Below are 144,179 nucleotides of genomic sequence, written 5' to 3'. Positions count from 1 at the left end.
AATAGACAGTGATTACAGCTCCCAGCAGATCTTTCTTACTTTTATATGTAAGGATTTGTTTTATCTGTATTAATTTTCTACTTATTTTTCTTAAATTCTCAGTTTTTCCCTATTTTTGGATGACATTTTTGGGCTTTAGAACGAATTACCAAGTTTCCATAGAGTTCTGGTCTCAACATAAAATGGTTTCAACATACAATGGTCGTCCCAGAACCAATTAATATTGTAACTTGAGGGACCACTGTATAGTGAAAAGTTCTGCAATTCATGACTCAATTGTTAACCACCTGGATGATCTTAGATTGTTGTCATGGAATAGGAGAACATTACATGTCGCCTTCATGTAATACAAATAAAATGTTCTGCTCACAACCCTTATGTCTTGTTACATTGGATCAACAAAGAAAATCCTGCTAGATAAACACAACAGCAACACAAATGTAAATACTTAATAATTAATGCTACGTGCAAATGAAATATGCGCTCAGAAAAATAAAACAGAGATGTTTAGTCGATCAGGTTTAACTCCAGCCCTATAACCTATGATGGCAACATAGGTTAAGGGGTTAATTCAGCAGAAGACCATTGCAACAGCTCACAACCCTCCACTGGGTAGGAGGCAAATTCTAAGCCTTACAGAACAGACAATGACATCAAAGGGGGTGACCTGACTTCAGACATTCTGAGGGGGTAACATGGGAGGAACTGTATGATTAGTAGTGGGAGGAGAAGGTTCTTCATAGACACAGGGGGGTCTCCGAAAACCTATCAAAGGCATTTTTGTATTTTTCTGTTTAAGAAAAGGTCGTGACGGTGGGGGGGGATTGGTGGTCGGGTGAAAAGAACAGGTTTGGTTTAGTCTCACATGCTTTTTAGTTATCTACATACTTTGATCTTACAACTACACAATAGAAAATTATATTTTGTCTAAATACAGGAATAGTGGTAAACACAAATAGCTAGCCCGGTCATGAAGAGGTCATACAGATGGCTCTCTTTATTAAAGTTGGCAAGTTGTACAGTTTTGCCAGCTTTGGCTGGCCTTTCACAGTAACTAGGCAAAATTTGTTTAAAAAAAAAAAAAACACATACCACGTAGGTGTACGTACTGTTTACACTTATGAGAGCTGGACAATACGCTCCGCTTAAAACTGTATAAGGCTACAGAAACAAGGGTGTAGCTTTGGCTGGCCTTTCTCAATAACTAGGCCAAAATTAGTTTTACAGTAAAAAAAAACTTACACCACGTAGGTGTACATACTGTTTGCACTTTTAACTAGGCCAAAATTAGTTTTTCGGGGAAAAAAACCTACACCACCTATGTACGCACAGATTACACTTATGAGAGGACAATAAGCTCCGCTACGCAACCTGTATTAGGCACTGTAATCAGGTGACTATGGCTTTTCTTGCTCACCCTAACTGGCGCCTGTTAGCTTTACAGTTGTTGTACAACTGTAACTGACAGGTAAGTTAAGGTCTTTGGGTTTGGAAATTTTAGTTTGTAACTGGATTGAACACTGGCTCATGGATCGTACCCAGAGAGTGGTGGTCAATGATTCGTACTCTGATTGGTCCCCGGTTATTAGTGGTGTACCCCAAGGTTCAGTACTGGGACCGCTGTTGTTTAATTTATTTATCAATGATATAGAGGATGGTATTAACAGCTCTGTTTCTATCTTTGCAGATGACACCAAGCTTTGTAGCACGGTACAGTCTATAGAGGATGTGCATAAGTTACAAGATGACTTGGATAGACTAAGTGTCTGGGCATCCACTTGGCAAATGAGGTTCAATGTGGATAAATGTAAAGTTATGCATCTGGGTACTAATAACCTGCATGCATCGTATGTCTTAGGGGGGATTAAACTGGCAGAGTCACTGGTAGAGAAGGATCTGGGTGTACTTGTAGATCAAAGACTACAGAATAGCATGCAATGTCAGGCTGCTGCTTCCAAAGCCGGCAGGATATTGTCATGTATCAAAAGAGGCATGGACTCAAGGGACAGGGACATAATACTCCCCCTTTATAAAGCATTGGTACGGCCTCACCTGGAATATGCTGTTCAGTTTTGGTCACCTGTCCATAAAAGGGACACTGCGGATGTCACGATGCCGGCTGGCAGGTAGTGGATCCTCTGTGCCAGAGAGGGATTGGCGTGGACCGTGCTAGTGGACCGGTTCTAAGCCACTACTGGTTTTCACCAGAGCCCGCCGCAAAGCGGGATGGTCTTGCTGCGGCGGTAGTGACCAGGTCGTATCCACTAGCAACGGCTCACCTCTCTGGCTGCTGAAGATAGGCGCGGTACAAGGGAGTAGGCAAAAGCAAGGTCGGACGTAGCAGAAGGTCGGGGCAGGCAGCAAGGATCGTAGTCAGGGGCAACGGCAGAAGGTCTGGAAACACAGGCAAGGAACACACAAGGAACGCTTTCACTGGCACTAAGGCAACAAGATCCGGCAAGGGAGTGCAGGGGAAGTGAGGTGATATAGGGAAGTGCACAGGTGAACACACTGATTGGAACCACTGCGCCAATCAGCGGCGCAGTGGCCCTTTAAATCGCAGAGACCCGGCGCGCGCGCGCCCTAGGGAGCGGGGCCGCGCGCGCCGGGACAGAACAGACGGAGAGCGAGTCAGGTAGGGGAGCCGGGGTGCGCATCGCGAGCGGGCGCTACCCGCATCGCGAATCGCATCCCGGCTGGCAGCGGAATCGCAGCGCCCCGGGTCAGAGGACGTGACCGGAGCGCTGCCGCGGGGAGAGTGAAGCGAGCGCTCCGGGGAGGAGCGGGGACCCGGAGCGCTCGGCGTAACAGTACCCCCCCCCTTGGGTCTCCCCCTCTTCTTAGAGCCTGAGAACCTGAGGAGCAGACTTTTGTCTAGGATGTTGTCCTCAGGTTCCCAGGATCTCTCTTCAGGACCACAACCCTCCCAGTCCACTAAAAAAAAATTTTTTCCTCTGACCTTTTTGGCAGCTAAAATTTCTTTGACCGAGAAGATGTCCGAGGAGCCGGAAACAGGAGTGGGAGGAACAGATTTGGGAGAAAAACGGTTGAGGATGAGTGGTTTGAGAAGAGAGACGTGAAAGGCATTAGGGATACGAAGAGAGGGAGGAAGAAGAAGTTTATAAGAGACAGGATTAATTTGACACAAAATTTTGAAAGGACCAAGATAGCGTGGTCCCAACTTGTAGCTAGGGACACGGAAGCGGACATATTTAGCGGAGAGCCATACCTTGTCTCCAGGGGAAAAAACGGGGGGAGCTCTTCTTTTCTTATCCGCGAACTTCTTCATGCGTGATGAAGCCTGTAAGAGAGAATTTTGGGTCTCTCTCCATATGATGGAAAGGTCACGAGAAATTTCATCCACAGCGGGCAGACCAGAGGGCAAGGGAGTAGGGAGGGGGGGAAGAGGGTGACGGCCGTACACCACGAAAAATGGGGATTTGGAGGAAGACTCAGAGACCCTGAAGTTATACGAGAATTCGGCCCATGGGAGGAGATCTGCCCAGTCATCCTGGCGGGAGGAAACAAAATGTCGCAAATAATCACCCAAGATCTGGTTAATCCTTTCTACTTGTCTATTGGACTGGGGATGATATGCAGAAGAAAAATTTAATTTAATCTTGAGTTGTTTACAGAGAGCCCTCCAGAATTTAGACACGAATTGGACGCCTCTATCCGAGACAATCTGCGTAGGTAACCCGTGAAGACGAAAAATGTGTACAAAAAATTGTTTAGCCAACTGAGGCGCAGAAGGAAGACCAGGAAGAGGGATGAAATGTGCCATTTTGGAGAATCGATCAACGACCACCCAAATAACAGTGTTGCCACGGGAAGGGGGTAAATCAGTAATAAAATCCATACCAATCAGAGACCAAGGCTGTTCGGGGACAGGCAGAGGATGAAGAAAACCAGCGGGCTTCTGGCGAGGAGTCTTATCCCGGGCACAGATAGTGCAGGCTCGCACAAAGTCCACAACATCCGTCTCCAGAGTCGGCCACCAATAGAAGCGGGAGATGAGTTGCACAGATTTCTTGATACCCGCATGACCTGCGAGATGGGAGGAGTGACCCCATTTGAGGATTCCGAGGCGTTGGCGAGGAGAAACAAAGGTCTTTCCTGGAGGAGTCTGCCTGATGGAGGCAGGAGAAGTGGAGATCAGGCAGTCAGGTGGAATGATGTGTTGCGGAGAGAGTTCAACTTCTGAGGCATCCGAGGAACGAGAGAGAGCATCGGCCCTAATGTTCTTATCGGCAGGACGAAAGTGAATCTCAAAATTAAATCGGGCAAAGAACAGAGACCACCGGGCCTGGCGAGGATTCAGCCGTTGGGCAGACTGGAGGTAGGAGAGGTTCTTGTGGTCGGTGTAGATAATAACAGGAGAACTTGATCCCTCCAGCAGATGCCTCCATTCCTCAAGTGCTAATTTAATGGCTAGAAGCTCTCGATCCCCGATGGAGTAGTTCCTCTCCGCTGGAGAGAAGGTCCTAGAGAAAAAACCACAAGTGACAGCATGCCCGGAAGAATTTTTTTGTAGAAGAACAGCTCCAGCTCCCACTGAGGAGGCATCAACCTCCAATAGGAAGGGTTTGGAAGGGTCAGGTCTGGAGAGGACGGGAGCCGAAGAAAAGGCAGACTTGAGTCGTTTAAAGGCGTCTTCTGCTTGAGGGGGCCAGGACTTGGGATCAGCATTTTTTTTGGTTAAAGCCACGATAGGAGCCACAATGGTAGAAAAATGTGGAATAAATTGCCTGTAATAATTGGCGAACCCCAAAAAGCGTTGGATAGCACGGAGTCCGGAGGGGCGTGGCCAATCTAAGACGGCAGAGAGTTTGTCTGGATCCATCTGTAGTCCCTGGCCAGAGACCAAATATCCTAGAAAAGGAAGAGATTGGCATTCAAACAGACATTTCTCAATTTTGGCATAGAGTTGGTTGTCACGAAGTCTCTGAAGAACCATACGGACATGCTGGCGGTGTTCTTCTAGATTGGCAGAAAAAATTAGGATATCGTCCAGATATACAACAACACAGGAGTATAACAGATCACGAAAAATTTCATTGACAAAGTCTTGGAAGACGGCAGGGGCGTTGCACAGTCCAAAGGGCATGACCAGATACTCAAAGTGTCCATCTCTGGTGTTAAATGCCGTTTTCCACTCGTCCCCCTCTCTGATGCGGATGAGGTTATAGGCGCCTCTTAAGTCCAATTTAGTGAAGATGTGGGCACCTTGGAGGCGATCAAAGAGTTCAGAGATGAGGGGTAAGGGGTAGCGGTTCTTAACCGTGATTTTATTAAGACCGCGGTAGTCAATGCATGGACGTAGGGAGCCATCTTTTTTGGACACAAAGAAAAATCCGGCTCCGGCAGGAGAGGAGGATTTACGGATAAAGCCCTTTTTTAGATTCTCCTGGACGTATTCGGACATGGCAAGAGTCTCTGGGGCAGAGAGAGGATAAATTCTGCCCCGGGGTGGAGTAGTGCCCGGGAGGAGGTCGATAGGGCAATCATAAGGCCTGTGAGGAGGTAGAGTCTCAGCTTGTTTTTTGCAGAAAACATCCGCGAAGTCCATATAGGCCTTAGGGAGACCGGTTACTGGAGGAACCACAGAGTTACGGCAAGGGTTACTGGGAACCGGTTTTAGACAGTTCTTGGAACAAGAGGACCCCCAACTCTTGATCTCCCCAGTGGACCAATCCAGGGTAGGGGAATGAAGTTGAAGCCAGGGAAGTCCAAGGAGAATTTCCGAGGTGCAATTGGGGAGGACCAAAAGTTCAATCCTCTCATGATGAGATCCGATGCTCATAAGAAGGGGCTCCGTGCGGAAACGTATGGTACAGTCCAATCTTTCATTATTTACACAATTGATGTAGAGGGGTCTGGCGAGACTGGTCACCGGGATGTTGAACCTGTTGACGAGAGAGGCCAAAATAAAATTTCCTGCAGATCCAGAGTCCAAGAAGGCCACTGTAGAGAAGGAGAAGGCAGAGGCAGACATCCGCACAGGCACAGTAAGACGTGGAGAAGCAGAGTAGACATCAAGGACTGTCTCATCTTTGTGCGGAGTCAGCGTACGTCTTTCCAGGCGGGGAGGACGGATAGGACAATCTCTCAGGAAGTGTTCGGTACTAGCACAGTACAGGCAGAGGTTCTCCATACGGCGTCGTGTCCTCTCTTGAGGTGTCAGGCGAGACCGGTCGACCTGCATAGCCTCCACGGCGGGAGGCACAGGAACAGATTGCAGGGGACCAGAGGAGAGAGGAGCCGAGGAGAAGAAACGCCTCGTGCGAACAGAGTCCATATCTTGGCGGAGTTCCTGACGCCTTTCGGAAAAACGCATGTCAATGCGAGTGGCTAGGTGAATAAGTTCATGTAGATTAGCAGGAATTTCTCGTGCGGCCAGAACATCTTTAATGTTGCTGGATAGGCCTTTTTTGAAGGTCGCGCAGAGGGCCTCATTATTCCAGGACAATTCTGAAGCAAGAGTACGGAATTGTACGGCATACTCGCCAACGGAAGAATTACCCTGGACCAGGTTCAACAGGGCAGTCTCAGCAGAAGAGGCTCGGGCAGGTTCCTCAAAGACACTTCGGATTTCCGAGAAGAAGGAGTGTACAGAGGCAGTGACGGGGTCATTGCGGTCCCAGAGCGGTGTGGCCCATGACAGGGCTTTTCCGGACAGAAGGCTGACTACGAAAGCCACCTTAGACCTTTCAGTGGGAAACAGGTCCGACATCATCTCCAGATGCAGGGAACATTGGGAAAGAAAGCCACGGCAAAACTTAGAGTCCCCATCAAATTTATCCGGCAAGGATAAGCGTATCCCAGGAGCGGCCACTCGCTGCGGAGGAGGTGCAGGAGCTGGCGGAGGAGATGACTGCTGAAGCTGTGGTAGTAACTGTTGTAGCATAACGGTCAGTTGAGACAGCTGTTGGCCTTGTTGCGCTATCTGTTGTGACTGCTGGGCGACCACCATGGTGAGGTCAGCGACAACTGGCAGAGGAACTTCAGCGGGATCCATGGCCGGATCTACTGTCACGATGCCGGCTGGCAGGTAGTGGATCCTCTGTGCCAGAGAGGGATTGGCGTGGACCGTGCTAGTGGACCGGTTCTAAGCCACTACTGGTTTTCACCAGAGCCCGCCGCAAAGCGGGATGGTCTTGCTGCGGCGGTAGTGACCAGGTCGTATCCACTAGCAACGGCTCACCTCTCTGGCTGCTGAAGATAGGCGCGGTACAAGGGAGTAGGCAAAAGCAAGGTCGGACGTAGCAGAAGGTCGGGGCAGGCAGCAAGGATCGTAGTCAGGGGCAACGGCAGAAGGTCTGGAAACACAGGCAAGGAACACACAAGGAACGCTTTCACTGGCACTAAGGCAACAAGATCCGGCAAGGGAGTGCAGGGGAAGTGAGGTGATATAGGGAAGTGCACAGGTGAACACACTGATTGGAACCACTGCGCCAATCAGTGGCGCAGTGGCCCTTTAAATCGCAGAGACCCGGCGCGCGCGCGCCCTAGGGAGCGGGGCCGCGCGCGCCGGGACAGAACAGACGGAGAGCGAGTCAGGTAGGGGAGCCGGGGTGCGCATCGCGAGCGGGCGCTACCCGCATCGCGAATCGCATCCCGGCTGGCAGCGGAATCGCAGCGCCCCGGGTCAGAGGACGTGACCGGAGCGCTGCCGCGGGGAGAGTGAAGCGAGCGCTCCGGGGAGGAGCGGGGACCCGGAGCGCTCGGCGTAACAGCGGAGTTGGAAAGGGTGCAGAGACGCGCGACTAAACTAATATGGGGCTTGGAACATCTTAGCTATGAGGAGCGATTAAAGGAGTTACAATTGTTTAGTCTTGAGAAGAGACGTTTAAGGGGGGATATGATAAACGTATATAAGTATATTAATGGCCCATACAAAAAATATGGAGAAAAACTGTTCCAGGTTAAACCCCCCCAAAGGACGAGGGGGCACTCCCTCCGTCTGGAGAAAAAAAAGTTTAGTCTCAAGGGGCGACACGCCTTCTTTACCGTGAGGACTGTGAATTTATGGAACGGTCTACCTCAGGAACTGGTCACAGCAGGAACAATTAACAGCTTTAAAACAGGATTAGATACATTCCTGGAACAAAATAAGATTAATGCTTATGAAGAAATATAAAATCTCATCCCTTCCCCAATATCGCGCCACACCCCTACCCCTTAATTCCCTGGTTGAACTTGATGGACATATGTCTTTTTTCGACCGTACTAACTATGTAACTATGTAACCAACTGCAGCAGTACAGAATCGCTGTGTAGTAAAGCCCAGTACAGTATTATTAGGCACTAGTAGTGGGTGACAATGGCTTTTACTGCTCTGCTTAACTTGCCACTTAACACTTTAAGCTTTAGAGTTGCTGTACACCACTGCAGCAGTGGAGTCGCTGTGTATTACAGCCAAAAGTGTACTTACTCTCTCACTCTCTCTCTCTCTCTCTCTCTCTCTCTCTCTCTCTCTCTCTCTCTCTCTCTCTCTCTCTCTCTCTCTCTCTCTCAGTGCTTTTATGTAGTGATTTGGGCTTGTGGTGAATCGATGCTGTGAAGCTGTTTTTCTGTGCAATGCACACAATGCTCTATCTCTCCCTGCAGTGAAACTCTCTCTCTGAAATAAAACGCTGAATTGACTGGCTGCAAGATGGCTGCCGATTATATAGGGCTGTGATAGGGGTGACTGGCTGCTGATAGGCTGCATGCTGCATGTGATTCAGGGTCATCCCGCCTTCCCAGAGTTCCTTGCCCCCTGTCCTCACATGTGGATGCGCCATTTTAGATGCCCTGGAGCCTGGACCGCACTAAATGGAGTTTTATGAAGCAATTTGTGTGATCGAATCGCGGCGATATTCAGAATAGTTGCAAATCAAATTTTTCCTGAAATTCGTAATGAATTCACATTTATCAGATTCGATTCGCTCATCCCTAGAAATAACTATTCTTTCCTTCTCTATCAACTCTCCATTATTTGTTTTCCCCCCTTTTTCCACATCTGAGTAGAAAGATTGCTCCATGTTTTGCTGCTACTGTTGTCCCTTATAAAGCAGACATCATCTTGAAGCTGTTTTCTGTAGAACAAGGAATGGCTCTCTTTATTAAAGTTGGCAAGATGTACAGTTCTTTAAAAATATATCATCTATGATGCTATACCGATATAGATATGTGAACCCTTTCCTCCCATTATATACAGAGAAATGTCAACATCCAACTGGTCTTGTAGCACACAGGCATTCTACATTCTATACATCTGCACATAAGTCCAGTTATGTGCAGATGTATAGATTGCAGAATGCGTGTGTGCTATAGTGATGAGCGGCATATGCCATATTCGAATTTGCGATATTTCGCGACTATGAGGACGAATATTCGTGAAATTCGAATATTCGTGATGGTTTTTTCTATTGCGAAATTTTGCTCGTCTGCGCATGCGCGCTATGACATCATACGAGAACGGAGATCATTTCCTGGTTCTTTACCAGTTGCTTTTCGCATCGCGATTTTCTGCTGCCCTGCGAAGCGAAGATGGTGGGGAGTAACTTTACATCAAGTGAGGAAAAACTGCTGATTTGTGTAAGTAATTTCACCACTGTTATTTCATTATATTTAACTGCATTTTAGACTAGTTTAAAAGTTATGATATAAGATCAGATAGCAGTGTTTCCAAAACAGTGTGTCTCCAGCTGTTGCAAAACTACAACTCCCAGCATGCCTGGACAGCTGGAGGCACCCTGGTTGGGAAACGTGTGTTTAGGTAGGGTCGCCCCTTTCCATGCTATTTAGCATAGTTAACATTGTACTCAGAGAGTTATCATGGTGTTATCTGTGGTGTTACATAGGACTGCAGTTCACATCAACTACAATATCTGTACTCAGAGAATTATCACTGTGTTATCTGTGGTGTTACATAGGACTGCAGTTTACATCAACTACAATATCTGTACTCATAGAATTATCACTGTGTTATCTGTGGTGTTACATAGGACTGCAGTTCACATCAACTACAATATCTGTACTCGGAGAATTATCACTGTGTTATCTGTGGTGTTACATAGGACTGCAGTTCACATAAACTACAATATCTGTACTCAGATCTTTGCTTTGAAAAAAGCAGTTGGGTCTAAGGTAGTACTATGAAGCACAAAGCTCAAAGCTCAAAGGACGCTGGAAAAATGACAGAAGCAGAGTCCACTCTCAAAACCACCATGTGAATCTGCAAGGAAATACTGCTGGGAGTGATCTTATATACTGGTCGTGCCAGCAAGTTTCTATTGGTTGCTAGGGAGGTAGCTAACCTCTGACAACTGTTGTTGCAGAACTCTCATTGGCTCAGAGGCATAAGAAGGGGCGTGGAAAATATTCGCGAATATTCACAATTCGAATAATCGCAATGCGAATATTCACATGCACAAACTAATCGCCTCAGATTCTCGCCCCAGGGTCTCTAATCATACCAGCAATGCATTTATCCGTTGAAGGAGATCACTATAATGTGATCTGTGTTTAAACAAGTTTGGGAAAAAAACGAATATTCGTAATCACGAATATTATTCGCAATATTCTAAATATTCGCGACGAATTTTCGCATTGCGAATATTCGTGAGCAACACTAATGTGCTACAAGACCAGTTGGATGTTGACATTTCTCTGTATATAATGGGAGGAAAGGGTTCACATATCTGTATCGGTATAGCATCATAGATTATATATTTTTAAAGAACTGTACAACTTGCCAACTTTAATAAAGAGAGCCATTCCTTGTTCTACAGAAAATAGCCTCAAGATGATGTCTGTTTTATAAGGGACAACAGTAGCAGCACAACATGAAGCAATCTTTCTACTCAGATGTGGAAAAAGGGGGAAAACAAATAATGGAGAGTTGATAGAGAAGGAAAGAATAGTTATTTCTTGGGATGAGCGAATCGAATCTGATAAATGTGAATTAATTACGAATTTCAGGAAAAATTCGATTTGCAACTATTCTGAATATCGCCGCGATTCGATCACACAAATTGCTTCATAAAACTCCATTTAGTGCGGTCCAGGCTCCAGGGCATCTAAAATGGCGCATCCACATGTGAGGACAGGGGGCAAGGAACTCTGGGAAGGCTGGATGACCCTGAATCACATGCAGCATGCAGTCTATCAGCAGCCAGTCACCCCTATCACAGCCCTATATAATTGGCAGCCATCTTGCAGCCAGTCACTTCAGCGTTTTATTTCAGAGAGAGAGTTTCACTGCAGGGAGAGATAGAGCATTGTGTGCATTGCACAGAAAAACAGCTCCACAGCAGTGATTCACCACAAGCCCAAATCACTGAATAAAAGCACTGAGAGAGAGAGAGAGAGTAAGTACACTTTTGGGTGTAATACACAGCGACTCCACTGCTGCAGTGGTGTACAGCAACTCTAAAGCTTAAAGTGTAAAGTGGCAAGTTAGTGGCAAGAGCAGTAAAAGCCATTGTCACCCACTACTAGTGCCTAATAATATTGTACTGGGCTTTACTACACAGCGATTCTGTACTGCTGCAGTTGGTTGTACAACAACTGTAAAGCTAACAGGCACCAGTTAGGGTGAGCAAGAAAAGCCATAGTCACCTGATTACAGTGCCTAATACAGGTTGCGTAGCAGAGCTTAACCTCTGCGTACGTAGGTGGTGTAGGTTTTTTCCCCGAAAAACTAATTTTGGCCTAGTTAAAAGTGTAAACAGTATGTACACCTACGTGGTGTAAGTTTTTTTTTTACTGTAAAACTAATTTTGGCCTGGTTATTGAGAAAGGCCAGCCAAAGCTACACCCTTGTTTCTGTAGCCTTATACAGTTTTAAGCGGAGCGTATTGTCCAGCTTTCATAAGTGTAAACAGTACGTACACCTATGTGGTATGTTTTTTTTTTTTTTTTTTAAACAAATTTTGCCTAGTTACTGTGAAAGTCCAGCCAAAGCTACACCCTTGTTTCTGTAGCCTTATACAGTTTGTAGTAGAGCACATAGTCCTCCTCTCATAAGTTTAAACTGTAGGTACACCTACGTGGTGAACGTTTTTTTTCCCTGAAAAACTAATTTGGGCCTAGTTACTGTGAAAGGCCAGCCAAAGCTACACCCTTGTTTCTGTATCCTTTATATAGTTTGTAGTGGAGAGCATAGTCCTCCTCTCATAAGTTTAAACTGTAGGTACACCTACATGGTGTACGTTTTTTTTCCTGAAAAACTAATTTGGGCCTAGATACTGTGAAAGGCCAGACAAAGCTACACACTTGTTTCTGTAGTGGAGCGCACTGTTCTCCTTTCATAAGTGTAACATACGCACTCAACTGGTGTATAAGTATGTCAGGCAGAGAAGTGCCAGGACGTACACAGAGGAGTGGCAGAGGCCTAAATTCATCAGGTGCAGGCAGAGGTCGCAGAGAAGTATGGGGCATGTGGCAGCAGGAGTCACGGCAAGAGGTCTGGCTCCTGGTGTCAGCTAGCAGCCGTGTCTCGACGAGAAACCCAGAAGCCATGATTGATTGGTTCACTCAGTCATCCACTTCATCCCAAGTGGCATCCAACACTCCCAGTCAACAGTCAGTGGGGGTTCCTCAGACTCAACCCTCAGTAGGAATGGCCCTCATGCTGCTGCTGCTGCTACATCCAGGCTGTCATTGTGCTGCCATATGGCCTCCTCATGCTGATGTTGCCACCTCCAGGCTCTCTTATTGTGATGCTATATGGTCTCCTCATGCTGATGCTGCCACCTCCAGGCTTTGTCATTGTGCTGCTATATAGTCTCCTCATGCCAATGCTGCCACCTCCAGGCTCTCTCATTGTGCCGCCATATGGTGTCCCCATACTGATGCTGCCACCTTCAGGCTCTGTCATTGTGCCGCATAGTGACTCCCCTAAATTGTCATACAGTATTAGTTTAAAGTAAATGCTTTGGGCACCCGCGACATTAAACTTGTGAATCTAATCAAAATCTTAAATTTAAAAAAATCTATGTAATCTTTTCGAGACTGAGGCTTTATGGTTGTCGACGTCATATATTACCTGTGGAATTACCATAAGCGATAACAATGAACCATAACCATAAATGAAACATTACCATAAGAATCCAATGAAACAGGTTGGAGCGATAACAATGAACCATAACCATAAATGAAACATTCGCACTTTCCCAGTCGGGGGGTCGCTGAGACGCAGGGGCTGGAACAGGAGGTAGCTCGCATCACGGAAGACCGCCAGCTCAATGTTCACCAGAATGGGTCCTCAAAAAAGGATTAAAAAAAATTCTAATAAATTCAAATTAAATTAAATAAAAAAAAATACATTAAAAAAATCTCTTTAATCTCTTCAATTGTGAAGCCATATGGTCTCCATGCTGCCACATCCAGATTCTAGTAGCGATGCCTGTAATCTGCATGTCATACTGAATAATAGTATTATTTCACTAACACAGCACACTCCCTTTGAGTGTTCCGACAAGGCAAAGTGTTCTACACCCCTATTGAGGCTCTCTGTAGCCCAGAAATAGCCGTTTTTAATAGAGATTCGCCGCAAATAAATTCGGACCGAACCAAATTTTGGGGGAAGATTTGGTGCAATGGCCAAATAGAATTTTTCAAAAATTCGCTCATCTCTAGTTGTTTCCCCAAAATACTAAAACTTCAATCAGCAGGATCAAACATAAAGGCCCCATGACATCTCAGCAGTAAACTTGAAGGAGTATATACACCACTGCACTGCTAATGCATTAAAGCCTATCATGTGTAGTACTGTCTGCTGTATCTCACCATCATGTGTAGTACTGTCCGCTGAGCCACTGTATCTTAGGCAATGTTGTGTGATAATTTCTGTTGATCTGCAGTATCTAATCCAATCATCAAGACACAAGAATATAGAAAACTCCTGCACTCAGCGCTCAGCTTACGACTCGAAGCTCCTCAATAACTGGGGACACTGGACTGCAAAAATGTGGGCGCTCAGAGGCATGATTATATACTGAGCCTGTCTCCTTACCATTTCCTAGCACCGCTGCAGACTCAATACTATTGAGTCTGATGACTGCTTAGCTGCTACCTGTTACTCCTCACCTGTGGTATTGGCCGTTAGATAAAGCGGTGCCGTCTCACTCTTGCTTGCAGACATCTAATCCAATCATGTTTGATACTTTCTGCTAAGTTCTGTATCTAAAAGATGGCCATACACCTTCAACAGCTGCCTGGAACAATCTCATTGGAGATCAGACTTTCCTGGCAGCAGCAAATCTTTATAGGAAAAAGGATCAGACAGTTGAAATTCAACATGCCTGACCTACCATCTTTCTGGGGAGAGCCAGTTGGCTGGTCCCACAGAAGGTAGGTTTAGGCGACTTTTGACTAATGTGTCATCGCAGCAGTGTGTCTGCTCGTAGCGGCGTAGTGCCGCTCCGAGCAGACACATCTAAAGTCACCCTGTAGCGTTCCTTCGGCGGTGGATCCCCAGCGTAAAGTATGCTGTGGATCCGCTCGTCTGAACGTACCCTAAATATGTGTTATACAGTTTGCTAAGCTAGTGACTACAGGGAGCAAAAGGCTTTTACAATATACAGGTAGGGAGTACAAATAAATATTATGGAGCAGGCCTTTCTCTTCTTACTAGTGCCTACAATATGTGAAGGCCAGCCCCTCATCATTCATCAGGACTGACACAGCTGTGCATTCAGACCAGGTGAGGTGTGAGGCACAGGCTGGTTACAGTGGGCAGGTGAGGCAGACTATCATATGGGTGTGGACCTTATTCTGTTGTACTGCTGAGCATGTTCCTGACCGGTCACATTCCTACATTCCAATCATCACACAAAATAAGAAGCAAGAAACAAGAGACCTAAAGACTCAGACTAGTAAAGTGGGACCAGCAGGCACCCATCACCTCTGCTGTAGAATGACAATAAACCAAGTCCCCGCAGTCAATCACAACATGCCACAATGATACATAATGAACACAAGCATTGGTTCACAGAGGATGTGTGAGCCCTACCTGCTGCTGCAGCTCACTGCGTCTAAAAAAAAACAAAAAAACGCACCTGTAGCTTTAAATCCTTGAGACGCCTCTACTGTCCAAACCCAATCAGCAGTTCCTTAGGGTGATATTGATTTCCGTGTAACTTGGATAATAACTGTTATGGACACCATTACATTTACAACAGGTGTAGTCACCCAGCTTTACTATGTCTGAACAGCAGGTGTGCCTAGTTATGCAGGAATATGAGAACTCACATTGTGTTATTGCACTATTTGCAGTCAGTTTTGGGTGGTCTGTAGAAGTGTACCAACTCCAACTCAAATATGAAAATACATTTAGATATTACTAATACAAAAGAACCTTTTGGCTACTGTTTCCCAGAATAAAATAGAACAAAATTCTCCAAAACAAACAGAAGACAACTCTTTCATTATCTACCGGGAATGACTTGATCTTAGTGGAAATAAGCAGAGATGTATGCAGAGTGACTACATCTCACACTCCCTCTGACAATCCTTTATCAAGTCTACACTAGAATATGGCAGCTGTATAGGTAGAAACAATAGAACAGATTTAACTTGTAGTCTTCACCAAAAGAAAAAAATATCCCTAGTACCCAATCAAGTAGCCGTAGTGGGCGCAGCCAGCAAATGGCATGCTCCTTGTCACCTGTGCAGCATGAATGGCAGGGCAGGGGTTAAGAGAGCAGCAGAGGCCAGTTTAAACATTGGCAGAGATGTAAATATTGACAGAATAATTGTCACTAATTGCATTCCTTACATGAGCCAGCAAGGGAGGGGGGGGGGGGGGCATTACCTTCTCACGTCTCAGCTCATTATAGAGGAAAGACAGCGTGAAATGTTCTGCTAGGGACAAGACGCCACCTAGAAGTTAGAGGAAACAGCAAGCAATGCTTTACATGGCTAGATGTCTAGTAAAGGTTCTCCAAGGAGTCCTCATACTCACTCTTCATTCACTGCATATCACTGTAATCTTCAAAACTAATATAATATCACACTCCAGACAAAAATAAATTTAGTTACCTTTGCCTAGGTCCACAATGTCAGATGTATTGCTTCCAATCAGATCATTTTCAATGAATACTATCTCTCTACAAGGTGTACACTGCTTTAACCAGAGTGAAATGGGAATCATACATTGCACATGGAGATATCCAATGAAAAAATAAAACAAAACAAAGGTCCAAAATTTTGGTCCAAAATGTCCAACATGGCAGTACTAACCAATATTACACCCCGGATGAAGTAAAGGATAATGTATATGTGTGTAATGTACAACAGTGTTCTACTTGCTACAGTGTATGTCACTACGAACGGGATTATAAGGGTTTACAGAGTTGCATACTTGCACGGGAACAGAGACCCCAAGAAGACCCTAAACATAAAACATACAGCAAAAAAGGAATCCGAGACAAGTGATTGGGTAAATTAGGCCACGGTTTTTATTACAGGCAAATGGGGATCGGTAAACAAAATTACACCACAAAATAAAATATCTTTATAATCAGTTAGTTTAAGCATCCGCTATGAACAAAGTTCCAACTTGTTAACCTTGCCCAAATTGTTCTCTCCCACATGGATAATTAAAATATCTGGCAAAGGAAAGGAACTGAGGCGAGATTGGTCTGACTGAAAAATGTAATGCCACCTAAGACCTTTGAACCCAAACCAAAAAACCAAGACAGACAAATTTAAAGAATAAGGATGAATAGAGGACCTCTTCTGAGTCCCAAAAATGAACAAGTGACCAAGAATCCAAACAGTCATGAAGGAATCTAGAAAATATTTTTTTTTTTAAATTAAGAAACTAACGATTTGGGGCGAATGTAAGATCTAAAGTGAGAAGAGCCCCATCTACCGACACGTTTCATGACATCATCACTCAAGCCCATTGCAGCCGCCTCTGTAGCAGCCCCAATACAAAACAAGTGAGAGAAAAAGGAAAAATGAGAAAGATTACACAACACCAAACATTTGAAAAACAGAAGAAAACTGAAAACATGACAAACAAAGGCCATCGAAAACAAGAAAAGCATGACCACCCTGAGGACGAATAGAAAGAAAGGAAGAAACAGCAGAAACAGAACACAAAGAAGAACCAAAGAGTGGATGAATAAAAACAGAATGGCCCCTAGCCAACTGATCATTCTTAGATCTCCTAATAAAGATATGCAAACCTCTCGGAGAAACAAACACATCATTCAGAAAAAAGACCAGAAGGAGACTGCCTATTAACCGAAACCAACTCGGACAACCTGAGAGAAGCAAAGAAGGCAAGAAGGAAAGCAACTTTAAAAAGAATAGTCTTATAAGGAGAAAAGCAAATAAGAGGAAGAGCATCAACTAAACCAGATAAGACATCTTCAGCAAGCAGACAGGTTCAGCTTGCAGGTACACGGCCTCCCTCTCTCCTGCACATAGCATATACTAATTCCTGCTTCCACTTCTTTTGTTTTGTCCTCATCTAGCTTTTACTAGAGACAGGAATCCACTCACAACAAGCAGTGGACAGCAGATTGCAGGGAAAAGAGACAACTAGTGGCCAAGATTTAAAGCTGTTTTTCTTGGGCAAGGAGTGGTCTCTGGAGAAAGAAGTGATTTACAAATGGGTAAAGAATCCACAAACTTAGACGTGACAGTGTATGTATGCACAAGTTTTTTTTTTATTCTAACAAATTTGAAGAAACCTAAGTTTGCAGTTAGAATTAGACAGTTGTAAGTAAATTCCTCCCATTGTTTCTCTTTCCATTATAGGTCTATGTGTGGCTTTTCCTGGTTACATAGTTTTACAATAAACTGTAGAGCAGGCCATACAAGGCTTGGCCCCTTAAGGACCCATCAATTGAAAATTTTTACTTTTTTTTTTACCTCCTTGCAGGGTGTACATGTATGCCCTACATCTGGTAGGAAACTTTGAAGCCAGCTCAAGGCGGTGAATAATGACTGCTATTATGTTGATGTCCAGCATAAACACTTTAGATGCTGCGATCAAAGCCGATCGCGCCATCGACAAGTGAAATGCAGTTGTGGTTAGTTCAGGGGGGCTAATAGGGACTTCCACATGGTGATCGCAGGGTCTTGATCAGCTGAGATGACAGCCGGATGTCCCTCACTTGCCTCTTGGTATTCAATTTTCATTCTGCTAATCCAGACTGCTTTGGCATGCAGAAGGAGCAGAGCGCCGATAACACTTATCTGTGCTATGCTATGGCATAGCACTGAACAGTGTTTGTAATCAAAAGACTGCATGTGGTAGTCTTCATATGAGAACTAAAAAATTGTGAATAAAATAAGTACATTTTGAAATAAAAGTGAATAAGCCAGTCCCCTAAGAAAAATTTTAATTACGTCCTTTTTCCCATTTTCAAATGAAATAAGGTAATCAAAAATAAACAAGCATATTTGGTATCTCAGTGTCCGGAAATGTCTGAACTATTAAAATATAGGGGGAGATTTATCAATGTGCCTAAGACCTTAATTGTCTGTTTTTTACCACAGTTCAGGTTTCTGCAGTAATATCAGGAAGTATTATTTTACTGAGAGAGTAGTGGATGCATGGAATTGCCTTCCTGCAGAAGTGGTAGCTGCAAATACAGTGAAGGAGTTTAAGCATGCATGGGATAAGCATAAGGCTATCCTTCATATAAGATAGGGCCAGGGACTATTGATAGGATTCAGATTATTGGGCAGACTAGATGGGCCATATGGTTCTGCCAACACATTCTATGTTTCTATGTTTCTAACTTTCAGATCTTAACGAGCTCTCGTACAGTGAAAGTTGAGCCGTGATTGGTTGCTATGGGAAAAACCAGACAAGTAGGGTTTCAGGCTGATTGATAAATATGGGCCATAATGTTAAAGGGGAACTCCACTGTAGAACATCTTATCCCCTATCCACAGGATAAGGAATAAGTGTCTGATCACAGGGGTATCACTGGCTGTCCCATAAAGTTAAATGGAGGGGCATGACAGCCACCTTCGTGCGGTGGTCGACAATAATCCGTGCATGGAGCAAAGATTGCACCGTGCATGCAGAGAAAGATGTGGTGCCGGGCAGGAGATCACAGGGGGTCTCAGCACCCATCCCCCACCTCGCGATCAGACACTTATCCCCTATCCTGTGGATAATGAATAAGATGTTCTGGAACGGAGTACCCCAATAATGAAATTGCACAGTAAACAGCTTAAACATTAAAAAAATTCCAAACTCCAGAATTGCTGATTTTTAGTCACTTCATGTATCATAAAAAGTAATCAAAAAAGAAAACCCAAAAAAAAGCAAAATGTATGCAAAAGTGCACAACACTCTTAGTAAATCAGGGCCATTATCTTTATTCTGTAGGTCCATACAATTAAAATGATACCCAATTCATAAAGGTTTTGTCTTATGTTACTACTTTGAAAAAAAGTATATAGCTTTTTGTACGAAAATAAGTATGCTAAAAATTGTCCTTTTTCATATACTGGGCTGTGTGAGGGCTAATTTTTACCTGTTAAGGACCCATGACGTAACGTTACGTCATGAGTCCGCTCCCGATCTATAACGCGGGGCCATGGCGTGGCCCCGCATCATAGCGGGTCGGGCCCGGCCTCTAACAATGGCCGGGACCCGTGGCTAATAGCGCGCGGCACTGATCACAGTGCGGCGCGCTATTAACCCTTTAGACGCGGCGTTCAAAGTTGAACGCCGCGTCTAAAGTGAAAGTAAAACCATATCGGTTAGCTCAGGGAGCTGTTCGGGATCGCCTCAGCGTAATCGCGGCATCCCGAACAGCTGCAGGACACGAGGAGGGTCTCCTACCTTGCCTCCTGGTGTCCGATCGCCGAATGACTGCTCAGTGCCTGAGATCCAGGCATGAGCAGTCAAGTGGCAGAATCATTGATCAATGCTTTCCTATGAGAAAGCATTGAACAATGTAAAAGATCAGCGTGTGCAGTGTTATAGCTCCCTATGGGAGCTATAACATTGCAAAAAAAAAGTGGAAAAAAAAGTGAATAAAGATCATTTAACCCCTTCCCTAAAAATTAGAATTTTTCCCGTTTCGCTGTGCTGTAGATTTTTGGGTAAAATGACTCATGTCATTACAAAATAGAATTGGTGGTGCAAAAAATAAGCCATCATATGGATTTTTAGGTGCAAAATTGAAAGAGTTATGATTTTTTAAAGGTAAGGAGCAAAAAACGAAACTGCAAAAATGGAAACCCCCCTGTTAAATATAAAATAAAAATTTAGCAAATTTTTATTTTTTGGGGGGGGGGGGGAGGGGGTTGTTTCTATGAATTGCACTTTATGGTAAAAAATGATATGCTATCTTTATTCTGTATGTCAACATGATTTAAATGATACACTGATGCGTTGTGGTCTGTAGTTTTCATTAATACCATTTTTATTTTGATGGGACTTTTTGATCGCATGTTATTACTATTTTTTTTATATAGGATGTGACTAAAAATCTGCATTTTTGGCGTTTGTTATTTTTTTACATTTCACTGTTCAACATGCAGAATCAAACATTATATTTTAATAGCTAAGACAATTCTGCACATGGCAGAACCAAATATGTTCATTATTTTTAGTAAAATGGTAAAAGATGGGTGATTTTTTATGTGGGGAGGGGCTATATTACACTTTTTAAGTCCCTTATAGGGGACTTTTATATGCAATCACTAGATTACATTCTCTATATAATGTTATGCCTTTTGCATGGCATTATACAGTGTGATTGGCACTCCAATGACACAGCCTGGCTAGGCTGCATCAATGAAAAGTCAATCTGACGCCAGAGGCAGGCAAGAGGAACATCGCCCCTTGAGCTAACCAGCACTAGTCATTTATGCTTTTAGATATTGTGATCAGCATTGATCATAGCGTCTAAAGGGTTAATGATGGGGAGCAGCGTGATTGCGGCTACTAGAGATGAGCGAACTTACAGTAAATTTGATTCGTCACAAACTTCTCGGCTCGGCAGTTGATGACTTATCCTGCATAAATTAGTTCAGCTTTTAGGTGCTCCGGTGGGCTGGAAAAGGTGGATACAGTCCTAGGAGACTGTATCCACCTTTTCCAGCCCACCGGAACTCCTGAAAGCTGAACTCATTTATGCAGGATAAGTCATCAATTGCCGAGCCGAGAAGCTCGTGACGAATCAAATTTACTGTAAGTTCGCTCATCTCTAGCGGCTACCTGTCATTAGTGGTGAGTGTCGGGTTAATGATAGTAGCCATCATTCACCGATTCATATTCATTTAATGCTTCGGGGTGTACATTTACATAATGTCAATTCAGCCTTGAATCTGCAAAGTGCCAGGTTGAGCGCCAGGCCAGAGAGTGAAGCGTGCTAACATGCACTATATATAGGGATCATTGTGGGTCTCAGTACCATAAAATAAAAACTTTTTACGTGTCTGCATGAAAGTTTTAATATTTCTCCCTGACCCAGTGATTCAGCAATGCAAGGGGGTTCACTGAGCATTTTGGATATCATCTTTTAAGTCTGTGTGTCCAGTAATCTCTTACATTGGATCTTAAAAACACAACATTCTACTAGTTTCTCCACACCATCCAATACAACAACCTCACGGACAGCTCCATCATTTCATGTCTCCCCCATTTTCTGCCTTTAGTCTGTTACTCTGTTCTACTTTTTAACAGCTCAGTTTTGCGGTTTATTCCCAGCAAAGCTCAATGACCAGGACAATACACCATGACAAACAAGACAAGTACATTAAAACTAAGGAGTTTGGGTTGAGAGCTTAAAGGTCTATTCACATGGCCAAATTTCCGCCAATACACTTCGATGGGATTTCGCACTCCCGTTGACACTTTGGAAGTTCTGCTTGCGGAATTCCGAAAGCGGAAATTCCAAAGTGTCAACGGGAGTGCGGAATCCAACAGAAGTGTATTGGGCTTTCATTTGAGGCGGAAATTCATCCGTGTGAATAGACCTTTAGACACAATCCCTCTATGTACACTGACCATACTGCTGTACCAATGTGACAGAGCATCCACAACAAACATGTTAGGCTGGAAAACCTGCATGTAACTACGGGAATTAGAGATACAGAGACATAAAATAGGTGATATCTAATGGGTTAATAAGAAAAGTATCTGGATAATGACCACGTCCTTAAATCCTATCTGCCAGGTAATGTGGTCCTCGTGTGAAAGATGTGGGCACTGACAGGTTCACGCCGTGATTGCCGGGGAACGTGTTACTTGTGTTCTCAGTCCTCTGCATCTTTTGGCCAGATAGTTATCTTATTGCCTGCAGGAAGGCCTTGGGTTTAGCCAACTAATGATTCCCTGCAGGGGCCTCAGCAGGAGCAGAACATAGCCTCTGGTGGAAGCCTTATTGCTCAATTCTCTACATGACCTCTGACCTCCAAATAAAATACTTAGTTGATAAGAAGTTCCATGCCGACTTGGGTAAAACTTCCTGATTGTTATAACAACTTCTTGCAAACTAAAATCTTGGCAAATGTCTTAATCTTGTTTTAATTTAGAATGGGACCATGCAGAGATCTGTACCGCACAAGGGACTTTGCTTGCAGCGTCCCACATTGAAGCTTTACTCTGAGATGCAAATAGGCTACAATTCAGAGATGTCAGTGACTGAAGTCATGTAAGATGTTGGTCACTTGCTCCTGTTTACACAGCCTATGGATGGACCAGATCATGTAAACAGGAGATAATATATTAAACCCTACAGCTAGTTGAGCCTTGAGGACACAGAAATTAATTCCCTCAAAAGATCATAAAAGGCCTTGTTTTTTGCAGGATGAGTTGTATTTTCTAATAGTACCCTTCTATAGTAGATATAGGGGTGAATTGTTCAATGCTTAACACCAAAAATTATTGTTAATTTTGGCACAATGTGCAGTTAACACTGAAAAGATGAAAAGATGCAAATGTTTCCACAATTTGTAACTTTATTACACTAGTTTGTTTTTGTCAAGTATTGATAAATACACCCCCCCCCCTCCCCCCAATTATGTGTTAAAAAATTTAACTCTGGGGTGAGAAATTATGATAAACATAAAAAAACAAAACCAAAAATGTTCAGTTTTTGAGGATTTCATTGTATTAAGTTTACTGTACAGTATAAATCACATGTTACAGGTAACTTTATCCAGTGGACCAGTACAAATGTATATAGGCCTGAAAATGTTGTTTTGTGTCACCACATTCTAAAAGCATCATTATTTCATTAATGGTAATTAAAGGGATGTGTTTAGTGGTACATTTTATGTCACGCATAACATTTTGGTCACTTTTTCACTCTTTGGAATGCTGAGTTTTATTTATTTTTAATGGCATATTAAATAATGGATAACATATTGGCACTGGTCATTACACACATGACAATACAACGTTTTGTATTCAAATATTTGTATTCAAATGTTTTCCCCACATAATTAAAGGGGTGGGAAAACAAATGTTTTCAAATCAACTGGTGCCAGAAAGTTATACAGAAGTAAATTACTTATTTTTAAAAATCTTAATCGTTCCAGTACTTATCAGCTGTTGTATGCTGCATAGGAAGTTGTCAAGTTCTTTCCAGCCTGACCAGAGTGCTCTCTGCTGACACCTCTGTTGGTGCCAGGAACTGTCCAGAGCAGGATAGGTTTTCTATGGGGATTTGCTCCTTCTCTGGACAGTTTCTGACATGGACAGAGGTGTCAGCTGAGAGCACTTCCTGTAGTCCAGAGAAGTTCAGTGTCTGCAGCGAGCGGGTGTGTCCCTTTCTGAGCTCCTCCAGACTTCCAGAGGCAAAGCAGCAGGTGTTACATCAGCCTTTCCCTGGAGCGTGGCAGGCTCCTCGGGAGAGCCTCCCTGCATGGAGTCTCGGGCTTCAACTCCTCGTTCTTTCAGGCTGGCGGGGAGTGGAGAGAAAACTGCAACAGCCAATGTTCCGGCCGGAGGAAGAAGATCTAGCAGAGTTTGCAGCAATGCAGGCTCTGCTCCTCCGGCAACGGGGAGTTGTGGGCTGAGAGAGGGCCCAAAGAGTCCAGCGCGACCTACTGCTCTCGAATGGCCGCAAGGTTTGCAGAGTATGACCAGTGCGGCAAGGAGCTGAGGATAGCCAGAGAGGATCTACGGGTGTCTCAGAATCTGGCAAATATGGGGTCCAAAAAGAACCGTCCAGAATTAAAGAAAAGGATCTCGGCGCTGAAAAGCGAAATTGTGAAGCTACAGGTCCGGAGGGCAGAAATAGTTGAAGGGAGCGGTCTTTTCCGGGAGAAGCTGATTAACGAGGATCGGTTTGCCGCCACGAAATCCCCAGGTAAGGTGGAGGTGGATGATGGGGAGAGTAGTGGCGGTGAAGAAAGTGAGGATGGTGGTGAGGAAGAGGAGAAGGTGGTGGAAAGTGCAGTTGTGCAGGAAGATGCTGTGCCTGTAGCCCATACCACCCAGGACAGCTACATTGAGCCGGCACAAGTGGCACTTCCACTGACTGATAGTGATGAGGATGATGCAGAGAGTGAGGCTGGGGGATTGCTGAGGGCTATAGTGTTACAGGAGTCCCCAGCTCACCTCCAGAATTTCACTTTTGGAGAAGACCCATGTGAGGATGTGGCAGTGAAGCATAAGGCTAAGAAACATAAGATCCAGGAAACTGTGCAGTATGTCTTTGTTCCTTTCCAGCAGTCTGGGCCAGCTGCAAAGCTGGTTCAGGCTGCTGGGCCCCCCAGACTGCCAGACCCCGTTTCTGTGGTGGAACGGAGCCAGCATGGGGGGTACAGCATGGAGTCAGTAAAGGCTGTGGACGCAATAGAAGTGAAGCCCACCCCTCCTGCCGGTAGGGAGGAGCAGGATGGGCTCATGGTGGGCAGCTCTGGCACTACAGGACCGCCCCAGGGTGGCGGGGGGCGTGTCCAAGTGCCAGAGGTGAGCTATGACGCCGTGTGCTCGGGGGTCAGTTCCCTGAGTGCTGTGGGCACTACCGACACTGCAGGGCACTCTCCTGTGAGGGGGGGAGTGTCCGAGTGCCAGATTCATACGCAGAGCCCGTGCGGTCAGGCAATACAGGTGCTGGCATTGTGGGAGGAGCTGGGGTGCGCCCGGTGGGGCAGCCTCAGACTCTGATAATAACATCAGCCATGGAGGAGGAGCCATCGGTGTCGACCGCAGCAGCAGCACCTAAGCCAGAGAAAAAGACTATTCTGAAGCCAGCAATACTACAAGTCCCAGCCAGCCCAGAATTAGTCAGGTCAAGAGTGCAGAGTGTGTGAATGCTGAGTGTAGTAGTGTTATGGATGAGAGGAGTGTATGTGGGAGTGTCAGTGGAGTGAATGTTGGTGGTATGAATGGGAAGTCTGGTATGGATGAGAGTAGTGGTGTGAATGGTGGTATAGGTGGATCTGAATCTGGTTCTGGTCTGGCGGCCCCTCCGGTAGTGACTGCTCCTAGGAGCTATGCCAATGTCACTGCCGGGGGTTCAGGGGGTCCCCCGTCTCCGTCCGGCCCTGGGGGCCATTTGCAACAGCGCCTCCTGGAGGCTTTACGCAGGGGTGACAGGTCAATCCAGGTAGAGGGAAGGGGTGAGGTCGACCTGTCTTTCTGGATATAGAGGCACGGTTTGGGGGCTTTCCGAGAGCGGAATGGGGAGGTGGTCTGGTCTCTCCCGACACCCGGGCAGGACAATAACCGTAGGAATGTGGTCCGTCTGATTTGGAGGGGCGAGGATGCATGTCCACCTCGCGCTAAAGTGGTTGAGCTCCTCCTTCAGATGGAATTCAGGGCGAGTGACATCTTTGCCCTGATTCACCCCTACGGTTCGTCTGAGTTTGACCTCAGTTTCGTTCGGCCAGAGGGTCTTGAACTCTTCTGGTCAAACTACGAAGTGGCGAAGAACGAGCCCGGCTGGCGGGATTTCGCCGTAAAGGCGAGTTCCCGTCAGAACTCTGTCAAGAAAGTGACCGTTTTGACCTGTAACGAGTCGCTTTCTTGTTATGACATCATGACCTGGCTCGGTCGGTATGGGGATGTGACAGACATGCCCAAGAAAAACTTTGATGAGCACGGGATCTAGTCTGGGGCCTGGGCGTTTTCCGTCAAACGTTCAGGCAGTACGGTTGCCCACATTCCGTCAGCCGCCTTCCTTGGACATGATAGGATTCAGGTCTTCTACCAGGGGCAGCCTAAGGTCTGTCACAGGTGTGGCAGCCCCACCCACTTTAGCGCAGCCTGTACTGTGCAGGTGTGCGCTTTGTGTGGTGGGGTGGGTCATCTGGCCGCATCCTGTCGGCAGATCCGGTGCCACCTGTGTGGTGTCCTCGGACACCCTTTTAGCCGTTGTCCTAGCGCCTTCGCCCATGCAGCGGCCGCTCCGGCTGAGGAGAGCTGTGAAGTTGCCTCGGCTGGGGAGGGTACGGGCAGGGATGGGGGCGCAACAGGGCTTGTGAGGAGGAAAAAGGGCCCCGCCAAACTAAGGCGGGAGTAAAATCGTAGAAGTAGTAGGGAGCTGGAGAGTGCCCAGGTGGTGGGGGTAGCTTCAGCCCCTGCTCCTGAAGCTGGCCCTGTAACTGCTGAAGCCCTGGAGGAGAACGTGCTAGATGAGGAGATCAGGAGGCTGCCTAAGAGGATGGCAATATGGCCGACCCTTCTGATTCCTCCCACTATGAAAGTGTGGATGAGGATAGTGGGGAGAGGCCTAAAAAGAAATATAAGGGCAAAAGGAAAGGGAGAAAGAAGAGGTCAGAGTCCTCTGTTCCTTGTACTACGGGCCAGGTCCAAAACGGAAGCCTGACTGCCCCCGCTCTGATTGACCTGTCAAACCGGTACCTCGTCCTCGATACCATCTCCTCCCCCTCCTTGGAGGGGGAAGGTGAGGGCGGGGTGCCTAGGAAGAAAGAGCCTCTGGGGGGAACTGGGCCCTGTCCTGTCGGGACACCTTTCTCGGAGGGCAGGGCTAGACCGGGGCCGGATGGAGATGGGGATCAAATGGATCAATCGGAATCCAAAAAAAGTTCTAAGTGTGGTCCAGCCCTCTCGTTTTCTTTGGGGGATGAGGGGGCGAAAAAGAAGGGGAAGAAATAAAGGGTGAGGCCATCTAATTCAATCACCCTGTATGGCGGCACTCACCCCTTTGACACTGGCATCTATTAATTGTGCCAGCATAAATTCTGATACGGCTAGATTCGCAGCCTTTGATTTTCTCGGCCGTGTTGAAGCTGACATTTTCTTTTTACAGGAGACCAGGTTGTCAGATCTAGCCTCTCTGGTAAAAGCCAGAAGAGAGTGGAGGCGCGATCCCTCCCACTGGTCTCTTGCGGCTGAGCCGTATAGTGGGGTGGCGGTCCTTTTTACCGCTCCTGTTGAATGCCGACAGGTTATTGAATTAGAAATGGGGAGGTGCCTGATCTTAGATGTCTTCATGAAGGGACAAGAGCTTCGGCTCATTAAAATCTACGCCCCGCAAACTAAGCGGGGCCTTAAAGATCTCTTCATGAGGATTAAGCCCTTTCTTTTTACAAGTCGGCAAGTGATCTTTGGAGGGGACTTAAATAATCAAAATGCAATGGTGTCCGCTCACCTCTGGAGGCAGATCCCCAACACACCTGTGCTGCCACGGACCCGCCGGTCCCGCCCCGGCTTCAACAGCGTATAAGAAGGAAGGATTGTCCGGCAACAGGTATGCTCTAAAAGATCACTTTTTATTCATGCCATAGCAAGGAAACAGACATCACAGGACTGTAGTAATCTGACGCGTTTCGCTCTCTCTTGAGCTTAAACGTAGACTAAATTTAACAGTCAAACATGCAATTAAAATAGAGACTCAATGGTCATATGATAAAATATCTGACATAGGTAGCAATTGTAAAAACCTGGCATGGATATCATCTGTTAGTATTACAAAATGGACTGGATCCCTCCACTATTGCGTTTTTTACTCGCTTGCTGTGTGATTATCCTACGAGTGTGAATGGACTCTAAACATTGTGTACAGGCAGGTATATACATGCACCTATATGTGCAAGCAAATAACTACATGCACATAATAGATTACGATGTACTGATATCGTACATGCACAGGTCAATAATAGAATAGAATAATCAACCTAATTATCTATACTTATAACTCTGAGAACTGCGTGCATGTGTCTACTAAAAGATGATATACATGCTATAAATTACCGTATTTATCGGGGTATACCACGCACCGGCCTATAACACGCACCCTCATTTTACCAAGGATATTTGGGTAAAAAAAGTTTTTTACCCAAATATCCATGGTAAAATGAGGGTGCGTGTGTGCGCGTGTATACCCCGATATACCCCCAGGAAAGGCAGGGGGAGAGAGGCCGTCGCTGCCCGCTTCTCTCCCCCTGCCTTTCCTGGGGTCTAGAGCGCTGCTGCCGGCCCTTCTCTCCCAATGGCTATCGGCGCCGTTGCCCGTTCTGTCCCCCTGACTATCGGTGCCGGCGCCCCATTGCCGGCGCCGATAGCTAGGGGGAGAGAAGCGGCGCCGACAGCCAGGGGGAGAGAAGGGGCAGCGGCACCCATTGCCGGCGCCGCTGCCCCGTTGCCTCCCCCCATCCCCGGTGGCATAATTACCTGGGTCCGCGCTGCTGCAGGCCTCCGGCGTGCGTCCCCTGCGTCGTTGCTATGCACGGCGCGGCGCACTGACGTCATGCGCCGCGCCGTGCAGCGCATAGCAACGATGCAGGGGACGCGCGCCGGAGGCCTGCAGCAGCGCGGACCCGACCCAGGTAATTATGCCACCGGGGATGGGGGGAGGCAACGGGGCAGCGGCGCCGGCAATGGGTGCCGCTGCCCCTTCTCTCCCCCTGGCTGTCGGCGCCGCTTCTCTCCCCCTGGCTATGGGCGCCGGCAGTGGGGCGCCGGCACCGATAGTCAGGGGAACAGAACGGGCGGCGGCGCCGATAGCCAGGGGGAGAGAAGGGCCGGCAGCAGGGCTCTAGACCCCAAGAAAGGCAGGGGGAGAGAAGCGGGCAGCGACGGCCTCTCTCCCCCTGCCTTTCCTGGGGGTGTATCGGCGTATAACACGCACATAGACTTTAGGCTAAAAATTTTAGCCTAAAAAGTGCGTGTTATACGCAGATAAATACGGTAATAGATATACATAACTTGAAAATAATTCAATGCGCAATTTACTCAGTTTTATCTTGCATTTATATCCATTGCATATTAATACCGTAACTATCAGTAACTGCACTCTAATAGGTATCTAAACACACTAGGCGGAATCACCCTCCTAACACTCGTACCAAAAAACTCATTAATCTACAAAAGTAAGGGGCTATAACGCTAGGGGCATCCGAGGAGGCATGGACTTAAATAATGTCACGAGGTCCCAAGATCGGAGAGGCTCCAATAGTCCGCTGACTTGCGACAGTGTGGCACTGATTATCATAGCTAGAGAAGCTCGCCTAGAGGACACCCACATACGGAGCCCCTCGGGCAACGCGGGTTTCACCTATCATCAAGGTAGTCGCAGGTCTAGGATAGATAGGTTTTATTTAAAGGAGGAAGCTGTCTCTTCTGCAGTGTCTGTGGTTGAGGTGGAGTTCTCTGATCACTGTATGATTTTGTTTTCCCTGAATGTTTCAGATACCCCCTGGATGGGAAAAGGTTATTGGAAGCTGAATTCGTCCCTCCTGGAGGAAGTGGAGATAAGACAGTCCTTTGAGGATTTTCTTCAGAGTCAGGTACCTTTACTGGACCTATGTAGTAGTAAGTCAGAGTGGTGGGAGATATTCAAGAAGCGGGTTGCGGGGTTCTTCCGCCAGCTCTCGAGCCTCAGGTCCCTGAACAGGTATCGCCTGTATCAGGGTCTGAGGAGGAAACTCGAACTTCTCATCTCGACTGGAGGTAGCCGATAGGATATCTCCAGAGTGAAGTCCTTGCTGATGAGGTGTCAGTACGATAGGCACGCATCTTTGGTTTTTGAGAGGGATTACGGGAGGTACCGCTCGCCCGACCCTTACAGAAACTGCAAGATGTCAGTGAGTAGTAAAGTCATTTCAGGACTGATTGATAGTACAGGATCTCTGAATCGGTCCAGATCAGGGATCTTGGAGGTCGTCAGATCCTTCTACTCGCACCTCTTGGGGAGGAAGGATCTAGATCGAGACAGGATGTCAGCTTTCCTGGCTAAAACCATTCCTGAGCCAGGGGTAGACCCCTCTCTTGGCGTTTTGGCAGAAGAGATCAGGGAAGAGGAAGTGAGACTGGCGATCGAGGGGCTTGCCCCTAAGAGTGGTACAGGACCTTTAAGGAGTCTTTAGCTCCCCTCTTGACTGAGGTATTCAATGAGTGTCTCTCCTCGGGCACTCTGCCGAAGTCAATGAGGAGGTCAGCTCTGATTCTTCTCTCAAAGGGTAAAGATTCTAGCCGGATTGAGAATTGGAGGCCCATAGCACTTCTCAATACGGACAGGAAGCTTCTGGCCAAGATACTTTTTAATCGGTTGGTGAAGTTTGCACCCCGGCTCCTTTCGGAGGCCCAGCACTGCACTGTTCCGGGCCGCAGCACCTTAAGTGCTGTCCTTAGTGTCAGGGAGGCAGTGGAGCGGAGTAGTGCAGGTCTCTGGAAGGGGTACTTGCTGTCTTTGGATCAGGCCAAAGTATTTGATCGGGTGAACCACGAGTACCTCTGGTCCGTCCTCCTGAGATATGGCTTACCGAGTACTTTTGTTAATTGGCTTAAGATCTTGTATGCAGGGGCAGAGTTTCCCACTGGTGAACGGGTGGTCTGGCCGCTCCTTTGGAGTGGGGTCCGGAGTTCGTCAGGGTTGTCCTTTGAGCCGGCTCTTATATGTGTTCACGATCGATCCCTTCCTTAGGAGGGTGAGTCGCGGACCATTGGCAGGAGTCAGGATGAGTCTGGTGGAGCTTGAGGCCATCCAGAGGGTGGTGGCGTACGCTGATGATGTCACCATTTTCACCTCCTCAAGAGAGGAGGTCGATGTGGTGATGTCGGAGGTGGACCGCTACTCGGAGGCATCCGGATCTAAGATCAACCGGAATAAGTGTGAGAGTCTCTGGCTGGGAGGGGGAGATCCCACATTTGATCTCCCGGACAACCCTTCCAGGGCCCCAAGAATCAGCAAAAGTCTTAGGCATCACATTCGGCCAGGATGATTATCCCACCAAAAACTGTGATGGTAAGCTCCAGGATGCCGCTCAGAAGGTGGACCAGTGGAAGGGTTGGTCTTTGACCCTCAGGGAAAGGGTACACCTGATCAAATCGTACCTGCTCCCCTTGTTTATCTATCTGGGCACTGTAAGTATATTGCCAGAGGCCTACTACACTAGGATCTACAGCCTGTTTTTCCAGTTGTTATGGGGGAACAGGATGAACCTAGTCAAGAGGGAGGTTACGTATCGCACAAGGAGACTAGGGGGTTTATCTATGGTAAACCCGGTGGTGTTCTTAACGGACACCTTCTTGAAAGCTAACATCGCAAACCTCTGGAAAGAGAGGGCTCCTCCGTGGGTAATCTCCTTCAGGGAATGGTTTCGGCCTTTCTTCCAGGAATGGGAGAGGGGAGGGCGAGTGAAGGACCTCCGTACGCCCCATGGATATCTTCCGGCTTACGCTACCCCGACTCTGAAGGCGATACGTCGGTGGGGTCTGGGAGTGTGGGAGATCAGGACCCAGTCAAGGCAGTTCCTTGACAAACGGGTTCTGCTGACCCACTTCCAGAAGCCTCTGGCGCTCAGGGACTGCCCAGGTCGGGATCTGAGGGTGGGGTTGTGTTACGCCGAGCGCTCCGGGTCCCCGCTCCTCCCCGGAGCGCTCGCTTCACTCTCCCCGCGGCAGCGCTCCGGTCACGTCCTCTGACCCGGGGCGCTGCGATTCCGCTGCCAGCCGGGATGCGATTCGCGATGCGGGTAGCGCCCGCTCGCGATGCGCACCCCGGCTCCCCTACCTGACTCGCTCTCCGTCTGTTCTGTCCCGGCGCGCGCGGCCCCGCTCCCTAGGGCGCGCGCGCGCCGGGTCTCTGCGATTTAAAGGGCCACTGCGCCGCTGATTGGCGCAGTGGTTCCAATTAGTGTGTTCACCTGTGCACTTCCCTATATCACCTCTCTTCCCCTGCACTCCCTTGCCGGATCTTGTTGCCTTAGTGCCAGTGAAAGCGTTCCTTGTGTGTTCCTTGCCTGTGTTTCCAGACCTTCTGCCGTTGCCCCTGACTACGATCCTTGCTGCCTGCCCCGACCTTCTGCTACGTCCGACCTTGCTTTTGCCTACTCCCTTGTACCGCGCCTATCTTCAGCAGCCAGAGAGGTGAGCCGTTGCTAGTGGATACGACCTGGTCACTACCGCCGCAGCAAGACCATCCCGCTTTGCGGCGGGCTCTGGTGAAAACCAGTAGTGGCTTAGAACCGGTCCACTAGCACGGTCCACGCCAATCCCTCTCTGGCACAGAGGATCCACTACCTGCCAGCCGGCATCGTGACAGTAGATCCGGCCATGGATCCCGCTGAAGTTCCTCTGCCAGTTGTCGCTGACCTCACCATGGTGGTCGCCCAGCAGTCACAACAGATAGCGCAACAAGGCCAACAGCTGTCTCAACTGACCGTTATGCTACAACAGTTACTACCACAGCTTCAGCAGTCATCTCCTCCGCCAGCTCCTGCACCTCCTCCGCAGCGAGTGGCCGCTCCTGGGATACGCTTATCCTTGCCGGATAAATTTGATGGGGACTCTAAGTTTTGCCGTGGCTTTCTTTCCCAATGTTCCCTGCATCTGGAGATGATGTCGGACCTGTTTCCCACTGAAAGGTCTAAGGTGGCTTTCGTAGTCAGCCTTCTGTCCGGAAAAGCCCTGTCATGGGCCACACCGCTCTGGGACCGCAATGACCCCGTCACTGCCTCTGTACACTCCTTCTTCTCGGAAATCCGAAGTGTCTTTGAGGAACCTGCCCGAGCCTCTTCTGCTGAGACTGCCCTGTTGAACCTGGTCCAGGGTAATTCTTCCGTTGGCGAGTATGCCGTACAATTCCGTACTCTTGCTTCAGAATTGTCCTGGAATAATGAGGCCCTCTGCGCGACCTTCAAAAAAGGCCTATCCAGCAACATTAAAGATGTTCTGGCCGCACAAGAAATTCCTGCTAATCTACATGAACTTATTCACCTAGCCACTCGCATTGACATGCGTTTTTCCGAAAGGCGTCAGGAACTCCGCCAAGATATGGACTCTGTTCGCACGAGGCGTTTCTTCTCCTCGGCTCCTCTCTCCTCTGGTCCCCTGCAATCTGTTCCTGTGCCTCCCGCCGTGGAGGCTATGCAGGTCGACCGGTCTCGCCTGACACCTCAAGAGAGGACACGACGCCGTATGGAGAACCTCTGCCTGTACTGTGCTAGTACCGAACACTTCCTGAGAGATTGTCCTATCCGTCCTCCCCGCCTGGAAAGACGTACGCTGACTCCGCACAAAGGTGAGACAGTCCTTGATGTCTACTCTGCTTCTCCACGTCTTACTGTGCCTGTGCGGATGTCTGCCTCTGCCTTCTCCTTCTCTACAGTGGCCTTCTTGGACTCTGGATCTGCAGGAAATTTTATTTTGGCCTCTCTCGTCAACAGGTTCAACATCCCGGTGACCAGTCTCGCCAGACCCCTCTACATCAATTGTGTAAATAATGAAAGATTGGACTGTACCATACGTTTCCGCACGGAGCCCCTTCTTATGAGCATCGGATCTCATCATGAGAGGATTGAACTTTTGGTCCTCCCCAATTGCACCTCGGAAATTCTCCTTGGACTTCCCTGGCTTCAACTTCATTCCCCTACCCTGGATTGGTCCACTGGGGAGATCAAGAGTTGGGGGTCCTCTTGTTCCAAGAACTGTCTAAAACCGGTTCCCAGTAACCCTTGCCGTAACTCTGTGGTTCCTCCAGTAACCGGTCTCCCTAAGGCCTATATGGACTTCGCGGATGTTTTCTGCAAAAAACAAGCTGAGACTCTACCTCCTCACAGGCCTTATGATTGCCCTATCGACCTCCTCCCGGGCACTACTCCACCCCGGGGCAGAATTTATCCTCTCTCTGCCCCAGAGACTCTTGCCATGTCCGAATACGTCCAGGAGAATCTAAAAAAGGGCTTTATCCGTAAATCCTCCTCTCCTGCCGGAGCCGGATTTTTCTTTGTGTCCAAAAAAGATGGCTCCCTACGTCCTTGCATTGACTACCGCGGTCTTAATAAAATCACGGTTAAGAACCGCTACCCCTTACCCCTCATCTCTGAACTCTTTGATCGCCTCCAAGGTGCCCACATCTTCACTAAATTGGACTTAAGAGGCGCCTATAACCTCATCCGCATCAGAGAGGGGGACGAGTGGAAAACGGCATTTAACACCAGAGATGGACACTTTGAGTATCTGGTCATGCCCTTTGGACTGTGCAACGCCCCTGCCGTCTTCCAAGACTTTGTCAATGAAATTTTTCGTGATCTGTTATACTCCTGTGTTGTTGTATATCTGGACGATATCCTAATTTTTTCTGCCAATCTAGAAGAACACCGCCAGCATGTCCGTATGGTTCTTCAGAGACTTCGTGACAACCAACTCTATGCCAAAATTGAGAAATGTCTGTTTGAATGCCAATCTCTTCCTTTTCTAGGATATTTGGTCTCTGGCCAGGGACTACAGATGGATCCAGACAAACTCTCTGCCGTCTTAGATTGGCCACGCCCCTCCGGACTCCGTGCTATCCAACGCTTTTTGGGGTTCGCCAATTATTACAGGCAATTTATTCCACATTTTTCTACCATTGTGGCTCCTATCGTGGCTTTAACCAAAAAAAATGCTGATCCCAAGTCCTGGCCTCCTCAAGCAGAAGACGCCTTTAAACGACTCAAGTCTGCCTTTTCTTCGGCTCCCGTCCTCTCCAGACCTGACCCTTCCAAACCCTTCCTATTGGAGGTTGATGCCTCCTCAGTGGGAGCTGGAGCTGTTCTTCTACAAAAAAATTCTTCCGGGCATGCTGTCACTTGTGGTTTTTTCTCTAGGACCTTCTCTCCAGCGGAGAGGAACTACTCCATCGGGGATCGAGAGCTTCTAGCCATTAAATTAGCACTTGAGGAATGGAGGCATCTGCTGGAGGGATCAAGTTCTCCTGTTATTATCTACACCGACCACAAGAACCTCTCCTACCTCCAGTCTGCCCAACGGCTGAATCCTCGCCAGGCCCGGTGGTCTCTGTTCTTTGCCCGATTTAATTTTGAGATTCACTTTCGTCCTGCCGATAAGAACATTAGGGCCGATGCTCTCTCTCGTTCCTCGGATGCCTCAGAAGTTGAACTCTCTCCGCAACACATCATTCCACCTGACTGCCTGATCTCCACTTCTCCTGCCTCCATCAGGCAGACTCCTCCAGGAAAGACCTTTGTTTCTCCTCGCCAACGCCTCGGAATCCTCAAATGGGGTCACTCCTCCCATCTCGCAGGTCATGCGGGTATCAAGAAATCTGTGCAACTCATCTCCCGCTTCTATTGGTGGCCGACTCTGGAGACGGATGTTGTGGACTTTGTGCGAGCCTGCACTATCTGTGCCCGGGATAAGACTCCTCGCCAGAAGCCCGCTGGTTTTCTTCATCCTCTGCCTGTCCCCGAACAGCCTTGGTCTCTGATTGGTATGGATTTTATTACTGATTTACCCCCTTCCCGTGGCAACACTGTTATTTGGGTGGTCGTTGATCGATTCTCCAAAATGGCACATTTCATCCCTCTTCCTGGTCTTCCTTCTGCGCCTCAGTTGGCTAAACAATTTTTTGTACACATTTTTCGTCTTCACGGGTTGCCTACGCAGATTGTCTCGGATAGAGGCGTCCAATTCGTGTCTAAATTCTGGAGGGCTCTCTGTAAACAACTCAAGATTAAATTAAATTTTTCTTCTGCATATCATCCCCAGTCCAATGGACAAGTAGAAAGGATTAACCAGATCTTGGGTGATTATTTGCGACATTTTGTTTCCTCCCGCCAGGATGACTGGGCAGATCTCCTCCCATGGGCCGAATTCTCGTATAACTTCAGGGTCTCTGAGTCTTCCTCCAAATCCCCATTTTTCGTGGTGTACGGCCGTCACCCTCTTCCCCCCCTCCCTACTCCCTTGCCCTCTGGTCTGCCCGCTGTGGATGAAATTTCTCGTGACCTTTCCATCATATGGAGAGAGACCCAAAAATCTCTCTTACAGGCTTCATCACGCATGAAGAAGTTCGCGGATAAGAAAAGAAGAGCCCCCCCCCGTTTTTTCCCCTGGAGACAAGGTATGGCTCTCCGCTAAATATGTCCGCTTCTGTGTCCCTAGCTACAAGTTGGGACCACGCTATCTTGGTCCTTTCAAAATTTTGTGTCAAATTAATCCTGTCTCTTATAAACTTCTTCTTCCTCCCTCTCTTCGTATCCCTAATGCCTTTCACGTCTCTCTTCTCAAACCACTCATCCTCAACCGTTTTTCTCCCAAATCTGTTCCTCCCACTCCTGTTTCCGGCTCCTCGGACATCTTCTCGGTCAAAGAAATTTTAGCTGCCAAAAAGGTCAGAGGGAAAAAATTTTTTTTAGTGGACTGGGAGGGTTGTGGTCCTGAAGAGAGATCCTGGGAACCTGAGGACAACATCCTAGACAAAAGTCTGCTCCTCAGGTTCTCAGGCTCTAAGAAGAGGGGGAGACCCAAGGGGGGGGGTACTGTTACGCCGAGCGCTCCGGGTCCCCGCTCCTCCCCGGAGCGCTCGCTTCACTCTCCCCGCGGCAGCGCTCCGGTCACGTCCTCTGACCCGGGGCGCTGCGATTCCGCTGCCAGCCGGGATGCGATTCGCGATGCGGGTAGCGCCCGCTCGCGATGCGCACCCCGGCTCCCCTACCTGACTCGCTCTCCGTCTGTTCTGTCCCGGCGCGCGCGGCCCCGCTCCCTAGGGCGCGCGCGCGCCGGGTCTCTGCGATTTAAAGGGCCACTGCGCCGCTGATTGGCGCAGTGGTTCCAATTAGTGTGTTCACCTGTGCACTTCCCTATATCACCTCTCTTCCCCTGCACTCCCTTGCCGGATCTTGTTGCCTTAGTGCCAGTGAAAGCGTTCCTTGTGTGTTCCTTGCCTGTGTTTCCAGACCTTCTGCCGTTGCCCCTGACTACGATCCTTGCTGCCTGCCCCGACCTTCTGCTACGTCCGACCTTGCTTTTGCCTACTCCCTTGTACCGCGCCTATCTTCAGCAGCCAGAGAGGTGAGCCGTTGCTAGTGGATACGACCTGGTCACTACCGCCGCAGCAAGACCATCCCGCTTTGCGGCGGGCTCTGGTGAAAACCAGTAGTGGCTTAGAACCGGTCCACTAGCACGGTCCACGCCAATCCCTCTCTGGCACAGAGGATCCACTACCTGCCAGCCGGCATCGTGACAGGTTGTATCTTTTAAACATGAAAAGGATCCCCCAGAAGTTTTGGGACTTGGCCTGGCGCTGCTTTCAGGGGAAGCTATATGTAAGGGACAATCTGAAGTACAGGATGTCCCCGAGAAGAGTGCGGGGACACGCTGGAAAGCATGAACCACTTCCTGCTTCATTGTCCCTTTAATGTAGGGGTCTACAACCGGGTGGGCGCTTCGAGTCAGCTTGCCGGCCTTACCTATGCGGAGTGGGCTTATGGGGCATTAAGGACCCTGGGTGGCCGAGATCAAGGCACTTTATTCTTAGTTAGCTTAGTGGTTAGGTACTACACATGGATTGCACAGTGTTTAGTATCGACCCAACAGAAAATCCTCTCCGAGGTGGAAGTCTGTAGGAATATCACCGGTGACCTTGGGAAGATCAGGTCTTTGGAGTATGGCAGTCTTGGTACCAGTAGGGCATCTCTCCTATGGAGAGGTTTCTCTTTTGATGTGCCCTAGGTACTAGACCTTTTGGGTAGCGTGCCTTTATTTTGGTTAGCGACAGTGTATGTATGTTACGGTGAGTTTAGGGTCAGTTTCATGAAGGGATAGCGATAGGGTTAGAGGTTGATAGGGAAAGGTATTTCAATTTAATTTTATCAGGATTGCCATCCTTCTTCCTGGTGGGGGGCTATGCATGCCACCTTAGCCTTTTATTTTGTTTTCTGTGGATAGATTGTAAAGGGCTTGCAGGCAACCAAACTTGGGCCGTGTGGGGGTTTTGGTGTATTGTTGATATTGTTTTTTTGTATATATTGTTCTGTATATATTGTTCTGTTTATAATTAGGTGGGTAGGGTGTATTTTAGGCTGGGTGGGGGTGTTGGGGGGGGTGGTCTGGAATGGGTCAGTTATGGACAAAATGTGGACAAACTGTGTTCTATGGACTTTGACCCATGTCCAGAGGGTGTGGTGGGTGATGGGATAGTTTAGTGTAGGTTGTTATTTTTGTTATATAGATATATTGTTATTTAGGTTGCTATTTTTGTTATATAGATATATTGTTATATAGGTTGCTATTTTAGTTATATTGTTATATATGTCGTTATGCATAATTATTTTATTATTTTTTATTTTTTCCTCCTAGGTGGATAATTCTTAGTTACGGCAGTTCGCCATATATATTTTTTTTTTTTGTATATTTTTTATTTATTAATTTATTTATTTATTTATAAATGTATTTATTTATTTTTATTTTTATTTTTCATTTTTTCATTTATTTTTTCATTTTTTCTCCAAGGTGGATAAGTTTTAGTTACAGCAGTTCGCTATATTTTTCTTTTGTTATTTATAAAAAAAAGAGAAAAAAAAGGGAAAAGGAGAGCAATGTATAAATGTGTGTATATATATATATATATATATATATATATATATATATATATATGTATATGTATGTGTGTGTGTGTTTTTTGTTTTGTTATGGCGAGGAAAGCTTTATTTATGTTTTATAAGGAATTTGTGTGTGTGTGTGTGTGTGTGTGTGTGTGTGGTTTTGGAAGTTATAGGTAGGTCAGTTTTTGTTAGATTACCTGGGCTGGCCTGTTAGAAAATAATTTGAGTTTTGAGACAGAAAGTCTGTATTTATGTTCAGTTTTGCAAATTTTTGTTACAGTCAATTGGACTTGTTTTTGTGTTTTGTTTTTTTAATTTTATAATAAAAGAGTGTCAGCAGAGAGCACTGTGGTCAAACTGAAAAGAACTTCACAACTTCCTCTGTAGTATACATACAGCATCTGTTACGTACTGAAAGGATAAAGATTTTTAATAGAAGTAATTTACAAATCTATTTAACTTTCTGGCACCAGTTAATTTGAAAACATGTGTTTTCCACTGGAGTACCCCTTTTAAGCACTGTTCAAAGTTTTTATTATTTTTTCAACAGTTTATGAGTTGTTCTGGCTGACTGTGACACCATGTGTTGAGCACGCTTTTGGAAAGGGGTTTGCCCCTAAATGAACACTTAGGTGAATAGGTTATACATGTCTGACCACTAGGGATTCTACTGCTGGAACCCCTATGAGTATGAAAATTAGCATGCACGTTCCTACTCCTTTTATTTCTTATGGGAATGACTGTAACGCTCAGCTATGTCAATCAGTTCTGAAGAGACTGAAAAGAGTAAAAAGTACCCACGCTTGGTTGCCCATCTGTAAGGGCTCACCTATTTCTGTCAGTCCTATTGAGATTGGATCAACATCACACATTTGACTGCCCCTCCATTCAAAGTGGGGACACAAGACACTGATCTGTGGGAGTCCTAACTGTGGAACCCCAAGCAATCACTTGGATAAGTAACTAGTGTCTACACTTTGCACAACCCTTTAAATGCTCTGCAGCTACTGTCATCTCTCCCATATAGTTTTCTCTGCAGATAATATGGATACAATTATCAAAAGGGCCATGGTAAAAATACTCTTATAAAGACTTCTAGAAATCCAATATGAAAAGCAATTTTGTTTCCTACCGTGACATTTTGCAGTGTACCAAGAAAGGGGCAGTGCTACTATAATCCCAACTAAGAGTAGTGGGAGCAACACTCTACAGATGCTTGGAAACTAAGGTGTTACCTGTTACTGAAATGTTTAGCTTGTTTAACCTCTTAATAGCTTTGGCTGAGAAAATGACGGGTCACTTAAAATATCTGTGTTACATACAGTTTTATGATCTGCCCTCCTGGAGGGCGTTGAGAGGGTTAACAAACGCTGATTTGCAGGCAGTAAATTCAGAAGCTGGAGTCAACTCTTAAGGAATGTAAAAAAAAAAAGACCATGCTGAGCATGAGAAAGTATGGAGGAAAACACAAGGAAGGGACGTGAGAATATAGACACTAGCCTTTTAACTTTGAATTTATCTTTATGAAATATGAATAAAATTTAACACTTACATTTTTAAGGGGAGTCTGGTTTTTAGGTTCTCACTTTTGTCAGCATTTTTTTAAGCTGGACAGTTGCGGACAGTGAGGGACAATTCCAGATTTGTGCACTCTTGTAAACATACACAGTTGAATAGTGTATACTGTATATTCAACACAACTAGTCCAGGGAGATCAAAATGGCATCCTGAATGCACTGCTAAATCATGACCTTCTGCCTTTTCTCTTAAAGGGGTTATCTAGCCAAAGAGCAGCACCCGTATTCTATGCAGGGCTGCGTCTTCAGTCTCGGAAAGCTCTTTATTTCCGGGACTGGAGACATGATGTAAGGCATCGCCCCTCGTGACGTCACAACATGCCCCCTCCTATAGATACGAATGGAGGGGGCTTGACGTCTTGAGGGGGCGTGGTGTTATGTCACGTCCCCAGTCCTGGAACCAAAGAGCATTCCGAGACTGGAGACGCAGCCCTGCATGGAATGCCGATGCTGCACGGAGAACGCGGGGGGTCCCAGTGGTGGGCCCCCCACGATCGGGGATAAGATGTCTTTGGCCGGATAAACCATTTAACCCCATTCTTCATAAGTCTGTAAGCTCTCACGAGCAGGGACCCCACTCCTCCAATTTGAATATTTAGTGTGTAATATTGTAATGTCTGATACTTGTCTTCATATGTATCCCCAAAATTGTAAAATGCTGCGGAATCTAATAAATAATTATTATTATGGGAAAGCATTTGTTTTTTCACTTCCGTTTGTCCAGTATCTCATCATTTAAAATTCCATTAATTCAGAACTATACAATAATCAAATAGGATAGAAGTGTTTAAAGCTAGTTTATTCCAAAAACAGAACCACACCTGTCCGCAGGTTGTGAGTGGGAATACAACTTGGCTCCATACAGTTTATTTATTTATTTTTAAAGCAGCTGTTTTTCTAATGCTGGATAACCCATTTAAAGGTAGGGTCACACGTAGAAAATCAGCAGTGAGTTTCCCAAAGCAGAAACACCAAGTGGATTATGTTGCTATCCATTGAAGTCAAGTGGGATTTTAACTGTGGCATACCTGCTGCGGATGCGCTACATGTGACCCTACCCTTAAGATCCTCTTCTGGTTTTGGTAGACTATACCTGCATTGAATAGCCCAGTAGGATTCCGGTACACACTACCATAATAAGGTCCAAATCAGTACATGTGAACAGAGAAAAAGGGTACAGTAAATCCAAAAGCTTTTCAGCATCATTCTAGAAAACAAAACTTGCTGGCTGCCTCAAACTAGAGATGATCTTAAGACCCTTTTTTCTAGGAATGCTTATTTGCCCTTAAATCAGTCTGTGTAAATAAAGCTTCAGCATATAAGGAAAGGTTCTGGGACCCTTGAATAGATGTTGGCACATGTTTACTAAGTTGGGAGTATCTTTTGCCTAAAAATGGGGATAGTTAAAGTGAGTTTCCTCCAAACACCTCCATACAGCCTAATATAAGCAGCTATATATCATCATATGCAATTTTGTTGGTACAGATTACTCCAAAAACTAGAATTAATGTTACTGGTAAACTTTTAGGGGGAGATTTATCAAAACCTGTCCAGAGGAAAAGTTGCCCAGTTGCCCATAGCAACCAATCAGATCGCTTCTTTCATTTTTCAGAGGCCTTTTAAAAAATGAAAGCAGCAATCTGATTTGTTGCTACGGGCAACTCAGCAACTTTTCCTCTGGTCAGGTTTTGATAAATCTCCTCCTTATTCTCTAAATCTTGCACAACAGCAACACAGGAGGTTGGACCCGTTGACCTAATAAGGACATGAGGCACAGCACGTGAGGTTAAAAGCCACCCCCTCTCTTCCCTCCACCACCAGTGACTTTCAACCAATACAAGTTAGCACACGTGAGAGTAATAAAATGTATATAAGGGAGGATACCTGGTGCTGTTGTGAAGGATTTGGAGAAACTGGCTTAGGGTACATTCACACCACATTTTAGGGATACATCACATTCATTTAAATGAGCCAATTGGAGTTAGATAGCGACTCTGGTCGGCTTATTTTTGAACCGTATCAGTTTTATTGCCGGACTAAAAACCTGTCATGCTTTTCAGTGCGGAAACAAAACCAGATATGGTCCAAAAATGAGCCAACCAGAGTCATTATATGACTCAGTCTGGCTCATTAATTTGAACGGTGTAAGGCGCGGGTTAAGAAGGACCACCCTCCTCTAAGAAGTGAAACTTTGTTTGTTCTATTTTTTGGATTATCACAAATGGAGGGTATAACCACATCCTGAGACCTATGAAAGTCTGAGACTACTTTAAGGACAAAAGTGTGGTCTGTTTTTAAAATAATACGATCATTTAATATGGTACAGAAAGGTTTTCTTATTGTAAGGGCCTGAAACTCATAGGGGGAGATTTATCAAAACCTTTGCAAAGGAAAAGTTGCCCAGTTACCCATAGCAACCAATCAGATCGCTTCTTTTAATTTGCAGAGGCCTTGTTAAAAATGAAAGAAGCGAGGTGATTGGTTGCTATGGGCAACTTTTTCTCTGGACAGGTTTTGATAAATCTCCCCCATTAACTCTCCTAGCTGTAGGGATTGTTTTTCTCTCACACATTTTGATACATCAGGGTCTCTGTGTTTTAAGCGGGAGACTGTTAACATGTGTTTTTTAACCTACCTATGTTAGGCAGGAAAAAAGTCATAGATAGCCAATAAAGCCAAGACCTGGACTGTCCGAGGTTGAGGTTTTGAAAATCCAGTTGGAGAATCGGACCCTGGTGAAAGAGATCTTAGCACAGAGGAAGGTAACATAGTAATATAGTAACATAGTTCATAAGGTTGAAAAAAGACCAAAGACCAGAGTCCATCAAGTTCAACCTATAACCCTAAGGAGTCCCTACTGAGTTGATCCAGAGGAAGGCAAAAAAAAAAACTCATACTAGAGGTACAAATTCCTTCCCGACTCCAAATATGGCAATCAGAATAGATCCCTGGATCAACCTTCTGTCTCTATAGATCTAGAATCCATAACCTGTAATGTTGTTATTCTCCAAAAAATGCATCCAGACCCCTTTTAAATTCTTTTACCGAGTTAACCATGACCACCTCCTCAGGCAGAGAATTCCACAGTCTCACTGCTCTTACAGTAAAGAACCCCTGTATGTGCTGGTGTAGAAACCTTCTTTCCTTTAAACGCAGAAAATGCCCCATTGTTATAGATACAGTCCTGGGTATAAATAGATCATGGGAGAGATCCCTGTAAGGTCCCCTGATATATTTATACCTAGTTATTAGGTCTCCACTAAGCCTTCTTTTTTGTAAACTAAATAACCCTAATTCTGATAATCTTTCTGGGTACTGTAGTCCTCCCATTCCCCGTATTACTCTGGTTGCCTGTCTTTGAACCCTCTCCAGCTCCACTATAACTTTCTTGTACACTGGTGCCCAGTACTGTACACAGTATTCTATGTGTGGTCTGACTAGTGATTTGTACAGCGGTAGAATTATTTCCTTGTCGTGGGCATCTATGCCCCTATTGATGCACCCCATGATTTTATTTGCCTTGGCAGCAGCTGCCATACACTGGTCACTGCAGCTAAATTTACTATTAACTAAGACTCCCAAGTCATTTTCCACATCAGTCTTCCCAAGTGTTCTCTCATTTAATACATAATCCCAGTCCGGATTTTTCCTCCCCATGTGGATAACCTTACATTTATCAGTGTTGAACCTCATCTGCCACTTCTCAGCCCAAACCTCCAATCTATCGGGATCCATTTGTAATAGTGCACTGTCCTTTATAGTGTTTACCGCTTTATAGATTTTAGTGTCATCTGCAAAGATTGCTACTTTATTAGTCAACCCCTCTACAAGGTCATTAATAAATATATTAAATAGAACAGGACCCAGGACTGACCCCTGTGGTACCCCACTAGTAACAGTCACCCAATCAGAATAAGTACCATTAATAACCACCCTCTGTTTCCTATCACTGAGCCTGTTACCTACCCACTTGCACACATTTTCCCTCAGCCCAAGCATTCTCTTTTTCCAAACTAAATATTTTATTAAAGATTTAAAACATGTTATACAAACACAACAGTAAGTATGCATTCGGTCACATCAACCAGAACAATTAACTATAGTCAAGAGGATGGTATGACAAGCAAGATGTGCTGGTATAAAATCACCCTGCATTGACGTATAATATATCAAGATCGGAGAGCAGCTACCGCTTTCAGTGAAGGGGGGATAAGTTGGACGACTGCGCACACTCTCAATGGCATAAACCAAGAAAGCAGTAGGAAGAGGGGAGTAGAGAAGAGAGGTAGAAGGATATAAAGAAGAGGAGGGGGAGTAGAGGATACAGACAGGCAGGTGGCGTACCTTCAGTGGTCACGGACACGGGCAAGAAGCCCAAGCATTCTCATTTTATGCACCAATCTTTTATGTGGCACCGTATCAAATACTTTGGAAAAATCCAGATATATGACATCCAGTGATTCCCCCTGGTCCAGTCTGGAGCTCACCTCCTCATAAAAGCTGATCAGGTTAGTTTGACATCCCATATAAAGCCATGCTGATAAGAAGTCATACATTTATTTTTATAAAGATACACCAAAATAGCATCCCTTGTCCCCTTTTTAAATATTGGCACCACATTTTGCCATGCGCCAGTCCTGGGGAACAGTCCCTGTTACTATAGAGTCCATGAATATTAAAAATAGGGGTCTGTCTATTATATTACCTAATTCCTTTAGAACACGGGAGTGAATGCCATCTGGACCTGGCAATTTGTCTATTTAGATTTTTTTGTACTTCTACCTGGGTTAGTCTTTCTGTCTCTATTTTAGCGGGTTTTATGTTTTTTTTTATACATATTTTACATTTTTCTCTATAGCTTTTTAATGCTTCTTCACTGCCATCCTGTTTTAGTAGTTTAAATGCTTTATTTTTGTCATTTATTGTCCCCTTAACATATTTATTCATCATATGGGTTTTCTTTTATTTCTGACCCTTTTATTCCCATAAGGTATATACATCTTACAGTGAGAATTTAAGATATTTTTAAAAAACTCAGATTTAGTGTCAGTATTCTTGTTTTTGAGGACATTATCCCATTTTATATTGTTAAGGGCTTCTCTGAGTTGATCAAACTTTGCCTTCCTAAAGTTCATTGTTTTTGTGGCCCCTCGAGAGATTCCCTTATTGAAGAACAAGTTATAATGTATTATGTTATAATCACTATTTCCCAGGTGTCCTTCTACTTGCACATTAGTTACCCTGTCAGATCTGTTGGTTAATATTAAGTCCAGTAGGGTGCCCGCTCTGGTCGGGCCCTGCACCATTTGGGACAGATAATTGCCTTTAGCTATAGTCAGAAACCTGTTTCCTTTATGAGATTCACAGGACTCAGTCTGCCAGTTTATATCAGGATAGTTAAAGTCCCCCAATATTATCACCTCATTCTGATTTGCAGCCTTGTTTATTTGCCTCAGTAATTGATCTTCTGGCTCTTCCATTATGTTTGGTGGCTTATAGCAAACCCCTATCAGAATTTTTTTTATCTCCATATATTTCTACCCATAATGACTCCACATTATCGTCCCCCTCCCATATATCCTCCCGCAGTGCAGCTCTCAGACTGGACTTTACATAAAGACAAATGCCTCCCCCTTTCTGTTTTATCCGATCCTTCCTGAATAGACTATATCTCTGTATGTTGACCGCCCAGTCACAGCTATCAGTAAATATTCTTGATATTGTAAATATTCTTGATGCTAAAAAGAAAAAAAAACTGAACACAGGAAAAGAGACCTGGTAGTGACATCTACTCGAAGGGAATGCCACAAACTTTGGCTTTTGAAATTATGTCAACTGACCACATGTTGAGCCAAAGGGCTCTTCTTGTCAGGTTTGTGAGAGCAGCCCCTTTAGCCACAATCCCTATTGATTCTGCAGAAGCATCCTTTAAGGAATACTGCGGCTTGTCTTTATAAAGGAATGGAAGCGATAACTACTCTCTTGTGCATCTTTAAGATGAAGTTCTAGGTGATTCATACAAACACACCTGGATCTACAATACTATTTTTTAAGAATGCATAAAATATCTCAAAAGCCTTACCACAAAGTATAAAGGGAGATTTATCAAGAGAGGCAGGGGAGTTATTTAGACAACACCACAATGAAAATGAAAAGACTACACAATTTCCTGTCCCGGGAGGGGGGGAGGGGGGGGGGGGGCTCTTCCATGATAACACTGTGTTGGGGTGATAGTTTAATATCAATGTAATTTTCTGATACCAGAATACCCCTTTCTGATGAGGCAACACAAGCAACCAAGCACATGAGAGGCACAGCTTGCATGGCTTCAGCCTTTAAGGATTACTTAAAGGGGTATTCCGGGAATTTTTTTTTATTTGACTATGCTACCGGGGCTGTACAGTTAGTGTAGTTCATAATATAGTGTCTGTACCTGTGTGTGACGGTTTTCTCACAATTCTTATGTGATTTCACTCCAATATTTAATTTTAACAGCATACAAAATGACTGCTGTCTCGGATTTTTCCCAGCTTGCAAGACCTGACTCACTAGTCAGCTGATGACAGGGATCCTGTCTGCTTCAATGGGTGGAGGGATCAGTCTGCAACTAATGCAACAGCTGTAGGCACCCTGATTGAAGACCACAGGTCTGCAGCTCATTTATGTTTCAATGGGTGGGGTAGCTGATGTGTGAGAAGGAGGAAAATGGTATCATGGGATTTGTAGGCAAACAAAAAAACTGAAAACACGAAATACAAGTTCACAGAAAGCTAGCCACAGTGTTATGATAATCTCACAGCATAGCCATTTAGCCCAAGACAAGCGCAGATCCTTCCTAAGCATGTCCATTACTGTCTGCCAGGTATGTACTAAAATCACCTTATGCTGGATAACCCCTTTAAGCAAAACCTATTTCAAAAATGATGCCCAGGCTGCCTGCTTAAATAAAAAAATAAAGACTGTATGAACCTCCTTCACCCCTATAGCCTCCATTATCTCTGCTCCTGATCACCGCCACTCTCCACTTTTGGGGTGCTGGGGTTCAATATGTCAGATTATGGCCACATCGGTGTCCCATCTCTGTTGGTGATGGGCTGATCAGCAATGCGATGTATTGACCCCCAGCACTAGGAAGTAGAATGCAGTGAAGACTGGGAGTAGTGATTTCTGCCCCCAGGGATGGTGAGGATGTAAGGTTAAAAAGTCTCCCTGCCATCCCCTTATGTAGTCACCTGGCCTGGGACTTATACTAACCCAGTCCCAGTCTTCTCGGCTGTAATTACACCCTTTTATTAGAATATTTTTTTTATATAAAGAATTTTATATATAACTTTTATTATTATAATTTTTAGCAAATTAAGGGAGGGGGTGAGGAACAGGAGCCAAGAGGGAGAAAAATGCAGGAAGGGGGAATTTATAGGGAGGAAGAAGGATCTCAGACCCCATGTGACCCCTATGGGACACATCACCTCTGCCGGATCATCGGATTAACACACAATCAGAGGGGGGGGGGGGCATGGAAGGAAGAAAGGAAAGGGGGGTAAAGTAAACAACAGAAGAAAAACTCCTGTACAGTCTGTGGGGATTCCCCTAATGGAGGATAATCCCCTTCAGTAAGCCCTGCTCTGTGCCGGAGCATCGTGTCAGGTGGCTGGCATTCTGGAAGGGACACTTGTTGGTACTTTGTATCTCTGCCTTTGTGTGACGAGGTGGCTCGGCTACCTGTGTACGGGGCTTGTAGTATGGGGGGCAAACACCTGGATATCGGCAGCAGCTCTATACCCTGTCTGAACCCCGATATGTCTGTGATGTAGAGGATCATTCCAGCTCCCAGCTGTGTACAATCCTCCAGTGTACACAAAGGGATCTGAGATGAGAGGCAGTTTGGGAGGAAGAGGAGACTTAAGAGACGGATGACAGCAAAGGGAATGGAAACGTCCAAGTTCATTGTGCTGTGTGTACTGTATGTGCCGATCTCAGTGTATTACATGTATGGAGAACCTCAGTGCATGCTATGTGCACTGTATGTGGAGACCTCAGTGTATTACATGTATGGAGAACCTCAGTGCATGCTATGTGCACTGTATGTGGAGACCTCAGTGTATTACATGTATGGAGAACCTCTGTGCATGCTATGTGCACTGTATGTGGAGACCTCAGTGTATTACATGTATGGAGAACCTCTGTGCATGCTATGTGCACTGTATGTGGAGACCTCAGTGCATGATGTGTGTATTGTATGTGGAGACCTCAGTGCATGATGTGTGTGCTGTATATGGAGACCTCAGTGTGTGCTGTGTTTCCTGTATGTGGAGACCTCAGTGTGTGCTGTGTGTACTGAATGTGGAGACCTCAGTGTTTGCTGTGTGTACTGTATGTGGAGACCTCGGTGTATTCCATGTGTGCAGTGTGTACTGTATGTGGAGACCTCAGTGTATTCCATGTGTGCAGTGTGTACTGTATGTGGAGACCTCAGTGCTTGCTGTGTTTCCTGTATGTGGAGACCTCAGTGTATTCCATGTGTGTACTGTATGTGGAGACCTCAGTGTTTGCTGTGTGTCCTGTATGTGGAGACCTCAGTCTATTCCATGTGTGCAGTGTGTACTATATGTTGAGGCCTTAGTGTGTGCTGTGTTTCCTGTATGTGGAGACCTTAGTGTGTGCTGTGTTTCCTGTATGTGGAGACCTCAGTGTATTCCATGTGTGCTGTGTTTCCTGTATGTGGAGACCTCAGTGTATTCCATGTGTCTGGTGTGTATTGTATGTGGAGACCTCAGTGTATTACATGTGTGCTGTGTGCACTGTATGTGGAGACCTCAGTGTATTACATGTGTGCTGTGTGCACTGTATTTGGAGACCTCAGTGTATTCCATGTGTGCTGTGTGTCCTGTATGTGGAGACCTCAGTGTATTCCATGTGTGCTGTGTGTCCTGTATGTGGAGACCTCAGTGTATTACATGTGTGATGTGTGTACTGTATGTGGAGACCTCAGTGTATTACATGTGTGATGTGTGCACTGTATGTGGAGACCTCAGTGTATTTCATGTGTGAAGTGTGTACTGTATGTGGAGACCTCAGTGTATTCCATGTGTGATGTGTGTACTGTATGTTGAGACCTCAGTGTATTCCATGTGTGATGTGTGCACTGTATGTGGAGACCTCAGTGTATTCCATGTGTGCTGTGTGTCCTGTATGTGGAGACCTCAGTGTATTCCATGGGTGCTGTGTGTACTGTATGTGGAGACATCAGTGTATTCCATGTGTGCTGTGTGCACTGTATGTGGAGACCTCAGTGTATTCCAAGTGTGATGTGTATCCTGTATGTGGAGACCTCTGTGTATTACATGTGTGCTGTGTGTACTATATGTGAAGACCTCAGTGTATTCCATGTGTGCTATGTGTCCTGTATGTGGAGACCTCAGTGTATTCCATGTGTGCTGTGTGTACTGTACATGGAGACCTCAGTGTATTCCATGTGTGCTGTGTGTACTGTATATGGAGACCTCAGTGTATTCCAAGTGTGATGTGTGTCCTGTATGTGGAGACCTCAGTGTATTCCATGTGTGCTGTGTGTACTGTATGTGGAGACCTCAGTGTATTCCATGTGTGATGTGTGTACTGTATGTGGAGACCTCAGTGTATTACATGTGTGCTGTGTGTACTGTATGTGGAGACCTCAGTGTATTACATGTGTGCTGTGTGTACTATATGTGGAGACCTCAGTGTATTCCATGTGTGCTATGTGTCCTGTATGTGGAGACCTCAGTGTATTCCATGTGTGCAGTGTATGGTGTGTATACTACATGTTGAGACCTCAGTGTATTCCATGTGTGATGTGTGCACTGTATGTGGAGACCTCAGTGTATTCCATGTGTGCTGTGTGTCCTGTATGTGGAGACCTCAGTGTATTCCATGGGTGCTGTGTGTACTGTATGTGGAGACATCAGTGTATTCCATGTGTGCTGTATGCACTGTATGTGGAGACCTCAGTGTATTCCAAGTGTGATGTGTATCCTGTATGTGGAGACCTCAGTGTATTACATGTGTGCTGTGTGTACTATATGTGGAGACCTCAGTGTATTCCATGTGTGCTATGTGTCCTGTATGTGGAGACCTCAGTGTATTCCATGTGTGCTGTGTGTACTGTACATGGAGACCTCAGTGTATTCCATGTGTGCTGTGTGTACTGTATATGGAGACCTCAGTGTATTCCAAGTGTGATGTGTGTCCTGTATGTGGAGACCTCAGTGTATTCCATGTGTGCTGTGTGTACTGTATGTGGAGACCTCAGTGTATTCCATGTGTGATGTGTGTACTGTATGTGGAGACCTCAGTGTATTACATGTGTGCTGTGTGTACTGTATGTGGAGACCTCAGTGTATTCCATGTGTGCAGTGTATGGTCTGTATACTACATGTGGAGACCTCAGTGTATTCCATGTGTGCAGTGTATGGTGTGTATACTACATGTGGAGCCCTCAGTGTATTCCATGTGTGCAGTGTATAGTGTGTATACTACATGTGGAGACCTCAGTGTATTCCATATGTGCAGTGTATGGTCTGTATACTACATGTGGAGACCTCAGTGTATTCCATGTGTGCAGTGTATGGTGTGTATACTACATGTGGAGACCTCAGTGTATTCCATGTGTGCAGTGTATGGTCTGTATACTACATGTGGAGACCTCAGTGTATTCCATGTGTGCAGTGTATAGTGTGTATACTACATGTGGAGACCTCAGTGTATTCCATATGTGCAGTGTATTGTCTGTATACTACATGTGGAGACCTCAGTGTATTCTATGTGTGCAGTGTATGGTGTGTATACTACATGTGGAGACCTCAGTGTATTCTATGTGTGCAGTGTACGGTGTGTATACTACATGTGGAGACCTCAGTGTATTCTATGTGTGCAGTGTACGGTGTGTATACTACATGTGGAGACCTCAGTGTATTCCATATGTGCAGTGTATGGTGTGTATACCACATGTGGAGACCTCAGTGTATTCCATGTGTGCAGTGTATGGTGTGTATACTACATGTGGAGACCTCAGTGTATTTCATATGTGCAGTGTATGGTCTGTATACTACATGTGGAGACCTCAGTGTATTCCATGTGTGCAGTGTACGGTGTGTATACTACATGTGGAGACCTCAGTGTATTCTATGTGTGCAGTGTACGGTGTGTATACTACATTTGGAGACCTCAGTGTATTCCATATGTGCAGTGTATGGTCTGTATACTACATGTGGAGACCTCAGTGTATTCCATGTGTGCAGTGTATGGTGTGTATACTACATGTGGAGACCTCAGTGTATTCCATATGTGCAGTGTATGGTGTGTATACTACATGTGGAGACCTCAGTGTATTCTATGTGTGCAGTGTATGGTGTGTATACTACATGTGGAGACCTCAGTGTATTCCATATGTGCAGTGTACGGTGTGTATACTACATGTGGAGACCTCAGTGTATTCTATGTGTGCAGTGTATGGTGTGTATACTACATGTGGAGACCTCAGTGTATTCCATGTGTGCATTGTATGGTCTGTATACTACATGTGGAGACCTCAGTGTATTCCATGTGTGCAGTGTATGGTCTGTATACTACATGTGGAGACCTCAGTGTATTCCATGTGTGCATTGTATGGTCTGTATACTACATGTGGAGACCTCAGTGTATTCCATGTGTGCAGTGTATGGTGTGTATACTACATGTGGAGACCTCAGTGTATTCCATGTGTGCAGTGTATGGTGTGTATACTACATGTGGAGACCTCAGTGTATTCCATATGTGCAGTGTATGGTGTGTATACTACATGTGGAGACCTCAGTGTATTCCATATGTGCAGTGTATGGTGTGTATACTACATGTGGAGACCTCAGTGTAATCCATGTGTGCAGTGTATGGTCTGTATACTACATGTGGAGACCTCAGTGTATTCCATGTGTGCAGTGTATAGTGTGTATACTACATGTGGAGCCCTCAGTGTATTCCATGTGTGCAGTGTATAGTGTGTATACTACATGTGGAGCCCTCAGTGTATTCCATGTGTGCAGTGTACGGTCTGTATACTACATGTGGAGACCTCAGTGTATTCCATGTGTGCAGTGTATAGTGTGTATACTACATGTGGAGCCCTCAGTGTATTCCATGTGTGCAGTGTATGGTCTGTATACTACATGTGGAGACCTCAGTGTATTTCATGTGTGCAGTGTATGGTCTGTATACTACATGTGGAGACCTCAGTGTATTCCATGTGTGCAGTGTATAGTGTGTATACTACATGTGGAGCCCTCAGTGTATTCCATGTGTGCAGTGTATAGTGTGTATACTACATGTGGAGACCTCAGTGTATTCCATGTGTGCAGTGTACGGTGTGTATACTACATGTGGAGACCTCAGTGTATTCCATGTGTGCAGTGTATGGTCTGTATACTACATGTGGAGACCTCAGTGTATTCCATGTGTGCAGTGTATGGTGTGTATACTACATGTGGAGCCCTCAGTGTATTCTATGTGTGCAGTGTATGGTGTGTATACTACATGTGGAGACCTCAGTGTATTCTATGTGTGCAGTGTATGGTGTGTATACTACATGTGGAGACCTCAGTGTATTCTATGTGTGCAGTGTATGGTGTGTATACTACATGTGGAGACCTCAGTGTATTCTATGTGTGCAGACAGTGTACGGTGTGTATACTACATGTGGAGACCTCAGTGTATTCCATGTGTGCAGTGTATGGTGTGTATACTACATGTGGAGACCTCAGTGTATTCCATGTGTGCAGTGTATGGTGTGTATACTACATGTGGAGACCTCAGTGTATTCCATGTGTGCAGTGTATGGTGTGTATACTACATGTGGAGACCTCAGTGTATTCCATGTGTGCAGTGTATGGTCTGTATACTACATGTGGAGACCTCAGTGTATTCCATGTGTGCAGTGTATAGTGTGTATACTACATGTGGAGACCTCAGTGTATTCCATATGTGCAGTGTATGGTCTGTATACTACATGTGGAGACCTCAGTGTATTTCATGTGTGCAGTGTATGGTGTGTATACTACATGTGGAGACCTCAGTGTATTCCATGTGTGCAGTGTATGGTGTGTATACTACATGTGGAGACCTCAGTGTATTCCATGTGTGCAGTGTATGGTCTGTATACTACATGTGGAGACCTCAGTGTATTCCATGTGTGCAGTGTATGGTCTGTATACTACATGTGGAGACCTCAGTGTATTCCATGTGTGCAGTGTATGGTGTGTATACTACATGTGGAGACCTCAGTGTATTCCATGTGTGCAGTGTATGGTGTGTATACTACATGTGGAGACCTCAGTGTATTCCATGTGTGCAGTGTATGGTGTGTATACTACATGTGGAGACCTCAGTGTATTCCATGTGTGCAGTGTATGGTCTGTATACTACATGTGGAGACCTCAGTGTATTCCATGTGTGCAGTGTATAGTGTGTATACTACATGTGGAGACCTCAGTGTATTCCATATGTGCAGTGTATGGTCTGTATACTACATGTGGAGACCTCAGTGTATTTCATGTGTGCAGTGTATGGTCTGTATACTACATGTGGAGACCTCAGTGTATTCCATGTGTGCAGTGTATGGTCTGTATACTACATGTGGAGACCTCAGTGTATTCCATGTGTGCAGTGTATAGTGTGTATACTACATGTGGAGACCTCAGTGTATTCCATATGTGCAGTGTATGGTCTGTATACTACATGTGGAGACCTCAGTGTATTTCATGTGTGCAGTGTATGGTGTGTATACTACATGTGGAGACCTCAGTGTATTCCATGTGTGCAGTGTATGGTGTGTATACTACATGTGGAGACCTCAGTGTATTCCATGTGTGCAGTGTATGGTCTGTATACTACATGTGGAGACCTCAGTGTATTCCATGTGTGCAGTGTATGGTCTGTATACTACATGTGGAGACCTCAGTGTATTCCAGTGTGCAGTGAATAGAGACCTCAGTGTATGATGTGTGTGAAGACTGTACCCATAATACACTGGTGTCTCCATATACAGCACACCTGTAATACACTGAGGTCTTCACACACTGCATATACTGGAGATCTTGTTGTATTCTGTGGGTACAGTATATGTAGACCCTTTACAGTTCTCACTGTGTTCCCTCATCTCCACTATTGTATATAGACACATATACACACCTAGCTCCATAAGGCTCACTACAGAATCATCCCTCATGCACACTCTGACACGCTGCCTTCCTCCAATAAGTCTGAGCAGATCAGCTTGGGGGAGGCTGAGGAGGTTGGTTTATGTAAATGGCTCAAGTTCTTGTGACTTTCTCAGCCTGAAGCTGCTCAGTTCCAGCGAGAACATTATAAGCAGCAGCTGCGGGATCTGCCTGTGCTGAGCTCTTAGCATTTCCTTGCACCCTCCTGTCCCCCGGGATCTGCTCGTACCCCTGGATTACTGTCACCCCCTGACGCGCTGATGTCCCCGGGGCTCTGTGCGCTCTGGACATTGTGGATAGCTGCGCCTGGGCTCCGCTCTCTGCAGGACACAGCCGGATTGCCGGGGTCGTGTTAGGTAAGTAAGCGCTGCCCTGTGCCGGAGCATCGTGTCAGGTGGCTGGCATTCTGGAAGGGACACTTGTTGGTACTTTGTATCTCTGCCTTTGTGTGACGAGGTGGCTCGGCTACCTGTGTACGGGGCTTGTAGTATGGGGGGCAAACACCTGGATATCGGCAGCAGCTCTATACCCTGTCTGAACCCCGATATGTCTGTGATATAGAGGATCATTCCAGCTCCCAGCTGTGTACAATCCTCCAGTGTACACAAAGGGATCTGAGATGAGAGGCAGTTTGGGAGGAAGAGGAGACTGTGGTGCCCTCCAAAGGGGACAGGTAAGGGACAGATGACAGCAAAGGGAATGGAAACGTCCAAGTTCATTGTGCTGTGTGTACTGTATGTGCGATCTCAGTGTATTACATGTATGGAGAACCTCAGTGCATGCTATGTGTACTGTATGTGGAGACCTCAGTGTATTCCTTGTGTGCTGTGTGCACTGTATGTGGAGACCTCAGTGTATTACATGTATGCTGTGTGCACTGTATGTGGAGACCTCAGTGTATTCCTTGTGTGCTGTGTGCACTGTATGTGGAGACCTCAGTGTATTCCATGTGTGCTGTGTGTACTGTATGTGGAGACCTCAGTGTATTCCATGTGTGCTGTGTGTACTGTATGTGGAGACCTCAGTGTATTACATGTGTGCTGTGTGTACTGTATGTGGAGACCTCAGTGTATTCCATGTGTGCTGTGTGCACTGTATGTGGAGACCTCAGTGTATTCCATGTGTGCTGTGTGCACTGTATGTGGAGACCTCAGTGTATTCCATGTGTGCTGTGTGCACTGTATGTGGAGACCTCAGTGTATTCCATGTGTGCTGTGTGCACTGTATGTGGAGACCTCAGTGTATTCCATGTGTGCTGTGTGCACTGTATGTGGAGACCTCAGTGTATTCCATGTGTGCTGTGTGTCCTGTATGTGGAGACCTCAGTGTATTCCATGTGTGCTGTGTGTCCTGTATGTGGAGACCTCAGTGTATTCCATGTGTGCTGTGTGTCCTGTATGTGGAGACCTCAGTGTATTCCATGTGTGCTGTGTGTACTGTATGTGGAGACCTCAGTGTATTCCATGTGTGCTGTGTGTCCTGTATGTGGAGACCTCAGTGTATTCCATGTGTGCTGTGTGCACTGTATGTGGAGACCTCAGTGTATTCCTAGTGTGCTGTGTGCACTGTATGTGGAGACCTCAGTGTATTCCATGTGTACTGTATGTGGAGACCTCAGTGTATTACATGTGTGCTGTGTGTACTGTATGTGGAGACCTCAGTGTATTACATGTGTGCTGTGTGCACTGTATGTGGAGACCTCAGTGTATTCCATGTGTGCTGTGTGCACTGTATGTGGAGACCTCAGTGTATTCCTTGTGTGCTGTGTGCACTGTATGTGGAGACCTCAGTGTATTCCATGTGTGCTGTGTGCACTGTATGTGGAGACCTCAGTGTATTCCATGTGTGCTGTGTGCACTGTATGTGGAGACCTCAGTGTATTCCATGTGTGCTGTGTGTACTGTATGTGGAGACCTCAGTGTATTCCATGTGTGCTGTGTGTACTGTATGTGGAGACCTCAGTGTATTCCATGTGTGCTGTGTGTCCTGTATGTGGAGACCTCAGTGTATTCCATGTGTGCTGTGTGTCCTGTATGTGGAGACCTCAGTGTATTCCATGTGTGCTGTGTGTCCTGTATGTGGAGACCTCCGTGTATTCCATGTGTGCTGTGTGTACTGTATGTGGAGACCTCAGTGTATTCCATGTGTGCTGTGTGTCCTGTATGTGGAGACCTCAGTGTATTCCATGTGTGCTGTGTGCACTGTATGTGGAGACCTCAGTGTATTCCTAGTGTGCTGTGTGCACTGTATGTGGAGACCTCAGTGTATTCCATGTGTGCTGTGTGTACTGTATGTGGAGACCTCAGTGTATTCCTTGTGTGATGTGTGCACTGTATGTGGAGACCTCAGTGTATTCCATGTGTGCTGCGTGTACTGTATGTGGAGACCTCAGTGTATTCCATGTGTGCTGTGTGTACTGTATATGGAGACCTCAGTGTATTCCATGTGTACTGTATGTGGAGACCTCAGTGTATTCCATGTGTACTGTATGTGGAGACCTCAGTGTATTCCATGTGTGCTGTGTGTACTGTATGTGGAGACCTCAGTGTATTCCATGTGTGTTCTGTATGTGGAGACCTCAGTGTATTCCATGTGTACTGTATGTGGAGACCTCAGTGTATTCCATGTGTACTGTATGTGGAGACCTCGGTGTATTCTATGTGTACTGTATGTGGAGACCTCAGTGTATTCCATGTGTGCTGTGTGTACTGTATGTGGAGACCTCAGTGTATTCCATGTGTGTACTGTATGTGGAGACCTCAGTGTATTTATTCCATGTGTGCTGTGTGCACTGTATGTGGAGACCTCAGTGTATTCTATGTGTACTGTATGTGGAGACCTCAGTGTATTCCATGTGTGCTGTGTGTACTGTATGTGGAGACCTCAGTGTATTCCATGTGTGTACTGTATGTGGAGACCTCAGTGTATTACATATAAAAAGACCCCAGTGTTTGCTGTGAGTGTATTGTATGTGGAGATCTAAGTGTATTACTTGTGTATGAGACCTCAGTGTATTCCATGTGTGCAGCGAATGGAGACCTCAGTGTATGATGTGTGTGAAGACTGTACCCATAATACACTGGTGTCTCCATATACAGCACACCTGTAATACACTGAGGTCTCTAAACAGTGTGTGCACATATTACACAGGTCTCCATGATGCATTGAGGTCTTCACGCACTGCATATACTGGAGATCTTGTTTTATTCTCTGGGTACAGTATATGTAGACCCTTTACAGTTCTCACTGTTTCCTCCAAGTCTCATCTCCACTATTGTATATAGACACATATACACAGCTAGCTCCATAAGGCTCACTACAGAATCATTCCTCATGCACACTCTGACACCCTGCTTTCCTCCCATCACACACATTACTCTCATGCTTTCCATCTCCATGTAAGTCTGAGCAGATTTCTGGTGAAACTGGTTTGGAGCTTTTTCTACAAATTGAGTCGTGTTTGCAACACATAACCCCTGAGGGTCCACTCCTGTGAACACCTGCCTACTATTCACCTTGTGTCATGGGGAAAGGACCATTGGGGATACTTGCTACTACAGAACTACTGTGTGGGGTCCAACTCCACAGGGTCTATTTATCATTCATACCATGATCTGTTACTTGGGGACGCAGCTGAGGGAAAGGTGAGCAGTTGAGATTCATACATGGAGGTCAATTTTGGATATTGGGGGGTATGTATGAAGGAATTTACACAGTTTTTTGTTGCAATTTTCTTTATATGTTACTTTTTTCGACAATCGGTTGCGCCAAAAGGTTTAGAACATTATCACTGATTTGACAGTGTAAGTCGTGATTTTAGTTGAAATCATGCCTTAGTGTGAAATTTGGCAATTGCAACTTTTTGATTTGGTGCAATTTTGGGTGCAATCATGCTCGCTGACTTACACCAAGAAAAAAATGACAGAGAAAGTAGCTAGAACAAAAGAAGGTAGAACTTTGAAACACTGACCAACCAAAGGGTGTTACAAATGTTTGTTTATATTAAAATATTTTATGTTTCCTCCAACAAATAATAATGTAGCAGTTACAAAAAGACAATTTTTTTTAGCTTAAATAAAATGTTTTACACAATTTTTTTTTAATATGCTTTAGGAACGTCCCATAACTGATTATTTTTTATATATATATATATATATATATATATATATATAATTTTTTTTTTTTTTTTAACCTACAAAAAGGACCTAGCTGTGTAAGATTTACCTTTGTGAACCTGGCAAAAGTCACAGGTCAGATTTAGCACTTTTCAGCTGCTGCCATACAGCCAGAAATTTTTGCCCGGAATTCTGGGGCAGGAGTCTGCGCCTTTTGTAGGGTGCATTTGTGCCAAAATTACAAACTTGCATGCGACAATTGATCATTTTGGTGCAACTATGCTCCATTTGACACAAAAAACATCCATAAAATCACACATTGCAACACCATTATTGATACATACCCCCCCCTTTGTCTCTGGCAATTTGTTGCTAGAAAGATGCACATTCCAGCTTCTCCCCGGAGAGCCTTTGGCACATACATTTTTCCTGGTACTGGTTGTAGAATGGGGGAGATTTATCAAAACCTGTGCAGAGGTAATGTTGCTGAGTTGCCCATAGCAACCAATTAGATTGCTTCTTTTATTTTTCACAGGTCTCTTTGAAAATGAAAGAAGCAATCTGATTGGTTGCTAGGGGCAACTCAGCAACTTTTCCTCAGAACAGGTTTTGATAAATCTCCCCCAATATGCAAGACACTAAAGCAATAATAACTGCCCCCATGTGTCAGACTGTTCCCCAAAAATAACACTGCCCCCTTCAGGTGCCAGACTAGACCAATAATGTGTCCCCCTGTGCCAAGCCATGCACCAGTGATCACAATATGCGCCCCATACATGCCCCCCCCCCCCCCAGACACACACAAGCACATTCCAGATTGTACACTCCCTGACTGGTCCCGAGATGTGCCAGACTAGTCATCTTTAAACCTGCCCCCCACCCCCATGCCATCCTGCTGCACTTCAGCCATAGCCAGTACAGGATCATATTCCAGTGAATTACTCCATCCTTACCTGTCTTATTTGTTACTAATGGCATTTAATATTGCATAGTTTCATATAGCTTCCTAAAACCATAGATTTTATTGCGCTTAGATGTTGTGAAATGATTATTTGTGCAGTGCAAGTCTTACAAGGCTGTGGAACAACAAGTCTCAACAAGCCTGAGAGCTATTGCTAGTGTCTTCTGAACTTTTTATCTTTTTGTATGAACCTGGTTTTACTCATAAGTTAGAGATATTGTGAAGACATAGGGGGACATGTATCAATAATGGTGTAGCAATGTGTGATTTTATGTATGTTTTTTTGCATCAAATGGAGCATATTTGCGCCAAAATTATCAATTGTCGTACACAAGTTTGTAATTTTGGCACAAATGTAGCCCTACAAAAGGCGCAGACCCCAGAATTCCAGGCAGTAAATCTGACTTTGGGACGTTCTATTGTTGTAGCTATTTTCTCTGTCGCTTTATTCATGGTGTAGATTTGCGCCTAAATGAAGGTATTTGTGCCAAATCAAAAAGTCGCAATTAATGAATTCCAGACCAAAGAATGATTGTAACTGAAATCACGACTAACAAAGTGAAATCAGTGATTTTGTTCTAAACCATTTGGCGCAATTTTTTGTCACAAAAAGTGACATAAAAGGAAATTTGAGACAAATCACAGTCAAAAAAAGAGGGTAAAAAGCTTCATACATACCCCCCATTATATTCTATCCATAGGATAGGGAATAAAATGTTGGTTGATGTCGTCAGCCCCACTGATCACAAGAACAAATTTGTCCCTTATTTTTACTCTATGGGCACTTTATTTGAAGACCCATAGATAATAGAGCACTGACTACATGCCATTCATTTTGGGGACCTATTCCCCCTGTTTGCCATCAGGAGGAGGATACCACTGGTCAGACCCCCAACAATCAGCCTTATATCCTCTATCCTGTGGATAGAAGATAATTTCTTTAGATAAGAGTATCCTTTTAACGCCTCTTTGTCTTGTCATACGACACTACCATTTCACAAAATTCTACCATAAGGGTACGTTGCCATATTGTTAACTTAGAGTGAGTTCCCCGCTGTGGGGAAATACGACGCAAATTTTGCTACCATTCACTTAAATGGATCTGCAGCAAATTTTTTGGAAAGTGCATTGCCGTCTAAGGAAATGGCACATGTTCTTCTGGTGCCTGCAGAATGCATACCCTTCGACTGGGTTCATGCATAAAGTAAGAGAGTGGTTACAAAATACACTGAACGAATATAAAAACACTATAAACAACAAAGTATTGTTTGTTCAGTTTAGGTTTAACTATATACTTTCAACTAGTAATTAGCTTCAGCATTTTTTTTTTTTTTTTTTTTTTTTGGGGGGGGACATATCTTTTAAAACAATATTAAGGAAGAGAAAACACCAGTTAAAGTTTGCACCAAAATAAACAGGTGCACTTTTTAGTTTTTGAGAACAGAACTAGACAAAGAAAATTGGTGCCAAAAGTGGTGCAGTTGCCCATAGCAACCAAACAGCTTCCTTAATTTCTAAAAAAAAAAAGGCCTCAGCAAAATAATAGAAGCAAAGCAATCTTATGGCTCCACACAGGTTTTTTTTTTTTTTCATACATCCCCCCCAAATATTGAGTTTTGCACCATGCTTAATAAGGAGTGGGGCTTAGTAAAAAGTGGGTACGGCTTTGATAAAAGGCAGTGCCTACATAAGCCAAAAAGTACCACTTTTTGACATGCATTTTCGGTTTAAAAGTAAGCCAATTCAAAAGTGCCCTACAACTTAGATTAGACAGTTTGAAAGATGCACCAGATTTTCAAACAGCCTGGCACACTGTTATAGATTTGGCGCACTTTTAGACGGTCTAGTCCAGTGGTCTCCAACCTGCGGACCTCCAGATGTTGCAAAACTACAACTCCCAGCATGCCCGGACAGCCAATGGATGTCTGGGAATGCTGGGAGTTGTAGTTTTGCAACATCTGGAGGTCCGCAAGTTGGAGAGCACTGGTCTAGTCTGTTAGAACTAGATAATTTTTGTGTCTCCTGTGTGAAACCACGGAGCGATGCTACATGACTGCAACAAACAAAGTACATTTATCTTTTAGGATGTGACTCCATCTCATTTACAATGAAAAATGGCCATTAAAATGGTTTCAGTTTTGGTTTGTGACAGAAGAACTTTTCAGCACCTGATCCATTCACACTTGCCCAGTGATCACTTACAGAGTCCTTACTGTGCAGTGGGTTTTTATTGAGAGCAGACAGGACTAGGAATTGGGATATCTAATCTTTATAAACTTGTACTTAAAGGGGTAGTCCAGTGGTGAAAAACGTATCACCTATCCTAAGGATAGGGGATAAGTTTGAGATCGCGGGGGGTCCGACCGCTGGGGCCCCCTGCGATCTCTCTGTACGGGGGCAGGCTCTCCGGCCAGATAGCGGGTGTCGACTTCCGCACGAAGCGGCGGCTGACACGCCCCCTCAATACATCTCTATGGCAGAGCCGGAGATTGCCGAAGGCAGCGCTTCGGCTCTGCCATAGAGTTGTATTGAGGGGGCGCGTCGGTCGCCGCTTTGTGCGGAGGTCGACACACCCCCTTCGCGCGGGCTGTCGGGGTCCCGTACAGGAGATCCCAGGGGGCCCCAGCGGTCGGACCCCCCGCGATCTCAAACTTATCCCCTATCCTTAGGATAGGGGATAAGTTGTTCACCACTGGGTTACTTCTTTAAAGAAAATAGTGTAATTCAATAATTTTCTACAGTTCTATATATAGATATATATCTAACATACAGTGTATTACATACAATGTTAGGATTGATAGGTAGTCTTAGAAGCACAAGCATCAATATGTATTTCTATAGGGTTATTTTCCAGTGCTGCAATTTCAGTTGTGCAGATTTACAAGCTGAAATTTCCCATCATGCCCAGATTGGTCTGTTTATTGGCATTCTGCTAAATGTTAGCTATACACCAAGCTCTATAGAGTCTTCAGATGTGGGAAACACTAACTGCCTGTCGCATTGTAGTAGCTCAACAATACAAGATGTAATTTAGGATTTAGTACTGGATAAATAATCTGTGTACACAGTGATTCCACCAGCAGAATAGTGATGGCAGCTCTGGAGTATAATACAGGCTGGAACTTCAGATCTGTACACGACAAGCATCATATTTACAGAGTGACTATATCAGCAGAAAAGTCAGTGTAGCTCTGCAGTACATTACTGGGTATAACTCAAGATCACCCCAAGATAAGGATTGCATTTACAGAGCGATGGATGGAGAGGAGTTCTTTGAATAGTAACTACCGTATATACTCGAGTATAAGCCGAACCGAATAAAAGCCGAGGCCCCTAATTTCACCCCAAAAACCCAGGAAAAGTTATTGACTCGACTATAAGCCTAGGGTGGGAAATACATCATCCCCCTCATCATCACCGCCTGTCATCATCTAGACCCCCGTCATTAACACCTCCGTCATCACCCCCCTCATCATCATCACCGCCTGTCAATCCCTTCATCAGTGGTCTTCAACCTGCGGACCTCCAGATGTTGCAAAACTACAACTCCCAGCATGCCCGGACAGCCGATGGCTGTCCGGGCATGCTGGGAGTTGTAGTTTTGCAACATCTGGAGGTCCGAAGGTTGAAGACCACTGAGAAGGGGTTGACAGGTGGAGAGTTCACTCGAGTATAAGCCTAGGGGGGCAATTTCAGCACGAAAAATCGTGCTGAAAAACTCGGCTTATACTCGAGTATATACGGTAGTTTGGTGTTTAGAGGGGACATGCACGTATAACTATGTGTTGTGGGAGTTACAAGTTTATATATTTGATACAAAAATTGCCTATACCTCAAGGGCAGTATTCACATTAATAAATTGGTTGACTGAGACCATGCTTCAATTATGAACCAAATTTTATTAAAAGTACAGCTTATGTTGCATAAAATATAGTGCATCAAATATTTCCCACACAGGGCCCTTGTGGGGAAAATAACAATTGCAATAAGAATGAGTGTGGAGAGCATAAAACAAAAATGAATAGACAGTAAAATTGTGTTGTGACCGATAATCCGGCAATTTGGAAAATCTGATAGTCCGGAAAACCAGATGGAATAGTCCAGCAAGTAAGAAGATGGAATAGTCCAGCAAATAAGAAGAGTATTTCCAGATGGTGGATTAATGCAACATGAAAATAATATTGCCGGATAATTGGAGGTCCCGCTCTGGTGGGCTGCTTTGTGAGCGCTTGCATGCGCCGGCACGTCTGGTTCTGATGGCATTCGAGCCCGGTGTATGACGTGCTCGTCTGCGGTAAATCGGAGGTATCCGAAGTAGATGGTTCTCGTGGTGATAGCGTGTGACGTCAGCAGTGGACGGAAACAGATCACAGGATCAGGAGTTCTCCCATAGCAGGCGGACTTTGGTAATGGTGAGAGATACCGGTGGCAGCCGGTTTTAAACGCGTTTCGGGTTGCTTAAGAGCAAAGTAAATGACCCCTTCCTCAGTAGCTTTATATATTGCTTATCTGAGCCTATGAGTCTTGATTTGGCTTTACCTATGAATAGGAGTGGTGCTCTGGGCATGTTCCTGCTCCCACCCTCCTGCTGAACCTTTCTGAGCTCTGTTAATAAATTGATTAAGTTGGTACACGTTACAGGGAGCAAACGAATGATCAGAAAAAAGTCATGACGGACCATTTTTTAATGGATCTTTTATTGTGCCAGATGCAAAAAAAAATAAGCATGAAGTGACAGCCTATCACACAATTAATGGTCATAGTTTAAAGAACTCTTGTAACAATGCCAAAAACACATGAGGCATCTCTCCCTGGCTATAAGATTCAAAGCAAAACATCTTAAATGAAACTAAATGAGAATATACAGAATTATTAGTTTGAGTTTCCTCTTCTGATTGGCAAGCAGTCTAGAATTATTGTGTCTAAAACGCCTTTTGTCACTGGCTCTTTAATGGCGGACACACTGGTTATCACCCAGCAACAGACAAGACTTTAGCGCAGCTGACAAGAAGACTTTACATATTAACAATTTATATTTACAAGGAGTGTTCAGGAAAATGCTGTCTACCATTCAGGGACTGTAGGTAGTTGGGTAAAGTTTGTTCTGTGTCGTTGTAGTCAGCCTTATGGGATGAATATATACAAACATTCATTGCTCCCTGTGTGCACAAATAAAAATGGTGGCTATGTTTCTTTAGGCCTGATATGTGGATGATTTATGTCTATAGCTCCCACTGAACTGTAGAAAGTAAACACAAACCCACTTCTGCCAAAGTTTACATCAAACAGATGAAGCTTCGGTCCCTCCTCGGCGTCATTGCCTTTGACCCTGGGTAGATGAATATTTTTATCCTTCTCCCCGGCCTTTTGCCTAAAATAATAAGGAATTTTGTGATAATGTGAAATGTTCTCACAAGTTGTAGCCCAGAAAATCTGCCTTTAATCACGGAGACAGAGGAGTTGTAGCTTCGCTGCAGGAATAGATACGGGGGAACTGAATAATATGACTATATGTTCTACTTCTGAGTATGGGGGACAGTGACGCAGCATGGGTGTCAGTGTCGTTTACTAAGGAATGAGAATTTTGCCTTCTCAACTTTGTCATTTTTAGTCACCCCAAATAAACTAACTCCTGAACGCCTGTAGTGGTTTAAAACACCTTTTTAAAAAATGTAAAAATATTGCAATCAGGTTGCTATGGACAGCTGCACCCCCCTTTTGCTCCACAGATTTTGATAAGTTCCATGCGCGGGAACTTTAACACTTTGTTTGGTGCTGTGTGTATATATATATATATATATATATATATATATGTATGAGTTTTTATTTTTCTAAGGGTGCATTCACACCACATTTTGTACATACGGGTGTCGGATCCGGCAGGGGGAGGGCAAACCGGGCGCTCCCGTACCCCGGCCTGATCAGCCCGTGACTCCATTTACTTTAATGACCCAACCGGAGTCAAACGGTGTCTGGTTGGCTCAGTTTTGACTCGTATGCGGTTTCCTGACCAGACCTAAGACCCTAGTTTACTACGGTTTTAGGTCCGGTCCAAAACCGCATACGGGTCAAAACTGAGCCGACCGGAGTCACCGTTTGACTCCGGTTGGGTCATTAAAGTAAATGGAGTCACGGGCTGATCCGGCCGGGGTACAGGAGCGCCCGGTTTGCCCCTCCCCCCCCGCCGGATCCAGCACCCGTATGTACAAAACGTGGTGTGAATGCAGCCTAAGTCCTATAGAGAAGCCCATAGGAGAACCTTCACAAAAAAGGCATACCCAGAGCATAATGTATTCTGAAAAAATGCTGCATTTTATGTTGCCTCCTCCCCCTTTCTGTCTCTTGTTTCATGACATGTTTGTTCTGAGTCTTTGCGACTAGTTGGGGATAGTCTGCGTTTAAGCTTTGTCCTTGTTTAAAGCTTGCACATCCAGGAAATGTAATCCTTTTGATTTTCTTCCTTGTCCCTGTGTTATTTATTCTGTTCCTCAGCCTCATCCAGCACGGACACTACTGTCTTATTTTGTCTATCTATAGAAGGGAATAATGATAGACCACTTTTTGATGCTGATGTCTACACCTTTACTTCTGCTATTTATACAATCAGTTGTTTCCTTCATAAATCTGATAGCAGACATAAAAAGCTTTGTAGCCAGAGGATGACCATATGTGACAATTCATTGCTACTGTAAAGTACATCCAGTAAGTCTTCACAACTGGTAAAGGATAGTTGTATTGATCCTTCCCTTTTTTGTTTGTCTACAAACTGATCTCTATATCTCCCTCCTCCTGGAGCTGCCTATAGAACCATTGGTTTTGACTTTGTGCTATAATCTCCTTATCGACTCCCAAAATCCTTCAGTCTGGCCATCTAATTTATGTGATTGATAATCCTCTCATTCAACACAAAAGCTTCTAAGTGCTGACAATCTGAACTTCACAAGTTTTATCGTAATCGACAAAGAAGGGCAACAGGAGCAAAGAAACGGTGCACGGAGTCCCTGCCATGCCCATTTTTCATACATACATACATATATATTTATTTATACTTAAGGATTTATCTTTATCGAGAGCTCTTGTCAGTAACAGTGACCGGTGCTACTAAATAGATTCAGACACTGCAGGAGGTGCTACGCGATATAAAGACAGCGTGCATATGCATAACAATACGAAGAGACAGTAGTAGCTTGCTCTCACCGTTGCTCGTGTTCTTTTTAGCTTTTAAAACATCGATACAGCAGGGAGGATATCAGAACGTTGTAGGGGCACTCAGAGGAAAGAAACCACTTTCGTACACCGCCATGTACTTCTTCCGGCCTCATTCGAGGCTGGAAGAAGTACACGGCGGTGTACGAAAGCGGTCACTTGCCTCTGAGCACCCATGCAACTTTCTGATATACTCCCTGCTGTATTGATGTTTTAAAGACAAAGAGAACACGAGCAACAGTGAGTGCAAGCTACTACTATCTATATATAGATAGATAGATAGTAGTAGCTTGCACTCACTGTTGCTCGTGTTCTCTTTGTCTTTAAAACATTGATACAGCAGGGAGTATATCAGAAAGTTGCATGGGTGCTCAGAGGCAAGTGACCGCTTTCATACACCGCCGTGTACTTCTTCCGGCCTCGAATGAGGCCGGAAGAAGTACATGGCGGTGTACGAAAGCGGTTTCTTTCCTCTGAGTGCCCCTACAACGTTCTGATATGCTCCCTGCTGTATCGATGTTTTAAAGCTAAAAAGAACACGAGCAACGGTGAGTGCAAGCTACTACTATCTATATATATCTATATCTATATCTATATCTATATCTATATCTATATCTATATCTATATCTATATATATATATATATATATATATATATATATATATTAGTGTGTGCGCACCCAACTTCCAATCATACTGCATATATTTTTTCAGCTGGATGGTTGCAGTTTCAGTAATTTAGTTAGTTGTTTAAACTCAATAGTTGTCATTTCTGTTTTACAACAATTTTAACTGTCGAGAAAAAAATTGCCAATCCAGATGCCATTCTCTGTGGAATCGGCACAATTAAAAGGTTAATGAGACACAATTCTCCTCCACAATACGTGGGTCCTCACACCAATCCCTCAGGCTCAGTGTTTTCCTTAAAATTTATGATCTTTGTAACTCCATCCTTCCTCTGAGCAAATATCTTGGATTTCGAGCCTCATTCCAGTTAGTTCTCTTCTCCCAGTGTATTGTGGGATGTGCGGCCCCAAGAATTTTGACTTTATTCTCAGATTTCTAGCTCAGGGATGAGATTTGTGAATCATTTCTAGAAGACATTTTGATTAGGGCTCCTCGGTTCGCTATGTTAAATCAACCGAGACTTCGCTCAATGGACTCTCTGATTGAGCAGTTGGTTTTCTGCTTTCTGCCGTCAGGAAGAAAAAAAAAAAATAGACTTCAATTAGAATGTGTTTAGGGTGCCGGCTCGTGATTCAGATGCTGGAGATAACAGATGACGCTGGAGGTTAATTTCTGGATGCCATGGTTTCTCTAAATGCTCACACGTGTGCTTTGAGAAACGCTGAGTTAGGAGCTGGTCGTGTGCTCCACTCTTTTATAAAGAGCAGTGTTAGACGGCAGATTACACTACATTATTCATTGTTCAAAAAGAAGAAAAAAGGATGTATTTAGTTTGACTCTACCAGAAGAGGCCAAACGAAAAGGCAAGAGAGCCAATCTGCATTACCCATTGCTGTAGTATTGGGATCCAGTAGGGGATGTGGTTACTTTACACCTCATGATTCTTGTTCATTAGGTGCTGTGTGAAATTTCCTCAGCATGTGGAAGTGTGTACACCCGTGTGACTTGAGTGAGACTGAGAATTGTATGTACCTCTATACCTTTTTGTTTTGGTGACGTGCAAGGATTATGTTTTTGGATCAATGCAGAACATATACCAGCTTTCCATGATAATGCAAATGTCAGAAAACTAGTATTAAAGGGATACTCTGCCCATAGACATCTTATCCCCTATCCAAAGGATAGGGGGATAAGATTTCTGATCACGGGGGTCCCGCTGCTGGGGACACCCACGATCACCCTGCTGCACCCGGCGTTCGTTTAGAGTGTTGGGTGCAGCTTTGGAGGCTCGTGATATCACAGCTATGCCCCCTCAATGCAAGTCTATGGAAGGGGGCGTGGCGGACATCACACCCCCTCCCATAGTCTTGCATTAACCCCTTAAGGACTCAGGGTTTTTCCGTTTTTGCACTTTCATTTTTCCTCCTTACCTTTTAAAAATCATAACCCTTTCAATTTTCCACCTAAAAATCCATATTATGGCTTATTTTTTGCGTCACCAATTCTACTTTGCAGTGACATTAGTCATTTTACCCAAAAATGCACGGCGAAATGGAAAAAAAAATAATTGTGCGACAAAATCGAAGAAAAACGCCATTTTGTAACTTTTGGGGGCTTCCGTTTCTACGCAGTGCATATTTCGGTAAAAATGACACCTTATCATTATTCTGTAGGTCCATACGGTTAAAATGATACCCTACTTATATAGGTTTGATTTTGTCGCACTTCTGGGAAAAATCATAACTACATGCAGGAAAATTTATACGTTTAAAAATGTCATCTTCTGACCCCTATAACTTTTATTTTTCCACGTACAGGGCGGTATGAGGACTAATTTTTTGCGCCGTGATCTGAAGTTTTTATCGGTATGATTTTTGTTTTGATCGGACTTTTTGATCACTTTTTATTCATTTTTTAATGGTATAAAAAGTGACCAAAATAAGCTTTTTTGGACTTTGGAATTTTTTTGCGCATATGCCATTGACCGTGCGCTTTAATTAATGATATATTTTTATAGTTCGGACATTTACGCACGCGGCGATACCACATATGTTTATTTTTATTTTATTTTTACACTGTTTTATTTTTTTTATGGGAAAAGGGGGGTGATTCAAACTTTTATTAGGGAAGGGGTTAAATGACCTTTTATTAACACTTTTTTTTTTAACATTTTTTTTTGCAGTGTTATAGGTCCCATATTAACACGCCTGTGATCAGTGTTATCGGCGCTTGACTGCTCCTGCCTGGATCTCAGGCACGGAGCAGTCATTCGCCGATCGGACACCGAGGAGGCAGGTAAGGGCCCTCCCGGTGTCCGGTCAGCTGTTCGGGACGCCGCTATTTCACCGCGGCGGTCCCGAACAGCCCGACTGAGCAGCCGGGTCACTTTCACTTTGACTTTAGAAACGGCGGTCAGCTTTGACCGCCGCTTCTAAAGGGTTAATACCGCACATCGCCGCGATCGGCGATGTGTGGTATTAGCCGCGGGTCCCGGCCGTTGATGAGCGCCGGTACCGACACGATATGATGCGGGATCGCAGCACGATCCCGCTTCATATCGTGGGAGCCGGCGCAGGACGTAAATATACGTCCTGCGTCGTTAAGGGGGCAGGGCCGTAACGTCACGAGCAGGGTGTGACCGTGACATCAAGCCCCACATTGCCAGTCATCCGATCAGACATCTTGTCCCCTATCCTTTGGATAGGGGATAAGATGTCTAGGGACGGGAGTACTCTAGTGGAAAACTTTTTTTTTTTTTTTCAATCAACTGGTGCCAGAAAGTTTAACAGATTTGTAAATTACTTCTATTAAAAAATCTTTACCCTTCCAGTACTTATTAGCTGCTGAATACTACAGAGGAAATTCTTTTCTTTTTGGAACACAGTGCTCTCTGTTGAATCACGAGCACAGTGCTCTCTGCTGACATTTCTGTCCAGAACTGACCAGAGCAGCATATGTTTGCTATGGGGATTTTCTCCTACTCTGGACAGTTATTAAAATGGACAGAGATGTCAGCAGAGAGCACTGTGGTCATGATGTCAGCAGACAGCTCTGTGTTCCAAAAAGAAAATAATTTCCTCTGTAGTATTCAGCAGCTAATAAGTATTGGAAGGATTAAGATTTTTTAATAGAAGTAATTTACAAATCTGTTTAACTTTCCGGAGCCAGTTGATTTAATAAAAAAATTAAAAAAATAAAATAAAAAGTTTTTCACTGAAGTACCCCTTTTAAATGTAGGGGCCTTATTTGTAGTGATCAGGAGACCTACTTTAGCGATTTCCCCCAACCCCCCTTGATGCCTTGGATTACGGGAGTTATTTTATATCATGTGTATCTCTTTTCCTACAAAGGAGAGAGCTCACAGTGAAAAGGGACAACCAGAGGAAGCCAATGGAGAACATACAAACTCATTGCAGATGTTGTCCTTGGTGGGATTTTAACCCAGGTCCCCGGCATTACAAGTCAACAGTGCTAACCTCTGAGCCACTATGCTGCTTTAGGAGATTGTTTAATGGGTGTTATGCACCCCCTTCAGTTCATCGTCATTAAGGTGCCTGTAAATATGGAACCTGGTTAATCTTTGAGTCTATTATGCTTGTTGTCCCATAACATGACTAACATTTGGAGAGAAAATCAAAAAGGTTTCTTGGATGAGAGACAACTGAGAGAGACTTCTTGGATGTTGCATGTATAGTACAACTCATTCTTTTTACACTATATAGTAATGTCCACCTATATTTAGGGAGATTTTTTTTTTTTTAAAGACGGGTGAGGTTGCCATAGCAACCAATCATATTACTTTTATTTTTAAAAATTGTCTCTGAAAAAAAAAAAAAATCTAGTTGCTATGGACAATTGCACCACTCTTCCACAAGGTTTTGGTAAATCTTCCTGTTAATGTTGGTGGACATTACTGTTTGATACTTATCCACATAATCTCCCCTATCCACATAAATAGCCTGGTCTATTCTATGGCGCATATGTCTCTGTTGATGACCATAATCCACTCAGTAGCATGAAGTGTGTTGCTTTCTTAAGAAATCTGCTTTAGATTCTTGTCTGATCTTATCTTTGATCTAGTTCTATAGAGCTCTGCTTTTAAGCCTCCAACCTGGCATTTGCATAAATCTATACATGTTGTGCTTTATACTGGGACACCAGAAAAGGATTCCAGGATTAACAACTATAGTGTATATTTTTTTGTACACATGCTGTACTCACCAAGCGCACAGATGACTCCATATGTCACACGTTTTGAGGGTCCACATTGCTCTTTTTCCCTACCTTTTTAATATGTACACCTGAAAAAGCTCCTTACATATACATTTAAAGCGCAACTCTCAGGCATACCTTTTGCTGCTTTTACGCAGCTTTAAAAGGGGTATTCCAGGCAAAACCTTTTTTTTATATATCAACTGGCTCTGGAAAGTTAAACAGATTTGTAAATTACTTCTATTAAAAAAATCTTAATCCTTCCAATAGTTATTAGCTTCTGAAGTTTTCTGTCTAACTGCTCAATGATGATGTCACGTCCCGGGAGCTGTGCATGATGGGAGAATATTCCCATAGGAACTGCACAGCTCCCAGGACGTGAGTCATCAGAAAGCAGCTAGACAGAAAACAGCAACTCAACTTCAGAAGCTAATAACTATTGGAAGGATTAATATTTTTTAATAGAAGTGATTTACAAATCTGTTTAATTTTCCGGAGCCACTTGATATATATATATAAAAAAAAAGTTTTGGCCTGGAATACCCCTTTAATCAAGCTTAATAATGCTTTATATTATGGTCAGCAACAGTCAGATAGGCGTGGCTATGCCCCGCAGCCGCCATGCCTTTCCCTGAATGTCAGCACTAGGACCACTGTGTGATTTACACACAGGTCCCAGCACATAGGCTCCTTATTATCTTTATGTGTGGGCCGTGAACGTTCAACTTTATAAGCAAAACCAGTGCCCGTTCTCCTGTCTTCTTACAGTGCCGGCACTGCGTGCAGCTAGTTTGAAGAGAGTGCCTGCGATGAAAACTAGCTGCCCACAGAGCAGCGCCGGCACTGTAAGCTGACAGGACAACAGGCACTGGTTTTGCTTATAAAGGTGAACGTTCGCCAGCTGCTCACAAAGTTAATAAGTGGCCTATGCGCTGGGACCTGCGTGTCAATCATACAGCGGTCCCAGCACTGACATACAGGGGAAAGGCGTGGTGGCCGCAGGGTATAGCCATGTCTATTCGACTGTTGCTGACCGTAATATAAAGCATTTTTAGGCTTGATCAAAGCTGTTAGAAAGCAGAAAAATATATGCCTGAGTTGTAATTGTTAACCACTTTGTCAACCTGGGATTAGTTTATGGGGGGAAAAATTTGTGACAGTTGCGCCTAAATGGTGGCTGTAATGAATAAAGTGGAATCAATCACCTATAGGTTAATATAGGATCGGTTAAACAATGGATTGTAAGCCTTTTTGTAATATAACTATGAAATGATTCCATTAGGTACCATGAGTTTCAGATTCCACTATCGGACATCTCTTTAACATGTTCCTCACCCATAGGCTTCATTGGCATCTATTTAACTGACGCATTTCATAAATAGCTATTAAAAACCTCATACCATACAGACCAATAGGGTATCCATATAACAGATGCTTCATATTATTATTATAATTTTTTTTTGTCATACAGTGATGCATACCGGCAGGATGAAGGTACTTTAGATAGGTACATTTTTTAAATCAACTGGTGCCGAAAAAGTTAAACAAATTTGTAAATTACTTCTATTTAAAATCCTTCCAGTACTTATCAGCTGCTGTATACTACAGGAGACGCTGATTTCTTTTATGTATGATCACAGTGCTCTCTGCTGACATCTCTGTCCATGTCAGAAACTTTCCAGAGCAGGAGAGGTTTACTATGGGGATTTTCTCCAGTTCTGGACAAGTCCTGACACAGACAGAGGTGTCAGCAGAGAGCACTGTGGTCAGACTGGAGAAAACTACATAATTTCCTCTGGAGTATACAGCAGCTGATAAGTACTGGAAGGGTTAAGATTTTTAAATAGAAGTAATTTACAAATCTGTTGATTTTAAAGTAGATTTAAAGAAAAAAAAAAATTCCACCAGAGTACACCGGACAACACGCCCCCTCCCATAAACATGAATGGAGGGGACGTGATGTCACAATGTGTGTGGCAATGACATCACGAAAACTGCCGCAGGAACCGGGCGTTTGTTTAGAACGCTGTGTGCTGCAGGAGATCGTGGGGGGCCAGCAGCAGGACCCCTGCGATCAGACATCTTATCCCCTATCCTTTGGATAAGATGTCTAGCAGTGGAGTACCCCTTTAATACCTGCACATGCACAGTGTGAAATAAAAATGATCACTGGTGATGTCATGCTGCTGAAAATTGCCACAGTAACCCAGGGCTTAAGACTTTCAAACATTGGTGATAATGGAATATTTTGACAGGCGCAAATAGAATTCTGAAATTCTCTGCAGAAAATCTGCCACACAATATTTTTTTTTTTGTACATGAATTAAATGCACAAGTCCTTATCCTCACACATTCTAAAATTCAACATGACTAAAATCCAGTTAGTCTGGGCACGCCTGTTTGGGGTCTGATAGAATAAGGGGCTGTGCAGAGTGTTCTCTAGTCAATTCTACTCCAACCCACATATGTATAGTGTGGCAGGGTTCTTCTTTTAGTATTCCCCAGTTTTCGGCAGTCAAGAACACTTTATCTGATGGCGTACTCTGTGAATTTCACCATGTAATGTTCTGTTGTATGATTACAGTGGGAATACTTATGTATAATTTATGATGTTATATAATGTCTTGCTTAATGCCTACAAGGGGAGGGCTATGTATGATTAAAATTATGCAATAAAGGCCCATGCACACTACAGAGATTCATCGGAGTAGAATTCGCTAGCAGCAAAGTCCCATTGATCTCAATTGGATTCTGCTGCTCGGTGCACCCTAGGGAAGTTCTATAGTGGAACTTCAGATGCGGATCCAGATTCTGCCGAAAGAACAAACAGATGAACAACAACAGGACAAAATTCCAGCAATATAGGCTCCATAAAACATGCTTCTTTATTTGAAGGGGTACTCCGTCCCTAATACATCTTATCCCCTATCCAAAGGATAGGGAATAAGATGTCAGGTCGCGGGGGTCCCGCCGCTGTGAGCTCTCCGCAGCGCTGGAGGCTCCAAATATGTAGCATGACGACCACGGGGCCGGAGTATTATGACGTCACGACGAAGCCCCCGTGTGATGTCACGCCCCGCCCCCTCAATACAAGTCTATGGGAGGGGCATGACGGCCGGGACCCCACGACCAGACATGTTATCCCATATCCTTTGGATAGGGGGTAAGATGTATTAGGGCTGGAGTACCCCTTTAAAGGGTAGCTCCCACCATCCTATTTTTTTTTCCTGTCCCTGCCTATTGCCAAGCTATCCCTAACCCCCTCCCTGCTTTAAATTTTTATTTTTACTATATTAAAAATGCCTTTTGTCTGCCTGGCAGTGTGCTCACTACCAGGCAGACTTCCCCAGCAGGCACCACGTCACTGATGCCTGCTGGGGGGGACTTCCGCCCTTAGTTCATCTACACAGGGTGCCTCCAGCTGTTTCATCACTACAACTCCCAGCTTGCCCTGACATCTTTTGGCTGTCAGGGCATGCTGGGAGTTGTAGTATTGAAACAGCTGGAGGCACCCTGTGTAGATAAACTATTAGTTAGTTACATGCGGCGCTAGCCCGTCCCCTCCGTCTCCCTCCCCCCGCGCCATACCCTGTTCCCTCCATCACAAATCCCTGTCGTCGTCCTCCATTACACTTACTGCAGAGTCCGGCAGTGGGCGTGCAGGGACAGCAGCGGCGACGAGGCGGAGGCGGCGATGTGCGGGAGGAGTGGCCTCCCAGCCAGTGGCCTGGGAGCCAATGCGCTCGCTCCCTGCCTGTCTGATTGACAGGCAGGGAGCGAGCGCAGGCTGAATGAAAAAGGATCGATGCCCAACCGCATCAGTCCTTTTTCAGGCGTGACGTCACGCCAGGCTGCAGCCGACCACTAGGAGGGAGACCCCTAGTGGCCGGTTTTCAAATGTAAATTAAACAATTTTAATTAAAAAAAAATAATAATAAAAGTATATTAGAGATATGTTGTAGTACATAAGTACTACAACATATCAAAAAATAAAGTTGGTGACAGTGCCCATTTAAGCAGTTAAAACAGCATACACTCACCATGGAAAGACATGGATCTGACATTCTATTTATTAAATATTCCTGTTTAGTGTGGTATTTTAGCCTACAGTATCTGTCCATAATTGTCTATGATTAAAGGGATTTTTCCAGAATTTTTTTTTATTTGACTATGCTACAGGGGCTGTAAAGTTAGTGTAGTTCATAATATAGTGTTACCTCTGTTTGATGGTGGTCTCAAAATTCTTCTGTGATTTTTTTATTTTATTTTTTTTGCCCCAATGTTTATTTTTAACAGCATACAAAATTAGTATTGTCTCAGGTTTTTCTCAGGTTACAGTGCGGTCCTAGACATTACATCTCTAGTCAGGTGTTCAGAGGGAGCCTGTCTTTGCTTCAATTGGTGGAGTGACTGGATGGGAGATCATTCTGAGAGGAGTTTTGCAACAGCTGGAGGCCACGTGGTTAGAAAACACTGGTCTGTTGCAGGGAAGGGAGCACAGGTGTGTTTCAATGTGTGGGGTGGCTGATGTGTGGGAAGGAGAGAAGTGACCTCACACTTTCAAACAAGGAATTATTGGACTTGTAGTTGGAGGGAACTCCAACAGGAAATAGCCATTTCACAAAAATATAATAACAGTGTTATGGTAATCTCATAACTAGTGTTGAGCGGCATAGGCCATATATTTTGCGAATATATGGATGAATATTCGTCATATATTCACTAAATTCGTATATTCGTAATATGTAATATGTAATATATGTAATATAATAACATATGCGAAAATTTGCATATACAAATTTTCGCATATGCGAAAATTCGCATGCCAGTCTCATACAGTAGTATTAGAGCCTTCTTTACACCACACAAGCTGGAAGCAGAGAGGGGTGATCACTGTGATGTGTACTGCGAAAAGAAAACCGAATATTTGTAATTACGAATATATAGTGCTATATTCGCGAATTCACGAATATGTGATATTCGCGAATAAAATTCGCATTGCGAATATTCGTGAGCAACACTACTAATAACCTAGCCATTTAGCCCCAAGACTAACATCCTTCCTAAGCATGTTAATTACTGTCTGGCAGGTACATACTAAAATCTCCTTATGATGGACAACCCCTTTATGGTCAACTGAGACCAAAACGTGTCAGAGCCATGTCTTTCTGTGCAGTGTAGACACTGTTTTACCTGCTTAACACCTTCCCCACCCGTCACATACATGTACGTTATCGGTCGGGTGAGGAGAATACAACACGGGCCTCGAGTAGGGTCAATGTCATAACCAGCAGATTCCTGCTGCTATCAGCTGCTGACATTTTCCACTAATGACTGACATCGGAGATCACTCTGATTACGGTCATTTAAACAACTTTTAAACAGTAAATTCCAGTATTCCTTGGTGTCTAATGGTCCCTTCGGCTTTCGGATTACATTGCGGGGTGCCAATGTGTTGCACGGTAAGCTTGGGGCCTTACGTGTCCTTTGGTGTCTTCCCTGGCTCAGTGATTATTGAAGGCAGCCTAAGGCTATGTTCACACAGAGGAATTTATATTTTAAAAATGTAAAAAAAATCCCCCCCCCCATTTTTTTAATAAAACACTGTAAAAATAAAATACACATATTTGGTATTGCCACATGCGTAATTTTACAAACTATGAAATTATTACATTCCGTAATAAATTCCATTCAACGTCTTAAATGAAAAAACATTTGAAATGCCAAAATTTCAAAAAAAATTTTGTTACATCACATCCCAGAAAAAAATTGAATAAAAAGTGATCAATAAATCCGACCTACACAGAAGTGGTACTGTGAAAAACTACAGCTCATGGAGCAAAAAAAAATTAACCCTAACACAGCTCTGTTGGCTTTAAAATGTTCTAATTTTTTTTAACCATTAAACAAAATAAAAATGACAAGTTTGGTATCATTGGAATCGTACTGACCTATAGAATAAAGTTTGCATGTCAATTTTAGCTTATTGTCAACTCTGAAAAAAATTGCCCCACAAAATTGTGCAATTTCATATTTTTCTAAATTTTGCCTTACATATATATATATTTTTTTTCTGACTCCGTAATATATGATAGAATAAAATACGCCAATGAAAAGAACAACTTGTCCAAGAAAAAAAGCCCTAATACAACTTAGTCAGTGAAAAAAAAAGTTTTTTGAAGGGGAGGAGGAAAAAAATGTGAGCCAGAAATCAACATTTGCCGGGTCGAAGTGGTTAAACCAAAGGATATTTTATGGAACCTGCATCAACAGAATTTGGGTCCTATTTCGATCTAATTATTACCTTGGTGCATTTTTTTTCTGTGTTTAAAAGAATACACCTGTTAATTTTTTTTTTGTCGGAATGGGCAAAACCAGACCGTGTGGCCCAGATCTGAGTCTGCTCTAAACAAACAGTTTGTTACATGACGGGCTGTGCATACCGTATTTTTCGCCGTATAAGACGCACTTTTTCTTCCCCAAAACGGGGGGGGGGGGGGGGAAAAGTCGGTGCGTCTTATACGGCGAATACACACCTATCGCGGCGGTCCCTGCGGCCATCAACGCCCGGGACCCGCGGCTAATACAGGACATCACCGATCGCGGTGATGCCCTGTATTAACCCTTCAGACGCGGCGATCAAAGCTGACCGCCGCGTCTGAAGGGAAAGTGACTCTAACCCGGCTGTTCAGTCGGGCTGTTCGGGACTGCCGCGGTGAAATTTCACCGCGGCGGTCCCGAACAGCCCGACTGAATAGCCGGGTTAGTGCTTACAGGACACCGGGAGGGACCTTACCTGCCTCCTCGGTGTCTTCTCCGTTCAGGGATCCCCTGTATTGCCGGCGCTCTCCTTCCTCGTCATCACGTTGTCGCGTACGTGCGTCGGCGTGCGTAACGACGTGATGGCGGCGACGGAGAGCGAGGATACCCGGCCGGCAGCAGAGACGTTCCAGAGCGACAGGGACATGGCGACAGCGATGGAGCGACATCCAGGGCAGCGGTGACCGGTCTGGCGGCGGGGACACGTGAGTATTACCTCCTATGCAGTGGTCTTCAATCTGCGGACCTCCAGATGTTGCAAAACTACAACTCCCAGCATGCCCGGACAGCCAACGGCTGTCCGGGCATGCTGGGAGTTGTAGTTTTGCAACATCTGGAGGTCCGCAGGTTGAAGACCACTATTGGGTTCAAAATCTTTATTTTTTTAGATTTTGCACCTATAAATTGGGTGCGTCTTATACGCCAGGTGCATCCTATAGGGCGAAAAATAGTTATATTCTGCTGTGTGCATTGCCATTGCTGTATATAATTAATAAAGTTATATACACGAACTAGCTGCACATTATAAGCTTTATGCAGGACAGCGCTTTACCTTATTGTAGGCAATGATCCTCTCCATGTGGCCTGATCTGTGGGATTATATACGATGTATATCACGTGTATATCATGGTGCTTGTTCTTTAGGCGGAAAGAAAGGCTTAAGTGCCACATGTTGTGCATTTTGTATTCAAGCCACTAAAAACTAGTGTGCCCTCACCCTATCTCCCCCCTTTGCTGAAAGGTGATCCCCACCACTCCGCACTAAATAATTCATGAGTAGTGAGACAGGCTGTAGATAATGGTTGTAATTCCAGTCCTGGGATACCTGCATTTATTTTGCGTTCCCATGCAAAGGTGCCCATCCCTTCTCCATTTCTCATGTGTAATACCCAGCTTTCTATCATTGTACCACATATGACAGACTTTTTATATCAAAAACGTATCCTAACATCTATAGAAAAATCCATGTGTTGACTCTGGATTTTGCTGCATTGCAAAAGGTAAAATCGTCTGTTAAGATTGTCTACTCACTTAGCATGCCCAGAAAGAAGTAGTGAGCAGCTGGGTCCTGCTTCAGATTTGCATGGAGCCCCCATTGATTAGCCCCCAATCACCCCCAACGACCTTTCCTCTGCGATCAGGCATTAATCCCCTATCTTGTGGATAGGGGATAAGTGTAGTTCCTCAGACAACCGCTTTAATAATAGTGTTTTCACAAATTGTACTTGCTTTTGGGTGATTCAGTTGTGTAGTTCTTTTATTTTCAGTGTGATTTTGTCTCAGCAGCTCCCTGGTTCCTTCCTTACTGTTAAGATAATGCATAATCACCTGAAAAAGCTTGGAAAAAATCTTGTCTCTTGTAATAACTAATACAGATAAAGAAATTAAACGGATCCCTCCAAGGAACAAACCAGGATAGAGGCAGCGCACAGGACTTCAAAGGTAAAATGGTTTATTTACCCGGCATGCAACGCGTTTCGCTGGATAACCAGCTTCATCAGGCAGATGCCTGATGAAGCTGGTTATCCAGCGAAACGCGTTGCATGCCGGGTAAATAAACCATTTTACCTTTGAAGTCCTGTGCGCTGCCTCTATCCTGGTTTGTTCCTTGGAGGGATCCGTTTAATTTCTTCGCCTGTGTGCCCAGGAGCAGCTGCCGCTCTTCGCCCGTTGCAGGGTCACTTCACGCCTTCACCATAGTTGTACTTGGTCGCAGTACAACTAAACTTGGTGAGCAAGTTTTTCTTGTCTATTATCTTTGCTTTTACATTACGCTATCACACTAGGAGCGCTCTCCTTGTCTGTATATTAATACAGATAAAGGAAGCCTTTACATAGAAAAGTCAGAAATGGCTGCTAGAAGCCAAAAAATCACTTTCTAGATGGTGGCAGGTGCTTCTTTATGGTCCTGTGCAGTATTTACATTACACCCTAGATACAAAATGAGCCTCCCTTACCTAGTCCTGGCACACATAAAAAGCAGTACAGTACCGCTCTATAATTTAGGGAGGTGCTTCTAGCCAGGAAATTAATGAAATTTGGTCAGATCTTCCAGCCATTGTAACTTGAGTGATCATTGTACATATATATCTTTGATGGGACATTAAGGAAGAATGAGGTGTGTCTGCAGCATACTGCAGATGAATGATGGTACAGGAGCAGACAGGGAATGAATAACAGGTGCTGCAACCTCACCGATTAGTCTGCTGTGAAATTAGATGTTCTGTAACAGCTATGGCCAGGAAACTGGTGGGAGAACTGTGATAAAGAGATGAGAGAAAGCAATTAATTCTGGGAAATGTAGTACTGCTTAGCCAAGAACTAAAGAACTTGCTGTATGCTTCTGCAGGATATTTTTTTTTTTTTTTTTTTTTAACCTGATATCGGAGTACCCCTGTTTAGGGCTCTTTCTTATACCTATATTATGGATCCATACTGTGTACAGTGCCCACTGAAAAATAATTTGGTGTCCTGCTTTATTGTGTTCTGTATTATGGTGATATGAGAAAGAATTGATTGTAGGGCAGCATATTGTGCTGTATTTAATATGGCAGTATGCTAAGTTTTTACATATCTGTAACAGAAAACCATAGGGACACTGTATGCCACCCTATGTATTCCTTTACTGCTGTATAGTGTTACCTAATCCTCCTCTACTGTGCTGCACATTATTCTTGCTGTGCTTTCCTCTTTCTGATCTTCTTACTTCATTCTGTCAGTTTTTGCTTTCTTGCCCTCCTTACAGGACACTACAAAGGAAAACATTACATGACAAGCACAAGGGGCCAAAGTCTGAAGAAGATCGCAGTGCAAATGCAATCTCTGGGCCATTTGCTAATATCTTATAAATATATCTAATCTTTCTTGTCACTACTATCCTTACGCCATCGTAATGTTTGACCTTCAGTTTCCTCCCGTTTGACTCATGGTTTCCAACTTTACCCTCCACCATACCCCCCTTCCCGGCACTTTCTCTCATCAGAGGATTGTTTATTTTAGCTACAAAATCCAGCATGTGAAACAGAATATGGAAGGAACAGAACAGAGGGGGGGGGGGGGGGGGGGGGTAGTAGCAGAGTAGACTGATTTAGAGTATGTTACGCTGCTGCCATCTTTATACCGAATCCAAGTAGGTGATCACTTATCTGGGGGGGGGGGGGGGGAGAGAGTTGGACAAACTCTAAAGAGGATATCGAGCTGTAGGATGCGGTGTCTCGTCAAGTGAATGTCTACCAGCCATTTACCCCTTTTTCAGATAATTCTCAGCTTTATATTAGAGTTGGATTCGATTTTTGGAGAGGTCCCTCTGTTACAAAATCAGCCCATTCTGAATAGAAAGATCAGCCCAGAAACGATAAGACTCATATTACAAATGTGCACAAGTATATGACATCTATTTTTATTGCCCCAGAAAAGTTTTTCGCCAATCAACCCTTTTAATATAAAAGGTATTGTTTCCAACAGTTTACCTACAGCAAGTAGATATCAAAAAGTGATACACACTTATTGAACTTTCATTCTACGTCGATTAATCTTTATTTGGATAAAATTGTGCTACTAATCTATCTGAGCAATATGGTCACATCTTTGAAGATGGTAAGCCCCAAGTAGGAAAGTCAACCAGCCTGCAACCCCGGATGCTTTCAGCCGCACATATTGTTATTCTCAGGGCATACCTATGGATGTATACAGGAGTGGTCCGGTACTACGAGGGTGTTAGGAGGCACTGGGTGGGGGTGGATATTAACTCCCGAGTGCAGTCGTGTGGTGGTGCTCTGGTAAATGTGACAATGTAGTCTTCATATGCAAACAAGAGAGTAAAGGAGTAACGGCAACTCCCCAACTTCACGTCATCCGACTTCTTTATTAGAATGAATACTCGCATAGAATCATAGGGAGGGGACAGTAGCAGGGGGGGATACCACAGACGACAAGCTCCGTTTCGTACTTAGTTAGTACTTCATCCGGCCATGGCCGGATGAAGTACTAACTGAGTACGAAACGGAGCTTGTCGCCTGTGGTATCCCCCCTGCTACTGTCCACTCCCTATGATTCTATGTGAGTATTCATACCTATGGATGCCACTGTCCCCCAACATTTAAAGTACCTGGCATTCATTATTACTGATTTTCCTGTTCAAAGACTAATACCCTCAGTATGGCAAGCACATCAGCTATAGAAGTGTCTGAGAGATCTGTAGCTTAGCTTAGAACCCACTTCATCATTCTCTAAACTCTAAGACACACAGATAGACCCTTGGGACCACACATCCAGTGGCTTTGACATTTACTATGGCTGTTGCTGCTCTATGTGGATTTTCACCTGGTTGCCCCTTGTCTGTTTCCTATCACAAGTCACGCTTGCAGTCTGCCACATTCCTGCAGCATCAGAAATTGCCGGCATGCTCGCTTTCCTTATTTCTTTTTCCTCAGTCACTTCCCGTCCGTCCTCCTCCCTTCTTGCTTATTATAAAGAACGTCTTTCAAAATATCAATTAACGGAAAGCTATAATAAAAAAGGTTCCTTTGTGAATTCAGCGCGGCACTGAGTTATAAGAAAATCTTTTATGTTACTTTTTTCTTTCATTGAACACATTAGTCCCTGACTTAATACCAGGCCTGTTACTCATGAGCAGTGGGGATGGCGTCTCTGACAAGTGTGGAGTTAAGGCTAGGTTCACACCACGTGTTTACCATACAGGTGGGGCATGTAAGCCCCCAAATCCGCCCCTCCACCCCCCTCAAAAAAAATAAAAATTAAAAAAGCACTTTTTTTTTGTCAATTGCAACAGGATCCAAAAGTATTAGTATACAGTTGCATCCAATTGTAGCAGTATATGTTTTCTGCAGTGTGGATTTAAAGGACAAGTATCTGAAGGATAGGGGATTAGTTTTAGATCGCAAGGGGTCAGAGCACTGGGGCCTCCCGCCATCTCCTGTTTGGAGCCCCGGTTCTCTAGCCCAGCCACGCCCCCTCCATATAGCTCTATGGGAGAGACGTTCAGCAATCATTGGCTCAGGGGCGTGGCGGCTTCCGCTTCGGGCGGGGGTCGTGACGCGCCTCTGTGCTGGAGAACAGGAGATTGCAGGGGGCCCCAGCGCTTGACCCCCAGCGATCTAAATCTTTTCTCCTATCCTTCAGATAGGGGATACGTTTTTGTTAATGATACTTATCCTTTAAAGAAAAAAGCATGCCTTAAAAGGGTTATCCAGGACTAGAAAAACAGAGCACATGTTTTCATTAAAGGGAACGTAGCCAAGTTGTATGCCACACACAACCTGAGGATGGGGTGTAGTTGTTTGAGAAAAAAATAAGCTCTTCTTTTCTATTCCTGAATAACCCCTTTACTGTCTGGCAGAAATGTGCTGTAAACCTAGCCTAAGTCAGCAACGGTGGTAGGTTACCAAGTAGCATTAGTATAGTTAAACATTCCTGCTATGAAGCTTGATAAAGGGACTTGGAGAAGACAGTTTTTGTGCATTGGCTCATTCTTGTCACTATGTGGCCACTTCTCATGGACGCCAAACTGATGCTACCCTGTGATTATAAAGACTGTAGGAGAAGGTCTAGGGTCTCCATTACAAAAGGGGTTCTGTGTGTTCTGATATTTAATAGGTGCAGCTTAATGTATTGGTCAAATCCATGTGCCTTACTTTAATTGTTTTGAATTAAATGCATTAGTGTCTCAAATCATTTATCTGTTGACTTTAATCTTAACAAAAATGCCTCCAAAAATAGGCAAGTGTGAACCAAGACGAATGAGCAGGCGAACATTTAATGTCCGAGCAGGAAGCAAGGGCGGCTTGCATGGCAATGATAAGTGGGGGTGACATGGAGACAATAGAAGTGGTAGCAGGCTGGGGACTGAGTGTGGCACCCCTCACAAGTGAAATAAAAGTCTAAAAAAATATGGCACTGACCCTGAACTCGTCTTCCAATAGTCACAAAGGTCACACATTATAAAGGATTCGAGTCAGTGAGAGAGCACCTCTCGATCACCCAGAGACCTTATTGTCTGAATTGTATGTGAGAATGTATACTCTTTCTCCATTTGGAAAAATGTACTGTCGCAAAGTCCATCTTAGCGGCTTTGTTATCTCCCGGTGGATGCAGCAATATATCCCCAGACCCACAGATAGATGTTCTAACTGATTCATGAAAGAACTACAGTACAAGGGGAGAATGTTGCAGAGTTGGGTTATTTAGGGTCTGTGGGAGAGTAGGGGACACACTTTTTAAGTCTAACAAAACATTGCCCTAAATATACTATTGCAAATGTGACAGAATTTGTGTGCAATTTGTGCCAAAAACATGTCTTGCGTGACTTGCACCAGATTTACTATGAGTTTTAGACACTTATTAGGCATTTTTCTTGTCTGGGAAAAGGCTGTGCCGTCTGTAAATGACTGTGACTTTGGTAAAGCAGGCATGGCTACAGCATGCAACACTATTGGGGAGATTCATCAAAACCTGTGCAGAGAAAAAGCTGACCAGTTGCCCAAAGCAACCAATCAGATTGCTTATTTTATTTTTTAGAGGCCTTTTAAAAAATTAAAGCAGCAAACTGTTTGCTATGGGCAACTTGTCAGCCTTTTCTCCGCACAGGTTTTCATAAATCTTCTCACATGTGCCAAAATTTTGGCAAACTTTAAGTTTATAAATAGTTGGTCTAAACTGAGACTAAACAGTCTTAGGGTACGTTCACATGCGTGGATTTTCGCAGTGTATTTAGCTGCGGATCCGCAGACACAGTGCAGCGATGTGCACGGCGTACTGGCACATCGCGGGCGCTCTCCGTGCTCTGAGCTAGGCAGAGAGCTCCCACGATGTGCGCGTATACTGCGACTCGAACATCGCAGGGTGTCTGCTGGTAGCGGCGTATTGCCGCTATGAGCAGGCACATGTAAAGCCAGCATAGAGCGGGCCTTCACCAGCGGATTTGCAGCATAAAATACGCTGTAAATCCGTGTGAACGTACCCTAAGAATCTACTCACACTTCTGAATTTCAGCTTGCGGAATTCCACCTAAAATTAAAGCCCATAGAGTTCTATGGGATTCTGCACTCCCATTCACACCTCTGAATTTCGACTTCCGGAAATTCAGACATGTGAATGGGAGTGCAGAATCCCATAGAAGTCTATGGGCTTTAAAGGAGTACTCTGGTGCAGAGTATTCCTGCTCCGTCCTGCCCAGGCTGCAAAAAAAATGAAAATAAACCATCTCTCATCTACCAGGGTTCCCGCGGAGCGCCACTACAGCTGATCAGTCCTTCGGCCCATCCTCTTCATACTTCCGGGTGTAACGAAGCGTCACATAGCGCTCAGCCTATCGCCGGCTGAGGCAGAACATTGCGGCGGCCAGCGATAGGCTGAGCGCCATGTGACGCTTCGTTACACCCGGAAGTATGAAGAGGATGGACCGGAGGACCGATCAGCTGTAGTGGTGCTCCGCGGGAACCCAGGAAGGTGAGAGATGGTTTATTTTCATTTTTTTTGCAGCCCTGGCAGGACGGAGCAGGAATACTCTGCACCAGAGTACTCCTTTAATTTAAAGGCAGAAATTCTGCCGTGTGAATAGACCCAAATTCTAGGTTCACACTATGGAATTTCCGCCTGCAATTCCACTTAGAAATTGCATGCAGAAATTCTGCTTACTAAAATGTAATATAGTAAATGGGTTTCCGCTCACAAATTCACACTTCGGAATTTGTGAAGCGGAATTTGTGAACGGAAAATCCACTTGAAAATTTCTGCCTGAAGAATGGCGTTGCTCATTCTTGAGGTGGAAATACTCACGGAACACATTGCAGTCTAATGGAGACTGCAGTGTCCGTGCGGTCCACGCGCCGACTGATTCAGTCGGCGCTGGCCGCACTCAGAATCTCCAGGCGGAAATTTTCTGCCTGGAGATTCCACAGTGTGAACCTAGCCTAAGGCTAGGTTCACACTGCTGATATGCCGCCTGCAATTCCGCGTTAAAATTGCAGACAGAAATTCTGCTTACTAAAATGTACATGCGAGTCAATGGGTTTTCCGTGCACCCATTCACACTTTGGAATTTTTGAAGCAGAATTTGTGAGCGGAATTCCTGCTTTCAAATTTACGCTTGAAGAATGGTGGTGCTCTTTCTTCAGGCAGATTTTCGCAGCAGAATCCCATTGACTTCAATGGGACTCTCATTTGAAGGCGGATCTTTAGCCATCACTGAATGATTGACTGACTGACTGACTGAGAATAGGCTTTGGAGGCGGAAAATTTCCGCCCGGAGATTCTGAGTGCGACCAGCGCCAACTGAATCAGTCGGCCCTAGGACCATGCGGACCCTGCAGTCTCCAATAGACTGCAATATGTTCCACAAGTATTTCCACCTGAAGGGAGATATTTTCCAAAGTGTGAATTTGTGAACAGAAAGCCATTCACTATACTATACATTTTAGTAAGTGGAATTTCTGCCTGCAATTTCAAAGCGGAATTGCAGGCAGAAATTCCGTAGTGTGAACCTAGCCTTACTCTACCAAACTTTTGCAAGCAGACAGGTGGAATTTCAGTAGTGTGAACCTAGCCTAAGAGTGCAAAAATGTATGAAACAGTCTGAGACACAGTGTTATCTGACCCATTCCTAATTGGGGTATATTCACAATTTTGTCGTGTGGTTCCCCACACCTGTAGGTTGTCGTTTCAGTCGCTCTTTCAGTGAATAACCCCCCCCCCCCTATCTATGAATTATTTTATTTGAGCCCTCGAGGAAAATTTGTTTCGGTTACCCATTCCTAAGGTGTCTAAGAATTAGACAATTTTTTGTAAATATGGGCCATTCTCAATAGAGACTGAGTCAGATGGCTGAATATGTCAGTAGGCAGGGATGATGGAACCTGTCTCTTCTGCTGGGTGTTTTCCATGTAGAAGGGGATACAATTAAGATGTACTATGTGGCTACTGCTCTGTGCGTTCCTGCCCACACACCCTTATTAGGGATTACCTCCTGTCTGATCCCTGAGTGGTGATCAGACAAGTCACTACTAATTTACAGGACTTGTGTCACTGGTGGCTCTTATGTGTTGCCTTTTTAAGCTTTTAATTACAAAATTACTTCTCTAAAGAGCTCGGCTAATTTCCGGTATCCTCTACCATTTTGCCACACCCCGGAGTGGTCACATCGGAGCGGAGCATCTACTCTTGTGAATCCAGTACTATACAGCAGCTGTTAACTTGTCCCATCTACTCTACTGTTTCTAATTAAACCGCATTGCGTGGAGCGATGATTGGGAAGTTTCACATAATTAAGATAACAGGTGTTCACTTTTCATTTGGGAAGGGTTTTACCCTGACAGAGATAGCAAGAGTTTTTTATTTTAAACCTTATGAATAAAGTCACCAAATAAACCTACAGCATGCAAGTATAGGTGACAGAACATTATTGCATTAAACTAACACAACCCATAGTCTAATATTTAAGTCTCCTTACACTTTAGTAACCAGTCGACATCTTGACTGAGACGTAGTCACAGTTCCACCCCCTGTTCCTGAAATCGTTAAATATATAATTACATTGTGATCAGACACAAGATCTACACATCTTATCATACAGTCACAGCTATTTCATGTAACACTGGTGCCAACCTATCATGTCTGAGAGGTTGTCACAGCCCTTGACACACTGTCCATGATGGGAGATGTAGTAAGACAGATGGCTACTGTTGGGGAAGCGGACGGCATTGTGCCACGATCCCCGGCCGGCCAGCTCTCTGAAAAACTATGGTCCGCACTGTATAATTTTAAATACCCTGCCGGGAGCCCTGAATGACCACTTTCTGCTGGCCATTCAGGGCTCTCAGCAGGGCATTTGAATTAGAAGTTATGAAAGTGAAACATACATCGCTGGGGAGCGGAGCAGTGGCATGCCGCCCGCTCTCCAGGTTAATTGAGACCTGATGCGATCAATCTCAGCCCCTGTACTACTACCCCAAAATGGAACAGACTCTGTTCCATGATGGCAGTAGTACCTGTGCTACATTAGTCTCTCCAGCTGCCTGCAGCTGGGGTAACTACTACTCCCATCATGGAAATGATGGACTTTTCCATGATGGGAGTAGTAGTAGTACCGCAGCACTGCAGGAGTCCCGGGTGGCTGCAGAGTAATGTAATTACATTTCCACACTGATTCTGCACCAATTCCGGATGTGTTTAAAATCTGCAGAATTCTGCACCAAAACAATTTGGATGCAGAGTTGATGCATGCTTTTACATGCTCTCGCTTTTTTTTTTTTTTTACATCTGATCATTCCCAATTTCCTCATCTTGCAAGGAGCAGACGTTGTCGCAGGGATTTCCCAGAGGTATCTGTCAAATTTTTTTGAGAGCCTCCTATAGATTTAGATGTAATTCTAGTTGAATCCAGTTTGTTCTATAATTGCCCAAAATGTTATCATTGTCACATCCCTTCGACAAATCTCCTGTCCAGACAAGGGCATATGTTACTCATGCTCTGTGTATAAAAAAGCTGAGGTTTATTCGACTTCTGCAGGAAATGTCATAGATAACAGCAGATTGAAGTGACGGAGGAGATGTTTAGCTGGGAGCAGCCATCTTGTCTTATACTTGGAAATTTGATTATTGTTTTATGAGTTAATTTCTTATTGTGTGTTTTCTTGACAGGACCCGGTTTTACGCCATGCAACCTCAGGACCCTCTTGTACTTTCCTGCATCCTGCTAAGTTTTTGCTACACCGTTGCAAAGGATATTATTCCACCAACTCCACGTGTGCAGCTCTCCTTCCGTGGTAAGACAAGATCATTCCAGCTCAGAAGTGGTTAATCCTCCATTTGTTATGATGGTTTCTCGGCTGCTCTGCGGGAGTTGTTCCGGGAGGAATGAGGGGAGAGGGGCGAGTATGGGAGGGAGGGTCAGCGCAATCAATGCAGGTTATGAAATCAGGAGAGAGACCTGTCTGTCATGTAGTGTGCGGCTTAGCAATTAACACCTTGCATTCCAGGTAGCAGTGTACAGTCTGCAAGACTGAGTGTTCTCCGATCTGTGGAGACTCTGAACTCTGATTTGTTTGGATGATATAAAAATCTACAGCTTAAAGATAGTACATTTACTAGAAAATCTGAGATTGGTTCATAGGTTAGCACATTAAGGTAAAGTAACATTTACAATGCAGAGATTGTAACAGTGGTATATTAACATACAGCAGATTTGCTTCCAGATTCGGTTCCATTATTAAATGGGGTTGATTTCTGCAAGCCTCATGTTCATGAATCCAACAGTTAGGGTCTATTCACACGACAGAGTTTCCGACTGTGGAATTCCACCTCAAATGAAAGCCCAATACACTTCTATGGTATACCGCACTCCCGTTGATACGTAATTTCTGCAGTGTCAACGGGAGTGCGGCATCCCATAGAAGTATATTGGGCTTTCATTTGAGGCGGAATTCTGCCAGTGGAATTCCGCTGGTGGAAAATCCCCCGTGTGAATAGACCTTTAGATTATGTTCACATAGTGGACATTCCACAGACAGCAGAATGCCGGCCTAGGACTGTTCGGAAATGCGCTGTCTCCTAGAGGGCAGTGCATTTTCTTGTGGACTCTGCAGAAAGAACAGACATCCGCACCCCACAGAAATATAGACTGTGCACACGGCGGAAATTCCACCATGTGCAGCAGAATCCCATTCTACTGCGGAATTCCGCACAGAAATTCCATCCAGTGAACATAGCCTAAGGGTATGTTCACATAGCGAAACTTCCTGTGGAATTCTGCAATTCCGTTCAGCAAGCTTATCTTTGCTGAGTGGAATTTCTATGGAATTGCAGAAATTCTGCTGTGTGAACATACCCTTACAGGAATTTTTGCAACGAATGTGTTGTGTGTAAATACATAGGGGGAGCCGTCAACAGCAGACACTTTCGTGAAACCTATCCCTATTTGCTGGAAGGTTCTCATGACCATACCAGTTACAAAGTAGGGATACCCTTTTAATACTAAACTGTTGTTATACTGCCAGCCTGGCTACTGTTATTTGTGCCACACACAAAAAAAATACCAAAGCCACTTGCTCAGTGGCTAAAATACAATACTGAACTCCACCCAATGGTAGTGCATTGCCCCAGTCACCTGCGCTGTGCATCACAAATAGTACCCAGTTCCTGCAGGGTGTTCTGATCTACGTCACTTCTGACAGTGAATAAGCAGACAGGACACAACATGTTTGGTCACGGTGGCCGATGTGAGGAGCATACATATTATGATGTGAGGAGCATACACATTATTGGCAATGACTTGTCTCCAGTGTTCATGGTAAATGAATGTTAAATATAAGAACAAGATAAAACTGCACTGTATCCTCTATAGCCGCTGCTGCCCCACAGCTTGTGTCCTGTATCTCCCTGTGACTTATCTTGCTCCTTGTTCATTCATTATTATCCTTTTGCTCTGTCTTTTATTGTTTCTTTTCTGTGTTCCTTTCCTCCTTCTTTTGCACACTTTCCATTATATGAATGGGGCTCCTGTAATATGAATTGGGGGTCCCTGGTTTCCTGTGTCTCCCTCCTCCCCATCACCATCTCCTTGTTACCCCCTGCTTCATTTTCCAGCATGTTCTTCTCCACGCTCCCCTCCCCTCCCTCTCCTGTAATGACTGAGTGTAGGGGGTCCCCTGACAGCCGCAGTACAAGCAGGTATAATTATCTGCCAATCTTGGGGCTTTCTCTCTCCCTCTAAGAGCTGCTTGTGGCTCACCAGCCTCCCCAACCTGATATTAGGCAAATGAAGTCCTACCCTTACCCCCTCCTCCTTCATGTGCTGTTTCTTCCCAGAGCTTTTCCACATTTGCATCTGCAGCATTCAGTCCAGGTAAATGACTTGGATTCCTACAAGTGTCTCCTTATCTCCCAGTTGGAGGCAATTACTGGAATCTGTACATGGGAATAGTTATGTTTTGTAGACTGTTCTGTCGCTGCGGTTTGCTGTGTAATGTAACAGCTCATTAATGAAGATTTTGCATTATACATGTATTTATACCCATTCGCCCCATATACTGCTTTGTATAAATGTATATTCTGGCAGTCATCTATGTTCACCTCACATGTAGAGCCTGTGCTCCACCCCAGAAATGTTTCTGTTCACTTGGTCTCTTTCCAAAATTCCTTTTAACTCTCCATCTCTGAAGGACTACTTGATTCCAAAACCTCTTTTTTCACACTGCCTTTCTTCACCATCACCCCCTTCTCGTCTCTCCCCTCTTCTTGTGCCGTGGTTTCCTCCTTCCTGCTTTCTACCTATTCCCCACCCCCCTTCCATCCCAATAAAAAGAACCAAAGCTGTTGGTTACTACTGTAGGGTACTTTGTACATGTGTGAACCCCACAGGTAAATCTTCTGCATGTTCTGTGGCCCCAGGTAATACACCACATGAGGCGTGATACCTCCAATCTACGTGTTGGTGTATATATGGCACAGGGTGTGATATTCCTATGGGTAATCCCAGGCATATGGCTGAATATGAGAGATTTAATTATATACATATGCTGTAATATCCCTTTAGGAAATGATGCACATATGTTGTCGTATTCCTAGAAGTAACATTCCACATGTGCCGTGATAATGCTAGGGATATTACTCAGGGATACTTCTCTTAATACTCTGCATGTGGTGTCGTTTCTGCCTCTGGAGGAGTGGGCTTAGGCTCCACATGTGCATATGCATTCTATTACTGCAGCACAATATCACTATAGAAAATCTGTGCTGTGTTAAACCAGCACAGCCACTGCTGGGAGGTTCTTGCAGGTCTGTACGTCAGGCCCTTTCCTTGGAAAGCCTTTCAGGTTGTGGTTTCTAAATCTTGGTTGAGTTGGCTCCTCTGTCTCTCTTCCTGCATCGACTGTTACATTGGGCCCTCTTGTTTCTGAACTATAGTTAACCATCACCCGCATTTGCATTCCTGACTCCTAAAATGCATGGCTTGCAGGATGACTCCTAAGCATAAACATGAACTCGCATAAGAAGAAAGAGTTGGAGCACTCACCTTATACACTTGTACTTGAGCAAAATAGCATCTTTATTGAGGTAGCTGGTAAACATACAGCAGGGAGGTGGTGACGGTCCGTATTGCCCACCGAGCTCTTATGAGAGTTCATGTTTATGCTATGATCCGTCAGTGAGCACCATATACCTGACACATCGAGAAGAAACACCGCAAGCACGGCTTCTGGTGATCCTGCGAGTGCAGGAGTATCCTATTGGTGTACTGAGTCTGGACAGTGTAGGGTTTTGTTTGCTTTGGATGACTCCTAAGCATGTTGTAGTTTCTTTCCGTTTTTGGTGTTTTTGATGTTTTTCAATATTTTGTTGCATTGCTGTTTGGGTCAGTTATACTAGTAGCAAAAGAACTTTCTTACACAAGATTTAGGATGATTTCAATTTTACGCAGTTCAGGCAGAGTCACACTGCTTCTGAGTTTCCTAGATATTGAAGTCAGCGAATGCTACGTGTGTACCTTTGTGATTTTATTTTTTTTTTGTGTTTTTTTTTTTTAATACAATGTGTACATTTAGCAAAGTAGCACCATACATAGCAGTCGTGCAGAATATTTTGTCACCATTGCTACAAAATGTGGGACGTGGAGGTCCCCACTTCTTACAAATTATTATTGTTTTCTCTGTCTTTGGAGTCCAGCCCTGCTGTGCCATTCAGTGCCATGCGAGCTGCAGTCAGGTAACGCTCCCTCTGACGAGTCCCAGCGAGGGTTTATTGACTATAAACACTGTAATGTCATTTACATGTTAATTATCTCCCGAGCATTACAAGACCATAATTAGAAGCTAATTGACACAGACAGGATGGTAATGGGTTTTCCTGGCACAATGATTTCCTATGGGTACCAGTGGGATGTGCAGCCGGCTGCCCCGCAGTGCTTGTTAACCAGTTCACGTCAAGAGCTGGTTACCTATTAACACTTCAGTATCAAGGTCAGTGAGAAGATCTTGTGACTTTTCCATGGTGTTATCCAAATAGCTTTATGGATTTGTCATCCTACCTATAACTAATTATGTTAACCTATTTGCTTCCTTCATTGGAATGAATGTTCTTGTTCTGTTGATGTGCTGCAATGTTGACACTGGCGACTGCCGACTACAAAATCATTTTTAAACAATTCCATTAAATATTACAACCCAATGGAGTAGGCTCAGTCAAATTACACTGCTCAAAAAAATAAAGGGAACACTTATACACAATGTAATTCCAAGTCAATCACACCTCTGTGAAATCATACTGTCCACTCAGGAAGCAACACTGATTGACAATCCATTTCACATGCTGTTGTGCAAATGGAACAGACAACAGGTGGAAATTATAGGCAATTAGCATGATACCCCCAATAAAGGAGTGGTTCTACAGGTGGTGACCACAGACCACTTCTCAGTTCCTATGCTTCCTGGCTGATGTTTTGGTCATTTTTGAATGCTGGCGGTGCTTTCACTCTAGTTGTAGCATGAGACGGAGCCTACAATCCACACAAGTGGCTCACATAGTCCAGCTCATCCAGGATGGCACATCAATGCGAGCTGTGGCAAGAAGGTTTGCTGCGTCTGTCAGCGTAGTGTCCAGAGCATGTAGGCGTTACCAGGAGACAGGTCAGTACATCAGGAGATGTGGAGGAGGCCGTAGGTGGGCAACAACCCAGCAGCAGGACCGCTACCTCCGCCTTTGTGCAAAGAGGAACACTGCCAGAGCACTGCAAAATCACCTCCAGCAGGCCACAAGTGTGCATGTGTCCACTTAAATGGTCAGAAACAGACTCTATGAGGGTGGTATGAGGACCTGACATCCACAGGTGGGGGTTGTGATTATAGCCCAACACCGTGCAGGACTTTTGGCATTTGCCAGAGAACACAAAGACTGGCAAATTCGCCACTGGCACCCTGTGCTCTTTACAAATGAAAGCAGGTTTACACTGAGCACGTGACAGAGTCTGGAGACGCCGTGGAGAACGTTCTGCTGCCTGCAACATCCTCCAGCATGACCGGTTTGGCGGTGGGTCAGTAATGGTGTGGGTGGCATTTCTTTGGGGGGGCCGCACAGCCCTCCATGTGCTTGCCAGAGGTAGCCTGACTGCCATTATGTACTGAGATGAGATCCTAAGACCCCTTGTGAGACCATATGCTGGTGCGGTTGGCCCTGGGTTCCTGCTAATGCAAGACAATGCTAGACCTCCTGGCTGGAGTGTGTCAGCAGTTTCTGCAAGAGGAAGGCATTGATGCTATGGACTGGCCCGCCCGTTCCCCAGACCTGAATCCAATTGAGCACATCTGGGACATCATGTGATTTCAAATGATAAGTTCATTCATTCAGATCTAGGATGTGTTATATTAGTGTTCCCTTTATTTTTTCAGGCAGTGTATTTAGCACCACAGACCATCCTTATTGGTGACCATTGTTTTTGGTCAGATTATTAATATCTGCTGTCACATTTTAGTTGTGAATTGGAATTTAAAAGGAGGAAGGGACTCTGAAATTAGTAAAGAAGTTCCTACAGACAATATTCAGGGCGGATTATCCTCTGCAGTGTAAATAAAGATCTATATTCGGAGAGGGGCAAGGATGCCCTGTTTATTGCTGGACAGGACATGATCTGTGTCTCCAATAATAATGTGTGATAAATAACACAGATATTTAACAAGCTGCTATTTGTTAGGACTCCTGTCCTCTTGATACAGCAGATCTTGCCTGGTTTTCTGCTTCAGGTAGATTAGCACCTGGAAGAAGTCAAAGGTCACAATTTGGCTTTATCTGATGTCAATCAGCCTCCGTAATCCCCATGCAATGGACTTTGGCTCTTTACAGGGAAAGATGGAAGTGACAGCTGCCAGTCATCCTTCAACTGATCAGCCCAAATGCATTGTGTCACATCAAAGGGGCAAGCCTGAGGAAGGGTTAAGTGAGTGGGTGTCTCCCATCTGTCAGCCCCTGTCATCCACAATGTGGCCAGGCTTAGAGCAAAGACCTGTGAGTTAGAGTTGGTGGGACACTGATGTATTTTAGTAAATGACCCCCCCCCCCCCCTCACAGGAGACCCTTCAGGTCACAAGTGATGGAGTGGTAGGTATTTTTCTTTAGAATAAAATAAGCATATGGCTCAAGCTTTGGGGGGGGGGGGGGGGGGCAGCGCTCTGATGTATTATGTGCCGCTTCAATAATCAGAGGCTGCAACACAAATATCCCCTAAAGTAGAAAAGAAAAAGAAGGCAAAAGACACAAAGGGAAATGCAAAGTGAGGGAATTAATAATATGTTGTGTAGTGAGCGCTCTGTGCCACTCTGTGAATATCGGGAGTTTTGTTATTTTAAGGTCTTGTGTGATGCAGAATAAAACTCAGAAGCAAATATTTAAAAATGTTTATATTTAAATTAAATGTGTGTGTGTGTGTGTGTATTTAAATAGCTGTGTATATTGTTCTTTTGAACGAAAGGCTGCAAATTTTGTCGCCTTTGTTAACCCCATAAGTGTTATTACCCATTTCCAGTGCTACCCAGTTGTTTTGGTGACCCCCACAAGTGTTGTTACTCAGAAGAGTAAAATTTGAAATACTTGTATATGGTGCCTCTAATAATTGAGGTGTAACGTGACAACGCCTGATCACAATCATAGCTCTGTCGGATACTGATACAGTAAGTGAAATTTCAGCTGGGCCGAGGATCTCGATGCACCGCGGTGGATAAATGATGATGTTTACCCAGTGTTCTTGTCTAGGACCAGGCTCCCTCTCCTGCTGTGTAAGGTCACATTGCTTGGCTGCAGAGTGTCAGTAAAGTGAACACTGCCCAGGATGCATCGACTCAGACTTATTATTTGTGGCTCAGTCTTGTTACTTTATTTATTTATTTTTTATAGTTGTAAGATCCTGGAGGAGGAGATGACCGGATTCCTCAATAAATCTCTGTAATATCTGTCAATGTCCTTGTTTTAGAAGTTTTGTATGTATATAAAACCGAAATCCAATGATGAAAATGGCTGCAAAAATGTCTGTCACTAGAGTAGCATTGTAAACTGAGATTAAATAAACTCCACCTCAAAACCGTAAGGCTAGGTTCACACTATGGAATTTCAGCCTTCAATTCCGCTTTGAAATTGCAGACAGAAATTCTGCTTACTAAAATGTACATGCGAATCAATGGGTTTTCCGTGCACCCATTCACACTGCGGAATTTTTTAAGCAGAATTTTAACTTTCAAATTTACTCCTGAAGAATGGTGGTGCTCTTTCTTCAGGCGGATTTCCACCACAGAATCCCATTGACTTTAACGGGACTCTCATTTGAAGGTGGATTTTTACCCAACGCGGAACGGATGCAGATTGGAAGCAGATTTCAGACGGAATTTCCGTATGAAGTTTAGAAGAAATTTTAACCTGGTTCTGGTCATGTGACCAAATGGTCCAAAAGGGGCCGAACCTTGGTCCTTAGTGAACTCCCAATGTTTTCTGCTTCAAATTTCCGTTTTGAATTGGGGGCTAAAAATCCGTCCGGAATAGGGGCATAATACTCGCGAAAATAACTAAATTCTGCTTGCAACAGAAAATAGGCTTTGGAGGTGGAAATTACTCTACCAAACTTTTGCAAGCAGACGGGAGGAATTTCAGTAGTGTGAACCTAGCCTTAGGGTCTATTCACACGGCAGAATTTCCGCTTGCGAAATTCTGCCTCAAATTAAAGCCCATAGACTTCTATGGGATTCTGCACTCTCATTCACAGTCCTGAATTTCCCCTTGCGGAAATCCGCAAGTGGAAATTCAGAAGTGTGAATGGGTGTGCGGAATCCCGTAGAAGTCTATGGGCTTTAATTTGAGATGGAATTCCGCAAGCGGAAATTCGGCCGTGTGAATAGACCCTAAGGCTAGGTTCACACTATAGAATCTCCAGATGTAAAAATTCTGTCTAGAGATTCCTAGTGCAGGTAGGACCGGGCTGACATTGTTGTCCCCAATAGATGGCTATGTCTTCCACGAGTAGATCTGCCTGAAGAATGAGCACCACCATTCTTCAGGCGGAAATTTTAAAGCAAATTTTCCGTTCACAAATTCAGCTTCAAAAATTACGAAGTGTGATTTGGTGAACAGAAAACACATTCACTAGCTTATTCATTTTAGGAAAGCGGAATTGCAGGCAGAAATTTCGTAGTGTGAACCTAGCCTTTGAGAGAAGGAAGCAGTTGCTTTCTCATCGATGCGGATTTGTATATAGATCAGTCTATGAAATGCTTGGATGACCACTCCTGTGGGCTGTAATGGTAATCACTAGTGACTGACGCCAATGTAGGATAAGGGATGACTAGAAAAGTAGTAGACTCTAAACGAGACTACTCTAAGGCTGAGGTCTTAAAGGAAGGTTTTGCATCTTCATGCCACCATTTCCTCGATAGTTTATTCTCCGATTGTGGTGCAGCTTCCAGAGCATTTCTTTCTGTCTCCATTTTTTGTGCTGCACGTTTGCAGTCTCCCCTCCTGAGCTGATTATCTGCAAGTTGTCCCTGAAAAGATAATTACCTGCCAGGAGGGATCATGTTGGTGTGCGCGAGGAAGCGTGAGTGTGTTAATGTTTGTGTGCAAGGAAGCATGAGTGTGTTAATCTGTGTGCGATTGAGCCTGTGTCTGCTGCTGGGAAGCCCCTGTTTGTACTATATATACACTCACTGGACACTTAAATAAAAAAAATTCCTGGAATACCCCTTTGACTATGCTACAGGGGCTGTAAAGTTAGTTTAGTTCATAATATAGTGTCTGTACCTGTGTGTGACGGTTTTCTCACAATTCTTATGTGATTTTCACCCCAATATTTATTTTTACCAGCATACAAAATGACTGTTGTCTCAGATTTTTCCCAGGTTGCAATGCGGCCGAGACCTGACTCACTAGTCAGCTGATGACAGGGAGCCTGTCTGCTTCAATGGGTAGAGGGATCAATCTGCAACTAATGCAACAGCTGTAGGCACCCTGATTGAAAACCACAGGTCTTTTGTTTCAATGGGTGGGGTGGCTGATGTGTGGGAGGGAGGAAAATGGAATTGTGGGATTTGTAGTAAAAAAAAAAAAGTTAAACGGGAAATACAAGTTCAAAAAAGCTAGCCACAGTATTATGCTAATCTCACAACATAGCCATTTAGCCCCAAGACAACTGCAGATCCTTCCTAAGCATGTCCATTACTGCCTGCCAGGTACGTACTAAAATCACCTTATGGTGGATAACCCCTTTAACTAGGTATACCATACCAGTAATGGGTTGGACCCCCTTTTGCCCTCAGAATGGCCTCCTATCTTTGTGGCATACTTTCTAAAAGGTACTGGAAACATTCCTCACAGCTTTTGGTCCGCATGGGCTTCATAGCATCACGCAGTTGCTGCAGATTTTTCAGCTGCACATCCATGATGCGAGTCTCCCATTCCACCTCATCCAAAGGTGCTTTAATGGACTGATGCTATGGAGGCTGTCGCATTCAAACAATACTCAATTGGTACTAAGGAGCTCTACGTGTGCCAAAAAAATGTATCCCCCCCCCCATACCATTACACCACCAGCCTGACCTGTTGATACAAGCCAGGATGAATTTATGCTTTCATGTTTATGGCAAATTCATAGTTTGGTGACACTCCCCTCTCTATACCGCCAATTTCATGTATTACATTACACGACATGATACCAGTATCCAGTATTAGCATTACAAATTTGTCTCACACATCCCTTTTGTTCTGCTTTTTACTCATTCTGACATCCACTGCTCAGGAAGGGGTGTGTCCTAGACAAGCACTGAGTTTTATGGATCTTACTGCAAAGGCTAGTGCTAATAAACACGCCAATTTTATTTCTAGCATGTGCAAAGACAAAGTCCAAAATTTCTCCATACCAGTTTCCCAACCAAGGTGTCTCCAGCTGCTGCAAAACTAAAACTCCCATCATGCCCAGACAACCAAAGGCTATGCGGGCATGCTGGGAGTTGTAGTTTTGCAACATCTGGAGTCATCCGGGTTGGTAAACACTGGAGTATTTAGTTATCCCTTCCTCCTATCCCCCATCCCTCAATACCAATGTTTTCCAACCAGGGTGCCTCCAGCTGCTGCAAAACTACAATTTCCAGCATGAGCAGACAGCTCAAGGCTGCTTGGGCATGCTGGGAGTTGCAGTTTTGCAACATTTGGAAGCACCCTCCTGGGGAGAAATTGCTCCACACAGTGCCACCAACCCCCTCCCCCCTCAGCTTTTAAAACTAATCTTACATGGATTCTTTAGGGTACAACTGCAGAATCCTGGGATAGACTAGAGGGGCAGGGGGCTTTTCCTCTTCCTGGACCTTGTGTGCCCAGCCCCTCCTCCTCTGCTTCTAGACTCCCAATGCAGGCAGAAGAAGGGGCGGGCCATAGGACATCGGGGGGCGGAACCTCAACATGGGTGAGTGACCTCAACACTCCACTGTCCCTCACTTCAGGCTGTTCCTCCTTCTTGCACTCTGGGGGAGATTTATCAAAACCTTTCTTGAGGAAAAGTTGCCCATAGCAACCAATCAGATTTCTTCTTTCATTTTTCAGAGGCCTTTTCAAAAATGAAAGAAACGATCTGATTGGTTGCAACGATCTGATTGGGGCAACTGGCCAAGTTTTTTCCTCTGCACAAGTTTTGATAATCTCCCCCACTATGTCACTGGTCCCCATACCATCCAGAACATTGTCTTGTCTGACTGCAGCATCATCCTCTTTCTCCCAGCTGAAGCACAGGCTGGCACAAAGTCCAGGAAGTGAGGGCAGAACTAAAGTTTATACCTAAATTTGCACCTTTCTTCAAAGTGTTGGGGCTGTTTTGAATCCTGGTTGCATTGCCACCATCTTGCCCACAAGTCATGCTACCTCTCTTAAAGTTGCTATCTTTGCTAGGGGATGCTCAATTGAAAGGCTTCTGTGTTACTACAGAAACCTAAAAACACCACTGGTGTTGTGGGTTGAAGGACTGACATGTCTTTGCTTATTGTAAAGCCTGTTTGTTGTAAGGGTGCGTTCACACTTCGGCGGGCGGAGATTCAGCCTGGCAGCTGCCGTTAGCGGTAGGACCCCACGCCACTGCGCCATCACCATTGACGGCTATGCAGTGCTCGCGGAATTCCACACAAAGAATTAACATGTTCATTCTCTGTGCTGAGCAATTTCAACAGCGGGCAATTGTTCAAACTGATGTAAAAGTTCACCGCGCGGAATTCAGCTAGCGGTATTCCGCAGGAATTGCATAGAACCATGATGGTTCGAAACGCATCAGCGTTTCTGATATGCTTTTAACCTGTTAAGGACCCAGGGCGTACGGGTACGTCCTGACATCCTGGTACTTAAGGACCCAGGACATACCTTTACGCCCGTGGGAATTTTGGTCCCCGCCGCGTGCTGGGCGGGGACCGGACCGGGGTGACTGCTGATATCGATCAGCAGGCACCCCGCACAAATGCCCAGGAGGGTAATTAGAATGTCGGCAATCGCCACATATCGCTGGTGAATTCACACCGACGATTTGCGCCGATCCCTGGTCATATCGGTCTATGGTGACCCGGAAAATAAGGGGGATCGGGGTTGTCCAAGACACCCACGATCCCCCTGAAGGGATAGGAGTGAGGTGGTAGGGGTGCCACCCCTCATATCCCTGCTATTGGTCTTATAGACGCGATGACCAATAGCAGATTGGGTGTGGGGGGCTAACTTTCGGTTTCCCCGTTCTTCACACCCACAATAGGCCGGGCAGAATTGAGAAACCGACAGGGAAGTCCACTTACCCATCGGCGGAGGCTGCGGGCGGAGGTCGGCGGGTGGCGATGACGTGCGGCTGGCTCCCTGGATCCTACGAAAGTCGGTGAGTTGCCTAGCAACATCTAGAGGGCTACAGTTTGAGAACATTATACAGTGGTCTCTAAACTGTAGCCCTCCAGATGTTGCAAAACTACAACCTCCAGCATGCCCAGACAGCTGTTTGGGCATGCTGGGATTTGTAGTTTCGCAACAGCTGGAGGTCTACAGTTTAGAGACGTCCACACATGGGGTATTTCCATACTCAAAAGAGATGTGGTTACACATTTTTGGGGGCATTTTCTCCTATTACCCCTTGTAAAAATTCAAAATTTGGAGGAAAACTAGCATTTTAGTGAAAAAAAATTTAAATCATTTACACATCCAAATTTAACGAAAAGTCGTCAAACACCTGTGGGGTGTTAAGGCTCACTGGACCCCTTGTTACGTTCCTTGAAGGGTGTAGTTTCCAAAATAGTATGCCATGTGTTTTTTTTTTTTTTTTTTTGCTGTTCTAGCTCCATAGGGGCTTCTTAAATGTGACATGCGCGCCCCCCCCCCCCCAAAAAAAAAAAAAACATTTCAGAAAAACTCTATCCAAAATCCCACTGTCGCTCCTTCCCTTCTGAGCCCTCTAGTGCACCCACCGAACACTTGACATACACATATGAGGTATTTCCTTACTTGAGAGAAATTAGGTTACACATTTTAGGAAGATTTCTCTCCTTTTACCCCTTGTAAAAATTGGGTCTACAAGAACATGCCAGTGTAAAAAATGAAAATTTTTAATTTTCTCCTTCAATTTGCTGCTATTCCTGTGAAACACCTAAAGGCTTAACAAACCTTTTGAATGTCACTTTAAATACTTTGAGGGGTGCAGTTTTTATAATGGGGTCATTTATGGGGTGTTTCTAATATGAAGGCCCTTCAAATCCACTTCAAAACTGAGCTGGTCCCTGAAAAATTTCGATTTGGAAAATTGCTGCTATACTTTGAAGCCCTCTGATGTCTTCCAAAAGTAAAAACATGTCAACTTTATGATGCAAACATAAAGTAGACATATTGTATATGTGAATCAATATATCATTTATTTGGAATATTAATTTTCCTTATAAGCAGAGAGCTTCAAAGTAAAAAAAAAAATAAAAAAAAGCAACATTTTAAATTTTTTCATCAAATTTTTTACCAAGAAATGATGCAAGTATCGACAACATTTTACCACTAACATAAAGTAGAATATGTCCCGAAAAAACCATCTCGGAATCAGAATGAAAGGTAAAAAAAAAACCTGGTCAGATGTGCAAAAAATGGCCGGGTCCTACACTGAAAATTGTCTGTGTCCGTAAGGGGTTAAAACCACCTTATTTTTGGTTTTCATCATTTTAATTGTGAAATACATTTTTGGACTTTTATACAACTTTTTTTTGGGAGCTGGAACCTTCACGTTTTTTGTTACGGACCTGTTCACACCAAGTATGCGGCTTGGATACCTGTTCCGTGCTTCCTGAAACATTAGAAGCTCCTCCAATTCAGAGTGTTCATAAGGCGGTGAGCTGGTCTTTTCAATATTTACCTATAGTGCGAATGCACCTAAAAGAGAGAATCAAAGAGAGTCATACGTTCTATGGGGGAGATTTATCAAAACCTGTGCAAAGGAAAAGTTGCCCAGTTGCCCATAGCAACCAATCAGATCGCTTCTTTCCTTTTGCAGAGGCCTTGTTGAAAATGAAAGAAGCAAGCTGATTGGTTGCTATGGGCAACTGGACAACTTTTCCTCTGCACAGGTTTTGATAAATCTCCCCCATAGGTGGACTCTGAAAAATGAAAATGTTGTCTAGATAAACTAGTCAAAATGGGGGGGAGGAGATTTAACAGTACCTGTCTAGAGGGAGACTGGTGCAGTTACCCATAGCAACAGATCAGATGACTTCTTTCATAAAAAAATCCTCTAAAAATGTAAGAAACAATCTGATTTATAGGCAACTGCACCACTCAACCTATTCACAGGTTTTGATAAATCTCCCCCAAATGGCTGGCCCAACCTTTCGGCCATGCCCGCAGCCATTAGCCAAGGAGCCCTTCTGATAGTTGTGCGTGTGACGTAACTGACGGTCTGTCCAAAAATTAGGACTGTCCTACAAGCAGCTGTAAGCAAAGCCATTTTTGAGGCTAGTAAGACCTGGGCATCATTACTGGCACTGATTCCCTTTCTGCTCTGCTTTAATGAGCATAAATAGTAGCAGACCTGCTGCGTCTGCAATTTTGAATTAAATATTTTTCATGGTATCATTTGTAGAGGATGTGCCTGTGATTGACAGCAATGCAGGACTATATGTTTTGTATACCAATGTAATTTCGTTAAAAAGAAAGCCTCTTTTGACTGATGTTCCAAAGGCCATTTGAGCAAAATCCCTCATGTCTGAAGTATCAGCTAGTGCCCACCTCTGTGAAAAGGGTTTAATTAGGGCTCTGCCCGCGGACCCCACTTTAGCCATCTGTAGTTCACTGTGTCTGCCCCTCTTAGAGGAGGATCCAACTCCCAGTCCACCTTTTTATGTGGGAATTCTGTGGTAAAGCAATCATTTTCTGCAGGCTGCTGTGAGACCTTGCACTTAAACAAGCCAAACTCTCTGAGGAACTCCTACCTCTATTTATTTGGTTGAAGAGGCTGGAAGGATTGTGTACGTTTTCCCTAAAACGTGGGTTACTACTGCTATAGTCATGTCTAGGTCTGACTGGGAGCTATCTGAGGGGAGTGCTGCCTCACTGAGTGGGGATATCATTTTAGCCCACCATAAGATGCAGCTATAGAGTATGCGTCTTCTTCCATCGGGGGCTTACCCATGTGACCGCTACTGCTACCGAGTGCAGTATGACAGACTTCCTCCCGAAGAACAAATTTTGATCCTTTCTCAAGCATGCATAAATATACAGAATGTTCCTGTGTTTTTCTATGTACATGCCTATACATGTCTATCTGTCTTGCCATGTATATGTATGTTGTTGTTCTGCGGATTTTTCACTGTATCTTATGTGAACAACTGTTAGAACTGACATACAATATTTGCACCTTAATGACCAATGCACAAATCTCCCAATGATCAGGCTCATTAATAAATCTATTCCTGATCATTACAGAAACTGTCAGAACTATAAATCACAGGAACTTTTTTGAAATATATATATTTTCTTATAATCCAAGCAATACAGTAATTTAGTATGTGATGTCATATGCCAAGTGTACAGTCTTGCTGAACATTTGTGTATAACACGTGATAGTATACATGGGTATTTTGTTTACAAGTTTATTGGTTCGTACCTCTTTTTAGGGTGTTGGCGCAATGAGTTAAAAAGTCGCAAAGGAGGAACCATACAAAGTGGTGTACTGAAGTGACATTTAAAAAAAGTGTACTAGCATCATATTTGTCACTTGCCATGCAATCCTTTAATACATTTGGTGCATGTACACATTACCACCACACAAATAAGGCTAGCTTCACACTATGGAATTCAGCCTAAGGATTTCGGTAGAAGGAATCCACTCCGCAGACAGCCGTCTATGGGGATACCAATGTACGCGCCACTCGGAAGACCAGAGCGGAACCTAGCCTAAAGGTTTTATCTACATCACCCTTGATAAATACCCCCCATAAACCATGCCTTTCTGTGAGATCAGTAAGTGATTTTTTTCTGATGACCAGGAACAATAGCCTCATACAGTTCTGTGAAGGTAGCGTGACCCTTCACTGTAGTTACAGAGTTGTACTTTCAGTTATTCTCGGTCTGGATCCCGTAAGAGGAAAGCAGGAAACCTTCTTTAGGTCATGGCTTGAGGACGTTCTCTCCTTTTCATTCTTTGTCCTTGACGTTTCTTTGTGATTCTTCATGTCTCCTGGTGACTACACGCAGTTCTCATTTCTTGCACTCAAGTGGTAAGGTGTGGAGGATGGGCGATACCAGGGGAAGTGGAGCAATCCATAAAAGTTACTCAGGATTTCCTTTAACAGGGAGTAACTTACCGATCAGTTCTGTAAATCCAGCAAATAATGGAAACAATTTTAATATCTTTATCTCTAGATCCTAAGCTCTTGGAGCTAAGCCCAAAATGGTGCATTGAAGCTTATAATGTTTGATACAGTCTTCTAACGCCCTCCATTGAATTCTGTATTACCTCTGAAATCTACACAGTATTCTTTTCCTCTGTGTGATAGTTTGGGGTGAGTGGGCATAGATTTGGCAATAGCTCTTTCTTTGCTCCCAGTAACTTCCTAAAAGGTCTCAGAGGTCACTGACCTTTTCCTGCTATTGTCCACTTACGTGGATTAACCCAAGGATTAGCACCCTCTGATCTGTCCCTACATCATAGGGACTCGCATAAAAAAATCTAAATCTCTTTATCTGAGGAGTCAACTTCTAACATCCATATTATTTGTCTTACGAATCCTGTCATGTGGAGGGAGATGCCCTGGGCTAAAGGGGGATGCTGTTTGTATACACAATTAACACACCTGAACAGAGCTAGGAGGCAAGGTACTGGGCAAGGTACTCTCCTACAAGGAGGCTTTCCAGCCTCCTTGTAGGAGAGAATAAGAAGATTCTTTTTTCCTTTTACCCTCAGATTATGATTATCTGTGATTTTAAAGGGGTACTCCGGGATACAATTTCATTTGCTTTTAGCATACAGCTCAGAATGCTTGCATGTGTAATTACAGGTGATATACTGAGTGACTGTGTGATGTATTGAGCCCTTATCTTCCTGATGCCAGGGCCCAATACCTCATTCACACGCTCAGCCAATGACCGGCCAAGGCAGGACATCACTGTGACCCACGATTAGTCAGTTGACCACAAGAAGCAGGAAGAAGACCGCATCAGAGGCAGGGAGCAGGGCACTGGAGGCATGCACAGCCTATTGTATTAGGGTAATTCAATTTCGTAATGCTGACATGAGATATTAAATCACTTATTTTGTTGGAGTGCTGCGCCTGTATCTGGTTTTTATCTTGGATGGACTCTGATCAAGTCCTTTGGGATGCTGGCACCAATTTTTTGGTTGGACTGGATAAGTAGTGCTGCTTTATTTTGGGATTATATATATATATATATATATATATATATATATATATATATATATATATATACATACACACACATACACTCTCTTGCTTGTATGCACACATACATATACTGCACCTATATGAGTGCAGGTCTGTTTAAGTCCCGCACATTAGGTTGGCAGTACAGTTCCCCCCATATTAGGTGCAGTATAGTTCCCCCACATTAGGTGCAGTACAGTTCCCCCACATCATTAGGTTGGCAGTACATTTCCCCCACATACATACAGCCTTCAGCCATATACAGTGTATGGCTGGAGGCTGTATGCCTGTGTACTGCCCCACTTCAGTGTTCCGACCACCACTCCTCCTGCTGGTGACTTACCATGCACACGCGTGCGTCCTCCTTGATGCTACGCTCTGCTCTTCTCCTATGGGCGCACGCACGGGACGTCAGTGATGTCCCTGCGTGCGCTACCTCCCGGCAGCCCCTGCGTTTTTAAAGTTAAAGCAGGGCCACAGAAAGGTAACCAGGACATCCTTGTGTCCTGAAATGATCTTTCGGGACACAAGGATGTCCCAAATGTGAAGAGGGTCCCCTGCGGGCTGCTCAGTGGCGGATCCCCTCCCCTGGGCTTGATTAGGGTGTTCCCAGGCACACCCTGTGCGCACGCCTATGTATACACTGGAAATCCTCCATTCTACTCTGCCTAAGATCTTCTCTCAATCTATTCTAACAGTGCTGAAATCCTTTCAGACAAGTTGTTGTGGTCATTTCAGTATGTGTGTTATATAATTCTGTGTGTAATGCTTTGGAATATAATAGAGGTAGAGGATCCATTGATTAGCAATATTCTTCTCTTTGGATGACAAGCGAGTCAAGTGACCACATGTCTGCATTATGTGCCAGCATATTTTCTCTGTGGACAAACACCAATCTCCTAAACATTTTATTGTTATGTTTTGCCTGTTTTTGCTGAGACCTAAATGACACTGATGTCATATACTACAGGAGTAGCTCATTTTTTTTTTTTTTTACCTTTGTCCTACAGGGGAAAATTTAAATGCAGGCTCCAACATGCTGATATTATGGTAGTCCACCATAAGTTGATTTTAGTATATATGTGGTGTCCCAGCGCTTCAATTTTCCTGTGGCAGACCTGCGGCACAGGCATTGCCCCCCCTTCCCCCCCTAAAGGACTGGTGATTATTGTCATTGTGCTCAAGCACTCTATCAGATTTTTATTACATTTTCATGATTACTATGTTTTCTGTTGTTTATATCGGTGTTATACCTTTAAGAGAGGAGCAGTGCAAGCCCATGTGACCATGTATGCCCAATGGGAACCCCTAAATTGCTGGCTTGTGGGGAACCCAGAACAAAATCTTATCTCAAGTCTTATCCAGTCATTCAGCAAGGATCACTCGCACAGAGGAAATTCAAGCCTTGGCGGAAAAGCTACAGGACCTTGTCAGATCCCTAGCAACCTGGAACAATCTTCAGTCTTATATCAAGTCAGTATTAATCTTTTGGGGGAAAAGCACCATAAGTCCCAGCAAGGCAACAGGGCTCCCAAGGGGTTACATTGCATCCTCTCCACTCTGCTACATACAGTTGGCATGTAATAACATCTGCACCTTGCTCAGTAAAAGGCAGTTATCCGTAACCCGATGTCGGTGTGTTTCTTTACTCCCCGTGTTTGCCCCAGGAGAAGCTGTCCCCAACCTCGGGATAACGGTGCCCTGGCGTCACAGTGATAAGGTATTTCCTAGCATCTCCGTGGCTACCACACATGCCTGTCATGGTACAAAGTATTGGTGCAGGTTTGACGTATCTTCCAGGCCAAGAAAGATTTGTGCTGTTAGGGTGTTAACGCACAGACTATTTTTTTGACACATTGTTACAAAGCCCTCAGTTGCTGGAGTTGGGCTAGGTTTCCAGCCCCTGGGTGTAAAACACATAATAATACATCATTTAGTTAGCAGAGATCCTGAATATGGTAGCATTAAAACATTGGACCTTATTTACTAAGAATAGAGTGTAGGTTTCTTTGTGGGTTTTAATTCCCTACAATTTATTTTCCACGGTATTTACTAAGGTTTCCCTACAGTTTCCACTTTCCCTACATTTTGCTTTTTTTTTTACACCTGCTCTGATCTGTAAGGGTTTCCTCAGCTCAAGTCCACCACATTTTATGTGGAAACCTTAGTTAATATGTTGGGTTTTTGTGAAAATGTCGGGAACACGCCCCTTTATGAGACATGCCCCCTTTTCCTGGCAGCCACGCCCCTTTTCAGGTTTTCTTAGCAAAATGCAGAGTTAGTCGGGTTTTGTCAATTCTGACACAAATTCTGGCACAAAATCTGACGCAGACAGAATTTCTAGCGCAATGCGACAGAATCTGGCGCACAACCCGACAAAACATTTGCAATAGTAAATGAGGGCCATTGTATGGTATCTATCTATAAGGGCCATCTATAAGGTACCTATACACTTAAAGTGGTAATCAACCATAAGGTGACTTTAGTGCTTACCTGCCAGCCAGTAATGAACATGCTTAGAAAGGATACATGCTTGTCTTGGAGCTAAATGGCTATGTTGTGAGCCCACCATAATGCTGCTGCTTTTTTGTGAACTGGCTATTTCCTGTTGGAGTTCCTTTCCTCCAACTACAAGTCCCAGGATCCCTTGTTTGTAAGTGTAAAGTCACTTTTCTTACTCCTACACATCAGCTACCTCACCCATTGCAGCACAGCTGAGTACCCTTGCATGCTGTGCTGTGATTGAAACTACGATTCCCCTGTGTCTAGCTTTAATTTATATGAACTTTAATAGTTCATGAGGGCAATTGTATAGGACATTAAGAGCTAGTGAGCATTACAGATGATGGGTGCCATTCATGTTGCCAAGTCGCAAACAAAAAAAAAAGTGTTTAAAATGGTTCAGCCTTGTAAAATGAATGACCTATCCTCAGAATATATCATCAATATTAGACACAGGGGTCAGACTTCTAGTACCCCTGCCAATCAACTGTTTGAAATGGATGTGGTACCCACATGAGTGCCATGGCCCCTTTAGAATATACTGCTGCAAAACCATTGGATCACTGTATTTTTAATAGTGGTAATGCAAGGTACTGCAGCATTTTTCCTTTGATTTTCTGATTTTTAACCTTCACGTCCTTGCTGTGCTTTCATTTACAATCCTCCACTCTTAGTAGAATATCACTGTCTACACCACGTAGTACTTGCATGGTCCTAGGTAGTATGCCATGATTGAATCTGAGAGCTCAGCAGTGAGTGCAGCCCCTTTACCTGCCCCTTCCTCATGTAACGTAACCTACTAGTGCACAATACTACTGGGATGTCCTGTGTTATTCTTGGCTGCGCTGACGTAAGTGTGATGTGGCTATAATTTTTTTTAAGCCTTGTTTCCTTCTGCTCCTTATTAAAAATAAAATCTTTTTATGAATCAGCCCATTTATTGTGCGTTTCCGTCTCCACTCTGGCAGCTTCCCCAGACATGAGACCCCCCCTCCCCATGTTGCCACTGCATGTCTTGTCCAGTCCAACCTAATCTGACCTTATTTACCCATCATGCACTGGTCGTTTGTTGGCTGTGACCTACACTGTTACCTGAAGCCAGATGCAGATGGTGCAAGTGTTCCTAAAGATTTGACATAATGGCAAACAGTGTTTAGTATTCTCTTGATACAGATGTTGTCAATGGAATGATAATTTGCTACAGAACAAAGAAGGCAGAGTTATGCCGAGTAGTCTTGTACATTATATGTATGGTGTGGTACAGTGAGCAGGGAAGGACTCTGATTTTGGGGCTGAGATGCGACATTTCCCGTCTCCAGGTCTGCGGTTAGTATATGTGTGTATGATTTGTAACAGGCACAGGCTGCCATGAATGAGGCTTGTGTATGCGCTGCTGTGACCCCCAGGGAGGTTAAGGAAACACTCTGGTTGCATGTGTGTGGTCTCCAGTGCACAATGATGACTTTGGTTAGGCAGGAGTGGGGTGTGTGCCCAGGTCCAGGTGTGCCCAGACGGCCTCACTTTAATCAAGGCTGGGCAGTAAATAGAAAACATCCATTTCAATGCAAAATTTTGCGTAAGGGATCCTTTTGTTTAGGCGTTTGCAGCTTCCATTAGAGGAATATGAGAGGCCTGAGCTGTATGAAGACTTATTTTTGGTAAAAGGAAAAAACAGATAAAAAGATAAAACTGTATTAACTATAAGGAAATCACTCAAGATCAATATGGCAACATGGACAGTTGCTCAAGGGCCCCCTCTGCACCCAGAGCCCAGGACTTTAGTCCTGGCACCCCAGATCCCAGGACTGTAGAACACCACTGTTAAAGGCTGCATGCAGCTGTATAAAGGCCACGGGAGCCACACAGGATGTCAGCGCCCAGGTGTAGCCACACACGATGACGTCACTCTTTCCTGAACAGAGGAGGCAGGAGAAGTCCCTGCTAGGAGAGATTAGTGGTGGTTTTTTGTTTTTGTTTTTTTGTTATGCAAACTTGAGCATTGTTACTTGGCGTGGAGGGGTGTATGTAGGGGGCTTACTTACTGTGGAGGGGGGGTGGACCCACCAGGGCCCTATCTACCTACTGGAACAGCCCTACCCACCTACTTAATATTGGGACTTATTTTATCATCGTACATATCCACCTAATTGGTTTGGGGGGGGGGGGGGAGGGGGCATATCTACCTATGTGAGGTAACTATCTACTAGTAGTGCTTGCCTATCATGGGCCCTAACATGCTTACCTACTTAAGGAGGGAGACATGCTTTTAAGGGTTTGTACAGGGATAAAAAAATTGTCTGGGGCTCAGGGGGGCTTAAAAATGAAAAAGCTGTACTCTCCTCCTTCGATCCCCCATGGCATTTGCGTGGATGTTCCCTGTCCTCTGCTAATCACTGTTACTTCCTGCTGATGTGTCATCCCCACCGGAACGGTCCCAGCTCAGCCATTATCAATCATTGGCTGCAGTGGTGCCCCACCTTAGTTAGTGCTTTTCGGAAACGACACTTATTGCAGGGACGATACATCACCAAAAACCAGGTAGCTGTGATGAGCTGAGGATCAGGAGTGTAAGCACCACAGCTGTGGAGGATCAGGGGAGGTGAGTATAGCTTCATTATGTATGTTCAACCCATTCAGCCATTCAGTGAAATCTCTCAAAAAGACAACCCACTTATCCAGACCTGTATAATGTGGTGTGTTTTTTGGTTGTTGTTGTTGTTTGGTTGTTGTTGTTGTTGTTGTTTTGTTTAGTTTATTTACTTTTAGGCCTGGACAATCCCTTTTAATGAGGAAGACCTACCTCCATACTTAATGGGGGAAAGGGGCCTACCTACCTACATCCTCATTGTGTGGGGCACAAAAGGGGGTACAATTATCCTGTGTGGGACATCATTGGAGACATAATTACCATCTAAACTTCATGAATGGGACATTTGTGTAGGTTGAGAAACGATTAGGAACGTTTAGGAACAGTGCAGAGCCGAACATGTTTGTCTGGCAGTTGTAGTTTTGCAACAGCTGGAAGCACACTGGTTGGAAAATGTTGGCCTATAGTATATAGCATGTGACACTGTTCTTGGTATGATATTTCAGCATTTGGGCCCCACTTTTAATTTTTGCATATGAAATGAATGGAGCTCGTGCGGATAGGGTATAAGTTAATTCTGGCTGCAGTACCCCTTTAACAAATGAGGAAATATTAGTTCAAATACAAGTAAAGATAGAAAGTACGTCATAGGATAAGATATCAATAAAAAATTTACATTGATATATTTTACACCAATAAGACTGAATATAACCTCTCCTAATTAAAGTCTGAATTGCATTATAGTCTTTAAAGGTGTTATCAAAACGTGTTTTTTTTTATTTATTTTTTTTAACTACATTATCTAACTTAAAAGTGTACACCCCCTCACTTTTTTGTAAATATTCTATTATATCTTTTCATGTGACAAAAGACAAAACTGAAGAAATGACATTCTGCTACAATTTAAAGGAGTGAGTGCACAGCCTGTGTAATAGTGTTTAATGTTACTTTCCGCTCAAAATAACTCAACAGACAGCTATTAAAGGGGTAGTCAAGCAAAAAACAACTTATCCCCAATCCATAAGAGAGGGCATAAGTGTCTGACAGCGTGGGATCTGACCACTGGGACCCCCTGCGATCTCCCGCCCGGTGCTTCGCCTCTCTGAGAAGAGTGCAAGCTACAGACGACAGACGCTCCATGTTGGAATCCATGTTGGAATACTGCTCTGCGGCCCAATCTCTGAAGAGAGGGGATCATGCTCTGCTTCAGTATGTCACAGTACATGTTGGCATTCATGGTTCCCTCATTGAACTGTAGCTTCCTGGTGCCAGTAGAACTCATGCAGCTCCAGACCATTACAATCCCACAACTATGCTTAACTGTAGGCAAGACACACTTGTTTTTATACATCTCACCTGGTTGCCGCGACACATTCTTGATACCATCTGAACCAAATAAGTTCATCTTGGTTTCATCAGACCACAGGACGTGGTTCCAGTAATTCATGTCTTTAGTCTGCTTGTCTTCAGCAAACTGTTTGCAGACTTTCTTTTGCTCCATCTTTGGGAGATCCTTCCTTCTGGGATGACAGCCATGCAGACCAAGTAGATGCAGTGTGTGGCATATGGTCTGAGCACTGACAACCTGCCTCTCCATTTCTTCAACCTCTGCGGCAATGCTGGCAGCTCATGTATGTCTATTTCCCAAAGACATCTGGATATGATGCTGAGCATGTGCACTCAACTTCTTTTGTCGACCATGGCAAAGCCTGTTCTGAATGGTACCCGTCCTGTAAAACCGCTGTATGATCTTGCCCGTTGTGCTGCAGCTTCGTTTCAGGGCCTCGGAAGTCTTCTTATATCCTAGGCCATCTTTATGTAGAGCAACAATTCTTTTCTTTTTTTTTAGATCATTAGTCTTTTGCCGTGATGTGCCATGTTAAGCTTCCAGTGACCAGTATTAGAGAGTGTGAGAGCAATAACACCAAATTGCTTCCCTCAGGCTCTGGTATCAAGTGGTACCAGCTGCATCCGCTGACACTCAGCTTATCGTAGCTACAGATTATAGCGTCTGCAGCTAATGTAGCACATTGCCTTTTCACCAATAACAGGCCGCAGCGGTGTCCCACCTCAGTCAATGATTGTCGAAGCAGCTGTGTTCTACATTGGCTGCAGACGCTATGATCTGCAGCTACAAGAAGCTGAGTATCAGTGGCTGCAGATGGGAACACCTGATTCTGGAGCCCGGCAGGAAGTGACGGAGGTACCTATAAGCTTTTATTTTTTTGCAAGACTAGGTGCACAGGTAAAAAAAAATTATAATTTTGACCTATACCCCGTCTGTCTACCTATACCTTCTAAGAACCAATAAAAATCCTTTCTATTGTAGACTCAAACAATGAATACTATAAGGAGTTAAGAAAAGAAAGAACAATATATAACCTACAAACGCCTTAGGCGTACCACAATATAACCACCACACCAATAATGATACTAAAAGTAAGGTAAAATATTTTATCTCTTTATTACATGATAAATATTAGAACATACATGAAAGCAGGATAAAACGATATAAAATGCAATATACATATGAGTTGAGATATATAAAAAGTACTTAGATGTGATTAAAAAAATGGATGCCAGGGCAAGAGATACTAGTGTGAACAGGGCTCAATACAATGAAATTAAATTGGGGAATCCTAGATAAAGCCCTTGTCGAAACACGTCGGAGGTTTGTTTGCTGGGCTGGGGTGAGTCCAGGCTGCTCTGGGGTCACTTTGCTGCTACTTGTTTAATATCGTTTGTTCACCTTCATTGCGGGTCTGCATATACATATATGTCCCCTGTGCACTCTTGTGGGATTTAGCCACTAGTTGTATGCACTTTTTATTGTTACTTTATATATGGGAATAATCGGATCATCACACCACCTTCTCAGGTAGTATGCCCTAGAATCAGCTTTAGCTCCAGTTATGAAGTCTCAAAAACTGATTGGGTTTTTTTCCAAGCCAGAATTCTCCCCATAAGGGAAGAGGACCTATCCGCAGACAGCTGTTTCGGGGTGTTTGCCACTCATTAGTACAGAGCAGGGTGATCTGGCTTGGCTGGTGAGAGGCCTGTGACTAGGTAAAAGAATTAAATGGGCACTGTCATGAAGTAAAAAAAATTATATGTTGTAGTACTTAAGTACTACAACATATCTCTAATATACTTTAATTAAAAAAAGTGATTTTAAACCAGTTTAAAATCACTTTTTAATTTGGCCACTACAGGTCGCCCTCCTAGTGGCTGAATGCATTCGGCAGTGACGTCACTACTGAATTTCAACTCATTTAAGCCTGGCAATGAGTTGAAATTCAGGCACTGCGGTGCTCGCTCCCGCCTGTCAAACAGACGAGAGCGAGCACGCTGATAGCTGGGGCTGCGTGCATTGGCCAGCTCCACTGGCCTCGTGCGCGGCCCCGCCCACCCACCCCCGTTACCCTGTCCGGAGGCAGCGCGTGAACTCAGCGGGGTTCGGGAGATCGCCGCCCCTGCTGCTCAGCACTAGAGGCATGGTGGGGGGGGGAGCGGGGTTCGGGAGAGCGCCGCCGCTGCTGCTCAGCACTAGAGGCTGGGGGGGAGCGGGGTTTGGGGGAGCGCTGCCGCTCAGCACTAGAGGCATGGTGGGGGGGGGGGGGGGTGCCGCTGCTCAGGGGGGAAGCGGGAGCGGAGTAGCACTGCTGCGCTAACAAAGTTTAATGTTTTCGCCACAGGGTGCCTCCAGCTGTTTTACCACTACAACTCCCAGAATGCCCTGACAGCCAGTAGATGTGAGGGCAAGCTGGGAGTTGTAATGGTGAAACAGCTGGAGGCACCCTGTATAGTGAACTAAGGGCAGAAGTGTCGGCCCCAGCAGGCATCAGTGACGTCACGCCTGCTGGGGAAGTCTGCCTGGTAGTGAGCACACTACCAGGAAGACAAAAAGCCATTTTAATATAGTAAAAAAAAATGTAAAGGCAGGGAGGGGGTGAGGGATAGATGGGCAATAGGCAGGGAGAGAAAGAAAAAAAAAAATGGATGGTGGGAGCTACCCTTTAAGTATTTCCCTCAGAGAGGGACAGCGCTTCTGGTGGACGGAAATTCAAAAAGGCCATTAGCACTCCGCGGGCTCACGCACAGCCCGCGGAGTGCAAATGGCCTTTTTCAATCTCAGTCCACTGGAAGCGGTGTCCCTCCCTGAGGGAAATACTTAATTCTTTTATATATAATTAATTTATTTTTTCACATTAATTGTCCATTTGGTCTGTGGCACTTTTTACATGTAGCGGCACCGTATTAGTGTCTGTGTATCTATAATATGTATACATATTCCCTGATTTCATTTCACTGTTCACACTAGTATCTCTTTCCCTAGCATCCATTTTTATCACATCTTTTTATATATCTCAACTCATATGTATATTGCATTTTTTTCTTTTTATCCTGCTTTTTTGTATGTTCTAATATTTATCATGTAATAAATATATAAAATATTTTACCTTACTTTTAGTATCATTATTGGGGTGAGGGTTATGTTGTGGTACACCTTGTAGGCGTTTGTAGGTGATATACCTTCAACTTCTCTTTTAAAAATGCTCACGACTGCATCTAGTGGCCATTCCACCTGCCTCTTCAATATTCACTACTGTTTCTTGTGACACGTGTCTCAGCAGCTGAGCAGGGAGCCACATCATGGCTAGTGCATCCGAGACACGCGTCACAAGAAGGAGCAGTGAATATTGATGGAGGGTGCGGGTGGAATGGCCAGGAGATGCACTCGTGAGCAATGCTAAAAAAGCAATGGGAACGCCTGCAAGTTTCTCTTAATTAACATATATACATTTTGTTGCATAACTCCACAACGGATGCTCAGATTTGGGTGAGGGTCACCCTAAACTATGCTTGTATTTTCAGCTTAGTGGGGTGACCCTCCTGTTGGTTTCCCTTTAAAAACCTGCATGGTTTGGTTAGGTTATAAGGCTCTCCTAGATGGGTCAATGCTGCTCAGAGCACTGATCTTGGTGCTCAATCAATGATCCAGTGATCATTGTCGGACGCCGGTGGCCTGGTTACGCACGATAGGGTTCGGCCAATCTTTCAAAATTGAAACATGCAGTAAATATTATGTACCGGGATTTGCTAAAGTTTTGAGACATCTGTCAACGCCTTTGGACACCACGTATGTGAGCATGCACACATGTGGAATGGAACCAGACTATGATAATCTTTACTTGTGATGTTTTGAAGTATATTTGTTGTAAATGCATGTAAATGACATGCATGTATTTGTTTATACATGTGTTATGAAGACCCCAGACACAGCAGCAGTAATCAAGCAGCTCCTTTCCTAGTTAGGACTCTCAGTGATGAAACGCCATGCTTTACTACCTAAGCAGTGCACAGCACTTTATAGAGAGAGTCTCTGGTACAACATTCTTTAGCAGAAATAAAGAATTCAGAATTCCTCAAAACCAGAGGAAATGCCTCTAGTGGCATGAAACGATTGTCGTCAGTGAGCACCCCCTTACATACCTACCACCCCTTGTCCTGTTGTCCTTGTGAAATAAAAAGGCGAAGAGGACTAAAAGATTTGTGAGTGCTGCATTCTTTGGATATTGAATATATACATTTGTATTTTCTTTCATGGTTATTAAATGTTTAAACATTGGAAATGGGGGGACTCGGTATAGTGAAGGAGAATTGAACTGGAAACACTGCAAGCCTATGTGCTGCTGTGTTGGATCGATCAACTATTGTAGGTAGTGATTGTACTTGGTTTGGTCTAGTTAGCTAACAGTTGGGACAGTTCATTGATTTGGTCCAGTATTTTAAGTATTGAACTAATGAAGGGGTAGCCAAATTTATTAGGGCCGGCTCTTACTATAGGCAATATAGGCAGCTGCCTAGAGCGCCCTCTTGATGGGGGGGGGGGGGGGGGGGGCGCGCTCTGCCTGCCTGCCACAAGAAAGTTAGACAATCAGCATCCAAACCACTCTCTCAACCAGAAGCATGAGGAGGGGACTTGTTACAGTTTGCCACCCCAGCCAGTAGTAATGGGTGGAGTCAAAGGGGCAGCAAAATTAGCTTTTGCCTAGGGTGACAAAAATTCTTGCACCAGCCCTGACCTCTAATATGTTATTACGTAAAACTTGAGACCAATCAATCCATCAGGGCGTTTTCAAGGTATCACAGAACATACACACAAACAAAATTAATCACAGTCGAACAGTAAACCTCACTTTGTTCGGTCAATTATAGAAAACAAAGTTACTGTCATCCATATGGGGACTATGTTGCAACCTTCTCTGTTCCTGAGCTCTGTGTCGTTGAGCAGTGATCATCTGTTTGGACTGGTGCAGTTAACTTGTTTCTGAGTTGCTAATGGAAGACATATTAATATGCAATATGTCCATGGCCCACACCCTCCGGCACCAGTTGCTTAACCCCCCCCCCAGCCCGAAATTTTCTCTCTTCTCTGGTTCCTAATTAGTGGCTCCTGGTCTGGACTCTGTAATTACAGCTGAGGGTCAGCCGGCAGAGGGATCTTCAAAGACCAGAACAGGCCATCAACCTTGCAGTCAGCATGCCGATCAGGTCTTTGGTATCCACAGACTAATTAGTAATGTAATTTCACAAACGTAAGGACATTAATGTCTCTCTCGCTCTTTTGCAGCAAAGTTACAGGGTTGCCGACGGTCACATGGGAAAAGTCCTCTGACACTGGTGCAAGGATGGTGGGGGTGGGGGGTCCTTTTATCAGTAGTGGTGTTGGGTGCATGAATCTACAAGTTTGCCCACATGGCATATTATTTTCCACAACTAAAAAGGCATGTAGTACGCCTTTTCTGTATTCCCATCAACAGTTTAAGATCAAAGATATTGAAGTTAAAAACCATGTTATACATTTGGGGAAACCATGTATTTATTTATTCCCACCACAATTTTGTTTTGGTAAGTAATAACATTAAGAATGAAAAAGTAATTCTGAGAATATGGCAGATTTATCAAACTGGCGCACACTACTAAACATATTGGTCACAACTCGAGACGGACTTGATATGCCACCACATGGCAGTTGTATGTGTATGCCAATATTTTGTCAGTATATGCTCATCCATAAGAAACTTAGTGTACCCAAAAGATGTGTAGCCACCATGCACCTTGGATCTCCAATTGCCCCCTCTCCAAAAACAAACAAAAAAAATTGATGTAGATGTTAAGAATAAAAATGTTCCTCTTTCATAGTGTATTCCGAATGCTGTTCATTTGTGTAATGCCATGTGGCACACTTTTTCTTATTGTGGCGCTCTGGCAGCAAATAACTATATTCCTTGTATTATGTTCTAGCATCACCAGTTTTTCTGTCTTTGTATCTCAGTAAACATTTGTCTTCCCCTGTATTTTTTTATATTTTGTCCAGCCTGGTTCCCCCGCATTTTAGATGGTTTGTCTTCTCCTGGAATTTGACCTGCTCTCTTGCCATTAGCCTATTTTCTTTTGTCTGTTCCTGCTACTATCAGTTATGCAGGGGTTCATAAACTCCAGTTCATGTTCTGGAGACCTTATCACATCTTTACTCCCAAAATGCCTGAAATTCTAAAACTGTTTCTTTAACACCAGGGGTGAAGTGAACAAAAAAAATAATAATACAAAGGGAGAGGTGAGACCATAAGTTTACTGTAGGAGGGCTCATATAGGACATCATGTGATTGCACAGAACATAAGTCCTGATATAAGCACCATTATAATGTAACCCAGACCCGGTAAGACTAACAAGGATCCTGGCTCTGCCACCTAGATCCAGTGTCCTTACAATCATAGTGTATTTGGTTCTTCCAAGTAAAGCTGTGAGTGGGTAATTTTTCTGATACTATATTTGATCTGGTAGCAGCTTAGACTAGAGACCTGTTTTCTTCCTGCATACATTTCATAAATCTGTGAGAAAATATGATTGGCATGTTCCCACAGACCCCTGAAGAAGCTATACAAAGTGAAATGTACGTTGGGTCTGGGTAGACAAAATCCCATCTGCTTCACTTAACTTTTCCTTTGCCTACTGATGTGTTATACTTTTCTACTTATTTCGGGTTTACATGTTATACTGTATTTTCATCTATCATTGACCATTCTGCCTGCTTGTTTTTGGTTCAGTCTTATTGCCACCATGTTTTTATTATGTGTCATATAATATTGTCCTTTGTACTGAGACACCACACTGCTCTGTAATCGGTAGTAGACTCCATATGATGTTATGGGATGACTGTACAGAAACTGATATAAAGGTGACAATTCCCAAAATCAGAGCAAGATCCCTGTAGACAGTGAGCAAGCAGGGAATGAACGGAGTGCAGAAATATAGTACAGGGTTTATGCCAGGACCCCTACAGGATGAATAATGTAATGTCCTCCTGTTCACATCCACCCCCCACCACAAATTCTATTTCATTTTTTCCCCATAAACTTTAAGACTTTATTTTAACTCGAGGTAGAAGCCCGGTAGGGAGCATTAAAGCTGGAGCTCTTGTGTAACCATTCTGTATATCAGCCCCAGATTGCTTGGTAATTGTGCAGCTCCCCTGGACTGTCCGACCGTCTCTCTGCTCAGTGATTGTCGTGCCGGATAAGGCCTGTCGTGTGATGTTTTCCTATGTGTTCAGCTGCATACATGTTCTGTTGTAAATCATCAGCTACTGTTTACTCCACCGTGATGTAAGGGTCCTTCCACATCAAAGAACACATCAAAGACCCACAGCGGGACAAACATTTACTCATCTGTTCCATCTTTACCAACTATTGTTTTTCATCAAGCAGCAAAATAATCCCAGATCCTGGAGTCAACATACCTAGATTGTGAAATCTTTGATCAAAACCAGCACCAGATACTGGGGCAGAAGACACATACTAAAAACTTTAATGCAATGAGGGCCACTTGGCATGATACCGATTATACAGTATATCATGCAAGGGGAGGGGTTCATTGTAGCAGAATAGAGGCTTGTACTCCCTGGTCTCTGCACTATTAGGCCCCGTTCACACTACGGAATTTCCGGGCGGAATTCCGCGGTGTGAACTTTAACATTAGTGTGAGCGGGTTTCCGCGAGACTGCGGAATTTCAGCGGTGGACATTTCCGTCGCTGAAAGTGTTCCGCGCAAAGAAAGAACATGTTCATTCTTTGCGCGGATTCCGCGAGCACTGCATAGCCGTCAATGGTGACGGCTCAGTGCCCCGCGGCCCTAGCGCCGAAGCGCATTCGGTGGCGGCCGCCAAGCGGAAGCTCCACTCGCGGAATTCATCCGCGAGAATTCCGACGTGTGAACGCACCCTTAGATACAGGGACATGCACAGGTTGACTAAAAAGGGGGCTTGAGCCCCTGCCCTTTTGACAATACTCCTAAAAGTGCCCTGGGTAGTCTGGCATCATTATGTGGACATTTATATAAATATAGAAAGTGCTCTTTTTTTCAGTTCAGCCCCTGCCCAAAAAATGTCTGTGCACGTCCCTGAGTAGATGTAACCCCCTTCATGTGTGCTGCTGCTGCAGAATTTTCTCATCTGGCAGAAAAAAAAAATTGTGATGTGAATGCACTAGGGTCTATTCACACGTACAGTATTCTGCGCAGATTTAATGCGCAGGATTTCAAACTGTGTTCACTCATTCAGTTTACATTGAGATCTGCAGCAGAAAATCCTGCGTATCAAATCTGCGCATAATACTGTACGTGTGAATAGACCCTAAAGGCGCATTCACATCACGATTTTGCTATACAGTTCCCGGACATGTATTTGGCTTGTTTTCAGTCGCTGGACGTAAGTAAGATAGTTTAAGGTCCTTAATAGCCCTGCTTTCGGTCAATTAATGGAAAAACAACTATTACAAAGTTACAGTTATAGATTTTAGGTTTTATTTGGTTAAGACTAAATTGGCTCACCACCTTTAAACAATAAAAGTCCTTTTTGTAACATTCTGCCTTCAGAAATCAGTAAATCACCTGAGTTGGCACATTAAAGAGGCACATTAAATCAACTGGTGCCAGAAAGTTAAACAAATTTGTAAATCACTTCTATCAAAAAATATTAATCCTTCCAGTACTTATTAGCTTCTGAATACTACAGAGGAAATTATTTTCATTTTGGAACACTGAGCTCTCTGCTGATATCAAGAGCACAGTGCTCTCTGCTGACATCTCTGTCCATTTTAAAACTGTCCAGAGTAGGAAAAAAAATCCCCATAGCAAACATATGCTGCTCTGGACAGTTCCTAAAATGGACAGAGATGTCAGCAGAGATCACTGTGTTCCAAAAAGAAAAGTATTTCCTCTGTAGTATTCAGCAGCTAATAAGTACTGGAAGGATTAAGATCTTTTTAATAGAAGTAATTTACAAATCTGTTTAACTTTCTGGCACCAGTTAATTTAAGAAAAAGTAAATACTATTACCGGGAAACTAAACTATTGGTTATTTAAACATGGATTTGAGGGTAAAACAAAAAAAACAAATGTGAGTTGCTCTCCACTGATGAGCGCCACCTGTAATGTAATGTTACGCTGTAAATTAATTCTACTTTAAAGACATGGATTGGAGGGATTGAGGAGTATCATTGCCCACCATGTCTGTATGACATCATCCCGATGCAGCTGTCGTGGGCTCTCTGCCCCTTCACACATCTAATGAAGATGTTTGGGATGTCTCGTATCTCCCAGAAAGGGCTGAGGTTACAGTTACCAATGGGGTTTTGCATGCCTGCTTCTAGAGGTGAGAAGCTACACAATCCTCTGCCATAGACTTGAGATAAACCGTTTTTCATTAGTAAACCGTTCTTATGTTGAAAGGGATAGGGGATCTGCTGGGCTCTGTTTTGCAGCTGGACTGGGGTTCTATAATGGACATGTTATTTGTCTGGACTGGTGGCTCTACAGCTGTCCTAGAACTACTTCACCCAGATGCCGAGGCATAGCTTGTAGCTTCTGGGCCCCAATGCTAAATTTGCAACAGGGCCCCATATGCCAATTAAAATACTGGTCTCTTATGGGGCAGATGTTTTTTTGGGGCCGCCTTGGGCAAATGCCCCCTTAGTGCGACGGCTACCTCTATAACTGCGCCCCTACCCAGATGTATTAGTTTAAGTTCACATCACTGTGGATTGTTCCATTGTTCTATTCCATCAGAGTTATCCTAATAAGGGCTAGCTCACACTGAGGAAATACAGGCGGATTCTGTCTAAATTAGGCTATGTTCGCATGGCAGAATTTCTGAGCTGTATTCAGTTTGGAAATTTCGCTGCAGCAGAGTCACATTGATTTCAATGGGATTCTGTTGCACTGTGCACATGGCAGAATTTCCGTGGCAGATATTTCTGCCACAGAAATCCCAATTCCATTCGGAAATGCATTGCTGCCTAAGGAGACTAAGCATTTACGAGCACTCCTAGTCTAGCCCTCTGTCATATCACAGAGAAATAAATATATATAAATGTTACTCACTAGGTCATGCAGATGCTGTACATGTCGTATTTTTTTTTTTAATATGTCTAGCTTCTGCATTTGGGTCACAAATCTCTCCATTTTGCTAATCTGCCATCAACTGGTCAGGAAGGGGCATGTCTGAGGCAAGCACTGAGCTTGCCCCGCACTCACCATGCATCCCCTTTCTCAGAGTCCGTGCTGAATCTCTTTATCCAACCAGTGCAGGCTGCTTTGTATCCCCCTCCTCTCTGTTTTCATGCTGCAGTCTGATAGGACAGGAGTAAGCACAGAATGCTAATCCCACCCTCACTTCCTGGACTTTGTCCCAGCCTGTGCTTCCACTGGGACAAAGATGATGCTGCAGCCAAAAAGGGTTATGTTCAGAATGGTATGGGGGACCCCTAGTGGTCTTATTCCATAAGCCATGATTTCTATAAAAATGTAATAATTTTTTTATGAGATGTTAGAAAGGTTTTGCAGAGATGCGCAACATATAAAAAGATTTTGATTCCGCCAGTGCCCATTTAAGCTGGATTCCACTTGGAAATTCTGCCATGTGAATGGGCCATAATAATGCTGGGTCCCCTGTATGCAAGACACTTATGATACGAGTCAGACTTGTTGACTTTAATGGAATCCATTGGTAAACTATTGGACACCTTGTCAAAAATCCAGACAAAATAGAGCAGTATGTTGTGCTATCCAGTGGTATTCTTGGAATCTGTGACTGAATTGTCAAATGTAACATGTGACACAAATGTGGATAAAGCCTTGTGTTTGGTTCTGTTGTGTGTTTTTTTTTTTTTTTTTCTCAACTGTAAATTTTTATTAAGAAGTTTTCACAATACAAGGTGGGAACTATACAACAATTGCATTGGGGATCGGAAGGTCTAAAAGATAAACAGGCGTTACAATAAAAAGCAAACTGCTATTAAAAATCACTAACCCACAGTCCGCACCTAGACCCAGCCAGAGCCAGGACCTATCAGGAAAAATGAGTTTGGGGCTTAAATATGTGAAAGAGGGGAGGGGATAAGGGGAGGGGATAAGGGAATGGGGGAGGGGAGGGGATAAGGGAATGGGGTCACTCCAGTCAAGGGCTTACTCAAACCAATAAGGCTAGGGTTCCACTTGTTTTTTTTTTTTTTTATCTGGCAGTTTTGGGATATCTGCCACTGCAGTTTTTGAGCCAAAGCCAGAAGTGTATTCAAAAGGAATAGTACATATAAAAGTCCTTCCTTTATATGCCATATTCCTTTTGAATACACTTCTGGCTTTGGCTCAAAAACTGCAGTGGCAGATATCCCAAAACTGCCAGATAAAAAAAACCAAGTGGAAACTTAGCCTCAGGCTACAGGAAAGGCTCCCAAACACAGAGCGACACACAGAAAACAAAAAAGAGAAAACATATAAACACAGAACAAGGACACGTAACCAGATTAGTGGAGAAAGCAGGAAAGGAAAGAGAGAGACAAAGAAGTAAAAAGAACCATATACGATCAAGGAAGATTCCGATCAGAGAATCGATCCCATGGCTCCCACACAGAGGGAAATAAAGGGACAGTTTCATTCAAGGAAGTAGTGAGAGATTCGAGAGAACGAATTTCATGCACACGAGCAACAAGATCAGCCTCGGACGGTGGAGTAATCTTCTTCCAGTACTTGGCGATGAGTGTTTTAGCTGCAAGAACTACATGCATAAAAAGTTTGAACGGCTCTTCGAAAGGCCCCTATAGGAAAGATGTAGAAGATAGACAAGGGTATCAAGTGGAACAGAAACTCCCAGAACTGCAGAGAAGAGCCTCTGAACTACTCTCCAGAAATCCACTATGATGGGACAGGACCAAAATATATGAAAGAGTACCCAGACCCGCCTCACAATGCCAGAATTGGGTAGGGATAGCCGGGTTCAGCTTGTTCAGAAGCTCTGGAGTGTGATACCATCCCATAAGTATTTTAAATTGGGTCTCCATATAGGCTGGACAAATGGACGCTTTAGAGGCCCACTCCCAAACCACCTGCCACTGAGATAAAGTAATAGTGGTATGAATGGCTTCCTCCCAACGCTGCATATAGCAGTGCGACAGGGTTTCACTGTCTGGGGGTAGAAGGAGGATAGGTTCTGTTGCTTTTTATTGCATCTATTTAAAGTTTCCCGAATGCTGGATCATTGCAGGGTAAATAATGTATGTACACTGCGACTACACTGTTTGAGATTCATTCTATATTTGTCCTCTAATATAGTGATCCGAAGTGACCAAGACTTTAAGGGTCTATTCACACTGCAGAATTTCCGTTTGTGGAATTACATCTTAAATTAAAGCCCATAGACTCTTATGGGATTCTGCACTGCCATTCACACTTCTGAAATTCCGCAAGCAGAATTTCAGAAGTGTGAATGGGAGTGCGGAATCACATAGAAGTCTATGGGCTTTAATTTGAGGTGGAAATTCCGCCGTGTGAATAGACTCTGAGACTTTCTAGAGAAGTCCTGTGCTGTTTCCATGTGTTAGTGTGATGTCCTAGAGGTTTCTGAGAAGCCATGTCTGAGGTGTGGGGCTTTGCTTCATGGCTTATTACTGAATGCTCCTGAGCACAGTTAGCTGATTTAATTAGACATGTCCCGGCCTCTGGGGTCACTCGTTGGGGCTTTAAACTTTTAATTAACCCATAAGCTTCTCATGCACCTGCAGGCGGCTCTCGCTGCAGTCCGTGAGTTAATCCCTCCCATGCAATCTCCTTTAACCCTGTACTGACTTTTACAATTACACCTAAGCCTGATTAATGGATTACTGTAATGCTGATGAGTATTTGTATATTACATGTCTGAAGATAGGTTCATTGCAGTAAGCAGTGGTAAAGTTCTGTTTTCTTCCCTTGGCCAGAGTCCACTGTTCTAGTAGCGCAGGATTAAGTAACTTGTGATCCTCCAGCTGTTGTGGGGTCACGCAGCTGCTGGCACAGCTTGCTGAGACTTGTAGTCTTCCAGCAGCTGGGGATCTAGGACTTGCCTGTGTATTTATTAACTCGTGTGTCTCCTTGCAGAGCTGAAGGCTTCGAACACCGCACATTTCCTGAACTTCCTGCTGAACACAACAGATTATCGTATTTTGCTGAAGGATGAAGATCACGACCGGATGTATGTGGGCAGCAAAGACTACATCCTGTCCCTGGATTTACAGGACATTAATCGGGAGCCTCTCATAGTAAGAATAAACCAAGGGTTTACATAAGTCAGTGATGGTGCCCACAACTAGTAATCTAAACACCTGCAGAAATTGGGTCCTTTGAAATGAGGTCCAGCATATGAATCCCACCGGCGCTACATCTTTAGGGAATGTATATCTTCTGCCCTTTGTCCCATTGGGCCATCCCGCAGCACTAATCCAAATACATATTGATAGTATTATTTTGGCTTTCTATGAGGTTGTCATCAGATGTCAATGTCCACAGTGGTATAACACTTAGGGCTTTCCAAGTGGAAAAATTCTGGTACAGCAGCCTTACATTGTCTCCAATGGAATTCTGCTGCACTGTGCACACATTTCAGCATGTACTGAATTCCCATCAATGGTGACGGCACATTTATGCACGGTCCTATTGCCGCTGGATTTCGTTGGCTGCAGACAGCATTTCTGCCTGGTAAAGATTCCTTAGTGTGAGTGGAATATCTGCAGCAAATATAGTACATGAGAACATACCCACCAATGTATATTCATCATCTAATCTCTTTGTGCACCATGTAGCTCCCAAATATACAGTGATGTCTCTTATGGTTGCATTCAAACAACCAACACAACACACTCCTGTGTCCCACATTGGTGGAGGTATTTTTTTAATATATATATCAACTGGCCCCATAAAGTTAAACATATTTGTAAATGACTTCTATTAAAAAAATCTTAGTCCTTCCAGTACTTATCAGCTGCTGTATACTACAAAGGAAGTTGAGATGTTTTTTTCTGTCTGACCACAGTGCTCTCTTCTGACACCTCTGTCTGTGTCAGGAACTGTTCAGAGCCAGAGCAAATTCCAATAGCAAACCTCTCCTGCTCTGTACAGTTCCTGACATGGACAAAGTTGTCAGCAGAGAACACTGTGGTCAGACTGAAAAGAACTATACAACTTCCTCTGTAGCATACAACAACTGACAAGTACTGGAAGAATTAACATTTTTTAATCAAAGTAATTTACAAATCTGTTTAACTTTCTGGTACCAGTTGATTTAAAGAATTTTTTTTCCCCACCGGAGTACCCCTTTAAGCACTATAGAATAGTGTGGTGTAGATCATGATGCAGCACTGCAGTGGGATAATTGTACAGTAATACTCAGTGCTGGGGTCATGCATCGCTCCAAGCAGCATCTTCCCATAAAAGCAAAGTGTTCGCTGTTCGTTTATCTGAGACAATCGCAGCGGAGCCTGAAACGCCACAGGCAGCAATAACACATTCCTTAATGTATAGAGAGATCAGGACAAAATGGAGCATCGAATGCACATTAACTATGACAGGCAACTCACACAATCAGCTTTGTTATTCTGGAGGGGGGAGTGTGTGTGTGTGTGTGTGTGTTGTTTTTTTATTAATTAATTAATTTTTTTAATGGTTTCATTTTTATTGCAGTCTTTCTATTAACAATGTCAATTTTTCTATCTCTGTGCAGATTCATTGGCCGGCAAAGCAGCAGAGAATAGACGAATGTGTCTTATCTGGTAAAGATATCAATGTGAGTATGACCGAAGGAGAACAAAGAACTGTCAGCTCAAAAGGCAAATACAACTTAAATCGCATTCTGTATAATTACAAATCCCCAGTAGTTGCTATAAAGCTTTGAGGAGTCCGGTTATAAGGGCTACTCCAATTAATCTGTCTCTGGGAAAGCTGGGTGACTGCCCAGCATTTCCAGTTACTTAGTAATTCAAGTGAGAAGAAAGCCTACAGTTCTCAAAACAAGGCCGGGATTATCAGAATTTGTTGTAATTAATTTTTTTTCTTCTTTTCTCCCTCCTTTTTACTCTTGTCAATTTCATTCTTTTTTGCTGTTTTGCTCCTCCATGTCTCTATTCCAACCTTTGCTATTTGCAGGGAGAATGTGGTAATTTTATACGTCTTATCCAACCCTGGAACAGAACGCACCTGTATGCGTGTGGGACAGGAGCGTATAATCCTGTGTGCACGTACATCAACCGTGGACGCAAAGCGCAGGTACTGAGAACGATTCCAACAGGGGCAACAGTTCAGTAACATGCGAGCAGCCAAGTGCTGTGCAATTCCCGTACTAGAGATATAATGTAGAATACTTGTCATTTCTGTATTTAGTGCCTGAAGTAACCCTCTGCAAGCCCAGTTTATGCTAGTGCTCCTTTAGAATGGACGTTTCTCTGTATGGGGATGAGGTAAAGATCCTCACTTTACTCTTCTACAGAGCAATTCAATGTAGAGTTTGCAGAACTGTGTATAGCAAGTGACATTGCCATGTATAAATGAGGACAAGCTTAGAGGAAGGGTGGGGAGGGCTCAATTTAGAGAAAGCAATATGGCAAAGTTAAAGTGCTGCAAGTTTTCAACATGATCACTGCTGCTCATAGACACTACAAATTCTTCCAGGAAGTGTTACCCTAAGGCCACTGCCACACATCACGATTTTTCTATTGTTCTATCACAAAAACAGAAAATAGATTTGAGCCTTTTTTTTTTTTTGTTATAGTTTTTTTCTTTTTATGGAAAGTTCCCAATTCATAAATCTGCAGCATATGTTCTCATATAGAATAAAGCTCATATAATATATGTAGAGACGTGTGTACAGTGGGGTGGTAGAGGTGAAGACTGCTGCACACACACAGCTCATTCTGGAGAAGAGCGCATGGAATACAGATGATAGCAATAGGAAAAAATTCACATAATAAGAAATGTGTGGAGGTGTCATGGTCATTGTGTCAGGCGTGTTATCCGACTTATTGTGGGCGTAAGTTTTTATATAGGCTGATGGATTTTCTCTGTTGTAACCCAAATTCAGTAGTAGAGCCTTATATTTCCAGGGGAGTAATTGTAGTGATCATTTGTCACATTCAGAAACCACCGAAGTGCACAATAACATTTTCGAGGAGTAAAGGACCCTCTTGTTGTGTACATACATACTGTAACATAACTTCTCTTAACTATTCCTTTTTTATGTAGTTTAAGCATATAGATTATATAGGGGTGAACATACTCCTTAAAAAGATCAGGTGATAATAGTAACAGGAACCAGACTTTTATCACCAACAAAATAGACCAACCAACATATAACAATATATTTAGAAGAGATTTGGGTACATGGGGGGGGGGGGTTGGTCTATAAGAGAGCTGATTTGGTCATTGTGGCGTTACAGTGTGTAACTGCTGTTCCGCTAGAGGTGAGTTATATTCAGTGATGTTTTTCAATGTAATGATTGTATTCCGTGTTGTACATGATCCATCACATGTGACTTTTACTTATTTGTATTCATGTGCTGTTTCATTCTTTAACATCTCATTATTGACACCTTGTGTTGCATGATAGTAACATGTATGTGCCAGCAGTGTAGCTTTGTATGCATGTCTTCTTGTGATCTGTTCAGTGTTTCTGTGTGCTCATGCTGCACATCTCCTGTGTACAGAATTGCATCCAAAAACTAACACCTAGGGCTAGGAATAGACTCCATCTGTGCCCCTGTGTGTTCACCATCCATGTTGTCTCACACCTGTTCCTGGCAGTATTCCTCTTCCTGCCTTTAACCTGAACAGCCTTCAGGTCTAACTCTTATTGCCCTGCTCCTCTCTTCAGGCCTCAGATCACACAGCACCCCCTGGAGGAAGAGGGAGCAGAGCAGCAGATTATCCACCCAGCCCAGCACCAGCAGAGCACAAGGTGGGGCCACTCCCAGGGGCCATGGAGCCCCCTCCCCGATCCTGATACTGGGGCAGTGACAACATATACCCCACATTCCTTCTTTGTGTGTGACATACAATTTAATTTTATGTTTCCCATGTTTCCCCTAACAGGTTAGTGTTGTATAAACATACGGGCCTTAGTAGACTTGAGGTATAGGACCAAATATGTTAATCTATATAGAAGCAGCTGTTCTTGTGATAGAAGACCCAAAATCCCTTAGGGTATTTCACACAGTAAATTCCCGAAAGAATTTCACCATTCAATCTGCACCCTTAAAATGGGCACTTGGAGAATTGGCAGATAAAATAAAGCACCGAAGTGCTTGTGGATTCTACTAATAGAATGAACATATTTATTCTTTGGGCAGAAAGGGGATCCATGCAAAAATCCCATATGGGAAATTCTGCTGTGGGAACTGAGCAGCAGCCTCCCATTGAAATGAATTTGAGGTTGCTGCAAAGTGGAGTCTACTCTGAAATCGCTTTTGGAAATTTGGTGTGAAATGTCTATAGTGAAAACTTACGGCCTTACAGCCAAACCTCACCACTGAGCACTGCAGCCGAGGCTGGGATATGCCCTTATAAGACATTACATGGGATCCTTATGAACAAAGTCACCACAAAGACTGTTTTATCATGATGAAATTTAACCTGTTGTTTGGCCACCTTGACATTTCTACCCTGTTTAAATAGGAGCTTCTAAAAAGACATCATACAGCAAAGCTTACTTACTTACATCCGTCAGAACAATCCTAGTATTCCTGCCATAGTCTGCCAAATCAGAGCCTAGGGTTGCTGGCCATGTGCAGTCTTTTTGAAGTTGGTCCTGTCTTATACAAAATGGCAAGAACTTTTTACTATACAGGGATTAAGCTTGGTTTGTAAGAAATATATTGTTTGATTTCCCTTAATTTTCCAGAGCTCTGCTTTTTGTCAGGAATAGAAATATATTTGTTTAAATCGATAGTCTGGGAAATGGTTCTGATCTTATCCTGACTATGTAGCTGAGTTACAGTCTACTGACATAAGACTTGATGGCACTCCTTAAGTAATTCATAGTTTGTTCCTTTAGATTGTAAGCTCTCCGGAGCAGGGATTGAGGGAAGAAAGTGACCTATTAATTCCATTTATGAAAGAGCTTGCTGACTTTTGGGGCTGGATGCCATGTTAAAGCTTTGCACATCATGAGAGGCTGAAGTGGCATCTTCACCCTGTACCATTTGATTGCTATCTGTGCTTGAGGATCCAGTGTCACGGCACAGCTTGTCCACTGTCCCATTGTCCTTCTTAATCACCACCGGTACACCTTCATAATGTGTCCACTTCTACGTTCTCCAAGAAGCTTTTTTTGTCTTCATGGGTCAGGCATCCCCTGTATTGAAGTCCCGGGTACTTAAACACTTTGCTTCTAATGGTCGATCAACTGTAGTGTTTCTTGAAGAGAGGTCCTGCCGAGCAGTATGAAAGTGATGACTGAAGGATCTCCTACTCACCCCTTACCTCTTCTCCCCCTCACAGGACTATGTGTTCTATCTGGACTCAGATCGAGTGGAGTCAGGGAAAGGAAAATGTGCTTACGACCCCAAACTTGACAGTGTCTCCGCACTCATCAGTAAGTGAAGGCCAAACCTCCCCCTCATGTCTAGGACTAGATATTTTATAGTATTACATTTTTTAATACTTTGGCTTACTCATCTAGTTCTGATACAAATATCCTGATCTGGTCACATATAGAGCTCCATTAATACTTCTTATGGTTTACTGTTAAGTGTCATATTTATCTCACATTTACATTAGCTTATTCCTATTTCCCATGGCAAGGAGTATGCATTTGTACTTCTGCTGTCCTAATGATCTCTGTCCTCAATTATGTATACCTAGAAGTCACTTTTGTAGGTTGATGCTCTGTTAATACTGACCCTAAGTATTTCCCACCAGACACTATACAGTTTGTAGAGTGATGGGTTAAAATGCAGACAGTGTTTGTGAGCAGCTGCAGGTTCCAAAGTTGAGGTCCATATGGGGGGGGCGGGGGGAAAGACTGCCAGATCTCATTCTCGCTAATCTGTTTGCCCCTGTGAGAGGGACCCGCCATGTGACCCCCTCCCTGTACCCTCCACCTAAGGGGTTTTCGTTACAATTTGAGGTCGAGACTTTTTAATTAATCAGGAACAGCTGCTGGGCTGGGGGCCAACTAGATAAATGCCACGCAGTCTTTACCGCTTTACACATCTGTGTGAAGTATAAGGCTTCTCTGACTGGCAAAGAACCATTATACATGGTTTCCGCTGAAGTTGTATTAGCTTAAACGTACTCACTTGTTTCTGACTCTTACAGATGAGGAGCTCTACTCTGGAGTCTACATAGATTTCATGGGCACCGATGCTGCTATTTTCAGAGCAATGGGCAAACAAGCAGCCATGAGGACAGACCAATACAATTCCCGCTGGCTCAATGGTAAGACTTTAGTCATACACTGTGCAGAACGAGAAGTAGATTAGAGCCTGTATTTCTCCTCCCTACACTTGGATGATGATTCTTTCTTGCTGCAGACCCGGCATTTGTCCACGTACAGCTGATCCCTGACAGCTTGGAGCGAAATGATGATAAACTTTATTTTTTCTTCCGGGAAAAGTCAACAGATTCCCCACACAGCCCGACCATATATTCCCGCATTGGAAGAGTGTGCCTGGTAAGAAGTAATTTTCTTGATTTTTTTCATGCAGATATTCTGGCAGGTGAATCACATCAACCCATCCATTTGCCCCCCAAAAAATTGTCATCAAACGGATGAAATTTGTTACAGAAGATCTGATTTTTTGTACTCTTCAAAAAAACACAACTAGTACTCATAAATGCCTTCCATCTACACACAGGGCAGTCTATTCTGTCAGATATTCGCCACCATTGTTTGTGATTCTAGTGCAAAGTTTCTCAAGCGCGTTCTTCAAGACCCCCCCCCAACAGGTCATGTTTTCTGGATTTCCTTAGTCTTTCACAGGTGATATAATTATGGTCAGTGAATCCGGCATCACCACAAATACATCACCTGTGAAAGACTAAGGAAATCCAGAAAACATGACCTGTTAGGGGGTCTTGAGGACCATGCTTGAGAAACTGTTCTGAGGGTTTATGTTGCAACGCTGTACAGAGATTGTAATCACTCACATCAGTCCCTTCTTTTTTATTTTTTAAGAATGATGATGGGGGCCACTGCTGCCTGGTTAATAAATGGAGCACGTTCCTGAAAGCACGGCTGATATGCTCCGTGCCAGGGGCTGATGGGATAGAGACTCATTTTGACGAACTACGTATGTATTTGGACAGAGTGAGAGTTACTTTAGCTTTCTGGGATAGTGGGATGCATTATGTAATGTAAGTATTAATTAATTAATTGTATTTTTACAGAGGATGTCTTTATACAACAGACGCAAGACAATAAGAACCCCGTCATCTATGCTGTCTTCTCTGCCTCTGGGTACATCTTGCATCTCATCCTTGTTGTTCAGTCTTTGTCATTCTATGTGCATCTCACTAACTTCCCCCCCTTCTTGTGTAGCTCTGTGTTTAAGGGTTCAGCAGTGTGTGTGTACTCTATGGCTGATATACGCATGGTGTTCAATGGACCATTTGCCCACAAGGAAGGACCCAACTATCAATGGATGCCGTATACAGGAAAGATTCCATACCCACGCCCTGGAACGGTAAGAGCAGTTTCTACAGATGAGCACTATGTAATGTATTTACAAAGTTACTCTGCTTGTTAGATTAAAGTAATTAGGTCACATTTTCATGCAGACATCTCCAAAAATGTTGATTGTTTACGAATCTCAGATATCGGTAGAAGATATAGCTGGGCATAGTATTGTATGTAGATGTAATGTCTTGTCTGTATTTATGTGTGCAGTGTCCAGGAGGTACGTTCACTCCATCTATGAAATCTACAAAGGATTACCCAGATGAAGTGATAAACTTCATGAGGACACACCCAGTCATGTACAATTCGGTGTACCCTGTTCATCGCCAGCCATTGCTTGTCCGCACCAATGTCAATTACAGGTTCACCAGCATTGCTGTGGATCAGGTGGACGCATCTGATGGAAGATATGAGGTTCTCTTCTTGGGCACAGGTAATGGAGCATTAATCACAGCTAATCATGTGCTGCAGTATAATGCACAGAAAGTGTTATCAGTGATGTGGAATTGTGAGGACGCGAATCAGCGAGAGCTCCTGATTGTATCCAACTGATTGTCAAGTGGAATGTCCAAAAACTATAGAGCAAACACAAGTTGTTTCCAACCGTACAAACTGTGGATGGAATCTAAAAGAGGATTTCCTTTATAAAATCCCTGTAAATAACATTCCTGGAGTATCTTCTGTCAGATTGCTAGCAATTTCATTAAGACAGAATCCTCTATATATCTCTTTACAAGAAACTTCGGTGACAACCAATATGGCAACCATACAGCTGCCCCTGTTATGATCACACATCTTTCACGTTAAGGGGGTACTCCGCTGCTGGGGCCACCCACGATCTCCCGCAGCACCCTGCGGCAGTGGTCGTGACATCACACCACGCCCCCTCCATTCATGTCTATGGGAGGGGGCGTGTCAGATGACATGCCCCCCTCCCATAGAAATGAATAGAGGGGGCGTGGTGTGACATCACGAGGGTGTGTGGCCGTGACGTCACAGCCTCCTGCTTCGAGCATTATGAACAAAATGATCAGAACGCTGGAGCACCGGAGTACCCCTTTACGTGCTGGAGTAGTTTCTTTTTTTTTTTTTTTTTTTTTGTAACAAATGCATGGATAAAACATAGACTGTAAATGCTTTAGTATAAACAAAATGTTAGCTTCACTGAAATATCAGACTGCCTAGGACAAATAAAAGTGTGAAAAATTTGTCATTTCATACCTATGTCACTTGTTTTATAAAACGTAATTTTTTTTTTTTTTTTAAGATCAGGGCACGGTGCAGAAAGTGATTGTGCTTCCAAAGGACGACTTAGAGACAGAGGAGCTCATTTTGGAGGAGGTGGAAGTATTTAAGGTGCGAGCATCTGTTTCATCTTTCCTTTCTGGGAACTGGTGATGCTTGTACTCACTGCATATTGGAAGCAGAAACACCAGGCTCCTGTCACTGCATGGTAGATACAGATGTGTCAGAGTTTATTAAACTATAAAGCTCTTGGTTCACATATACTAGCCACACTGCTCTACCTGTCACCTCATGTTCATCATGTATGTACATGTTCTAATTTGCATTAAAGGGTTACTCCACTAGCCAGTGTTTGGGAGTAAAATGTTCTAAATGCTGTTTTCACGCTGCAGGGGGGGGTCAGCCACGCCCCTCATGACGCCACGGCCCCTCAATGCAAGTCTATGGGAGGGGGCGTGACGATTTCTAGGTTTCTAGTTCGTAATAAATAACAGTGAAGGGGGTATTCATTTCATCGTTGGGTCACTTTTAATCGCCCCATGTGACTTACACAAGGAATCCTTACATCCCTGCCCCTCTATGATAATAAAGACAATTGCTAAAATGCTGAATTTACAATCCAATCTATACCTGTACATTATATATGTATGTGTATCATCCCTGGCCTGCTTTTCTGTATAACTCTGTTTCTTCTCTTAGGTCCCTGCACCCATTAAATCCATGAAAATATCATCTAAACGAGTAAGTGCGTCATATCATCGTTCCCTGGTGTGATCGTTCATTATGCAATGTTATCGTGATTTATTAATCTGCCGCTGGTTTACATATGTGGATGATTATCCTTATAAACTAGCAGCATTGCTTCTTTCATTCATCTACCACCTTTTAATCACTTGATAATCAGTAAAATCTGCATTTACGTACATTGTTGCTCCAACAGTCTAAACATAGACCAGCCATTACCTTTTTCCAATATAACAACATGTCTTGTGCAGATTCTGCGTCAGTCAGTTCTTGTGATACATTGTGTCCAAATGATTTGCTTTCTCATTGCAGCAACAGCTCTATGTCTCATCAGTGTCTGGTGTGACACATCTTGCCCTCCATCGCTGTGACGTGTATGGAGAGGTGTGTGCTGACTGTTGTCTGGCCAGAGACCCTTACTGTGCCTGGGATGGAAAAACGTGTTCGCGCTATTCAGCATCCTCCAAGCGGTATGCAGAGGGGTGAGGCCTGGGCTTAATTAATAGAGAAACCTTCTCATATACAGAAAACGATATCAGTCCTATCTAGCTAACATCTGTCCTCTGCCATGTCCTCTTCTGTTCTCCTTTTTTCTGTGCTATTTTTCACAGACGAAGCCGGCGACAGGATGTTAGACACGGAAATCCCATCAGGCAGTGCCGTGGGTACAACTCCAATGGTAAGAATAGGACCAAAATATCCTATGACCTGTCTAACCCAAATAAAGATGGAGTATGTATGATTTTCCAATAAATCAAATGTACAGAGGAAAAACAAAAAGCAAGAAAGGATAACTGAAGCTCAACTGAAGGTGCCTATGCTAACGGCTCAACACCATAGGACACCTATCAGTCAGTACTTGACAAAGGTATGCAGGGTCAGGCAGCATCAACCATAGGACCTGGACCTGAGGAAGAAAGTTTCAACACCTCTGAAACATGTCGTCAGTGTATATTTATGTAGTACACCTTTAAGTAAAGTATTTGTCCGTGAGAAGATTCACCTCGTTGTTCTGATACCCTGGGGAGTACTGACCCACAAGTATCTTTTCTTTGTTGTTTACTCTGGTTACACATAAACCACATAAATCCATGTAAAGATAAAAGATTGTCACCATTAGGCTAGGTTCACACGGTCGTTTGCACTGACCCGTTAAAGGGGTATTCCAGGCAAAAACTTTTTTTTATATATATATCAACTGGCTCCGGAAAGTTAAACAGATTTGTAAATTACTTCTATTAAAAAATCTTAATCCTTCCAATAGTTATTAGCTTCTGAAGTTTTCTGTCTAACTGCTCAATGATGATGTCACGTCCCGAGAGCTGTGCATGATGGGAGAATATCCCCATAGGAACTGCACAGCTCCCGGGACGTGACATCATCACTGAGCAGTTAGACAGAAAACAACAACTCAACTTCAGAAGCTAATAACGAAGGATTAAGATTTTTTAATAGAAGTAATTTACAAATCTGTTTAACTTTCCGGAGCCAGTTGATATATATAAAAAAAAAAAAAAAGTTTTGGCCTGGAATACCCCTTTAAGGGTCTGATCAGCTCTTTTTTTTTTCTCTGAGCCGATCAGACCCTAAAATGGGTTGGATGCAAATGGCTACTATCGGGTCATGATGGACCCCATTCACTTGCATGGGGTCCGTCAGTGACCCAGTAATCTTACTGGATTTTAGCGTAGAAAAAAATTGTGCTTGCACTATTTTTTTCTCCGCTAAACCCCCGTCTTTCTGGCCAGATAACCGACAAAACTCTGAATAGCGGAATCCGACGGCAATGTGAACAAGGCCTTACCTGTGATCACAATATTTCTTGTTACAGCCAGAATTACTCTCCGCAAATGGCAATTTTACTATATACACTACATTAATTGTCTTATCATATACTTATCCTGAGTTATCCTCTGTAATATGCTTCCCAGCTATACTTACTATTCTGCTGATGGATTAAGGCCTTTCCTGTATGCATTTGCAGTCTATATGCTGCATTAGTTTTTTTTTTATCACAGAACCACTAAACCTAGCATCTATTATACTCTAGAGCAGTGCTTCCCAACCAGGGTGCCTCCAGCTGTTGCAAAACTACAACTCCCAGCATGCCCGGACAGCCTTTGGCTGTCCGGGCATGCTGGGAGTTGTAGTTTTGCAACAGCTGGAGGCACCGTGGTTGGGAAACACAGCTCTAGAGCTGCACTCACTATTCTGCTGGGGGAGTCACTGCCTAAATACATTACTATTCCTGTACTAATACTATTATTATATTCCAGAACTTCACTATTCTGCTAGTTACAGAGCCAGCATTTCATGTCTACACAGGGTTTACTCTTGTGATTCGCATTTTGAGAAATGACCCCTGGTGTAAGACAAACTGTCACCTTGGGATATAGGACCTCAGCTTAACTGTTTGGGGGGTGTGGGTGTCCACAACCAGTTTCCAGCCAGATACAACCAGTGAAGTAGTGATTGCAATTCTGGAGTATATACCCATGTTTTATTCGGCTGATTCATTTTCCTTATCCACTATTTTAAGCACATTCACACATTAAAATAACTTTTACAGCAAATAAGAATGGGATGGATGCTGCGCAGTACGGGGTGGAGGGAAGCTCCGCCTTCCTGGAATGCCAAGCTCGCTCCCCCCAGGCCTCCATCAAGTGGATACTACAGAAAGACCATTCTGAACGCAAAAAGGAGGTAAGAAGCTCAAACGTAATAAAAGCAATAACTCCATATGAATACTGTAACCCGAGCCATTATGAAGCTTTTCCATTTTTTTTATTTTTTTTTGTATAAAACTTATTCCTCTTGGTTAAGAATCATTTTACAGCTTTCTAATAGACCTTTCACAATAAAGAAAACAATCCAAGGTCATAGCAGGACTTCAGTAAAAAGTTCTGTAAGACGTCTTAAAACATATCGAACAAGGAACGCAGCACACCATAGCTCAAATAAATTTCTGTCATATCCTGCATTGAGCTGTACCCTCCCCCCATTCAGAACACCTGTATTAGTCACTCAGTTACCGGGGTTCTAACCGGGTTTTCCAGGCCTTTTTTATTTATGACCTATTCTTCAGATAGACATTATTGTACACCTTTTTTGTGTGCTTATGTGTAGGTGCGCCAAATTTATTAAATGGTCGCAGAGCATCTGACAAATTTTGTGCAGGTACACATTTTCTGAGATTTCCCTTTTCACAGAAAAGCTAAGCTAAGTCTTGTATTTTTGTGCCTTTTTTGGTGGTTCTTGTGCATAAATTTGCTATTTAAAAAAAAAAAAATAAAAAAAAAGTATCAATTGATAAATTCCTTACCACAGCTGGTCTGTAGACACCTAAAAAAAAAAAAGTGTAAACCAAAAAGTCGCAAAAGATAGCCCGAGGCGCACCACTGCTCCAAATGTGCAACAAATATACACACAAAAAACAGCTCTAAAGACAATAATTAGAGATGAGCGAACTTACAGTAAATTCGATTCGTCACAAATTTCTCGGCTCGGCAGTTGATGACTTTTCCTGCATAAATTAGTTCAGCTTTAAGGTGCTTCGGTGGGCTGGAAAAGGTGGATACAGTCCTAGGAGACTCTTTCCTAGGACTGTATCCACCTTTTCCAGCCCACCGGAGCACCTGAAAGCTGAACTAATTTATGCAGGAAAAGTCAGCAACCGGCGAGCCGAGAAGTTCGTGACAAATCGAATTTACTGTAAGTTCGCTCATCTCTAACAATAATCAATGCCCCCCTATATGCATAACATTCATCATAATTGGAGGTGGAAGCAAACAGCTCTGTTTAGTGGCTGTGCTGGATTTCTGCATTTTTACTTCCATTAGCTTCAATAGGTACCGTACTAATTTATTATTGGTTTTACTCTCGTTTTTTTTGGTGTTAAATTGTTACAGGGTTTTGTGCAATGAGCGAATTGTAATTTTGCAGATTTTACCTGTATGTTCTATTTTTAAAAAGTAGCGTGGTTGACGTCAATAGAACAATTACTTTTACAGTGGAAGCTGATGAAATGAGACAATTTAAAATTGTGGCACATTTTTTTGCTCATATTTTTGTGCAATCTCACGCCAGACCACACTTGCATAGATCTAAGCTATTTATGAAGAACATGAACCTTTTTGATACATTTAGGGGAAGTACACGTGACGCACACAGAAAAATAAGGTCAGGGATAAAAACTTGATTCACACATACAAAAATAAATTCCGCCTTTGTCCAAAATGCTTAGGCCAGTTTCACACTGGCTTATTGTTGCATTTTTGCATCCATATTATGGCCACAAGCCCTGGCCTGACCACGGATGGGATGACCCAAACAGACACCTATCAGTTTAGGTCATTAGACCTGAGATTATTCAGAGACTTGCAGTTGTAAAAAATGCATTCGTAATACATCTTAAAGGGGAACTCCGGTACAGAAGTTCTTATCTCCTATCCGCAAGATAGTGGATAAGTGTCTGATCGCAGGGTGTTTCACCCACTGTGCCCCCCCCCCCGTAATCTCCTTGCCGGCACCCTGGCACTCCTTATCCATGGAGTTGTCGCCCACAGCACGAAGCGATGGTTGACACACTCCGTTTCATGTATCTCTATGGTGGAGTCGGAGATATACAAGCACTCCCATAGAGATACATGGAAGAGGCGTGTCAACCACCGCTCCGTGCATGAGAAGAGCTGGGGGTGGAGCAGGAGATTGCAGGGGGTTGGACCGCTGGAATAGTGGATAAGAACTTCAGTACCAGAGTTCCCTTTTAAGCCATGTTGTGCTGCATTCAGAGTTGGATATGTTTTCAGTCTGTATTGAATTTTTGCTGTAAGATTTGATATTCTTTTCTTTTTTTGCATGTTTGAGAGGAGTGTTCTTTCAAAGTCCACTTGTATGTGTTTGAGGTTTCAAGAAAGTGTGAGGTTTTGTTTTTCTAAGAGACTTTTGGTCAGATTTACTGCTGCAAATGTGCCAGTATTATAGGATCATTTTCAACAATAAATTGTTGAACAATTAAACGGTGAACGGCGTAAATGTAAAAAAAAAATCACAAATTGCTGCTTTTTGGACACATCACATCCCAGAAAAATAAAATAAAAAGTAATCAAAAAGTCACATATACGCAATAGTGGTACCGATAAAAAATAGAGATCATGGCGCTAAACGCCATGTACGGAAAAATGAAAGAGTTAGAGGGTCCTTCATCCCCATATGCAGAAAAAAAAAAAGTTATTGGGGGTCAGAATAGGGCAATTTTAAACACAGGTATTGTGTTAAAGTTTTTCTTTAAATAAGTACAATAATGGAAAAGCATGTAAAGATGGGTATCCTTTTAGTTGTATTAAACCACAAAATAAAGAGATTGTCGGTTTTACCATAAAGTGCATTAAAATAAAAAAAAAAATAAAAAAAGTTCTTAGCAATTTCCCATCATAAATAATATTTTGGTTGTGCCATAGATTTTATGGTAAAATTAAAGGTGTCTTTACACAGAACAATGAATCACACGTATATGTGCTCTGCTTTTACAGCTTCGCTCAGAGGGACGGTTCTTGAAGACTGAACAAGGTTTACTCATCCGATCACTACAGTTGTCTGATGCTGGCGTCTACCATTGCACAGCCACGGAGAACAACTTCAAGCATACAGTAATGCGTGTTCGACTCCATGTTCTGAGTGCCGAGGCTGTCACTGCTGCACTCCTTCACCCTGACACACCGGCTGCTTTAGCATCTCCACCTGCTGGCCCACCAGGGGCCTATGATGATCTTGTGCAGCTTCTCTCCCAGCCCGAGATGGGACTAATCAACCAATACTGCCAAGGATACTGGCGCCCGTCGGGCTCCATGCACAGTGACGCCAAAGACCTACAGGACCAGAAACGAGCAAGAAATCGACGAAACCACCCGCCCACAAAGGAGCTGCAGACATGAAACTGGGGATGCTTGCTGCTGTAGGACTTTTCTTTTTCAGCCACCTGACCATACACATTGCATTTCCCTCGAACTAGCCCTTATTTTATTTTTACCCAAACATTTTTTTAAATAAGTAAAAGAACTATAAATATATAAATATCTATAAATGTCTATAAATGTAAAGAACATCAGAGGAGTTTCCTTTCAGGGTCCCTCAGAATTTATTTATTAAGGGAAAGAAATTCCCATTTTGAATGAGGGGAGGTTTGCTTTGGGCGATTTGTTACTTGACTGTTCAGCATGTGAACAACTTCATTATACCAGACCATGCAGGATGACCTGCAGAACATCACAGCCTTGGTGCACTGCTGCACATTGCACCTTTCTTGATCAGACTACAGAACAGCATTTCTGTTTCATCCTATGACCACTACACTACAAGCAAAATGTTACTCCACTACCACTGCCTTGTGTGATGTCCAGCTGCCCTGCAGACCGTTGTTCAGCTCTGGTAGCCCGTCCTTCCTGCTGTTACTGTACATATATTTAGTGGCCCATGAACTTCGCAGGCCTTTTTAAAGCACTGGAGACGCTCAGCACTCCAAATGGTGACTTGCCATGAAAGCTTCCCGTTAGATCAGTGGATGATGCTTCCGTGATCTGCCTTCATGCTAACATGCTACATGTCATCTCTGCATAGGAGAGCGCTGCACCTTATTCTGGAGGCTTCAGAGTCTGGTTGGACAATTGTGTTTGTGGGAGGCGCTTCAATGGTGTTCATTGGGACATGTCACTCTGCTTCCTTAAAGTCTTCCGTTTTGTTTTTGGTCGGTACGATTAGCAGTTTTCTGAGTAAACGTAATATATAAACCTAATGGAGGTTTTAAGTCAATGGTAAGAGACAATCTATACAGTGATCATATATGTATATAAACTTCACCTTTTATAGGACTGTGTATAGGAGCAATAGGGCCCCTACCATTGTAGGGTGACATTGGTTGTTAAAATATTAGGAACATGGGTGACTTTGTCCTGATATCTGTATATGTTCCCCCAGTATTAGAGGGGAGATCTGTGTCTTGATGTCTTTGTATGGAGACATCTTCCTTTTGTCAAGTATGGATGGGAACAGGGACCACAAATGCGGCCATGTGAGGTTACCTGTCGTAATGTATGTGTATTGATGGTAGATGGGACAATACCAGCAAGAGGCAAATTGTAGAATGGACCTGAGGACTCTTGTATGAGGAGCAATTTGGACATCTCTGAAGCTGTCTCACTATACATGGTGCACCTGAGAAGTGCGGAGGCTCCTGGTCTCATCTGTATTAGGATGCAGTGTGCTTTACTTGTATACTGTGATGTTCACACAAATGACAGCTTTCTAGTAAGACAATGCATGAACAGGACTTCCAGTGCTGGTTCTGCCCTTCATCCTCCCTGCAACGTGCAGTTCTTGATTGTCTGTAAATAAATGTAAATGCGGATTGTTTTTTTTCCCTGAGTTTAAGCCTGAAACATGCAGTGAATTATCTCCTGTGGCTGAACACTGGCCTGTTTTATACATTGTGACTGGGGTGGGATGAAGGGATATCCAGGCTTTGCTTGTGGCTGACTTACAGCAAGGAGGGAGGGTAATGGAATCTTGGAATTGCCTAAAATCTTTAAAGGGGTTATCCAGGAAAAAACTTTTTACACACACACACATATATATATATATATATATATATATATATATATATATATATATATATCTCAACTGGCTTCAGAAAGTTAAATAGATTTGTAACTTACTTTTATTAATTGTTTTTTAATCCTTTCCCTTTCAGTACTTATGAGCTGCAGAAGTTGAGTTGTTCTTTTCTGTCTAAGTGCTCTCTGATGACACCTGTCTGAGGAACTGTCCAGAGTAGAAGCAAATCCCCATAGCAAACCTCTTCTACTCTGTGCAGTTCCTGAGACAAGCAGAAATGTCAGCAGAGAGCACTGTTGTCAGACAGAAAACAACAACTCAACTTCAGCAGCTGATAATTATTTGAAGGATTGAGAATTTTTAATAGAAGTAATTTACAAATCTGTTTAACTTTCTGGAGCTAGTTGATATAAAAATAAAAGTTTTTTCCTGGAATACCCCTTTAATTAAGGCTGCATTCACATTACGTTTTGGCACAACAGCTGCTGGTTCCGGCTGGGAAATTTCAAAACCGGGAGCTGCCATATGCCAGCCGGTGTCAAAACCCATTCACTTTAATGAGCTGACCAGAGCCAGATAGTGACTCTGCTCTGCTCTTTTTTGCCCCATATCCGGTTTTATGACCGGGCCTAAAACCATAGTATACCACGGTTTTAAGTCCGGACACAAAACCGCATACAGGACAAATATGAGCCAACCACAGTCACTATCGGACTCAGGTCGGCTCAGTAAATTGAATGGGTTTTGGCGCCAGTCCGGCTAGGATATGGGATCTCCCAGTTTTGAAATTTCCCAGCTGGACCAGGAAGCCATAGTGTATAAACGTAATGTAAATGTCAAGAGAATACATTTACCATCCAGTCAACTGTTCAGCTACAATGAAGCTGATTCTTTCAGCACCTAAAATAAGACATGCCACTTTTTAAAGTGTGCAACAGAGAAACCAATGGCCTGGCACTAGCAGGACTAGGGTCTGAGGAATAGCATTCACACCTATTGACACCTATATTCACTCCTATTGAAGAAATCAGCGTTGGAGGGTGAGTGCAGGATCTGCAGTGTGCTACTTTTAACAACTTAAGGATA

At 44.0% G+C, this 144,179-nt stretch overlaps 1 protein-coding gene across 6 annotated transcripts; it reads left to right on the top strand.

The window, feature by feature from the left end:
- The first annotated feature begins 42,967 nt into the window (after positions 1-42,967).
- SEMA3F (semaphorin 3F) lies at positions 42,968-143,049 on the top strand. Of its 6 annotated transcripts, none has more exons than XM_056525194.1 (19): positions 42,968-43,060; positions 89,122-89,246; positions 125,933-126,093; positions 127,551-127,613; positions 127,973-128,092; positions 129,693-129,776; positions 131,318-131,411; positions 132,137-132,256; positions 132,352-132,491; positions 132,996-133,110; positions 133,208-133,277; positions 133,359-133,503; positions 133,707-133,929; positions 134,764-134,852; positions 135,441-135,482; positions 135,798-135,967; positions 136,097-136,164; positions 138,055-138,188; positions 141,017-143,049. In XM_056525194.1, exons 2-19 carry the CDS (start codon positions 89,138-89,140, stop codon positions 141,416-141,418), a joined length of 2,349 nt encoding a protein of 782 aa, XP_056381169.1. In that variant the 5' UTR covers positions 42,968-43,060; positions 89,122-89,137; the 3' UTR covers positions 141,419-143,049. The 6 variants fall into 6 exon arrangements, with proteins under 6 accessions (XP_056381169.1, XP_056381167.1, XP_056381170.1 ...); XM_056525192.1 differs by lacking the exon at positions 42,968-43,060 and adding an exon at positions 54,648-54,882; XM_056525195.1 differs by lacking the exon at positions 42,968-43,060 and adding an exon at positions 54,648-54,882 and having other exon boundaries at positions 135,798-135,955; positions 141,017-143,048.
- The last annotated feature ends 1,130 nt before the right edge of the window (positions 143,050-144,179 follow it).

This window comes from Hyla sarda, chromosome 6 (genome assembly GCF_029499605.1).
Source record: "Hyla sarda isolate aHylSar1 chromosome 6, aHylSar1.hap1, whole genome shotgun sequence".
Lineage (NCBI taxonomy): Eukaryota > Metazoa > Chordata > Amphibia > Anura > Hylidae > Hyla > Hyla sarda.
The sequence above is the reverse complement of the archived record's forward strand: the minus strand, read 5'-3'. Positions and strand labels throughout refer to the sequence as shown.

Bases quoted from the DNA above. Each gene is read 5' to 3' on its own strand.
- SEMA3F (XM_056525194.1), top strand. From the start codon at position 89,138: ATGCAACCTCAGGACCCTCTTGTACTTTCCTGCATCCTGCTAAGTTTT. The intron at 127,614-127,972 runs GTGAGTATGACC...TGCTATTTGCAG, and splicing joins TATCTGGTAAAGATATCAAT to GGAGAATGTGGTAATTTTAT. The intron at 135,968-136,096 runs GTGAGGCCTGGG...TATTTTTCACAG, and splicing joins TCCAAGCGGTATGCAGAGGG to ACGAAGCCGGCGACAGGATG.